The sequence below is a fragment of the Apteryx rowi genome, unplaced genomic scaffold (assembly GCF_003343035.1).
Source record: "Apteryx rowi isolate R43461 unplaced genomic scaffold, aptRow1 scaffold_151, whole genome shotgun sequence".
In the NCBI taxonomy this organism is placed as follows: Eukaryota; Metazoa; Chordata; class Aves; order Apterygiformes; family Apterygidae; genus Apteryx; species Apteryx rowi.
The window spans coordinates 1,341,542-1,485,720 of NW_020447764.1; the positions used below are offsets into that span (position 1 = coordinate 1,341,542).

Below are 144,179 nucleotides of genomic sequence, written 5' to 3' on the forward strand. Positions count from 1 at the left end.
CTCATTTTGCATTCTGCTACTGCAGACCCTGATTTTTATTTTGCATGCAAATGACTCTTTGTACACAAGGTGCATATTTGTTAGAGAATCATGTGACATGGCAATTTTAAAGTCAGATTTTTCTACTGAATTAAGGAGACATACATGTTCTAACTGACGTGAGTGAGAGCTGGAGGGGATTCACGGGAAGTTTTTCATCCCTGGGGGTTCCCTGCACACACTCATCTTGGCAAGTCAGACTGCTACAGCCCTTACCCAGGGAAGTGGGACTCCGGACGGATTACCTCCGTGTACGTCAGCAATACAATTGGATTAGGGAAGCTGTCTGCACACCTGCTCATTTCACTAAAGAGCACCTGGCATTAAATGACTCAGACGTGTGTCCTAAAATGTTTTTCCTCGGCATTAGACTAAAGGGACAGCTTACCTTTGGAGGTAAGAGGGCAGAGGGAGCTGGTGGCCCGCAGTGCAGAGGTCAGCAGAGAAGCACAGAGCAGAAAGGATGTGGGGCCACACGGCTGGCCTATGAGATATCCAAGTCAAATGTTGTCATTCAAAAACGACAGGCATAGATTCTAGATCAGGAATGGCATCCAAAATACTTAACGCTCCTTTTCTCAAGGCAGATGAATAATCTGTCTATAAACAACAAGCTGAGAGACGTATTATTGAAGACAAGCGGGCCAACACTTCTCCTTTTGCTTCTCTTCTGGAGCTTCCCCTTTTTCTGCCATAGTGTTTCTAAAAATGTTTAGGTTACAGAAAATCTACAACTCTCTCTACTTTAATATGAACTACATCTCTTCTCTAATATGGATAATACCCCTGTTTTTTTTTCCCCCAGCACTTCTGGCTCCTTCTTACCCTTCTTTTATCATTTCATACTTTTTGTGAGCTCTATTGTTCTCTCATTCCTGGGGCATATCTTTCTTTCACCAGAAGGAAGGTGTATCAGGGTATCTAATTTATCTTTTGTTCCACAAAACACTCTCTGTACTCACTTCTGCCACTGTCTCTTTCTCTTCCTGACCTCCATTTCTTCGTTAATTTTTCCTTCAACACCTGAATTCATTCCTTTCCAAAATCAGCAAACTGACTCTGTCTTTTCTTCCTTACTACCCCACCTGTTTCTCCTCCTATATTCTTTTTCCACCTTTCCCATCTTCCTTCACTGTTCATTAATATGAAATATGGAAATATAGGGAAGAGCGCAAAATAGAGCCCATATATTCATATCGAAGGGAGCCATTACAGTGTATGAGATTATTATGGTGCTGGGAGCAATGAGATATAAAAAAGTCATTAACTGCATTGATAATTCTATTCTATTAGTAATAAAATTGGACATAAAAAGTTGGAAGGCTATGTGCAAATTTACTCAGAGTATACACTGATGGTGATCCACTTACATCCAGCTAGAATGTATCTGGCAGTTGTAGAAAGACACAGATGTTGACTGTGCTCAGCTGGAATTTTTAGCTCAAACATAGCACATGCAGACAATGAAAGCATTGGCATCTTTTCAGAACTGCCATGCTGGCTGGTAAGGAGGCCAAACAGATTTGTGAAAGGACTTCCTCCAGAGTGACATTACTACAGTGCTCAAACCAGAACGGTGAGTGGTCACTAACAAAAGATGCCTGCACATGGGCAAAAAGTGGGCAGGAAGATTAGTGGAAAACAGCAGAAGACAGAATCTGTAAAGAAGGTCATATAATGCTTGAACTGGGATGAGGTTTCAGGAACAGTGGGGAGGATATGGAAGATGAGTCCACAGCCTATCCCAGGCCCTCATGAAGTTACCACATACATTTATTATTTCTACTCTAGACCATAAATACAAAATCAACCAGACTGGGCTGCCACTGATAGTGTGGTGAATAGATATGGTTTTGAAACCAAGTGTGAAATTAGAAGAAATTTTAAAATGAAAGGAATACTAATTTGCATATGAGATAGCAAGTTGTGCCTCAGGAGGGCCAACAGAGTTACTTTTCTTGCCTGCAAGCTAACAAAACAATGCAGGTAATAAAGCTGATGCTCTTGGCAAGGCTGAGCCTTCCCTTATCAGGCACTTGAGGGTCGACTCAGCCAACCTGGAAGCAAATTCAGCTGTTCCGAAACCAAGTGCCTGCTGGGCCTCCCCCACCGGGACCTCATCACATCACAGAAACAGAAGGTAGATGGCACCATTTGTGGTGCTGCACTGGGAATATAAATGGTGCTAAAAAAGGACTGTCTTTTCTCTCAGTTTTCATGAGCTGGGCCAAAACCAGTGTACCTGCCTCTGCTGAATCTTTTGCCAAGACAACCCTCTGTGGCCAAGCTTATGTCGCAGACCCTAGGCTCTAAGTAATGTTGCCCTGTCGGATCTGAAGACACCTGGGCCACTTGAGAGGCAGGGAGGACTTGACCAGCCCACTCGCACAAGGGCTCTGCTTGCCTTGGGTGTGTGCAAGCAATTCACAGCAAAGTAACCTGCACCCACCTCATGGACCTTGTCACTATGGTATTTGAGTACTTACAATTTCAAAAATACAAAAAGCTAATAACAGTCTTTCTGTTTCCTGCTTTCAAGTCTGCAGGTGAAACAGCTTGATCCATTTGTGAAGACTTTGAGGGAAAGGCAAAGCAGACTAAATACCTGTTAGCAGTGGTCTTAAAAGGAAAAAAAAAGTGTTATTTTTACCAATTTGAATGTTTCCTGCTGCTGCCAAGAATTACTGTATCATTGACATCAATTGTAGTCTGTCTTTTAAAAAAAAATTTCACCAGGTCCCTGTCAAGAACCATCTAAAAATGTCTGACTTTCAATCTTACCAGTGGGAAGTAACATGATTAGAACTGTCTCTTTTACTATTTCCCTACATCTAATTGTATGAATTTGTGGTGCTGCACAAGGAAAACTGATCAAATATCCAAATTGTTACAGTTCAAGGACAGACATGAACATGGGTTATCAGGAGACAGCACTCTGTAGTGCTCTGTATGAATATACCCCTTAGTGGATGTCAAGAACTTTTTATAATCCCAGCTTCAATAGTGGAGCCAGAGCCATAATGCCACAAAGCACGTTCATCTTCTGATTCAGACTCTCACGACTCGCAGATTCTCAACAGCCTCTGGTATTAGGCAGAGCACTGCCAGGAGTTCAAGGGAGGGGATCCTTCCTCTCTGCTCAGCACTGCTGAGGCCACATCTGGGATACTGTGTCCAGTGCTGGGCTCCCCAGTACAGGAGAGACATGGTCATACTGGAGCAAGTCCAGCAAAAGGCCACAAAGGTGATTAAGGGACTGGAGCATCTCTCATACAAGAAGAGGCTGAGAGAGCTCATTTGTTTAGTCTGGAGAAGAAAAGGCCCAGGGGGGATCTTATTAATGTGTATAAATATCTGATGGGAGGGAGTAGAGAAGACCAAGCCAAGCTCTTCTCAGAGCCATGACGAGAGGCAGTGGGCACAAACTGAAATACAGGAGATTGCTTTCAAGCATAAGAAAATGCTTCCCGTAGTCTCCATCCTTGGAGGTATTCAAAACCTGGCTGCACAAGGTCCCAAGCAACCTGCTCTAATTGGTTCTGCTTTGATCGGGGGCTGGACTAGATGATCTCCAGAGGCCCCTTTCAAGCTCAACTATCCTGTGATTCTAAGATTCTGTGATTGTTTGATTTTTTGCATTTTCAAAGGCCTTAGTTAGGGAAAGAAAGGTATTATGTAAATGTCATCAAAATACTGCAAATGCTTGGCAAAGGGCAAAAACTTATGGTATTTTTAGAGACAAAACCATTTTGCCAGCTGCATTTGGCTGTAAAAAGGGCTGGGTTTCATCATTTCAGGGTTCTTTCTCAAAAGAATATAAGTAATTCCAATTCAAGCCTCCATCTGGAAACCCGAGGAATTGGTTTACACTATTTGAGTGCTCACAATGAGCTTTATTACCCATTCACAGAGGGGCCAGAGGGATTTTAAACAAACAGAACTTCAAGAGAGAAGGAATATAGTAGAAATTTTACAAAGCCAAATTAATAAAATAATAATACTTGATTAAGCCCCTATTCAAGAGTTCAAGTCTACACTGAATCTCCCTTTGCTGGATGTTTGCAGCCAACAGTATGCCTGCCCAGGCCCCTCTTCTGCTAGATCCCACACACGGGCTTGGCAGATTCAAAGACCACGTGGGCAGATCCCTTTTCCACACCTAAGAGAAGTGCTACTCTTTATGGCAGATTAAATAATTACTACTCTAAATTGGATAAGACATCTCCCTCTGGCTACCTTTCCTAGCTGCTTCTTTCTGTGGCTCCAGCCACAAAGCTGTCTCTTTCTTACTTAGCTCTGACCACGGTCTCAAAGCTGTCTGCAGACTGTCTAAGCTCTTGCCACCACCTCCCTCTATCTTCCCTTGAGCAGCTCAAGGATACTTTTTCCTTATTCACTCATGGTGACAGCAGTGACTTTCTGACCTTCTGGGGCTCCAGATCAGCAGAGACGGGTCACAACGATCAAGCAGTTTGTCACATCTGGCAAATGGGTTGCATTGTTAGCGCTCTGCACATGCTTTGCTGTGAGTTCTATGTATGTAAGCACTTCAATAAACTTGCTTGGGAGGTATGCACAAGACATCTTCATAGCTGTTGGAAGCCATCAAAATAACATAAGTAACAGCTATGGACATTTATTCATGTATTAGAGTAGTGTTTCTCAACTTTTTTTAGTCAAAGACCAGAAAGACTTGTCTGGAAAAGAATCCGCAGACCATCCTGTACAGCGTTGCCCTAACTGTATTCATTTGCAGTCAGTTAAAGGCTGGTTACATTTTGAATGCTCAACCATCACTTTTTTTTATGCCATTCTGTTTGCTCCCTTGCATATAAAGGGATGCTGAGGCTGGGGGTGGTCTGCAGTGGTTTTGTAAGTCCATCTCTTGTGTTCTTACAAACAGAAAAAGAAAGAAAAGCATGCTAGGCTGCCAAGAAAGCGACTCAAGGGCAGACGGTTTCAGTGATATTGATACCTTTGCACAACTGCCCCTGGCTACACCAAATTCTGCCCTCAGCTAGCATAGGTCAAACCCTCCAGCCATCCTCCTCCCATCAACTCTGACCTTCCATGTTCTAGCTTCACTTCTTCTCCTCCTGGTTCTCTGTTCCCCCTTCCCAAGACTGCCCAGCAAACATAACAAGCTATCCTATCAGACATTTCAAAGGAAGAAGAGCTGCTACTCTGGCTTGCAGGGACTGTGAGTACTGAACAGCTTTCTGAACAGCTCTCAGTGCCAGATCCTCTCACAGAAAGTGGGCATTTGAAGCATGAAAGGGACTTCTCCCTGGATCCACAGTCAATGTTTGTGAGAGGGCTGGTAATTCTTGTTTTACAGCTAAATTGACTCCCACTCCTACCAAAATCTATGGCATGTAAAAGGAAGTGCAAGAATTGTTATTTTGTTCTTGGAATGTGATAGTTCCTTGAGTATTGTTCCTCTGGAAGTTGCGCACCATCTGCACCATCCTTGTTCTGTATAGCAGTTTAATATGAGCATAAAATTTTATAAATGTATAATATATTTTCACTTCTTTCTGTATATGCAAGAATCAAAACCAAAGTTGCACTTAAGTCATCTCTGTATTAGCACCTACTAATTTCATATTTCTCATCATTTCGGTTTTACTTGGTACAAAAGGCTGTGACACTTAGTTGCCTCTGTCTTTTGTGTGCTATTGATGCCAAAGGTACTGTCCTTACCGTGATGGATGTGAGCTATCTGTAGGCAAAGTGCAAGCATTGATTTGTGTGCAGATGAATGAGCTGTGCAGAGGGGTTGTTTTTTGGCAGTGTGTCCATACACAGTGGAGAGACTCTCCTGTGACAGACCTCTATGTGCATGGCATATACAGTAGTGCGGAAGCCACCCAGAGCAAACTGCTAGACATACCTGGTTGCATTCTTCCACAGCATAGTTCAGTGGGGGTCTCTTTTTCCCTCTTTGCCTCTTTAGATGATCCACATTTGTGGTGAAACTATCTAACCATTTTGCTACGTGACATCAAGGTCCCACATACTCAAGGTACAAAATTCTAAATATAGAGCAAAGTCTAAATGCACGCACGAAAAACAAGCTCTCCTACTCTTTCTGGACTCACTCCTAATCAGCTTTCCCATCTCTCCTAGGTTTTGTGTAGGTTTTGCTTGTCAAGCTCTTCCACATCAGCTTCAGGCTCACCTAGACAAACTATAATCGATCTCTGGCAGCCAAAGAGGCAATTGTGTCCTCCAAGGATGACATCTCCTCATTGAAGCTCCCATGGAGAGGTGTTTATGTTGCTGCATTTGTTAAGGGTCACCAAATCTGGTGCACACTGACATCCCATAATAAGTCCTATACCCCTTTAGCAACAGTCCCCCTCAGTTTGCCTAGCACCGTGGCGAGAGCATCTTCTCTTGAAAGCCTTAGTGAGTTCTGCAACAGGGATGTTTGCTTAACTGTTCACCTGTGATGGGCTTAGGAGGGAGGATTCCCAGGGACTGGGCTGTCTGGGTCTCCCGCTGTTGTTCCTCTGATCACTGTCTGGCCTTTGTGTCTGTTTCGAATAGTGGTTAGCCAGATATCCTTACACTGTTAGTTGGGACTCATGATCTCACACAAGTTCAAGCTTCCTGACCATCTTTAAAAACACTAAGCTGTTTGCTCCCATTCTAGCCCAGGTCTAAAGAAAACCAATTGACTACACTGGCAGAAATATTTTGATGTGAATAAAAGACTGGCCTGAGCTCAGATCTTGCACCTTTAAGTAGCACAGATGTTACCAGCATTTGAACACCTGAAGCTGTTTTCCCCTCTGTCCTTCAGAGATCTCTTAGCAGGTCTCATGGTCTTGAACATCTCTCTCCTCTCTAATGCCAAGCTGCTACACTGAAAGAGAGCATCTCATTTCTGAGAAACCTTTTAGCGCAGTGTGTTTAATGTACCATGTTCACAGAGATCCCTTAAGCCCTTAAGGACAGTTTTAGTCAATACTAAAAAGTTTGCAAAGATGCAAAATTATGGAGTCAGCTAAGAAGAGATCTTACATAGCTAAACAGAACAGCCAGTCAATGCACATACATACACAAAAAGAAAGGTCTATGCTGGCCAGCGCAGAAAAACAGAGCATTAGCCTGGAGTTCCTGCCAGCAAGCAGAATGTCTTAAGACCAGCTCAACATATCTAACCCCATTGGAGACCTCCAAGAGCATCAGAAATCCCAACCTACCCACACATGCTGGCTTTGCACTCTAAGTCTCAAACAAACAAGCAAGCATAGCAAATTGAAAACTGAGCCTATCAGATGCTCATGGAGAGATTATCTCTCAGAGGATCTTGTCATCACTAACTCTGGCTGATGTTGATGCTTTTGGGAAGACCACATAAAACATTTATTTCTGGAACCCTGAAAGAAAGTACTTAACTTTTATTGTTCCAAGAAAACATTTATGTTTATTTCCTGGAATACTGTGGTATAGTGGCCATAATCTGCTGGTGTCACTCACTTTTCCTTGTTTTTCTTTGTTTTAGGGATATTCCACTGACCAAATGTAGGTGTCCAGACTGTAGGCATCTACATCTGAACAAATGACCCTAGAGTCCCTTTATACTTAACAAAAGTCTAGCTGATGAAGTCAATAGCATAAGCAGAAGCTTGCTTCTTATCAGATTAATTGCCCCTCTACATTCATTGCCATTGACTACACTGACTAAATTGCCACTGGCTGTAGTGGGAGTCTAGACAATCAGACCTGTTTATACGCATACGAATACCACTCTAGATTTCCTTCTTCTCATTGTAGGCTGTTATTGGCCACACTGGCAAAGTTCCTAGGAGAACACCTTTATATCATCTGCTGACAATACATACCATCTCTTGTCTCTTGGCTTTCAGACCACCTTCCCTTCAGTGCTTGCTGTCTGCAAGACTGCCAGACTGCCTTGAATTGGAAGATAGACCTCATTGTCTTGTCCGTTCTGGTAGGACAGTTCTCCTGCAGAAGTTATGGAGACTTTTGCAAAGTGGGGATGAATATTGATTGCAGGATGCTGGCATCCAGGTGATCATGAAAGGAGCCCCCTTCTGTAGCTAAATAGAGAACACACTGTCTGTGACCACCCTGCAGGAACTGAAGATTTGGATGAAAAGCTTCTGACAACAAATTTGCCCATCTAGGGATGAACAATTTAAGGCAATAAAAATTACAGTATTGCTTGCTGTAAATGAATGTGCACCTCTGCAGGTGGGGAGTGCATGACAGCTAGGAGGAGGTGTTCATTTCCTAAAAGTATAGATCTAAAGCACAAGTCCCGTGTAGCTCCTGTACCTGTGAAATAGTTCTAATTGTCTACCAGACTGCAGCCATGAATCAATCTGTCCATAGCAATGTGAGAAATGGCATAGGCTTCTTTTTGCTGGAATGGCTGCAAAATCTCCTGAGTCAATGGTAGAGCAGAATCTGAGTTAGGGCTTCAGCTTACAATGTTTCTGACTGTATGCTGATGGCTAATACAGCCTTCAGCTTCCCACTTGTGGTCACGCCCCTCTCCCTAACATCAGAAACAGCAGGCATTCTGGCAGTGTGGTGCAAATGCCAGGGCCAAAGTTTCTTTGCAAAGCAAAGAAAAGCACACTGGGTTTACAAGTCACAGGGCATTACATGTTGCAGATGAAGTGGGTGAGACAGGATGTACTGAGGTCCATTGCGGCTGAGCTCACAGAGCAGAGAAGTATGTGATGTGTCCATCTGAAAGAGTGGCTTGCCAAGTCTGAGCACCAGTCCAAAAGCTAAAGGTCCTATTCAGATATAACCATAAAGAACAATCTTCCTTCATTACAGTTTTTGAACCATTTCTTCTGCTGTTTTCCTCAGCTCCAGCTGAGCTTCATCCTTCCTTTCAGCTTCTCCCTTCAGCCTGACTCCTGCCTTGAGCATGATGTGTCCTACCGCAGCTCCTGAAGTCTTTTCCGACCCAGTTGCATCTCTCTGAGTGTGCACCGGTGTCAGTGTCCACATGCATGTAAATTCTGCCTGTGTTTCCTTGCATATATTTTCCCATGTTGACATAACTGTGAGGTTCAACTTTGTAGTGTCAGTGGGTCACAGCAGCAGCTGAGAAAGAGAGGTGCAGTGCTGGCAGCAATTCTTCCTCTTGCACCTTGTGTGCCTTCTCTCCTGGGGCCAAGGGAACTGTAAGGGAAATTTCAGCCTATACCATTAGTTCCCAAATGGTGATCCGTGGACAGAAAGGCCTGGAAAAACAATCTGTAGCTAGTCTGGAATCATGTCTCATTCACTGTATTTACAACTAAGGATTTTGCAAGGATGAAGGCTATTTGGAGTTTTGAGCATTACAGAGTCTATGTTACACAGTTTGGGTACTGCTACTTTACAGTTACTGCATAGGCATATATAGACCTTCTGCGATAACATAGAGCAATGAGGGATCAGGCAAAGAGCTCATTTCTCTCTCCTGGTCCTTTCATACCCATTTCTCCTGACCTGTCTTTCTCTGCTTTCCAGCAGTCATTCTTTGTATTCTGACCATTTTTGATCACTCTTCTCAAATGTAGTTTCCCGTTTGATTTCCTTTTACAGAAACATGTGTAACTTGACATTGTAGATAACTACTGCAATCCCAGCTGTCTGAGCACTGATTTTTCTGTCTCTGAACTTGTGAACCACATTAAAAATTCAGGATTTATTGCAGTTGTTTCAGGAATTCCTGACAGACGGATGAGCATGATTTCAGAGGAAATAACTTGTCTGTAGTCAGTCTTTCCTGTATTCCCTTTGGCACTCCCTGGGATTGAGAATATTAAAAGTGAAAGAAAAATGTCTCACAGTTAACAGGGATTAATGAGACTGCCTGTCTTTTTAGCAAGCATGGAAATCACATGCAATTGAATAACAGTATGTTCTCGTTAGTGCTAAGTAAATCTATTTTGAGATTATTTTCCTTAGAGGAAGGATGTGAATTCCACCATAACACCACATAGAGCCTCCTAAACCCATAAAGGTCCCTCACTACTTATTGTCTGCTTTAATGGTGTATGCAGACAGTTTTGCAATTACTTTGGATTGCCTCCAATGAGTGTGACAGAGGGGTATATGTCTGTATCAAATTGTGAACTCTGTGCAATTCTGTGTGCTGAACACACATTTGAAGTTGTCCATAGCAGAATGGTTTATTGCATTGCAAACAGTTCCTTAGCCAGGAAAGATGACTGGCGCTTCACTAAACAACTCTCACTGAAGTGTCTTTTAGAAGGTAATGGAGGACCATGGACTCTGATGCTCTTTCACTTATGGGTCTGTTCCTGTGGGACACCTTTTTTCCTTAGGCCCACAGAAAGGATAAGCAGTGCATCTCAGGGCTTGTGCAGTAGTTCATCACTCTCAGAAACTGCAAGGGCTGAAGTGGCAGTGTCCCTTTGCCCAGCCTGAGGTACTTCTTGCCAGGTGATTAGCTGGAAGATAGGAGAGCTTGGACCCAACTAGAGCTCCAGAAGAGCACATGTCAGCACCCAGAATCTCAGATGCTGACAGGGAGGCTTGGACTGATTATTGGTAGAGCCACTTGCAAGAGCCCTGAGCAGATCTAGAGCCAGCCCATAACAGAGCGAGCATGGCAGCAGCAGGTACTGACTCACAGTAATTCACTGATATTAGCGCTTCTCTACCTGTGAACAAACACACATTTCCAGGGCAATTCCAAGTGAACAGTTCTGTGCCTGCCCTCTCCTGGTCATGATTTAGGAATAAGGAACAGTTTTCCTCAGGTATTTTCTACTGATGTACCTAAATTAGTCCTCTCTGAGCTCTCTGCTGCTATAACAGGGCTGATACAACTGGCTTCAACACTGGAATGACCTTGATTTGATTGAGAGAGGAAGGAAGGAGGAGCCAAACTGCATGGCTACACTGTGTTGCATGATACATTACCTGACTGAGCTATATAAATGGGTGTCCCCTCAGCTGCACAATTCCCTCCGTTCCTTCTGGGTTAGCGTGAACATTTCTGTCCCGGAGTGTCACTTCAGTGACTGCAGTGGAGGCCTTCCCTAGGTCTCACTGTGCTGATGTGACAGTATTCAAACACAGGGTTAGGCTGGATCCCTGCAGTACCTGGCAAAGGAATTGTCGAGGGAATGCTCTTCAGTTTTGTCAACAAAAAAATTGGAGTTTATGAATCCATATCATCGAATTTGAAACTTAATAACCCTTAAATAACCATTATGATCAGAAAAATTACTATCAACCAAGGCTATGTCTAATTCCTATGAGTGGTTTGTACCAAGGTGCTTGAAAAAGGATTGCTATTCAGTTGTAAATTAATTTCAGGCATGCGATGTATTTGAAATGTTGATTAGAGCAAAGGTGGCAGGTGCCTCTTTGCCCTTGCTGTACACCACTCTGTTAACTGCAACCAATTCCAGCTTTCTTCTGTTTCTGCAGGCTGACTATATGCTGCCTTACCCTACAGAGACAGGATTTTCTGAAGGAAAGAAAGGAGTGTGGAGAGAAGAAAGCGCACGGGGGGGCAGACATGGGCACTGGTGGGAAGCAGGAGTATGGACAGACTGGGCAGATCTGGGGCTCCAATTTTTCATGCAAAGAAAGAGGGTTTTCTGTCCTCCAAGTCTCCCCTCTCCTTTGTTATGTCCTGTCTTACTCTATGTTCACTATCATAATTCTACCGACATGTAAATGGAGGAGAACAGCAGTGAGTAAGAATATTAAGTTTTTCAACAATGTTGGTATCATTTAGTACTATTGATTAAGTCTGCCTTATTTAGTGATTACAGCTTTAGGTGCCTTACCAGTTTCTGTTTAGATCTGCTTTATAATCGTAATGGATGTCTTGGCTAATAGTGATTCCAGTAGCTGTGTATGGCATGTTTGAGCTTTCTGTGTTAAAAAAGAACAATGACAGAAAAGAAACAAATAATGGAGAAACCATGACAGGTTAAGGGAGACACCAGCAACTGTATTAGGACAAACTGTAAGAAGACAGAGAAGAAAGTCAGTCCTTGGATATTAGCAATCACAAACAGTTGAATAAGGCTCATGTCAGAAAGCATTTGCTGAACGTGACTGCCATCCTGGTATTCACCTCATCTTGCACTTTTAAATCCATCTTGAAGAATTAAGCTTTCATATTGTTATAAGACTGATCAACAGATATGTATGCATTGTATTACCAGACCATGATTGTACTGCCTATGAAATATCACCAGGCTGAGACTCTTCTTAAGAGAGGAGGATTTTGAATTGGTTTGACTTTTCAGAGCTGGATTATTGCAATTCTTTGTTTGCAGGAGTTACCGACCGTGTTATCTCCAGAATGCAGTTTATACAGAATGCAGCAGCTCACAGTCTTTTGGGTACTCAGTTGTTTCAACATAATATTCCCATTTTAAAGTTTCTGAGCTGGCTTCTGGTGAAATTTCATGCCAAGTTCAAAGTCCTACTGCTAGTAATATAGAATATGTTTGATGTTATACTGGTTCCCTTTGCTATCTCGTAGCATGTTCCTCATTGTTCAGCAATATCCTAATTATTATTATTACAGTCTTACCTACAGGCTAACCGAGGATGTGACCCCTCTGTGCCAAGGACAGTATAAATGTGTAGTGGACAGTTTCTACCTGGAAGAATATAAAATGTAGATAGACAAAGCTGACACAGGGTTATGGAAGAAGTAAAACAGAGAAGTAGAATGAATAATGTGATGGCATCAGATTTTTCAAGTTACCTCAGCTTCAGCACCCAGACTGTATGTATTGGGTCATGGAAGGAGGTTATGTAATGTGGCAGAACACGTCAACTGCCTGTAGACTCTTGTGATGGGCACACTGTGGCAGCTGAGGTTATGTCTGTAAGAACTGGAGCAGCCGCTTTATAGAGGCACCATTTGCTGTTAGACCTAGATAAAGGGTACTCTCACACTACAGCAAAACACATCGTAGTGTCTTGCTTCATGACTCCTGTGCTGGCTGCAGATGGTCAAAGGATGACAGATCAAGCTGACCATCTGCACGAGTCCTGGAGCAGAAGGCTTCACATGAGCAAAAGTGTTGGCCCAGGAGTGAGCTGTGGGGTAGAGAGGGGATCATGAGGATGTAGTGGGATTTATTAGCCTCCTGTGGCAAGGAAAGGTGGTGGTTAGGGAGCCATTGGAAAGGAACACAACTGGAGAGAGAAAAGGTGAGCAAAAGCCTAGTGGGATAGGGGACCTGAGGGCTGAGAGAGGAATAAGCCCTTCAGGAGCTCTCAGTGGTATGGGAAAAAGTGGGTTGACTGGGGACCTGGAAGGAAGTCTGGTGGGCTCAGTAAGGCTCTTGTTGTCGGCTGTAGCATGCAGCAACTTGTGAAGGAACAATCTGGAGGGAAGTGACCTATTTACAAAACCGACGGGATGGAGGAGATGTTGTCCAGGGAGCAATGGATAAGCAGGTGACATCAGAGTGAAAAGATCATGAGGGAGAGGTGGAGACCTGCTGAATCTGCCTGGCCCCAGCAGCACTAATCCTGTCTCTGTTAGTCTTCTAGCTGAGTGCTGAGTATGGAGCTGCCCCACTGGGCAACACAGACCAGTGATGTGGCTTGTACTGTAAGACAGACCTAGCCTCTGGTTATCGAGGTAGGAGAAGGTTTGGAGCAAAGAATTGAAAGCAGGGAGCAGAGATGTTCCAGTCAGTGTTGAGGAATGGTTCCTGTTATGGTCCTGCAGGGTCTCCTGCGGGCTCCTTTCTGTAGCCTGTCCCCAAAGCCCTGTGACAGCAAGCAACAGGAAGGGAGGCTGGAAGGCACCACCTCGGGAGGCGGATAGCAAAATCACAGTCCCTGTTTCTATCTGCATGATACCCATAAGCTCTCTGCACGTAGTAGCTACTCCTTGTGTTTCAAAATACCTCAAGATGTCTCAGCTTGCTCTAACTTTCTATTTTCCTTTGCTTTTTTTTTTTTTTTGGTTGTTTGTTGTTATTGTTTTCCCACTTTAACATATCAGGAATAGCTTCTCTCAGATCTTATGTCCAAACTCAAAAGTTATCAAAAGATAACTCTCAAAGACACATTTAAAAGAGAAAGGTCAAAATTATTCTCCTCTCCTCCCCACCTCTATCAGCAATTAATTGCTTCTGTAGTGTGCTGCCTGGTTTGGTCATACATCCTTCATTTGTGCCCTTTGTACCTAACGTTTACAAGTAATGACACAGGCCGGTGCTATTTAGCTGCTGAAATCAGCCAAAATTGAATGCATTCAGCCAAGTAGAGTAGAGGTTGAAACCCTATGAAAAGCAGTGAATAACTTGCTCAGAGTAGTTGTTCAGATTTTGCCATGCATGAAATACCTTTTTATCAGGAAGACCTCCATATTCCCCTCTCCCCAAACCCCATAAGAATAGCTATAAATATCGAAGCAAATGGAAAGCTACCTATGCTCTCCAGAGGAACAATCCCTCCTCTCATTCATAATTGAAGAAATGAAAGCTAAGCCATTTCTTTCTAAATTATATTTATTTTTCTTAAATTACTTCTTTCTTTTCTTTGTTTGTGGGGGAAAGTATCAAATTAATTTTGCATATTCACAAATATTCCTAAGCATGCATATGTCTAGCCCTCTTAAAAGTGCCAAGGCTGAAAGTTTGAACTGTTGATATTGGAGAAAAGGCAGGAAATCCTGAGGATAGTTTAGTATGGACTAGGACTGTGTCTTAAAACATGAGAACAGAGCCTTGCTGATGAACAAGCTATTTAATACTTCAGAAAAACGTTCCCCTTCAGATTCTGTAGAAACACAACTAATATTTTCAGATGCCTTCTAAAAGGAGAATGAGAGAAGGTGAAAGAAATTGGTGTACTGAAAGAATGAGAAAGCTGAGAGCCTTAAAATCTGGTCTACATCTTTATTATGCTTTAAAGTTACCTTAAGATGATTCCTAAGGCCTAGCAAATAACTATCTCCTACTTACAGAGAGATATTTACTGACTTTTTTGCTGCAGTTGTCTCAAACTGACTGGCCATAGATGATTATTAATTGTATTTACAAGTCATTTGATTGTCCTGACATATCCTGGCCAGAGTGGAAGTTGGTATTCTAGGTTTGAATGTGTATTGCTTGTATAAGAGATCACAAGATTAGAAGCAAAAAAAGTACAAAATTATGTCAATTACCTGAGATAAGAAAAGTAGTTAACACACTTGAATGTACTGAAAAAAAACAAACCAATGGTGGCACTGCTTTCATAAGCTGATTGCTAAAAATTAGAAATTTGGCTATGGATTCCTAAAGCTAATTCAAATAAAAATCCAGGCCAGCGTTCTACAAGTGGCCCAGCTGAGCAGAGGCAGGAGCGTTTTCTCCATCCTAGCATCCTCCTCACGAAATCATTCAGCCTCTCCATGCTAGCTGTCAGTCTCAGTCTGTTCTTTCCAGAACTGGAATAAATCTCTATTCTACTTTGTGTTGCAAGAGAAGCGATTTTATTTCCCTGTGTAAAGGACCTCAGACTAGGGTTGTTTGTTGCCTAGCTGGAAGATATGTTATTGTGAAACAAATTTAAGTCCAATATGAATAAAATTGTATGGTCTGTTTTATAGGAGGCCAGACTTAATCATTCAGCAGTCTTCTCTTGACGTCCTGTCTCAGTCTCACACTTCTCCCTTGTATCCTCAACTTTCTAAATTCCTTCTGGCTACTTTTCAGTAAATACCTTATTCTAACTAGCTTGGCCTGCTTGCCAGATATCCTCTTTCTTCTCCGCTACAGTTTTAGTGACTCTTGCTTTCTCCCCTGAAGATGTAAGGGGGAAGTGAATAGAAATGTTTTGAATTATTTTCATTTGATTTTTAGTTGCATATTTATGTTTTTGCTAGATGCAACAATTTAGCTTATAAAGTAGCTTTCCTCTTTGTACTGAGGGGAATTGCACTACAAATCTGTGACCGTGTACAGGTTGGAGACGATTTGGCAAATAAACATAGATGACATAATTAATTACAAACACAGTTGTCCAGTCCAACCACACCATCACCGAAGGAGAAAGTGTGTCTCACTTCATGGGCGTGTATTCCGTAGGGCTGGAGACAACCCAGAACTGTCACCTCACAGAGCAGTAATATCCCTTGGTCACATACAGGAATCAGAACAAAGAGCAGAGAGCAACGAGAAGCTGATGTGCACCCTAAAATAAACGTGTGTCATTTTCTTAGGTCTTTCCAAAAGTAGAAAGTCACAAGACTTTAACTGTCTTGACTTTGGTAAAGCAATACCATCCTCTTCACACAGAGACAGTTTTCAAGAAGTCAGGGAAATAACAATTCTGGCAGGAAAGACACCCACATATTCACAATATGCATCTATAGTAGGTGTCTAGCGATAAAACTGCATCCATTTAAAAAAAAAAAATCAGTCCAGTTGATTTAAGTGTCGTCCAGGTACAAGTCTTACTGATGTAATTGCTTTGGGAACTGAAAGCAATGGAAGATAAACTATATTCTAAATATTTTCTGACAGCAAAGATTTCTAATCATTCAGGAGAAGAGACAGGCATCACCGTCTCAGATTATGCACAGTTTCCAAGTAATCACAACAACCCACCAGGGAAGAGAAGTCATTTCCCAGAGAAAGCCACCTGAACATCTTTTCATCATTTAGCATGTACTGCTACGTTTCCAGATTTATCTGGTGAAGAATGCTAATGAAACTTCCCGGAACACTTGTATCCTACAAGTCTGACAACAGTGGTTTTTTTTAATATTAGGTAATGTAGCATATTTATTAATACTTTCCATAGGAATGCCCAACAAAGATCATAGTTTAACTGCAAGAGATGCTATAATAAGACATTAGATGCAACAATTCCTGTTCCAATCACTTTAAAATCTAAAATGACCTAGCAGATATGTGAGAGGACATCTGGAGGCACAGTCTTAACTGGCAACTCTTTATGTCATCTTTTGCAGGCAGATGCAAGCTTATTTCAGTTTGAAGATTGGAGTCAAATCTGAGCCATGTTAGCACAGCACTGAACCAGAGCAAATCTAGCTCTCCCCGCACAGGGCGTAAGCATGTGGGGGTGAGCCTTATGTTAACTGTGGGTGCACAGCTTCTACTTGGACCCAACTCAGCATGGCCTCCAGAATTCACATACTTACTTACTCAAGTGGCAAAACTGGTGAGTGACAGATGAGGAACAGAACCCGATTTCTTGTCCTTTGGGTTCATATCTTACCTGACAATCCACGCTGCCCCTTCAATGAGGCCTTTGGTCACACTGAGAGGAAGAATAAAAATATCTTTTTTTACCTAATTGGCGGTAGAAGAGGGACAAATTCCTCTACTCCTGGGGTACTACTGGATCCTTTAAGTAGTAAATATCTAGAGGGAAGCAATCTGTGTATGGAGAAATGTATCATTATTTAAAACTTTCCAAGACAATCAGAGAAGCAAATCAACTTACAACACGATAGCAATACCACATCAGAACAGGCAGGGAAAGATGATATTTCTTAACTCTAGAGACAAGGCTTGTATGGAGAGGTTATATCTCACTCTGACTAGCTGATACAGCTGGAAACAGAAGAGCTTTCAGGCATGAAAGCTCTTTAGGTAAGATGAAAAGCACATCCCTTTTACACAAATTTCTGCTGGTCTAATAAGATATTACGTCCCTCTCAAAGTCCCGCCTTGCTTATATTCTTAAACCATCACAGATACTACTGTTATTTAAACAGTCCTTCCTTTGAACATTTTATATCAAAGTCTATTGAACCCAAGAGAAGGCTTCTTAAGTCTCAAACAATGGAGTCTCAACTTCTCAGTATTCTCAAAAATAAGTAGATTCATTCAGTTGCAGGTCTTAGCATTTAAGAAGGAATGAAAGACTTTTTTTTTCTTCTACAGATAGAAAAAACAACAACTGCTAGTTCTGAATACCCCAGCTGGGGCTACAGGGAAACTTTCACATTTTCCATTCCGTTGTACTATCAAAGATTGGAGGGTGGGGTGAAAGGGTTCTGAAGGTCCTAGTTCTTTGACATCAGGAATACAAGGCTGTTTTTCATTTCCTGGCTGCTGACCTTGCTATCTGAGTGTGAACCAGAGGTCAATATGAATCTGAACTATTAAGAACTTTTTAAATATGCAAACACGGTTGTGATGATTTTACTAGAGTGGAACTTCAGTAGACTGAAACAAAATAGGGGAAGTACTGAGTTTCTTACATGTCCTTCAATGGCAAGTTAAGGTGAGGTTCAAAATGCATTTGGTTCCAGAGTTTCTGGATAAACAGCTCTAGACTGAAATGTTGTTGCATCAGGTGCACAAATGAACCAGACTGCTAAAACCAAGTCCCTGGTCAGCTGACTGTAGAACTCTAAAGCCCCTATGATGAACTTTAATAAAGTCTTCATGGTATCTCTTCAACACTTTCACCACTCAATAGCCCTTCCTTACAGTTGTGGTTAGAGAATCATATGAGGCATTTTGCATACTGTTATTTCTCTGTCCAGATTACAGTGAAACAAAGTCAGTCCTTTCCCAAATCAATATCTTTGTTCAGAGGCATTTCTACCTCCTTTTGCCTAACCAAGATGTAAAAAGAAATACTTCTGTAACTGAACCATACTTGGAATTTACATTAAAAATATGGGATTACTGATGATATAAGAATTACTTTGTTCTGTTCTTTTCTGCAGATGAAGACAAAGCAGTATGTGTGGCATCTACATAAAGAAGCATATAAAAGTAGGATTTTTGACTCACAGCTACAAAATACACCTGCAGGTAGGATTGCAGTTACTTCCTTGGCAAAAAAATCTCCAAACCTTCTACTATAAAAAATAAATGTAAGGCAATGACCAAGTCCTTAGAAATGTTCTAAATTCTTCATGGTTAAATAGTAAATGATGAGTAGATCCTTGTAGCTGCAATATGCCTTACAGCTTTAAATTATTAAATGTGCAGCAGCAGCAATCAAAAGCCTCCTCCATTAATAATACCTAATGCACTACTCTTGTAGAGTTTTAGGGACAAATGGCTACTGTGCATCCGGCCATTTAGGCAGTACGTCCCCAGTGGGTCTGGTGCATACCTGATGTGTCAGATTTGCTGCACAGAAATATGGACAACCTAACTGCACATGCCTGTCTCACGTCCGACAGCTGCACCATCTGGCCGTTATTTGGATCACAGTACCATTGCTCATGACCAGTGAGGAATGAGCCTGTGCTTGACTGGAAATAATGATTTCTAACCTGCAGAGAAATAGCTAATACATGTTACAAAATGTCTGAAGCACACAGAAAATACCCTGAAATTTGTCAGGCTTCCTATCACGTCTTCTCCTCAAAACTCTTTGTTAAAATGAAGCTTTAGTGAACATCCTTAAGTATGGGACACTATTGCCCTTTTGGAGATTAGGGACTAGCAGCCTGCAAACTGCTCTAGCGCCCTGCCAGAGTGACCAGTCCAATGCCTTCTCCACCTAAAAACATTGCTTTCCTGATGCCTTGGTGCAGGAAAGCAAAAAAAAGTACTTTTCTTAGTATGTGCTAAGACTCAGTCAGGTCCTAAGTGTTCAGTTACCCCAAAACCTTGATAAAGAATGGCAGTGCTAGTGCTCTGCGCAAACACACAGAAAAGTTGGCTTGGCTTCCCTGATCTATAAGTATTTTTAGCTGGAGCTCCTGAGCTGCAGTGTATTTGGCTGGAGTTTGTGCTGATACAGAGAAATTTGGAAATTCCCTTGATTCTAAAATTAAATTTGGAGAAGCTTTGTGAGAGTTTTTGGGTTTAGCTTAACACAGACTGAAGTAAGAATAAGATGCTATTCCTTGTTACAGGAACTGAAATATTATCAGGAGTTAAGAGAATGGGGAAGGCAGACTCATGTAAATATTAATTCTTTGTGCTCAGATGAACTTTATTCACAGACAGAGAAATACAAAATGCCCCAGAATATGCCTATGGGTAGCAAGCATTCCAATAACATCCCTGCTACTAATAGGGAACTTGAATTGCTTAAGGATTACTTGAAATTTTCTGAAGATTTTTCACTTTTTTGAGATTTTTTAAAATCTAAATAGGTTTAGGCCCCTCCAGCAGTGTTTGATGATGTATAGGTGTCGAGAGAAGTAAAAAACTGTATCGTGGACTCTTTAAAATGCAATATGGAGCTTGGTTTAAGGAGGACTTAAAAGTTACCATGAAAACATCCTCATTATATTCACCTGTTTTAGTCTTTGTTCATGTTCCCTGTGTTTTTTACTCTGTCTGTGATGCTAACAATATATTCACGAGAACTGATTATTGCTGTTTTGTGGCTGTTGCAGAGAATAGTAAATTATATGCTGCTGAGCATTATATTTTTTCTAAGGATTTTTTGTCTGGGAGTAGAATGGAAGCTGGCCATGGTTTCTGTTACACAGATGATCTGTAGAAGATGGTCCCTGTAAAAAATTGCTGCAGATATACACCTGATCCCTGTGGTGACAAGAAAGAGTATCTGCTGTCAGGTTCACTTGCTTTCTTGGGCACTCACAAAGAGCTTCCAGCAATTGCAGAGAATGCGTGGGTGAAGACAGTTTCATTTTGGATAAGTTGCCATAGGGATTCTGCAGTTGGAGTTTCAGGAGAGCAGGTTGTCGCTTGCCATTAGCTTTGTTTTGATCATGCAGGCCAGTGTGCATCTCCGCTATTTCCTTGTTAACTCCTCTCTTGCTAGAGCGGGGGATGATGGCCTCCGAGCAAGGCAGCCTGGAAGTGGGGAGCACTCAGTTCCCGCCTCTGGGGGAGACTGCCCGGTCACTTCTGCTGCCTCTTTATGACTTATCTAAGCTCAAATTAAGAAATTATAAACCTGTAATAAGAATTAGTCAGTCAGCATACACTGGGTGCCATGGCTGGAAAGCATATCTAGAAGTACAAAATATTTTAATTATTGTACTTACATTTCCCTCAGATAGTATGTTTCCAGTGAGGCAAAATTACACTGCTATTGACTTAACATGCTTTGTTTTATGGGAAAAATCCTGATTTTTTTCAGCTGTTTTAGCATGTGTAGCCTTCAGGAGAACTTTCTACATTCGAGTGTGTGGAACAAGACTTGGGGGAAATTACTTAGCAGACATTTCATGCTGTCATATACAGAAGCCAAGTTGAATTGCTGCATGGTGGGATTTACAGTACAGCTTGCCCATTAGCTGTAGGATCCGAGAAAGCTGTAGGAAATTAGGGATGTGTTGCAGCCAGGCTAAGGATCCCCAAGGACCAGGACCCACTGTCAGGCCATACTGGTGCCTTGGAATAACAGTCTTGCAGCAAAGTGAGGAGGACATTATTAAAGTACTGCAGTTGGCATCCACAGGTTGTAAGGGAAGCTGGTAAGTCTTTATATTATTTTAATAAATGCCTGTTCTTAAGCTAGACTTCAAAACTCTGCTTCCAGGTATGCTCCGAGATGTGTGTGCAGAAATTGTTTCCCTTTATTAGGCCTGGTAAGAGATATGCCCACATAATCTCGGAAACAGGCATATGAGCTGCCAAAAGAAACATGGCATGTAATTAAATTAGAATGATTGGACTTGCCTTTTACCATTCTCACTTCAATTCATTTTAATTGTGTTTGACACTCAGTACTTTGCATGTTTCTCTAGAGACGAGACTGGATATATGCTGGACGTAAAATGGCCACAAAACTTGGACCTTAGGGAATGCCTGTGTGGCAGAGAAATCCCAAAGACAGAGAAAACTTGAAGTATTTTTTCATAAGACTAATGCTCTGGAGTGGAGCTCTGCATTGTTAATCACTGTTTTCTCAGGTGTCCCCAATCCACATATACATGGATAGATGAGTAAATCCAATGTCATGGGATTTTGGCAGATAGTACACTGTTCTTAATGATGTAAACAAGACCCAGATGGTGCATCAATTTTCAAAGATCCTGCTTATATTAATGCAAAACCAATCTCTTCTGAAATATTTCCCTCTTCTTCTGAGGCCATTGTAAAAGGGGGCAAAACTGGTGGAAGGCAGGAGCCCTGAGTAGCCTCCGGCCTGGAAGACAAGATGGGGAATCCAACACAAGTTCCTGGGTGAGCGGAGCATGAGGTGACGGCGCTGATGCTAGTAATGTTTTTAGTTTCTCGCAGAGTACACACTACCACAAATAAAGAGAATATTTAAATCTTGTTGAAAACAGTTTTAACACTTAATGGACAGAGTAACACAAGCTGGTAAACTCGATTCAGAAAGACATTCTGTTAAGTTAAGCAGCCCATGTTTGTCTGTCTGCCCCAGAATCCAATCCCTCCTCCCCCACAAATATTCACTCTAATTCTAATAAAGACTTTCATTCATAAGGAAGATAGGCTGAAACTCAGATTTAAGGCTCCTATTTTTGCCCATCAGTGAGGAGCTTTTACGAGCTTCTATCAGAGCCCTTACCTTGCAGGAGTGTCTGGTATTAGTTGCAGTCTACGTGATATGATAGAAGCACGAATGCTAGTCTTTCTCATACCACACATACTTCATGCTGGCTTCCTTCCTATGGGATTTAGCAACTGATACAGTACATTAAAAAAGGAGATGTTTTTTCAGAAGGTTATCACATGAAGTAATTAAATCAAACATGTGTAAGAACCACACAGTGGTTTGACAATGCATTGGAAACCACTGTGGGTGATGCACATCAGTTCAGGCTGATTGTTTTTTCAAGTGAAGGTTTGTTACAATGCAGGTGCTCAATTCTGCAAAGATTTAGGCATCCTGGTGGTGTTTAAGCATATGCCTTACATTAAGTATGTGAATAGATCTAGTTCATTCCAGCAGAATAGTCATTTACTGAAGATGAAGCAAATGTTTCCTAGTTTGCTTGTCTGTAGCCAGCTTTCCTAGGTGAAGCCTTAGGAAAAAGAGAAAGGAACAAGAAAGAGCTTTTACTCCCCTTGAGCAAGATGAACAGAATGCAAAAATAAGGGAATAAAGGAGACTGTTATACTCTGCGCTCAGCTGAAGCTATTGCCAACAGACGGCCAGCAACTTTAGATATTGCCGCCTCTAAATCCATCAGCAGAGTGGGACCAGTGAAAGCCTGCAGTATGCCGCAGTTTGTAGAAGGAGGATGAACTGCATCAGAGATCCTGGAGCAATTCAGGCTGAATCAGTTTTTTTGAATCAGTTGCTGTGAACTCACTTTGAATGAGACAGCTGAGCTAAATGCTTCAGAGCTGGGCATGGGTAGGACTTTGGTCATCACTAAATGTTGTGGCATGTTGCCTCCTGTCACATTTAGGTTTGTTAATGGTGACTACAGTGCAAGCCTTGAGATGTCAAACAGCTGCTAGGTGGGCTCTCAAAAAGCTGATTGCAATGTAAATGATACAATAAAAGCATTGGAGAGGTTCTTTCCTGTCCCTGCATAAACGCAACTCAAGTGAAATATTACAGTATTAAAAACTGACTTGCAAATATATTTCTACTTCAATAGAAGAATGCTCTCGAGGTGAAACATGGCTTGAGGGTAACAATGGGAGCTCCTAAATTAATTTAATACCAAAGCAGTATATCTCTGAATTTAGTTTCAGAGATGAAGTAGGAAGCAAAGGTGCTTTCTTGAATGAAGTCCTAGGTATGTGAAAAATTTCAACATTATTTAGGAAAACACTCAAACAAAAGCTGAGCAAAGGTCCATTGCTTTTTCTGAGCTGCAGCTGTATATATGGATTCCTTGCACTGGGAGTTAGGATAGATGGAATGACTATCCCACACAGCTGCAAACTGTTCTTAATGGATTAGTATGTGTTGGTTTCCAAAAAGCTTTTAAGAATCTGAGGTAACAAAGGAAGGTAAGGACAAATCTATACTGTTCATCAGAGGAGAATGATAAAACAGGTTATGTACTTGATAAGATTTGTCTTATTTTCCTGTTCTGTGGCTGGTGTTTCCTGGTAGCTCTGTGTAATCTATACCTTTTGGTCCTGAAATGAAGCATAGCTGGGAGTGCTACACAGAGATATCATGATGCTCTTCAAACCTGTTTTGAATAACCCTGTTTTCATTTGCCACTTACAAATTTTTGGCTGCTTGTAGGCATTGTAAAGCACTGCAATAAGGGGTCAGTAGCAGAGGACTTACCTTTACTCTAGACATGCAGACTCCCTAATTATTTCTGTTCAGTCCCTTACTGCTTCCTCAGTTCTTGTGGCATTTCAAATGTATCCACTCAATTTCTAAGAAACGGTGTCCACCTGGACTGGCCCCTCGCTAACGATTTCACTTCTACCTCCTCATCTGTACTGCTGTATATTTTGACAAGCAGCAGCAGGCAGAAAGAAGGGCTTCTTTTTTTCTTTTTAACCTTCCTCCATCTTCTGGGAATTTGCAGCTATTTATAACCCTGCCAGATGTTCCAAGGAGGCTTTCTTGCAGCATCTGTTCATCTTCTATCAATAATTTTGTATGCAGAGTGTGGGATCGCCCCTGCAATCTGTGCTAAGGGCTAAGCCCCATGGTTTCTTATTTCTTGATTTATCTCTTTGTGTCACAGAGTCAAATGTACTTTTTTAAGCCGGCGCTGGTTGTGCTGAGACAGTGAAGGACACTAGAAGACTCAGATTCTCCAAGGCTGCTCCTCTACAGAAGACATGGTCTGCAGCAGGCTATGGAACCAGGAGCCTCTGCAGCTTCATGTTCACTCCTGCAGCACCAGTCCAGGTCTATGGGGTGCTGCAAGAGGAGCAGGAACTTCCCCTTCCTTTAACAGCATCATGTCCTCAGGCAGGAAGGGCAAAAAGAAGCAGTGTCTGTACTCACAAGCTACTTTTAATGCATTTGCTGAAGTAGAGGAAGATGATGAAACCAGGTACTATTATGTGGCCGCAGGCATCTAATCTGCAGCGTTCTGAAATGTTTATTTAGAACTAACTGCATGCTCTTTATATTTAATACAGATTTCTCAGCACTGTAAAATATGAGTCTTTGTTTTAAAATCAGCTTTCAGAATGAAAGACAAAAAGAAAAAAGGCCACTAGGAAATTGCTGACTGGTATATTAATATATAGAGAGCTATCTGCATCTCATTGCTTCTCAGGAGGTCTCTTCAGTTACCCATTGCTTGTTGAAAAGCCTCTGCATACAGTTCTGTAATTTAAGTAATACATAAAGCATGTCTTTTTAAAAACATAAGAAGCAAGGAAGTGGCTCTACTGATAGGTAAAATATGCCAACCATGGCTTTCAAATATTTTTAAATGTTGGGTTAAAGTCTGTAAGTCCAGAGAAGATAAAACCATAACGCACATTTTGCACACATGACCCAGTAATATGAGTTGATTTTTGGATGCTTACATTTCAGGGTTCCCAACGCAAAACATTTAAGGGACCTAGTTCCTCTGGGATGTCACAAGAAAGCACCAACAATCAATTTTTATCAATTTTTCTTTAACACAGGCCTCAGGGCTGGTCATTTGGTGATACCAAAGGGAACAGAGTAAGACAGTAATTTAGCACAGAGTTTGTTTCTTCCTTCAAGCAATGTAATACAGCAACATCCTTGACTTACTAGATTAGCAAATAGCCACAGCATACTTCTGTATTGTATTTTCATAAAAAGTCATAAATCTTTTATTATAAGATCAAGATTTAAGCTCAGCTCTGCGTAGACAGACCAAGTCCTCTGGTAGGATATTATCATGATTGTAATGCCAATGAAGGACCAGAGATTGTGAAGGACCATAAATGGAAAGAAGTGAGTAAAATTGCAAATAAATTGCATGATAGACTATTAACACTCTCTTAATTGAGATAATTTACTTGTAAAAATTGTACACTAACAGAAATTATTTGTTGCTGATTCTCATGGCACCAAAGGAAGTGACTATAAAAATCTGAGGTTTCTTTCATATTTTGCTTTGTTGCTGTTGTGAGAAACCAGCACTTGAGATCAAAGGTCCTGCACAAACAAATGTAATCAGATGCAGAAAAAGAAACCTTGTAAAACTGTAATAAACCCAAAATCATATGACTGACCATGTGATCAAGTCTCTGTGGAGACTAGAAAAAGTGGTGGTATATGACTTTGTTATCATTACACTTGTAAATCTACTCATATAAATCCTACCATATGCTAATGTACATTAGTCATATCAAATTGTCAAAATAATTAACTAGATGTCTGAAAACAGGTCCCTTAACTCTGAAAGAATTCATCAAAAAAATAAAGTAACATTTTATTAAGCTACAGCTTTTTAATTTGTTCCTTAGATGGATGAGCTGGACTTGTTCATAAGCTGAATTGACACTTATTGTGATGTAAATTTGAAAAAATAAAGCTTTTGTAAAATAGTGAGAGGGTATTTCATGTCGGCCTGAAGGTGTGATAACATGGAAGATCTGTTTTAGGAAGCTCAGAAAGTGAGTTTTCTAACACTGGATGATGTACAAACGCTTTGGTAGTTAACTTTTGCTGTGAAGGTTTTGTCTTTGCTGAGTCTGAGATGCAGCGGTGCTCATAAGCTCAGAGGCGCAGGCACTTTTCATATCTGAGACTCTGGGCCAGTTCTTTGTACTACTGTTGGGCTTAGGAAGTCAAGTCAGTGGCTACTCGATGAAGCATGGCACAAAAGTGAGACAAAGATAGTTCCTGCCCCACTATTTTGCCCCTTCAAAAAGATGATATATTACAGCTTTCTTCCATGAAAATGACTGAGACCTCTCTCATTGAATCTGTCTGAATCACACTTACACCTCCTGTTTGACGATTCTAGAATTAATGTTTTCTAGGTCAAGGCTATTTCACTGCCACTGTCTGCGCTGTCACCAAAATGAGTTATATCTTCAATTACAGAAGCACATGGGATATCACGCCTTTTGTTCATACTTGCCTCAGAAGTCATGGAAATGTTGTCAAAATTTAGTCCATTCTTACATGTTGTTATTTCATCCTGAATTCCAGAAGAAAACTAACATACCTCATAACATAGTAACAGTGTTTTGCTGGATGATTTGCTGCTCCGTTGCTCTAGAGCAGGTGTCCTTGTTTCTGGGAGATATTTTTGTTAAAGAGAGTGTTACAAACTGTTCTACTAGATGTAAAGATATGTAACTCCTGAAGCTAATTATAAGGCTAATTATGTTTATGCAAGCTAAGGGTCTCAGTGGTAAAGGAACACTCTCAGGGATAGGTATGTTAGGTGTATTATATATAGGTATATTAGGTACAGCTACGGTTCAACTGGCACATGAAACATCACATAGCAAACAGCTGTGTCTTGTGATACCTTTCAACATGCTGTAATACTTCCTGTGTGTTGTTTCACCTCTGGGAACTGAAACTCCTGATCTGTGAGGTGAAAGGATTTGACGCTCACCTTTCAAACCACGTCTTAGAAGGGCTCTCTTAGGTGGAGCTGACTTTTTCTGATTATCGACAAAATCATTAAAATGTGATTAAATTATCTGAAAATATTTGTGAATTTGGACCAAATTAGAATCAAATTATGTTTGGATCAAATTATGTTTTGGCAGGTTAAAAGATTTTTGGGATGATTTGACAAAGATTGTAGAACAATCCCTTCCAGTAGCTCTATAGGTTGATGTGTGCAGCTTTTTATTCCTTTTTTTGACACTGACAACCGTGATACTTAAAAGAAACAAGCTGTGAGTGCTGGGCTTGTGTTTAAAGTATTGCTGCCAGTGCAAGAAAATTGGGTTTACATTTATTTTTCACACCTGCTCTCCCTACAAAGTCTCTATGACTTATATCTTGTACATAAAACAATATCCTTTGTCCTTCTTATCTTTACAGTTGTAATGTCTGTCTATATAAACTGCATTTTCTAAACAACACATACTAAACATAACATATACTTCTGCAATGGAGCCAGCCTGTTTGTTTAGGGATAGATTATATTTTTCTTGATTGACACCTGAGACCACAAAATTAGCAACGCTTTTCATCTCCCAAGCCAGGAGGAGGAAGCCATGCACACTTCCCAGGGGTGTGCCAGGGGCTATGTGTCTGTATGTATCACAGCAATTACTGTGTAGTCCTATTCCTAATTTGATGCCCATGTTTCCAGGACTCTCCATCACAGCCCTGTTTCACTGCCTTCTGACCAGCATTCACAGCGAGGGAGCTACCACTTTCTATCTCAAAATATTCTTATCTGCTACTCCCTAGAGTCCCTCAGATGTTCTCCTTCATGACTCATGCCTGTCATACATGCTGTTTTCCTTGGTGCAGTTGTGCTGTTCCTAATTCAGGCAACACTTTGTGCATCAAAACACATGTAGCAGGCTTAGCAGACCATCAGATGTCCATCACTGCTGCATTTCTTTTGCAGGTCGATGAGGAAGGGAAAAGTGGCAGAAGTATCTCCAATTACTAACTTTCATTGGAAGTAACATAAACATACCAAGCAAGCATGTGACATATATAAGTCTTTTGGAGTATTTTGTGAATGTGTGACAACCAAAGAGGACATACGTGAGGTCTGCAGTGCTGGGCATTTTTTTTCATGCTTAGATTCAAGAATCACTGATGCAGCTTGGTTTTATTTGCCATAGCATCCTCGGTAACAGCTGACAACTTAAAAATGAACAGCTTTCACATATCAGTTTCTGAATTATGCTGGGTTAGAGTAGAGATCAGCAGTTCCCTTTTGAACCATAGCAGTATTTTGATCAAAACAGATTCAATATCGTGACTTGATTCATAAATAATTTATGTGGGTGTTACACAGTTTTTCCTTTGATCTTTTCAGAACAACTCAGAACATGCAGTGTGTCTTGATACAAATAAACAAATAAAGCTGAGGTATCAGCAGAATACATGTTGAAACAAAGGTAGGGTTTGGCAGCTTCATCAGTTTTACTGAGAAAGCAGTTACTGTATTCTTAAATTCATCTGCTGAAATGTCCTCAAATCAAAATTGTTGTTTACTCATTGTTGAGAGAATTCTTCTTGATAAAGAATCAATAGACTTTTAAATTTTCAATAAGTCATAGAAAGATGTCAGAATAACATCTGTGAGTAATATATGTAGTTAAACAGAAATGAAATTGTTTAGGTCAGGTTCTTTAGGATTGTATCAACTGTAGCCCATTATGTTCCCAAATTTCCAGTAAAGCTTTTGGTGAAAGACTTCACTTTTGTTTCTGACCTTTGACAACAAAGGAACATTTAGTGCCATTTTTCTGTCTGTAAGTGGTAGTAATGCTTCCTGAAAATAAAAATGTGCTGACAAGACACTTTCTGAGTCAGAGAATTGCCATAAGACTAAATTGTCATAAGACTCAGACAGATGGGATGAGGACCGTAAGTATGGACACAGGTAATCATAATCTCGGTATCAGTCAAGGTCCTATTCTAAGCAGGAGACAAAGCTCCCCACTAAAGTAATTGCAGCTCAAGGTGAGGGGCAGGTGACAGATGGAAGGGGCTGGTGATGAACCTGGAGGAGAGGAGCTCTCACTGAACATGCAATTTGGAAACACCTAGACAAGATAAGGAAAAGGAGAGGGGTCAGTAGGCAGAGAGGCAAGTGGGTTGGAAGATGAGCATTTTTTGAGATAGGAGATTAAATTTTATTCCATTCCCTTACTCATCTTCTCTACTAAATGCAAATTCAGCTCCCATCTCTAACTCACTAATATACCTCTCCTGAAGCCAGTCCTCCTTTGCATGAAACTAAAAATCACAGCTTCTCTCTCTCTTGCATCAGTACTCAGAGACTAAATGTCACACTGAGCTAAAAGGGTCTTAAACAAGGTTCTTAATCTTCCTGGATCCAATCTCTCCCTCCTTTTTCAAATTTCTGTGGGAAGCATCTCCATCCTGCTGGTCACTTGTAATCCCAGCACCATCTTGGACCTCTTTACTTCAAAATTATGTCTATGTTCAGCAAATGATTTTTGCATATATATCCCATCACCAACATATCTCCTCACTCTTTAATAGGAAATGCTGACCTCATCTCTGATCAGCCCAGGGTGTCAGCCAGCACTATCCTTCCAGTCAACATCCCCACCCTTAAACAAGCTATTATACTTGTGAGCATACTGTTAAATACTGGCAGACCTATCTCTTTCCAATCCCTCCTTAACACTGTCTTTTGCCATGATATCTATCGAGGAAAAGAAAATAAAAAAGGCAGCTGTCAGGCTTCTGCTATTTTATGACCATGCTTGATTCTGCTAACCAACCTGATCTCTATCTGTCTACAATCTACCTGTCTCCAGTCTTTTAGACTGCAAACTCATGCATACATGTAGGAACAGAATATATGTCATAATTATGAAGTATGTGATCATACCTTGGAATGAAATGACAGTATCAAAGATTGTGGGGAAAGGTGGGGAGAGTCATCAAAGCTTGTCTGTTGATTGTGAGCTCCTAGCGTGAAGCTGTAAATAAAGGGACAAACAACCATTGGACCTAAAATGGGGAATATAAAACAGAAGCATGAAGATGGAATGTGATGCTTAGTATACGACATCAGTGAAATACTGCATGTGGTTTCAAAACTCATTTTAATTATTCAGTTTTAACTCCTAAAAGAATAACAAGTAAAAATACTGTTTACATGTGACAAACACAGGTTTTACATGAATATGGGAACATACTAATGAAAAAAGAGAAGAGAAAACATTTCTAAGCGCAGAAATTCTCAAAGACAGCACAGACTTTTCTTTAGATAAAAAATGAATATAGGTTGCGTAAGTTGAATGCTAGAATGCTCTGAGGAATACTACATTTGTTATAAATACTGACAAAGTAGTTGAAAGAGAGGAGGGAGAAAGAGGTCAGTCCTTACTATAAAAGTGAGTGGTCATTTCTTGCTGCCCAAAGGGTACTGTAAGGAAAAAATCAGTGTCCTACCAAGGTTTGTACACTTTTTTTCTTCAAATCACATGTTATTTACCGTAGCTGCATGAAACCACAATGTACTAGAGATTAATGCAATGAATGAGCTACTGCCTAAAATTATCTTGCATTCCTCTGATTTATCATACCAAACAGAGACCTTTTTATTAATGTAGTAAATTAGAAATGGGAGATTTTTACATTATTGCTATTAGTGTTAATGGTTAATCACTTTCATTTTGCAAATAAATTATTTCTGTTCAGTAGAAACAGCAAATCAATTTTTGCTTACTGTCATTAGCACTAATCGATAATTAATTAGGATTATTAAAAATTGTTAGCACAAAAATTTTTCTCCCCTGCACTTATTTAAATGCAAAATTTATTTTGCTGAGAGCTGGGCATGAGACTGAGACAGCTGCATGTTCATAGAAAATAAGCTGAAGAGAAAGATCAAGCTGAGAAGTAGACAGGATTTCTTATTAGTCTCAGTAAGCAGTCTATCTACCCAGGGTAAAATTTAGCTGCTTTTTTAGTTTTATAGATTAAAATTCTGATATTAAGTTTTTGTCCACAAATGTGATAACTCAGGTGTTGCTTCCTCCTGCAGCCTAGATGCTTAGTTGATTTTCCATCTAAAGATTAAATTAAATTTCAATTCTACATTGACAAAACGCATTGGGATCTGTCTCTCATAACTTATTGGAAGCTAGCAAAAAAAAAAATGTCAGTGCCCCATTCTAATATTCTGTACTATCACAAGCATTAGCTGGCAGAATTATTCCTCGTAACATACATACATGCATGCATGCACACATACACATACATATATGGGTGTATATACTCATAGTATAATTATGAGTAACAAAATGAGTGTCTTTAACATCTGAGACAGTGCTACTTTGGGCTGAATGACAGGGTGAACCAAAGACTACAGCTGAAAAACACACTTTCACTGTTGAAAAGCATGCTCCTCAGCTGTAGGCCAACATTTGGCTGAGTGCAGGACCCCGTGAAGCAGTTTACAGCCTATATCTTTGCCTGTAACACAGCACTGTGGCATTGTCCCTGTTCCTTGATCCTCATAACTAGTCCGTCAATCACATCTCATAGGGACTGGTTGCATCTGTCATGTAGAGACACAGAGCAGGGAAGAAGCCACAGAGCTGCTCTGTAAATGCACAAGCCCTGGCTGTGGGGGAGCACGAAGGAGGACTCAAGAGTGTGAGTCTGACCCTTGCCGTGGGAGCCCTGACAGGCTTGCAAGTCTGCGCAAGCGTGGAAAGCCTGCCTAGCCTCATGTAACATTCAAGGCATCTTGAGTCGAATGCAGCAAGTGAGAGACTTGTTCTGTTAACTCCCATTCACCACAGCACCAGCTTTGTGTCTATTAGCACAACAGCGATTCTGCATCTCTTCCACTCTGAGGTTTGCCAGCTAGCTGTCTGTAAAACAGCAGCACTGTGCCGCTTCCTTTAAAATATGCTCCCAGAAGGCACATTTGCCAGCAGCAGACCAGTAACACAGGCACTCTAGTAATGGGAGCTGAGTTTCATCACCTTCACTGGTTGCCTCATCCCATATGGATGGATACATGAGCAGTGGAACTATCTCCAAACCGGGAAACCTGTTTAGATGTGGTTTTGCTGTGTGGCTTCTCTGATGAATGACAACCTACAAACTCAAAGTAGAACTTTCCCTATGGCTGGGACATTCCTAATGTTTCCCTCCTGTGAGGACTCTCTGCTGCCTAAGAGGCAGTAAGAACTTGCTGTAGGCTTTCACTCAATAGAGCTAATAGTAGGATTGCTCTCCTAATGGCTGTTTATTTTCAATAAATTTCTATAGATATTGTATTGCCTATTTGTGACTGCTGAGTAGTGTACGTTTACCTCTCAATCAATGAGGGGCATGTTGCTAAGTGCTGTAGTACAGATTATGGAGCAGTGATTTTCCCTGGGTAGTTGCATACTACGGTATTTAAGAAGCAAAAAAAGTAAGACATTACAAATAATGTCATGAAATGGAAAATCCCTTTAATTTATGGCTCATTAATGTGCAAAAGCATGCTTAATCTTTTGAAACTCTGGAATGAAAGTTCTGGCATAACAGAACTGGGGAAGACTTTTGTCTCTACAGGTTACAAATGAGACACACATAATATGAAGTATATGAATATATGAACTACAGATACTACATCCAGTTAGCCAAATAGCAGGTGAAGTGCAGAAACAGAAGAGCAAAGGCCTTTTCAGCCAAAGGTGACTAACTGTTTTCAGTGTTTTCCCTCTAACTCTACCACTGTTCTGTGGAAAAAGCAGGTAGCACTATTTTGAAATTCCACCCAATCCTGATCCTATCTGGGCTCCTGTAGGCACAAGAAACAAAGAAACATAAGCAATTTCATTTTCAGTTTGATTCCAGCAGAAAATATTCACATTACTTACAATACTTACAAGAATTTTCAGGTAGAACTGACTTCCGCTGGAAGTGGTGTCACTTCAGTATAACTTCCTGAATCTGAGTATGCAATGATAAATACAATTTTTGGTTAAGTATGTGTGGCAGCATCCATCTCCCTTGGCCCTCTTGATTTATCAAGAGTAAAACGTGAGCTACAAAAACTCACCAGTTTCATATGCAAAAATAATATGCTCTTGGTAAAGTGTTTGCTGCTAGAAGTACATGTTACCACATATATATACACCTATGTACTTTCTTAAAGTACACATATTAATTCACTAATTTAATTGACGGGGTTGGTGCTGAGACATCATTTTCCCCCCAAATAAATTGGAAAATGAACAATTATTAAACAGTGCCTACAATAAATGGAAATGTAATTAAAAATTAAAATATCTCCAGTATGAATTGACTTCGTTTATTGACGGTTTGATGAAAGATATTTATTTTTTCTTTCACTTTTTACAGATTGTTCCCCTTAGGCCTTAAAGTCTAAGTAAAGTGTTATGACACTGTGGAACAGATTTCTGTCTGAACAGCCAGCTGAAACTGTAGCAGTATTTGGCTATGATATATTTATCAAATCTCTTTTGGAGATCTGAAACTCTAGATGGTTCATATGTTTCTGCCTGCAAAATCCTCTCCATTACATACTATGGGAGTATTTCATCCACAGAATTACTGGTTTTCATATTAATGAGTTATAAATGAAAGCTTAATTACTACTAATTGCTTGAAAATCCACTGTCGGTGATTATAATCACTAACGATTAGATTGTTATACATTCATCCTTGTCTATCTTTAGCAAACTTAATGAGAAATTATGGATCAAATTGTCAGCTTCTAATTCTACTGCTAAGCACCAGTGCATGAGAATCTCTGTTGGCCGTGAGCAGCGCCATGTCACCATTTTCCCCTGGCACAGAGACGCAGCGGCTAGATGAGAGACAGGAAAAGATGAGAAGGGAATATATTGCATTCTTGCAATCCACAGCCTAGAGAACTGTCCCTAGGGACCATTTCTCCTGCTGTAACTCAGAGTCCTTTGGTTTGAATCTTCTATTACAAACAGACTGAAAGGCCTAACAACCCCTGATCTTTCTTGTTTGGGAATCAGCTGATGCCCTGAAGACACCTAATAACTTTTTGTAGTTAAAAGTGGAATGCGACTCCTGCATAGATATATCTACCTCGGTTTGATTTCATTTTACATCAAGTAATAATTTCTAGGCTTCTGGTGGGCATTTAAGATGTGTCCAAACTGCTTCATAGGTACTTGAAAATCTTTGTACCGCAGATGCATACAGCTATTTTCTCCAGAATGGCCTGAAGTGGGGTAGGTATACTTCAGTGAGATCAAAGTTATCTGGGCCAACATATTTATGTCTTTCAACTATTTATTTCTTAATTAACCCATTTGCAGAACTATACTAAGTGGAGTGGCAGGTTTCCATCTGGCTAAAAATAAAGGAGTTTGCTTTTATTAGTGCTTTTTACTTAAGTTTGTGATCCTCCTTATTGCAGCATTGTACTTACAAGTTCACTCTGATGTTGTTTAAAACACTGAATCTCTTCAAGATCTTTTCTTATATTTTCATATTTAACAAGATATCTAACAATTCTGATAGCAGCCAAAAATATCTCTTTCAGTCTGTGGCAGTTTGTTCATATGAATGAAGCAAACTCTTCAGTCGCTGAACCCCATCTTCTCCTCAACAGGCAACTAAACTCATAATCCTTTTCTTAAAGAGCTCAGCCTGCCTCTCAGTGTTAGTTTTTCTTTTTCCTGATATTGGGAAAGTTGTCTGAGAATTTTTTACCTTTAGTGGCTAGAAACCATCTTCTGATTTTTAGCCTATATTTATGTATGACCCTTTATATGTATTTGTTCTCTTAGCAACATTGTCCTTTACTTCAAGCAGCTTTTTGCCCTGTTTGGTGTCTGCTCTTTTTCAAGGATCAAATCCCCCCCTCTTTTAGGATGTGTCAAATAGCCTGTAGGAGATTAAGCAGAAATCATTTTAGAAGTTATTGCAGGTATCTTTTCCTTTACATTATTTAAGGTTAGTTGCTCATCCACAGTGTGCAGAATGACTATCTGAGATGTCTTCATCCACTCCAAAGAAAAATCACACAGTTTATTTCAAATAATCTCTGTTTGGGAATTTAAGTTAAATGGATGACTAGTGCTGAGGTGGATGATGACACTGTTCTTTCCACTGGTTCTGCTGAGGGAGCTGCAACATCCAGCAAAGTAGGGAATATGCAGTTGGAGTAATTTCTTAAACCACCTCAGCTATGCTTGCAAGAGAACATCTTTCCAGGGCAACAATTTCTTATTTTCCTGCTCTTTGTAGGAGCCCTTTTCTGCACCTGTGTCAGTTTGAATCGACTTTTTTGAATAGGAATAAACTGCTAAGTAATAATCCAGATACACTTTAATCAGCATCATGCACAATGACATCCCTGGTAAAATATATCTTGGAAAGACTAAAAGAAATCAAGAATGAAATTGCGCATACATTCTATAAACATAGTTCTATTTCCATAGATCTATATACATACAGAACCTACATAGAATTTGTATATGTGCTATACACACAGTTCTATATTTAGTTCAAACATATAGCTCTATACACATGTAGAACTTAATCCTGCAATTCACTCAAGCACATTTATAACTGCAAGGAATGAGGAATGCTAGAAATGAGGAATCCCAGTGCTCTGAATGCAATTAATGTATATTCTAAACTTAAATTTTATTTTTGCTGAACTGGAGCCATGCATAAGAACACCTAAATGAAAATTAATTACTTATACTGAAAAACAGATTTTGACAGACAAAAATTATTAATGTTAAATATCTAACAATGATCACAATGAGAAAAGATTCTTTTCTGCTCTATTTCATGCAAGTTTCAAATCTGTTTACTTCCTCATTCTGAATATATTTTATATGTAAACAACCCATAGTTAGAATAAGAAGATAAAAAGATATGTGACAACTTAGTATAAATTAAGAAGACATTTAAAGCTGTGCAGAAATGCATATTCACTGGTAACATCAATATGAAATGCTGTCGATGAAAATTGTATGCTGAAACAAAATTATTATGCTTCACATTACCAGCAAGATGTTCAGGCATGAATCTGATCTAGTAACTGCTATTTAAGAGTTTTGACCTTCTGAATGAAAAAGAAAAAAACATGCTTGCTAAATTTAAACAATTTTACTAAGAAGAAGAAACTTCCTGCATGAATCTATGGACACTGATAGGCCTGAGAAACTTGCTGGAAGTTCTGCAGTCTTCTGTAACAGTTTTTCACCTGCTAGAGTAGGAGCTCAGGATTCTGTATTATTTCTTCAGGTCAGTCCCACAAAAAATTTAGCATTATAATCCTGTAATTTCAATCAATAGAGACATTCTTATTTTAAATTATTAATGCTATACAGATACATTCTTTTCATTTGTTATCCCATGACGCCACTTTGGATTAATAATCAGCATTATTACTGGTTATTTTGTTTGAATTGCAGACTAGAAGCTAAATGACACACTACTGGTGGCCCCATTCTGTAGCAAGCAGGTTTTTTAGAAGTGAGACTGTCATTTTAAAGTAACTATTTTTTCGGTTTGGTTTAGTTTCAGCTGGACTGGTTCCCTGGGCTAGCTCGCTGCATAACCACCCAAATGCTAGGGCCAGAAAAAGAGTGGAAATGGGGGTGGAACAGGGAGAGTGAGACTCTCCTCTGTGAGGTAATCTGGATTTATGTCTGGCTGAAGTGACCGTGGGATGGACTGCAGTCTGAACTACCATTGCCCCTAGGGAATCAGTAGAGAGCCACGTTGTCAGCAATTGCTCAAATGAAAAGTACATGTTTAAAGATTGATCCCTCATTTTAGGATTCTTGTTGAACTCAAAGCCAAATTGCAGATTTGCTCAGGATTTCATCAGTGGAAGATGCAAATTTTGGACATCACTAATAAATGTTTCCAAAATATTTCCTTTTAACTCCCACCTAAGTTATACAAATGTGGACTTTCTGAGATTTCTGTGGGGCATTACATTTGTTTTTCTGAAACATGACATATCTGTATACAGATCAATCTGTCCCTAGAGATTCCATGGTTTCAAGAGCTAGAAAAAATTATTTCACTTTGTTGGGAAACATATGCCTTGATACTGTGCTCTAAAACATTCCTTCTATTCCAAATTAAGAATTTTCAACAAGCACATTTTAACAAGTGGACTGAATTGCTACAGATTCTGCCTGCATATATGCAAATACAGTAATGTTGAAAATAATTCCAGATTATGCTTCGGCAAAACTGTGATAAATAACAGACCATTTTAAAAACAAGAATTGTACACAAATTAGTATACATAAATATGAATCACGTCATATTTTTTCTGCTTTTCTATTTCTATTCTGGACGGCTTTGGTCCATTACTTTACAATATGTATCTATGGATGTGAAATTCTATTCAGTGCAAGCTATTATGATTGTGCATGCACATATATATGTGTATATCCATTTATTAATTTATTTTTATTAACTTATATTTTATATTTTTATTAAATTTGTTTATATATACATATATAAATATATATGAAAATATGAAAACTTATCAAATAAAAAAAGCATACAGTATGATTTATACAAGCTTTGCTTACCATTTTACCTGGCTCAGACTATGAAACAAGAAAGTATTATTTTAATTTTCATAACCCAGCATGCAGGTGTTGCATTCATACCTCTAGTACAATGTGCAATATTTATGTGCAGTATAAATCTAACTATAACTTAAACATACTTTCGTGTGTTTTCAGAGAGCTCTTGTTGTTTGCAAGACTTGATTTGAGCAGAAACTCCATAAGCATTCCCTTAAACTGTCCTGTATTTACATACATGTTATGTTCAGAATTCCATGTCAAATTTCCTTTAGTGTTTTCTCTATTTGTAACATTTACCGTGGGCGTGTGAAGACAAGACAGACGCAAAGCCTCCAGCCTCGACCTCGACACTGACGCCGCAGCAGTAGGCGCGTTCAAGCTTCAGTCCCACTTCCCGCCTACGCACCATAACCTGAAGCTCACCCTCATTTCCACCCCACAAGCTGACGGAGATATCATGTATTAATCTTTATGCTTGAAATGGAGTTGCCTAGAGTTAAGCTAATAGCCCAACGTTTTCCACAAGCATCACATATACACCCACGACTTTTCTTCTGACTTTCCTCCCAGGTCTGGGTCTGACCCCCGACCTGGCTGTCCACGCCAGTTACACGAGGCTCCCTAAATTAACGGTAACGCCATCTTCTCCCGGCTTTCACCACAGGTCTCCAAAGCCACCTATTTCCAGGGAGAGGTGCTACACGTATCGCTCTTCACCCGTGGGACACGACACGGCCTGGGTCGCGCTCCCCTCGGCGCCCGCCCTGCCCTTCACGCCCAGCTGGAGAGACGCTACGGGCACCAGCTTCAACTCCCTTATGGCGCATGCGCGCGCACCCGGCAGCTGCGCACTCGCCGGGAAGGCGGGGCGCCGGGCGCGTTGTGCGCATGTGCGGGAGCCGTTAGCGGGAGCCGGCGCGTGGACAGCGTGGGTGTGGGGAGCCGTGGGGAGCCGTGCGCGGGGTGGCGGGGGCGGCCGGGCGGGCTCCGGCGCCCGAGGACGGAGTGGAGCGGAGCCGGGTGGGGTGGAGGGAGCAGACCTGCCCCGGGCCGGGCGGGCGAGCGAGCGAGCGAGCGGGGGACGCGGGCGGCGCAGGGCTGCCGGCCGGGCCGAGGCGGCCGTTGCTCTGAGCGGCGTCACCGCGGGCAGGTCTGCTCCCTCTGCGGCCTGGCCAGGGTCTCTGGAGCGCCCGGGGGAGCCAGAACTGCGCAGCTCTCCTCGGCTCTTTTAATTTTCGTGATGAAGCGAGTGTAAAAAGATGTGCCAGGTTGTGAGTATTTTAGGAGCATAGGACTGAAAAAATCCTCTTAAATCATCAAATCCAGCTGTGAAATCCAAGTTGTGCATGAGCTGCGCTTTTCGTAACCTTCACAGGACTCAGCTGGAAAATAAGTGTTTTCAGTCCGTGCTGACCTGGTTGGTGAGCGTGTACAAAACCTCCCTCCTCTGGCCAGGAACCTCCTGAGTTCAACCGTCAGCTTATGTTAGGCCATTGGTCCTTGTGGCAGCACTGCCTTTAACCTTGATGAATGGTTTCTTGCACGTTTTGTTCTAAACAAATACCCTTCTCATGTGAACGCTAGAATGGGACCCTGTTGAAGAATAAGACACCTATGTAGAAAAGTGGGTTTTCATTCAGCGGCTTAAATGTGCTCAGTGTCAGCTGAGATGTGGTAGTGCGCTTGAGAAACATCTTCAGGGTGTTGGCAGAGGTGATGTGATCTACAGAGTAATGCTTTTCTGTAATGAGGTTAGGAGGCAGGATAGGAAAAACTAAAGTACCTCAAATGGCATTAAACATGTTTTTAGGGAACGGAGTCAAGCTCTAGAGAATGCAGTCGGGGAACCAAGAAAGCTGTCCTTATTCCCACGTCCACACAACTTTCAGCTGTTTCTGAAGCTCTTTCCCCCCCCCCCCCCTTGTTGGTCTGCCAGTTTGGAGACTATGGTCTTGAATTTTTCTTTCCCTCCGTGTTATCTATTCCTGCTTCTTTTGCAGAGAGCGTCATTAATCAAACTATTAAATTTTCTGTCCCCCCCCCCCTTCTTGAGTTTTTATTTGAATAGGTATGATGGACAGGCCTGTTCAAAGCTAATTTTGCTGCTCTGTTAAAATGACCCAATGCATCCCTATCTGTGCAGGGAATAATTTTCCTGATACATATGTTCATGCATTTGTCTTTTTGATAGCTGCATTTTTTCAATTTCTCATACTTACTGTGTGATTGCCTTGTCCGTTTTTCAAGTTGCTTCAGACTTGTAAGTTCTCAATACCTAACTGTAGTGCTTGTTCTGTGTGATATGATACATATGATTACAAATAGGTATAATTTGAATAGGTATAATTACATTGCCATTACTTGTGTTTTTAGAGTTATCCTTTTTCATCTTATGAATTCCGCTTGTTTTTGTATTAATGATTACAGAAGCCCAATTTTTACTTCAGAAAACACTGAAGGCGAAGTGTAAAAATAAAAGAAAAAAATCTTCCACCAGATGTGTGTATGGAAATATTTAATAGAGAATTGTCCCAGAACAAATTCTTGGGGATTAGTTTATGAACGTCCTTGTTCAGGAGCTCCCTTATCAGTGCAACCCAGTATTTCTCTCTTCTTCAGAAAGTTTCCGTTTTTCTGTTTCCCATACTATCTCCGATCTCCTTTTGCTTAACTAATCATTTCTCATGTGGCATTCTACTTATGCCTGGTGTACCGCATTTGGTTGTAAATGCATATATTTAAATGCTTGTGGGGTGCCTTGTTTACCATTTTCATCTTGATAACTTACAGATAAACCTGTCTGCTGATGAGATGTCATACTTCATTGTGCTACCAAAACTTCCAAATTTTCTTTGCAGATGTCAGATTGTCTTATGTTCGACAAAGTCAGACTGCAGCTCTTGAGGCTCCTTCAGTTCTCTCTCTGTATGCTCTCCTTATCACTATAGACAAACGTACCATCTTTCCAGTGGTTTTAGGACCTATAGGCGAAGCACTATCTTTGACAACCAATGTTTCATGTTCTGTCACTAAAATCCAACCTTCCCAGTGCCCAGAAGACCAAGGCCTTCAGTCTTTCCTGATTAGTCCTTGAATAAAAGGTAGACTGTAATTAATGTTACAGTTTTACCTATCTGGTCTAATAATTGATCTCAAGCTGTTTTTGAGCAATGTTTTCAGACTTTACAATCAGCTGGATTTTCTTTATATGCCTCTGCTGCTTTTATGCTTGGATAAGCTTTCCTGTTAACATCTAAAGAGCTATTATTTTCTCATCCTCATCTTTCCTTATGCCCTACCTTTTCTCTGTTATTTGTAAATCCTAACTTATTGGCTGTCTAGGGAGGTGATGATCTGTGACTAATCTTCTTTCCTCATTTTATTCTCTTGCTGCTTTTAAATGTGTATATAAACAGAACAAAATATGTATTTCTCTAGTTAACTAAACTGTGACAATTCTTTGTCATATTCATTTATTCATACACTGTATGCCTTTCCCTTTTTATTTGGGTTTCTGGATTCTGCCTAGTATGAAAATGTCTTTATAATGCTTTGCATAGTAAAGTCCAGTTTGATGAAGCCTCTAAATCTAGCCTAATTTTACCATCATCCTTAGCTAGAATGTCAGTTTAGATTTTATGTCAATTCTTGTTTGTTTTCTTCCCTTATGTATATGACAGTAAATGGTAATTAAAACATTTTATTTTCCAGATCACTTTGGTTTTGTCCCTGCACCTCAAAAGTGACACGCATGTTTAGGTGACTAACTACAGGAGCATCAATCAAAATGCCTAATCTCGAACATCCAGCATATCCAGCAGCTACACTGCTTCGCTTGGAAAGTTTGGTGCCTTGTCGTGAATCCCAAGTGTCCATGTTGCTGTCAATATTTGGAGAGGTGGTGCTTTCTATATTGTATATTTGAGTAGAACACAGATGTTGTGTTATTTCAGAGGGGAGAACAGAAACTGAGGAACTTCTTATGATGTCATTATGAACATATTTTGTCTGCCTCTTTATTTTTGCATTACCTGTTTTTAACATCAGTGTTTGGCTGATAGGTTTTGATAAGTTCAAAGGTTGAAAGCTGTTTTGCAGCTGGAAGGAACCAGACAGACTTACAGCTGCTTGTGCCTTGCTGGCTCTGAAGAGCTTTTTCCTCATGATTCTGCCCTGTCTTTGCCAGTAATTCTTAGCTGCTTAAGGGTAGTGTGAGGCAGTAAGTCTGTCTTTCCCCCATCTAAAGGTGTTGGGGTATTTTTTTGGTGGCAGTGTAGAAATTATGGTTTTTACTTTTCAATCTAGTATCTGCGTGCCCAATTGTAAATACATGAAATTGGCATGATTCTCAGTAATTCTGTTGCTGGCCATAAGCTATTTCTTTGAAATAGCTGACTTGTTAATTGATTCTGTTACTGCTTGGCAAAGCTATGGTAAAAAGCGATGGAGGTTTTTATTACAGCTACTTAAAAGCAGTTGTTACATCCATGTACATTCAATTAACAAAATTAAAATTTATGTCTGTTTCTGGCTCTGCATTTAATCATAGGTAATAATTATTATGTAAAACTTAAATGCTGTAATTTGATGTATTTATTACAAGCGTAGTTGTAATAAGCCTTCTTTTAAAAAAAACAAAATGCAGATACTTAAATTCTTGGTAAATATGAGGGTAGGGTATCTTCATATTTCTCACCAGAGAGTGCGCTCATCTTGGATGAATTGAGTGTTATTGTTTTTCAAAAGTAGTGTTTGCCAAACTTATTTTTACACTAATTTTTTAAGTCAGGGTTCAAGATTCTTAGAAATAACAAACAACACAAAAGTAAATGCACATTCAGAATGAAATAAAGGGAAAAGGTAACAAATGGTTCAACCTGATCTTCTTCTAATTTTAAGCTCCTTTTGTTGTAAAAAATGACATGAAATATACGGTATCAGTACCATTAACAGATAGAGGTATTATATAAAATATTGCCCTATTGGCGAAGAGCAAACTCGTTTTCTGTCTCTGTTTCCACCAAATCATTTAATTCTATTCTACTTGATGCTAATGAAGAGAAAAACAGTTTATAGTATTTGGAGGAGTTAGGGTGATTTAAAGCATACAAGCTTTTCCTTGCTAGGATATTCTTTCAGTTAATTAGTTTGAATTAAGAGCACACTTTTTCTTTTTTCTCTCTCTTTTTTTTTTTTTTTTTTAAACATGAAAAATTCATCCTCCTGTTGTAGAAGTTTCACTAGTAGCTTTATGCAGTGCTTGATTCTTGGGACTTACTTTCCTAGCATTTTAATGATTACAGAATTGATGTGATCAAGTTTTATGTTGTATTTTAATTGACATATTTTATACTTAATGCCTCAGTTTAAAAGATAATGTTGCTTTTGGTGGAAAACTTGACTGGCAAATCCTCTATCTGTTAAATAAAAAAGGAGAAGTATTAAAACAGCAACAACTTTTTTTTTTTTTTTTCCATTAGCGTCAACAGTTTACTTTTCCATCCATCTTTATCTATGGACATACATCTAGTGGAAAGACTTATGTGATGCAAACTCTTCTAAACACATTACAGGTAAGAATGTTCACACTGGATAGTGAATTAAGCATTTATTTGGAAGCAAGAGGTAATAAAATATAACCCCTAAACTAGCTTCTACTTTGTAAAAATGATTTATTTGTTTCCCCTGCCATTTCTGCCTTTTTGATTTAAAATCTGTTCCATTTACTGTCTGATGAACACACACTTTATTCTCACTCGTGCACTTAGGGTGGTATGAAATAATACACATTAAAAGTCAATATTTTATCATAGTAACTTTTCTAGGAAAGCTTATTTAAAAAAAAAAAAAAAAAAAAAAGCTGCCAACTTTGATTCCGCTCTCTGAAAAGGAGTTAACCTGAAAGAGCCTCCAGTGACAAGTGAGTACTTGTATGATGATTTCAATTTGATCTAAGAGGCACTTACAGTATACCTTTTTTGAATCTTATAATTCTTCTTTAAGCTTACTTTATCTGTATATAAAAAAAATACCCATGTAAGTTTTACACATTTAGTTCTGGTGATACCTAGAAGTCCCAGTATTGTTCAGGGAACTCATTTTGCAACATTCTCTACAGAATAAGAGATAGTCAACACACTAAGCTGTTCTTAGCCTAATGAGGGGTAGTGGCCAAGTGCAGGAGAAGCTGTGAGAGAAGACAAGAGTACCAATGAGATGACTTTGCAATAGTGGAATTTTGTTTTATTTGTTTTGTGTTAACAAACTGAATTATATTACGTTGGATGTGTATAATTTGTTTAAATGTCAGCTTAGAAGCTTGAACTCTAGTATGATCATTAAAAGCACTCAAACATACAATTTTGCATGTTTGCTGAAATTTAAAGAAAATTGAGTTTATGAAATGGTGAAAATCACTGTCTGAATACCTGTAGTTCTTTCTGATACTTTCTTCTGCAGACTCAGGGAGAAAGTTGTCTTTATTTCTGCATATTTGGTTAGTTCCAGTCAGCTCCCTTGTTAAAGCAGGAGAATCTCTCTTTTGCTTTGAAAAAAAGAAAAAAATTCAGGAAGCCTAAAATCTTGAAACAATGTTGCCTAGAAACAGTTGATTTAATTCCAAAACAATAAATGATAATTCTTTCACTTAAATCAGTTCTCAATGGAAAAAGTGTACTGATAAACCTTTTCTGTATTATATTTTCAGAACCTTTTTGACAATAAGTTTTGTATGTTTTAATTTATTCTACATCCTCAAATACAGCTTAATGTTAAAACAAGTTAAAAAAAAAAAGTCAGAATGCCATTTACTCTTTTTTAGTAAAATAAAAGTAGTTAGATTATTTTTTCAGAATTTTTCAGCTGTTGAATGGCTTGAATAAACATTTTTAGATAGTGTTATAGCTACATGGTTACCAAAAAGTGAGCTATATCAGCTAACAGGAATCAGCAATTTTTTAAGATAAGTAGAATACAAATGCAAAGCAAAATGTGCATCAAGGATTCCTGCTTTCTAATTAAAATCATCTTGATTTTAAATCAGCTTATGCCATGTAGGCAATCACAGAAGATAAATATATATGCACATCTTTCAAACTAAGAACTTTTAAAAGAAGACCTAATTAAATGTTATATTAAATGCATCAATCTTGAATTTAACTTTTAAATGTTAATTTTATGGGAGGAGTATAGAGTATATTGTGAGTCTCTTACTAGATTGCCAATAATTTTGCAGTCTAATTAGTGTAAATTATAACTGGTCAAACCTTAAATTTAAGTTATGTATTTGCTTTCAGTGACTTACTTGAATGTGGAAGGTGGTAAATATGTGGTGTTTGAATATATTTAGATGTCTAGCAAAGAAGCAAGCAAACATGCAGCCTTACGTGTTGGATATGAATATAGATTTTTAATTTCCCAGTAGACCAACAGTTTATTTTGCAAACTTGCTATATCCAGGTAACAAGTGTGTGTGCGCACACGCCCCTGTGTGTAGAAATATTATACAAGAAACCTAAGACAAGATGACCTGTAAAATACGAAGTTTGAAACAGTTTAAGAGCAAGGCCAGCTTAACCTTGTCAGTCTTGTAGGTTTTGATTAACTGATGTTGCTACTGCTTTTCTTCATACTTTCTTAGTTAAAAGTTATATCCATTTCACACTTATGGGTTTTTATGTATTGATAATGTGGTTAAAAGGTCTGGTACTTGATGGGTTTTTGTTTTTTTACAAAAGCCTTTGTTTTGGCATGTCTGAAATTCAAATGGTGTATTTGTTATCAGCTGAAGAATGCATTTTCAGACTTTAACCCTTGATAGGACAGGAAAGATGCATTCTTAGGTGTGTTTTTTTCACTTGGCATTGCCAGGGCTTTTGCTGATGGGATGGATCTTGTTCTCCCAAGCCAATACTGTTGCTGCTTCTTCCTGTATGATCATCCCCTCTAACATCATACATTCTTTTTCAGCTTCGCCAACTAACATAATAAACTTCCTTCTTGATTCCTGCTCTTAGAAAACAGTTTAGGAGTAGGAAAGAAGTAGGTCAAACAGGACTGAGAAGGCAGATGTTCTTGGAACAGGTGAATTGGAAACTACTGAGAGTTTCTTGTGCAATTTTGAGTTTTGGATGTTATATTTCTATCAACTGGGACTACAGAACTCTTAAACGCTTCAGTGGAAAAGAGAACTCTTTTTAAATGCTGTCCACTGGGAGACGAATTATATTCTTGATGATTAGTACTGGAGTTATTACCAGAAGTAGGAACTTTGTGAGGAACAGGCTTATTTTACTTTCAGGGACTATTGGCAGAGAAACCTGCTCTTTAAAAATTGCTTGCAGTCTTATCTCTGAGGATCTGAACTATCTAGAAATAGTGTGGTGTTGTGGCTGAATGCACACTTAACAGGTGCCACACAGGCAAGCATGGGACTCCAGATGGTGCAGCCCCTAGAAGAGGGGTTTGCTCTGGGTTGCTCCCCAAGAGTTAATGAACCCTGGGTGCACCACGGCCTGGAGCCACTGCACTGTGGGGTTGCTGTAGCCTGGGAGCACACCTGCTAATGACCCCGTGATTGACAAGTCCAGACAAAGGAGAAGTGACACTGCAGACACACCATGGACATCTCCATGCTGTGGAGGATTTCCCTCAGAATGACCTGCTGATGGGTGCGTTGTTACCCGCTGAGCAGGAGGTGACTTGCTGATGTGCATGCAGCTTTGGTATGGCTGTGGTTTGGCATTGTTCTGACTGGGTATAAAAAGAGAGTAAGCTGCATACTTTTGGTGTGAACTTGGACCCATGGTCAACTGGCCTGTAGAGCTGAGGACCCACCTGTCAGCAAGGATGTCCCTGATGTCAGCAGCATGGTGAGGAGAAACAGGGGAAAAATAGACCAGAAGGGTGGCCCATAAAGGGTGAGAGTGGTCGCTGTACTGTGCACCAGTTGTTAGAGAATCCGGGGAAAACTATCCCGGAGGAGTGGTCCATAAGGGGCGAGAGCGGTCATTGTACTGTGCACCCATGATTGAATTGTAGAGCTCTGGTATGTATATATATTTGCAGTTCTGTTATATTTCTAGCTTTGCTATACTGTTAGCTTTGTTATAACCTCTTATCTCTAATAAATTCTCACACTTGACAAATGATGATCTCTCAAGTTAAGTACAACTAACCCTATAATCCAAAAGAATCCCGGATGCCCCTCTAGCGGCACGTCACAACACTTCTTAAAAAAAAAAAAAAAAATAGTTGTCTTGATGTAGAGAGGTACAGCCTTAAGTCCATTTCAGTGCTGGCAGAGGACTTTTAAGTTCTAGATTCTTGCCTCTTTTGTGGCCCTTTTTTTTCAGTTAGCAAGTGCATGTATTCTTGCTAGTTTTACTCTTTGTTTTCATCTTTCCTGAAGCAGGGTTTAAATTCCTTCCAAGCTGAAGAGTGTCATCATAGAAATTTCCATCTAAACCCATCAGTGCCTATGCTTTTGTTAGTCAAGTACTTCAGGGACCTAAATACAATGATAAATGCCTGCCTCATGCCTAAATCACGTTGAACTCACAAGCTACCACTGGTATGTTCTGATAGCCCTGATGCTTTAGGCTTTTTTTGGGGCACACTTATCGCAGATCTGCAGGACTGGGTTTTGTGCAAAACACGGTGATCTTGTCCCTTTCATTAAAAATTCTACAGAAGGAGAAAGGTGGGATGATAGTCATGTTCCTTTTTCATGCACTAGCCTGTGTTCGAAACTGTGCAACCCAGTTGTAAAACATCCAAAGAGGCATCCAGGCCCCAGAAAGGAATAGGATTTAAGCAGCGATTCTTTCTTCAGAGCTTGTTATTGCTAAGTTTAGGTGTCTCCTACTTAATGGGCTGACTGTAGTGAATCCACTTTGAAGCACCTAATTTTTCTCCTGTTACGGACATGCAGCGCTCTGTATAGGTGCTTTTGTAGTTGTAGCCCCCGTTTTTAAGTAGTGTTCAAAATCAAAATGATGCTTCTTAGCGTATGTTGTTTGAATGAATTGCTAGTACTGTATGTGCCCACACTTTCCCACGTCTGCTGAACCATATGCCGTGTATTGTATTTTAAGAAGAAAGACTGGAATGAAATAAACACTTAGACTTTTTATGTACCTGAAATTTAATTTTGCAAATAATGTATATGTATCCCAGTGATCAATGCTTTCCAGAGGTTTTAATGTTAGGTGTCAAAATGAACATATGCATTACCAAAGAGTATGGAGTTATGCAAATAATCTATTTTTTAAAAATATGGGTGCTAGAAAATTACCTTTTTTGCTGTATGCAGACTGGTACTATTTTGTAGTCCTTGTTTTAGACCAAGGAACTTAGCTTTTCCCCATTAAAAAATTGGTTCCTACTGCTGGCAATCCATAAAATACGCTTGTATCCCATATGCTGTCTTTTCATATGCCCTTTGCTTTGAAAAGATCTTGGTTTCTCAAACTGCTTTGTGCAAGCAGGCTGATTATATGCTTCCGGTATAGGTGCCTACTCTTTATCTTGGGACCATTTGTATGCAATGAATGCCAAAAGCATTCAGAGTTATTTGGGGGAGTTTTTTAGTTGCACTGCTAGATTACTTTCTTTCTAGTGGAAGTTTGAGAAGTCCTTGTTATACAGTTACTGTAATTTGTAATGGATTATATTAGGAAACTATAATGTGTTGTGATTGTCTAGATTTACTTTGATCAAAATGCTCGTTTTTTCTTTCTTTGTATTGCTCTCAAAAGAGAAATTTTTAAACATAATCAGAAAATACACTTCATGTTTCATATTAGGATTTATCAGATCTGTTCTCTTGAGCTTTGTGTTATGTAATATTTTGACTAGATACATAATAATCATTCTCTTTTGGCAAAGATTCAGTTTATGCTCTATATTCTGCTGGTGGGATGTAGTTTTCTTTCAGTGTGTCATTGGAAGCAAAAACTGCACTTTTGATTTTGGAATATTTATACTGAAAGAGCCAAATTAGGTTGTATTTTGTTTCTTATCCTCTTCAGCTTCCTCATGTGTTTGTGAACTGCGTGGAATACTTTACTTCAAGACTTCTTTTAGAAGAAATTCTCATCCAGTTGCAGAACTGCTCTTCTGAGACAAAACATGCTTCTCACGTGCTTTGTGATACGTTCAATGACTTTGTACGTATGTTTAAACAAGCGGTTACTAGTCAAGATCTTCAGGATCAAACATTATACATTGTAAGTAATTTAATTTTTGTGTTCCAGTTTCATTCTGCTTAAGAGAGTGTGAGTAATTATTATCAATAATTTATATGTGAAATGTATGCATTATCTATGAGTTTTCATAAAATAGCTCTCTGGACTTTATTCAGAACCAGTTGATGTTAATTAGATCCTTTCAGTTGGTTTACTGGATTTAGATGTGGTTCTGTATTCTTCCTGTTTATAGAACTTCTTATGCGCAAAAGCTAGATAACTACCAGAACTAATAACTACCATAAATTATACTGAATAGTTATCTGTGATAATATTACAACATTTTTAAGCCTGGAGAAGCCCCTGTTTGTTTTATAATTAGGTAGTAAGTTATGCTCTTCTGTTTCTTTGTGAAGAAAATTCAAAAATGAGAAAGCAAAGAGGGGAGGAAGTGAAAAGTAGCAAGTGAAATATGTAGCAGACTAGTGACAAAAATAGGTTGAGTAGAATAGATAGAAGTCATATTAAGGAATTAAAATGCATGATTTTCGGTGCTGTTGGAGTCTTATATCTCCAACTACACTTGTAGCCTTCAGCGATAAGAACTGAGATTTTTAAACTGAGATGGGAAGAAAAGAGAGCAATGAAAAAAATTAATTAGATAACATACTAAATTGGAGGAAACAGGCAGTCTACAGAAAAAATATCCAAATTTAGATCAAAGGAATGATTGAGTCAGTATAGTACTAAAATATCAGTGTTTTTGCTTCTGTGATAATCTTAGTATATTAAGGAGTCAAAATTTGCAGACAATAGTAATAGCTTTTGTTGCACCAATAGATAAAGGTAGAAATAAATTTCAGGAACATAAGAGATTGAAAAAATGACTTAGACACCTCAAAACTTTCTTTTCTTCTAGCTCTATCACTTGGTTGAATAAAATCTATTAGTTTTTCTTAAAAACTTGACCTCCGTGGTAGTAGTGATATGTAACTGTATATCTGAAAGTGGACCAACAAAATATGTGGACTGAATTTTTATCCAGCATTAAGAATTAAGGATTTGTTAAGAGGTCAAATTGATTATTTGACTAAAATGGAAAGTGATTGAAGATTGAAAGCTTAATGACACTGAGTAATCACTTACTATATTTATCACAGCAATTGAGCATATTGCTTTGCTTTTTTGCAGTCAAACAAGTTCATAATTATGCTGAAAATTCTTCATTCTGTTTCACTGGTTATAGTTAAATATATTTTATATTTGTTTAAAAAACTGCTGAGTAAAGTAACTTCATATTATATTTAGTGGAAACAGTCGTAATCTCATAATTTCTTATAACTTTTAAAGTTAATAAATCTGACTTTTTAAAATTTAAATGAGGAAAAAAGCAATGATACAGTATATAAGAAGTTGTTCATAGATGATTCATTTTAATTTACAGTCATGAAAGTGATACTAGTATCCTTCAACAATTCCATAAGAATGATGTTTATCATTAAAATAAATGGTAGGGAATTTCACAAAATACTTTATTATATAAAGTTTTACATTCAGATTAATATCTGAAATAAAACAACTGTTCTACCTCAGAAAAGAATGCCTCATGTGTTACACTAAAATTAGTATCACTCAGAAAACTAGGAAGTTCTTGAACACTAATTATAGAAAGCAAGGCATGAAATACCTAGAAAGGTTCAATTGTATCAGGCAAATAGTTGCTAAATCAGAAGAACTAAATATTAAATTAGTATTTCACTTTTGTTCTGCATGGGAACAGATAGGAATGGGGGAAATCAATTTATGTGTATTAACCTGTGTCGTCTGGATTTATTACAGAGTGATTTAAATTGAGACTGATGGACAAACTGCATGCTGGTAACATAAACTGGCAAAGTTAATTTATTCTATTTCATTTTGGTATCAAATAATGTAATATTTCAGCCAATTAATTCAGAGTAAATTAAGATAAATGTTTGCTCTCAAGCAAAGGATTCTAAATGTTTCTCTTAAACCAGGCATGGGTGTTGAACATTTGTGATTACTTGTGAAAAATGAATTTATTCATTCTAACTACCTGATAAAATGGAGCAGATGCAGTTTGGATTCATTCTTACATTTAGGCTATTTAGCACTTTACGTAAGTAGCATGCTGCTGTTTTTAATGTAACTTAGCAGTTCAGTTGTAAAATATAAAGCTTTTTAAAACAACTAAAGCATAACAAATCTTTAGTAAAACTGAAGAATAAGGCAGGTGTGCGTGTATAGGCCATTCAGTAGACTGTTTCTGTCAACTGCTTGCAATATTCCACCAGCCAGCATCACAGTCTGCTATACACTCTATTTTGTTTCCCACTTAACTGAGAAATAAGATCCGCTTAAGAACTTAAAACTTGATGTTCAGTAGTTGAATATTACTGCGTCTAATAACCAGTATTTTATTAGTAAAAATATGTAAACTGTATTTGCAATAAATTTTGATTAAAGCTGGTCAGTAACTTAAAGTTATCTTCATCTATGAAGTCAGTTATCGTATGAATCAAATACAAATATTAATATAAAACCATACCTTTTTTATTGTATTATGAAAGGAAGTCCCAAGAAGTGTGAGCTGTGATTACAGAGATACTAATGTATCACATTTCTTTCTGTACTGTATGATTTTGAAATACCCTTTTTATAAAATATTTGTTGGTTGTCCACATAAGATTCTTTTTCTTAGCATGGGCAACAGAAATGATAGATGTCTTTATACTTCCTCCCCACATTGAAATATTAAATATAATTTCCTGGGGACCTATAGCATCTCTTTCAACAGCAATAATCCAAAAGAAGTAATGAGTTTCAAAACTCAATTTTATATTGAGTGGTAAATAAAACATAAAAGAAATGTGTTTTTATTCTCTTTTTTCGTTCCCCTCAAGATTTGAAGTGTACTGGCAATAAGAATTTTTTGCTGAAGGATAACCATTAGTGTTTTCAGTTGAGCAATGCTTCCTTTTTTTCCTGTAGGCTCATTGTTTAGAAAAAGTGGTTCCTGTTTAAACCGTAGGTATGCTGCATATCTGTTACTACTACACAGGGTTTGCATAAAATACAAAGAATTTTCTAAAGTTCTAGGCTGCACACTGTGGCAAGAAAAGTTTCTCCCAAAACAAATTTCAACTTTATGAATCCTAGATAACAGCTGGGAAAATGGAAAATATTAAGTAGCAGCTCATATTTATTTCTGAAAAATAATTTCATAGTGGAAAAAGGTGGCCCTCTCACAGCTCTCTTACTGCTCTAGCAGTCATAAAGTGCACATGAGAATGCAGATTAACGTTGTCTATATAATGAGGTGGGTTTTTTGTTTTGTTTTTGTTTTTTGTTTTTTTTTTGCTAAAAGGTACTGGATAGAGCAGAGCAGCTAAGGGAAATGGAGGCAAACATCCTGCCAGCATTTCTTAGGCTTCAGGAATTGGTAAGTACCTGAAAAAAATTAAAGTATGTTTCCTACACATTAAAAGTAACTTAACATAATACTGTATCTGTCCATCTAGGCTCACTGGTCGTGAAAAGTAATTCTTTAGGGGAGAAAAGTTGCAAAATGTCTTTTTTTTTTTTTTCCCCCTCTCTTTTTTTACCAAATGATCAACTTTTCAGGAGAGTGGTCTAAACCAGAAACCAAACCAGAATTTAAACATTGGCAGGTGGTTCTAATACTCTCTCAATTTTAAACAAATTCCATTTAATGATAATCTAGTTTCACAATGTCTGCTCTTCCCTAGATTCTTTTGAGGGTGTTTCAGATACATAGCTGTATTTTATAGAATATTTTTGATTTTAAGAGGAATATGAAATTTTTCTGCTCTTCATTAAAATTTTATAATAATTGCCAAAAACTCCTCAAAGATAGGTCTTGGCTTGGCATCAAAAAAAAAAAAAAAAAACCTTTTTAGAGTCTGTCAAATGTTTGTGTGGGAGTCTGAAGTCCACTTCTGAGTCAGCTGCTGATTCAGAGAGCTCAGTCCAAATTCAATGAGTTCAGCGCTGGTAGCATGAATTTGCAATTCAGGAGACATCTGTTTTCCTCCAGTTTCTCCCATGTGAAACTTCAGAACGCTGTGTGATGGCCTTCCTGACAGTCAGTGCACCACCAGCTATTTGGTTGTGGCTGGACCTGCACAGCTTGAGAGCTGAGAATGCGCGTTATGATGGCAGACAGTTTTCGTACTTATATTGTGGTTGCAATACAGTATGTTTCCAAATTGGAGTAAAACACTATTTTTTTCTCCTCATTTTGGAGTCTCAACTATGCCTTTCCAAGTATGCTTTAGAAAAAGAAAACAGGGTGCATTCTTTGAAAGTGGACTGAAAACAAAACCAGGAGATGGTGGTACTTTGAAATATCCAAACATCTAAATAGAGGAAATTATACTTGTTAGCTCAAGACTTCTGAGCGGTACTCTTAGTTTTCTGGTGACATCGGTTTCACCATTAGTTTCACTGATTTCACAATTTACTGAATGAAGACTGATTCACAGCTGTGTTTTTAATCCTGGCAAGTGATGCATTTTCTGGCCCTTGTTATCTGTACTGCCCATGTTCTGGAGGTTGGTACCTCTGAACCAGAAGCGACTATCTGACAGAGACTAAAGGCAGAAAGCTTAAGGCTATGATTGCTGTTTAGGGACCAAACAAGCATAGGCTAAGACTTAAATATCCTAAAGCACCCTCAAGTTCAAAATTTGCTTCTAAATAAGTTAGTCTGCTTTCTAAACTACTGAGTCCAGGCACATAAGATGTGGATTCTGGACTGAAGTGTCGTAAACTGCTGCACAGGTGAAGTTGCAGAGAAATGGAGGTTGTAGAGGCAAATTTACTGCATCACTTTTTTCATGCTCAGAAGGGAAAACTTCATTACTGGTGGAAGATTGCATTGAACTGGGGGATCATCTGTGAAAAAGGGTCGTAGGACACTTGGTTTCTGTGAGGACTATGTTAGGAAGTAGTTAGGACGTTCATATTGGAAGATCTGTCGGGAATTGAACTGAATACACCTTAGTAGTTTTCTCAGCTAAAATTCTAGGAAGCCTGGGGTAGGGACACGATTGAAAAGAATCTCCAGAAAAATGTTCTCCTGACAAAATGAAGTTATGTAAAAACAGAGTAAGAAAACCAGTAAAGACTATGGGTGGTGCCATTTTGAGAAGAAGTGACCAGACTAGATAAAAGAAGATTTTTAGATTTTTTTTTTCTGAATTTCACAGAAAGAGAAATAATATTTTTTTCCTTTTTTTCCTATTGAGGTGGTTCACACCTCATATTAGAAATATTGTCATACATCGGTAAATGTTTTAAGAGAACCTTTTCTGGCATTTTCTGTAGAAACTGTCTAGAAATTTAAACTATAGACTTTGGCATTCTCAGAACTTGCTCAAACCTACATAGGAGCTGTGTGATATGGAGCAAGGAAAGAAAGGCAGTTTTCTAAAATCTGCTGTTCACACTCACTGAGAAGAAAATTTATCTCCTAAGTGGCACATTTACCTTGTGAAAATTCATGGCTGTTTGTTTTTATATATATGTTGCAATTAAAGCAGTTACTTTTTTTTTTCTAGCTCATTCTTTTGAGTTTGTGTTACACTTTTTATTTTTGCCTTGAATTTTAAAATTTTGTATTACTTTGGTATTTTGAAAAACTGGTTACATCGGGTTACTTTTTTTTTTGTTATGAGTTGCTTCAGTAGTTCTGAAATTTCTTTCTTAAAGAACCACATTTTAAAGCATCTTTTTTTTATGCTGAATTTTTAGTACACTTGCAAAAACCTTGCAGAAAGGAAGAATGAAGCATCAGCTTCCCAGGTTAGTTAGTTTCATCTTAAAAAAGCTCATCTATTGAAGGGTGTCCAAAATAAGGATTATTTCCATATGGAAAATGTTTTGTTATCTAATGACCAATCAACAAACTCAGAGCCAGTATGTTGTTGTTAATAGCTTTTTAAAAACGAATATGTTGTTATGCATAGCCACTGTAGGTAAATAGCAAAACAGTTTGTAAAAGTACACAGTTAATATTGTTGTCAGTATTTTTGGTTTGTGGTTTTTTTTGAAGCCCAGCTGACCTCTAAAATAAAGTAGTAGGTAGTTTTGTTTCAGAACACGCTGAGTTTTCATTGACTTTTTAACTCCTGCCGAGTGCTCTCCTGCAAATTTGGATTTAATTACCAAAGCAAAATGCTGTCTTAATTTTGGGTGCAAGGATGGAAGCCACTTGGTATTGTCTAGTAGCAGAGCCTTATCACCCCAAGTAATTTAAATGTCAATGAAATGGCAAGAGATGCAGAAAAACTTCAGATAATTATGAAAATTGCAAATGTATGAGCTTCTTGATTAGGCCAGATGAAGCCTTATTACTATGCTAATAATTTGTATTAAAATCTAAATTTGATGATTTTTTATTTTTTTTAAATCACAGTAATCTTTCTTCTCATCAGTATTTTAACACCTCTCTTTCCCCCCCCCCTTTATTTTTTTTCCCTTTCTCTTTATAGACTGACAGAAATGTGACAGTTGTCTTGCTCAGTGAAATAGTATGGGAACTATTCCGTCCGAGTACTGGATGCTTTGAGCCATTCACCTTATATTTTCCAGATTACAGCATAGGTAATCTAATTTTTTAATCTTTTAGGGGATTGAATAATATTTACACTCTGTCAAACGCAGTTCAAATGCTTTCTCATATTAACCACTGTGCCTTTTACAGAATCTGAAATGTACAATAGCTGCTGGAACATAAGTCTGTGTTCATGCAAACTCTTAAAAACTTCCTTCTTGCCATAACATCCCAAAGTAACATTTTGGTTCCATTATATCTGTTGGTTCTTTTAAGGGAGTTTTGGGATTTGTTTGTTTTCGGTGAGGATTATAGTTTGTTTTTCATTTAACTTGTAAAATTCAGTCAGTTTATTAATTTAGCTATAAATAAGCAAAACTTAATTATATCTAAACAGGGCACCTGCAGAAGATCCTGTCTCACAATCATCCTCCAGAATATTCTGCAGATTTCTATGCTGCATACATTAATATTCTGCTTGGTGTCTTCTACATGGTCTGCAGGGACCTCAAAGAACTTCAGCATCTGGTGAGAAGAGTTCCTTTAGGGTTTTTTTAAATTTTTTTCTGTTTTTTTTTTTCTCCAAATATAAAACTCTGAAAAACCTAGATTTGTTGTTGAATATGGACAAAGAGAATTTGTGTTGGATCAAAGTACAGTTTCCCTGAAAATTCAAAACAAAGGTTGCAGTTGTTCTGGTGTCCTGTGCTGAGGGTGCTGTTGCAGTCAGAGGCAACAAACGCTGTGCTGATGACATCTCAGCCTGCATATGGTTCTCCCAGCCTAGAACTTCTGTTGGGGGTTTTCCAATTTTGTGAAATGGCTTGAGCTGAGGGTGACTGCAAGGACCAGGCTTCATATTTTTACTTACTGGGGTAAGGAGGTATGTCTGAGAAAAGCTTAATGCCTACTGATATTCTACTGATAAATACAGTAGAAGTTTTGCTGCAGTTGTTTTTAAATAACAACTCCATTACGGACTTGGTTAACGATATTTTGTTTGCAATTCAGTCATAGGAAGCACAAGTTACCATTTTACTCTTGAAAACAATGGTAGGATTCACTGTGCTTCTCTGTTTTTCCAAATTCTTTTTTAGATGTGGTTAGGTATTATGTGAATTTGCTCTTGATGCTACCTTCTTGCTAGCCTGGACTTCTGTAATCCCCAAATAGACTTCTGTTGTAATCGTTTCCTGGACTGTTCAGTGCAATGCCAGAATGGTCACTTTCAGCATGTGAAGGAATAACTTCAATTAAGTGGTCTCTGATAACCATTGCATGTCTGAACACTTCTTCTGTTCCCTATGTTTATCACATTTAACTTGTCATTTTACCCAACATTCTTTAAACTTTAAATTTTACAGGAAATTTAATTTAAGATTTGAAACATTTTTCTATATTATTTGTGTAAAATTTTTGCCTTGATGTGCAACCTATAGAGGACTTAAGTACCCAAGCTGCTGCAAATCAGATCTGTTGCACAGTTTTAAAGAAACATGGTATGTTAATTTGATTCAAAGATCTAGAGATGTGAGGACTCACAGAAACACTTTCATGGTCTTTCTGTTGGAATTAAGAATAAAATAGGTAAGGCAGATGTTCCTACAATATGGTCATGTGTGAGGAAACAAAAATACATTGAATATTTTTTGAAAAAACCCCCACATAATTCAATTGAAGAATATAATGCCAAACAAACTAATGGTAAAAAAAGTCTAATTATTTTTACCTGATGGTGATCTTTGCCTAAGAAAAGTTGAATAACAATACCAATTATTAGCTCATCGGATTAGTATTTAAATAAATGTACTTACTATGTACAAGGAACTTTGTCTTGAAGAGAGAACTTGCTATAATTTTAAAAGTTTGAAGGGATCAGTGGCTTATGGCTAGTGCACTAAACTAAAGGAATGATAAATGAATATTTAAATATGAAAAGTTTTAATTGTGTTAATGTTTTCTTCATCGAATCCAAGATAAGCGTGAAAGGAATGAGGGCGGGATCACTGTTCTGTTAGATACAGATTTTCTATTAAATGAACATTTATTTCACTTATATGTCAACTTCATTGTTTTAAGCATTATCTGTATGCACTACTGTTTTGTTTACAGGATCTTTATCTTTTTCCCCTTCTATGAATGTTGTAATCTGACCCCTGTAGGTGTAGCTTTGAATCTATGAAAAGTGATAGGGCTGCCTCTTGCTCTCTTGAGAGTATTTTGCAATTCTATGCAATTCTTGGAAATGCTTGTATTGAACTATGATTAAATGGGAGAATTGATAGTATTTGTGAATAACTAATGTTGAACTTAAGTTTGGCTTTTAGTTCTTAGCAGTAACAACATAAAACATGCAAGTAATTCACAGTGAGTGTTACAGCTTATATATAAAAGACTGATTCAAAAAGTAGGGTCTTTATATAATGTTGAGGTCACTTTTAAGTTCTGTGCATTGGGATATGCCCAAGACTTCATTTCAGATTTGCATTTACAAAATATCATCATACTGTGTATATTGGCAATACTCTCCTTTCCATCTGCCCAGGAACATTTTATTTATTTCTGTTAATTTCTGAATCTTCCTGATGCTTTAAATCAGATCTTTGGGGTTAAAGGTTTTTGTAGCAATGCTGTCTGTACTGTCTCCAAAACAACGGCTGATAGATCGAAGAAAGGAAAGAGGTAGTCATAAAGTTCTTCCCCCAGCATTTGAACAAATTAGTACCGGTGAGACAGTCTAAATGTTCTGCCTGCATTTCCAGAGCATACCTGAACTTCAGCTTAACTTATCTGTTAACTGCACAAGCTTTATATTTAAATGGGATTGCTCAAATCTGATGGAGAGAGAAATAGTAAGTAGGGACCCAGTCCTTGCAGACATGTACTTGAGTTGCTCTGCTTATCAAAATAATTTCAGCTGCTTTAGGTACACTAATTGTGTGTTTGGGAAATACTAACATATGAAAAAATTTAGATAATTGGACCCTAAATTCTTTTTGCGCATGAGAAGCCTTTTCTATATAAGGTATATATAAAATACAAATACAATTATCTGTAAGTTCTGAACAACTCTGTAGTGCCTACTATAAACTCCAAATGTTTATGTTATTGTGCATTATTATTCTAATACATTTTGAAATTATATTAAATTTATATGTGGAAGTTACTGCCTTAAGTGCTGGGTACTAGCACAGAGAATTATAAGGTGTAGTAGACTGGACAAAAGGAGAGTAAACAGTGCAGATTGTTATTTTACAGTTCTATGTATTATTGGCTGTGTTGTTTTATTCATTTTCGAAAAAAATCTGAATTAGAATTGTAACCTCACCAAAAATTCCACAGTTTTATCTGAGACAACAGGAGTTTGTTTGAATGTGGAATGTGTTAGTAGTTTGTTTTTTTTTTTATCATTTCTGTTTGTGTGTGTAATTATGTGTTGCTTACTTTTGAACACACTGAACTGCTTCTGTAATGGAAAGTTTGTCTGAAAATGGATGAAGGGAGTAAAAAAAATTGCTGAAAATGTTTATTCCATTCATGATGTTTAATTATTATGCTAATTTTTTAAAAATGACAACCTTTGAGTACAGTAAACAAATTTTCCTGAGACCAAAGCCAAGTAATCTAATGATAGATTACTTCTGTTTGATTTGCATCCATAGAAATGATGTGATGTTTCACAGTATAATGTTTGGAAGCAAAGCAATATAATTATTTACTGAAAAATAATTCATTGGTTTTACAAATCGAAGAGTTGTGCTGTGTGTTATTTTCTGTAGCTAGATCAAATGTAGAGTACCTTTTTAATATGTTGCCTTTTTTACTTTGTGTAGGCAGCGCTCAATTTTTCTAAATACTGTGAGCCAGTGGTCAGAGGAGAAGGTAAGTATCTGTCCTTAATTTGAGCAGGTGGTATAAGAGTGCTGGTGCCCTCCCCTCGGTTTTGTGGAGGACTTTGCTTTGATCCTCATGGTGTTCATTTCTCTGGTCACAACAGCATAGCTTATGCCAGTTGCACCCAACAGGCAGCATTTGCAGCAAAAGCAGATGAATACCTTTGTTGACAGTGTTTTATGGAAATAAAAAGGAAATACTGTGAAAACTTGCTTCTCCCTTGTAAAATTTTCTCCTCATTCAACCACTGGTGCTTCTGTGAAGTAGCAAAGTAAGGCATTTTTCTGTCTAGGCTAAGAAGAGAAAATGGGCAGAGGTTTTGCTAAGCTGTGCTAGAATGCCTCAGAGTAGCCACGGAGAAACATCCTTGCGTGGTAGTGTGTGCATGCCAGTGGATGATGGTGGTGCATCACTGTAACACAACATTTTGGAGTCAGGGTGTTGAGCTGATTATTTCTTGCCTGTGATTGTTCAGGTGTTGGAGTTAGAGTTTTAGTGTTCCATAAATTAAACATTTAACAGAATTGATTCTGACTTGGTGCAGCAAATGAACGTGACACCCGCAAACTCTGGAAAAATATTGAACCTCATTTGAAGAAGGCAATGCAGACTGTTTATCTCCGGGAAATATCCAGGTAATCATCCCCTCCTCATCCTCCCTCCCCCCACCCCTTTTTTTTTTTTTTTTTAACTTTAGCAAGCTTCCTCCTTAAACATTTACTTAAAATCTCAAGCAAGTTTCATGGGTACTGTTTCTTTTTTGCTAGACAGAATATTTTTTGCTCTTTAAACATGCGTTTCTTTCTTGCCATATAATGGTACAAATAGGGTTCCTTAGGAAGGAAATTTTTAAGCAAAGCTATGTTTGAGACATATAAAGTTATTTAATAAGTAAAGCAGCAAAAGAAGGTTGTGGTCTTTTCTTCAGTAATGGTCATGCAGACAGATAAGTTTTGTCATGTGTGGAACTTAAGTGTGGGAATCCAACATCAAAATGTATGGTGAAAACACACAAAGTTGACTCAGCAGATCCTCCACTGTACCAGAGATGCATGCCAGCCTCCAAATTCTGTAAGACATTACACACATTGAACATCTGTGTTCCTTAGCTTTGATACTAGGGCTGGGTTTATACATTTCCTGTGCTTTATCTGACCCTTGTTTAATTGTTCATGGCCAAAATTTTCCTTATATGGAATTATCATTTTTGACAGCATTAAAAGTTGGTACATTGCTAATGGGTTGAGTTTCTTATTGGTATAGTTTTAGATTCTTTATTTATTATCTTGCCCGAGTGCTAGAAAAAGAATTGTACTATTTATTTTTTAATGGTAATAACAGACTCAGGCTTAATTTCTTTTCCATTTTTAAGATTTGTGATTCTGATGTTACACCATGTAAGTAGAGATAATCCATTAGTGTTCAGTTTCTCTATCTTGATACAAACATGATGATTTCTTCCCTTCGAATGTCATTTAGGCTATAGAATATTCTGGTAACCGAAGCCAGGAGTGTAGTAAAAGTCTTTGCTAAATTTCTTGGAAAAGTGATTATTCTTTCAAAAAGACAATTGATTTCCCTCCCAGTGAGTTAGCCTTCACTGTATAATGAGGTGTTACTCTATTTGCTTTAAGCGTATATTTATAGTAAGTATTGATCATCATTACACAGTCTACTCAGGATTTTCCTAAGTGTTTATATTCTATAATTGCCTCCTCTATTTTGGGTGTAATATGTTATAAAACAACTTATGAATTGTTTCAAAATAACTAGTTTTCCCTCTTTGGTGTTTTCTGTGATTATAAATTTGAGCTTTCTGCATAATAATTGTAGGATTTATGTCTATGTATTTGTAAATGCTTGAGGAATTAAAACAACGGTATCAATTTTTCTAGCCACATAACTATAATCACTTTGGAGTTTTCTTCAAGTTGTAAAATATGGCAGTAGACCTTTATTACCAGCTCTTCTGCTGCTGAAACTGAGATGAAAATGAAACTTTTTTTCTACTTGTAAGAAAGACATTGGATAAAAACTTTGTTCATTGATAATTCGGTTGCTCATTCATTAGAGCTGCATCAGCTCTTACTAAACTGTTTTCATAAGTTTTATGGGTCAAGGCTGATAAAAATGTAATACATGAAAAATAAGTCAGAGACAGGGTTTTAGCGGAGACACTGTGCATGAAGATCTTCATAAAGGTGTTTTCCCTGCCCCCCCCCCCGAGTGCTATATGAATGGGTGAAATAAAATCATGACGTTTCTAACGATGTTGTTGGAAGCTTCAAAGTGCAATTTTTGCAGCTGTTTAGGGAAGCACCAAACTATTTGCAGTTGTTTGTTTCCACTGACAAAATGTTTATTTTGATGTATCCAGAGGTTTTCAGTGAAGAGTGAGTATTGCTTTGTTTTTTTACCTAGACTTCAAAATTATATTATGACATAATTATAATATTGTTCTCAGTAGGATAAACACAGTTATTAGGCCAGCAAAACTACAAAGCTATCAGTGTCTTTACTTTTTATCTAATTCTGCATTGTTCTCACAACTTAATATACTATTGATATTTGCTTACTGGTGAGGGTTGGATGGAAAGAAATTGCTATTTGATAATGAGTTTATACTCAATATTAAGACATATAAATAAAAGTATTTTCTGTATTTTTTCATATATGCTTACGTGTCAAGAAAGTGCAGACTTTATATGCATGACTTAATATTTTTAATTATTACCTTAATATCTGCATTGTACACTGTGTCATGAAGTTAAAATAAACAGATACTAAATGGGTAGTTCTCACTAAAAGAGAGTGTTACCTCGGAATAGCGTATACTTCATATAAATACTTGCATTATCTGTCCTTTAGCTCACAGTGGGAACGCTTACAGCGTGATGATGGAGAACCTGGGCAATTGAAAGGTATCAGATACAGTAACTCAGTATGGGCCTGTAATGTAAAATATGTACTTTTCAGATTGATTTGGTTGCTGTTACCTGATAATATGTGAATGAAATTAATATGAACTAGACTGCTTATTAGCATTCAATTTCAATCTAGGGAAATTAGATTTTTTGAGAAGGCCTTCTCCGAAGGACTTCTACCATCTTTTCCCTTAGCATATTTCCTGGGAGTTGTCTCCTGCAGTCAGATGTGGGCAAAATCAGGTTTCCATAAAGTCAATATTCTCGTGTAACAATGGGTGAGGAATGTTTAGAGCTGTGTGAGCGTGGGGAAGGCAGTATTACACCTGACGCAGTGTGCTGGCTTAGCACGTTCCTAAACAGAATAGGTGTCATATGTCCTTGTTTGTTGGTGAAAGGAGATGTCTGAACTGCAAGAATTCTCTCTCTATGCCTTCCTTGAAGCAGTGCAGCTTTGTGGATTTTACACTTTACACAGGGCTGTCTCTTTTAGCATTTATTTACAATTTAGGAAGGATTACTGAAATATTTTCTTGGTGATGTTGATCAATTATGGCTCGTTGATCAGGTTTTAATTTGGGGACACTTTTTCCATATTATCTATCATGACAAATAATTTCTTCGTTAGATAGTAGATAAAATAGCCACCTTTTAAAACTCTCTGTTAAGATAATTGTAGTCATTGGAGTGTGCATCCTATATTTGCTTTATAATCGGTGTTTCTTCTACACTGTTGACCAAAGGAGTTTGATTCAAAATGTTCTTATTAAATTCTCTCCCTCCCTACCCAGACAGCCATGAAATACTTCTGCAGCTGACAGCTCCCAAAAGAGATATTTTATTCAAAATATGTTTTCCAGGATTTTTAGGTATATGCAGTAGGAAAAATTATCTTGTTAGCATTTCACAATAATATTATGCTTAAAAAGCAGTTGTAATAAATTGTACTGTAGATGTAATTAAGCCAATCATTCAGTGCATAATGCTAATATTAGCAGATCAAAAAAATGGAGGAGAAGCACAAACGTTTCTGTACTAAGCTAAATTGTCCATAGGTAAGAATTTCTTTAATTTGGTATTTCATTTTGTAATTAACATGCAGTACCAAACATCCTCTTGTTTGTAAATGAAAGCTAAAGCTGCTGTTCTTTTGTGACTACCTGAAAGGAAATTATCGGTAACTATCATCTAGGATGCTTCTCGTCACACTAGGGGCTCTGAGTCTAATTTTACTTTTAAATGTTTAATACCTTGATCTTTATTTGCTGATGTTTGTGAATTAAAGCATAAAAGTGCTGCTGCTTCACAGAACAAGAAACAATTCAAGTAAAAACTTGTAAGAGAAGTCACGAAAGAGACCCCCTTTGGGGTCTCCCTAGTTAACACGACTGATGAAATAAGGTGGCTTGATCATCCTAATCTTACGCATAAGTTGCGCAAAAGAAGCAACTACAGTGATCAGAATAGGTCAAATGTAAAAAGAAAAATTACAGAGTAGAAGTGAAAAGAGGAAGGAAGATACTCAGTAGGCTGTACTTCTTGTATGCTTGTAGTATGTGACAATTTAATAATTATGGACTATACATTTGGCAGATGAGATTAACTGGATTGAGTTTAACGTTTTGAAAACATTTCTGTAGGAAATAAGAGTCTTTAAAAAATGGTGAGATGCTGAACTGCTGCCCAGAAATATTCCAGCAGTGGTTCTTTCTCCTCTGTGGTAGCCTGGTTCATATGTTGAACTGTCTGGCACAGTCTAGAGCAGCCTGAATGTCAGGTCTTGGAGAAAAGCTTTGCAGTGGTATTTAAATATATTTCTTGATCTAAGCTGTTTGCTGTCCAAATTACCTTAAATGTAAGTGGTGCAAATATTATTTAGGGCGATCACAGCTTAGTGATTTATGAATCACTGATAATTAAATACAGCTTCTGAGAAAAGTCCAGAAGGAATTTAGAGCACTAATTTTATTTTAATTGAAGAGTCACAGCTACATGCCATCATTCCTTGCCCCTTTACTGATTTTATTTCTGTGATAACAGGATTGTAGTAAGTAGCCATATGTGATTTACAGGAATACAGCAGGAGGGAAGGAAAAAAACGTATAGGCTGTAGTAGTGAAACAGAATGCAGAGTAGTCTAATTTTGAACTCTGTGGAGGTTTAGAGTGGGTTTCAGAACTCATAAACTGTTTATTTTATAGGACTTTCTGCACATGCACATGTGGAACTTCCTTACTACTCCAAATTCCTACTGATAGCTGCTTACCTTGCCTCCTACAATCCTGTTAGGACAGATAAGAGGTTCTTTCTTAAGGTAATGGCTTTTTTTTTTTTCTTAGTGCTAATGCTGGATTCCTGCATACTACTTTTCCCAGTTTAAAACTCTTAACAGTTCATTTTGAAATCTATTTTGTGTGTAGTTCATTTGATTTGATCATAAGTTTGTCTGTGGATCACATATTATGATTGGTAATGATCAGTTAGTCATTATTAATGTTTAATAAAACCTACTTGCTCTTCAGACCAAACCACACATAATACTGATATAACACAAGGACTGTGCCTTGCATTTGTGAGGTGATATGGCTCTTTCCTGAAGATTTTAGTCAAGTGTCTGCAGCGTCCTTGGGTGTAAGCCACATTTAGATTTCAGAGGAAGATGCAGAACACTACAGTTTATTTCACTGAGTTCACCTTTAATGAAGTAAAATGACATAGCACTTTGTTAACTTATTTATACAGCTTTAAGCTTTTGAAACAATTGCATTTTGCAGAAGATGTGGTTCCATTAGCAGGCACTTTTTATGCTGAAGTGAAGATAATCATGTTTTAGGATTAGTGTACTCATTCTCTGTATCAGACTGTGGACCGAGCCTCTTTTTCTGTAAGTTCTAGATGTGTACAGTTTTTTGTTTTTTTTTCCGCCTTTCAACTGCATCTTGGTCATGCTGCAAATAAGTGCTATGGTGCTGTTCTTAGTCTGTCTCCCAGACCTTACCAAGGATCTGTATGCACCTGCAAGTCTGCCTCAATGCATTGTTTTTGAGGTCTTAATTTGTCAAAATACAGGCACGAAGTAGGAAGACAGATCTCAGAAAAGTGATTGGGCAGTTATGTTTTCTATTCATTTTACCAACTTCAAGGTATTTTACGTTATTACAGAGTGTATTAAGATGTGTGTGTATGTGTGTAAATATACGGTATTCATGGCAGATGAGAGTGAACAATTGGAAAAAAATAAGAACAAGAAGAGGTGAGAGGTTTTTAAGAATATGCTTTTTGAAAAAGTTCCCTCTTGAAGAAAAAGTTGTTTAATACATGTTTTGAGAAGTTTACTGCAGTTCCCGGTAAGGGTATACTAGTACATTATTAGTTTTAAGTGTGAATTTCATGTTTCTGCTATGATCCTACAGTGAGCCTTTCTCTCTAGTCCTTTCTTTAGAAGATCAGAGGATTACTTGTAGTAAGTGCAGATTGACAAGTTCTCTTTATAGACATCCTTTGTTTTTTCACTTGGCAAAAGCAATTTCTTTTTAAGAGTTTTACTTGCTGAAAAAACAATAAGGAAAAATCTGAACAAAATCAATCTTGGAACTCAAAGAAACAGGAAAACATACAAGAATCAAGTCAGTAAAGCATGTTACCAAAAACTGCCACATCTTTTGGCTTGTGTTCACTGAACAACCTTCTCAATTTTCTTTTTTTTCTATCTACTTTATTGCAGTATCTCTAAAGTTAGTTTTCACCTCTTGCCTGTGAGCCTTACAAAAACCTTTAGAAATGATTGCAACATGAACTTCTAGAGTGTTTGGAGCAGGGCCTGTGTAGGCATTTCAATCAATAAAATTAAATATTTTCCCAAGAATTGGTAAAGCAGGAGAAGTTATTATTCCTGCCAGGGGGATCATTTGAGAGCAATTAGCACTTCAGTTGGGTGCTGTGGCAAAGTTCAAAAATAGCTGTTTCTCAAAGCCCAACAAGACCAACACTTTTGGATAAACCTTCAAGTTGAATGTTTGTATGAGTCATGTGGGCTGTAAAAATATAATTTACTTTTGTCAGGGTTGTAATGAGATTCAAAGTAGAGATTTTTTTTTAGAGATTTTTTTTTTCTTTTGAGTGATTAACTAAGGGTTTCCAGACAGCAAAAGGGAGGTAAACAAAAGAATGGTCTTTGAGCTACTAATCTGCACTGCTGGTATAGGTGTTAGGTTACCTTACAACTTAGCATAGAGTTACAGTCTGTAACAGCCTGAAATGCTAACATAGATCAATGAAGTAATAATCTACAGTGATGTTATGTGAAAACTCAAAAACTTTGTGACAAATTAAGTGAAAAATAGGAAGTAGTTTTTAAAAGGTAGTTTTAAACAAAATAGAACAGCATTATATGTAAAGTCTCTGTTTTGTCTGTTTAATAGAGAACAGCACTAAAAACTGAAAATTAGGTCTGAATTTCATTTATTTCTTTGTACTTGCACAGTAATAGTGTACCTGCTCATTTGCTTTGGAACATCTTTGGTGTAACTTAAAATACACCATATGGAGACCCCAGTATAACCTTTAAAATGCATGAACAGTTTGTTGTGATCCATCACTATCATGCCATATAACCTCAGGGCTGATCACTTTTCCCCTCCAGCTGGTCTCTATTATCCCAGCAGTACTCTTTTCAAAGTCGTGAGAAGGAGATTATTTTTCTGTCTCTAAGTATGTGTGTGACTTGTATTAACTGAATGAACTATAAATTTTTTAGCTTGACAGATTATTTAAAGGAAACTGAAAGCTCCATGCAATATTACACTCTTCAGAAGTCAGTTGAAAAAAGCCAGTTACTGTGATCTTGACATGGCTGAGCACTGAAGTCCACAAATACCAAGTAAAAGATTTAAAACATTAGAATGAAAACTGAATTCCATCACTGTAGATGTTTTTCCTTGATTCATTGAGCATGCTAATAAGTTATACTTCTCAAGACTGTGGAAAGGATTCTCAGGTGATATTTTGTTAAATAGCACTCAGGTATGTTTAAGGAATATTATATCTGGGCCTTTCCACTAATTTTACATGGTTTACTTATTTAAATAAAATATTTCCTACTTTTGGCTTTTGTGGTGTCATTCTGTTTTTTTTCCCATGTCATCCTTCATCTCATTTCTGACATCTAGTTTACTATATATATACTGTGAGATTAAGAGCTGATCCTTTATAAAAGGTGTTCTTCCGCCCCCTCCCCCATTTCTGTTTGTCTTTCGACCCCTGCATCTTTAAATATCTTTGTGTTGGATTGATTTACTTCCTGACTGTTGTTCTGTCAACTTACATACCATCTGAATTCTTAAAATGAAGCAGATAAAAGATAAATATTCATTCAAATGGATGCATTTTAAAAATCAAGTGGCCATCACTTAAACATTTTTGGAAAGAGGAAGAATCTGTCTTTTCATGAGATTGAAGGAGGATGGGAGGAAGGTGGAGGCATATGGAAAGTTCATATTTAAAAATAAATAAATTTATTGTCTCTCTGAGCAGTCTCTGATTAGATCAGAAAATAACTGTGTGTGTTTTGACAAAAAAATATTACAGTGACTTTTTGGTTTTGTGCTGCTTGGACACAATGAAGCAAGAAGTAGGGCAAATGTAATTTTAGGGTTTCTGGTAAGAAGGGTTACTGCTAAGATCAGAGATAAATAATGGAGGTGTAAGAAAGAAGCAGAACCAAAATAGCGTGCTACAATAAGATACGTAATACACATTTTTTTGACATTTCTTTGATTCTGTCATAGCTATAGAATGAACAAAATATTTTGCATATCATGTTTGCTTTTGTCTTTTTTGATACAGCATCATGGGAAAATTAAGAAGACCAACTTTATGAAGAAACATGAAAAGGTATATATTTTACCTTTCTATTCTGAGATCAAGAACAAAGATTTTTCTTCTGCTGTTACGCTGGCTTAGTGTTTTGCTTTGCCTCATATATTCTTGACTATAAAAAGAACAGTGTTTTGTGAAGTAACCATTATCAGTGCATTTGTTTTATTTGATAATACTTTCTGTATGATACACACGTTTTTATTTGATTAGAATTTAACTGTAGCATTAATTTGTCTCCTAAAGCCATATTTTTTGTGAATGACTAAATTTGCAATAAAGCTAATTAAACAGCATCATACTTGGAAGAGCCAGATCTCAGAATTTCTCTCAGGGATATTAGAGTAATAGGTGATTAACAATTTTGAGAGTCAAGTCACTTTAGTTCCTAGTGATGCAGTGAAATATAAGAGCTAAAATTTAGGTGTTGAGGATTGGAAACTCTGCACTCTTATCTCTTGTTTATGTAGAAAGAATAAAGTGACCAAAATGTTGCTATTCCATCAGACTAACTAAACTTTTCATGGATATAAGTAGCTAAACACTGTTGATTTCAATGGAGCTGCACCAGTTTATACTGACAGAGGCTTGATACACTAGGAAGAGCAAGTACATGTATTAGGTGTATTTATGATTTAAATGTTAGAACTTGATTTTTTTTTTACATTATAACCTGTTGATTTATTTTCAAACAAAATATAGTCACCTAGAGGTAGACTCGTAGATTGTGGTACTACAATTTTACAGTGAAGGAAGTTGAAATACTGGGATAAAAGATGACATATGTTAACTTCGTAAGTAAAGACTCATTTTCTTCAGCTGGTGTGCCAGTTTATATCAGTACACTTTTACTCAGAGAAGCTTGTCTGAAGTACAGATCAGATTCACCTAACTCAAAGTGGGTGCCTATAAAAGCTAGTCAGCTTTTCTAGACAATGCAGAGCAAGTCGTTGCAGGCACTGGAGTGTATGGTGTGATTCATCTCTTCCTAAGTAGATTCTCCATTTAGTGAGAAGAATTGCACCATCAACTGTATTGATTAGATTTCTACTGACTCTAATGGGAGCTTAGAAAACTAGTTTGGTTGTACATACTTACTTGGCAGGAAGCTAACATTAGATGAAATAAATCCTACCTTAGAAGTTTAAGCACAGCCAGGCTAAAAATCTGTTTCTTGATTATTAACTCTTTGTTCAGTCCAGAGTCTAATACTTTCTTATCAGAAAAAGTAAATCTTCTGAATTCTCAAGAGAAAGAAAATGCCTTTATCGTTCCATTAATTGTCTTGTTGCTGATAACAGCAGAATTTGCTGGGTTTCTTCGGATGGTTCATCTGGAACAATGTTTTGCCAATGTAGTGACAAGCGATTTGAGATGTCTTCCCTGGTAAAGCTACTTTTTCAGAAGTACACTTTCTCAGACGTCAGTCCCCCAGTAGATCACATTTGTTGTGTGGGGTTTTTTTTTGTTTGTTTGTTTGTTTTGTTTTTTTTGGGGGGGTGTTGTTTTTTTGGAAAAGACTGTCTGGTGTATCTGTCTCAATTCTAACGTAGTGTTCATTTGTATCAGAATTTCTAGCTTGCAGCCTAAGATGCTTCGTTTGTATAAAACCAGGGAAGTTCAGAAAAGCTTTCCGCTCAAAAAAGTGAGAGGTATAGTTCCATCTTTAACACTATGATAAAAAGATTGAAAATTCAGCCAATTCAGATTAAGAACTTGCTCTCTTTGTGCAGGTAATTAAGTCTGGGTTAAGCTTTTTTGCTTTAAAGAACACTTTTGATTTTTGTTTTTGCTTAAGAAATTTGGTAATGTGAATACATGGCTCTCAGTTGTGGGACTGTTAAAAGACTTAGGCCAGTTAAACAGTGGGAACACAGGACTGACACTGTAGATAAAGGGCACAAACACAAGTAGTGGCAACTGGTGGAAAGTCTTGTTGAACTGAATGTGGAAGATAACTTTCTTTGTTTTTGAAGTGAGATTTTATAAAACCCTGGGATTTTATAAAACTATTTTTCAGTGTTAATCTGCCTTAGCTCCTTGCGGAAGATTCTTCTGGACCTCGTTCTTTACCGTTGTCGGTTTGGCGGTATTTCTAAACTATTCCCATTCTTATGGGAGTTCACTTCTGCTTAGGAATTTTAATAAAATGTAACTTCTGGAAGAAGCACTTCAGTGTTGTTTAACTCTTCTGGCTTTTCCCCAAGAACCATTTCTAGCAAGTAATTTGAAAATTCAAAACAATATTCCACCAAAGCAGAGAGCTGATAGTAGTAAGAACAAGAAACTTGTGAAATAACTGTATCCTAAATGTAACTTCAGGGATTACTACATGCTAACCATGCTTGCTAGCTACTTGGAGCGGACATATTTCAACTATTGTATATTTGTTCACTTTTTTGGGGGGGGAGGGGGGGATAGCAAAGAATATACTTCACAGACCTGGCATGTTTAGAACCAGAAGTGCAATTCATAGCTTATAGCATACTTGCGTTCTCACTGAGGGTATTGTGCTGAAGTGGATTAGCTTCATCTGTAAATAAGGTTTCAGTAGTGTTTTGACCACTTATTCCAATATTTTTCACTCTGCTTTCTTTGTTAACCAAGAGATAGCTCTGGGGACACCTCCTGGATTTTAAAAGCTAAAGCATGTACTGGAAATGGCTTTTTGTTTCACTGAAGAAATGAGTAGTTGTGTTTTACTGATAACTGGCACCACAAGAGTGCTGGGTGGTGTGTTTGAGAGCTGTCCTTTCCCCAGATCATTTTGAAACAAACTTTCTCTTTGAAATTCTTCTTTAATCTTGCCTGTGCTGCTAGTAAGAATAAATCAATGTACACTACAAAAAAGGAAGTTGAATGTCAAAGTAGAGAGAATGAAATACAAACTTAAAAGGAAACAAGTAATTCTCACATCAGAACTTTGACAGTCTCTGTCATAACTAAATCTCTGTAGTTCTAACAGTGCTACCTGCAGAGAGCAAAGTCTAATATTACCCAGTTCTGCTCTATGAACTGTATTTCTCCTTTTTAAAAAATGTGTTATTTAGAAAATATTTAACACTGCAAATCAGGAACTTTACATTTCTGTTAAATTCAATGTTACTACATATAATAGTCTGTAATGCCCAGAATGTCCACCAGTGTCAGTTGAGATGTAAAGAAAAATGTATATGGTGTGAAGAAGGAAAGCTCAGTAAATGCAAGGTTCAGTAAATATTCGGAGTTCTGATAAAGCAGTTGTAGTTTGAAGCTGGCATGTAGGTCTGTGTACAGAACCACAGCCAAGAGATGGCGGAATTACCCCTCTCAGCTCGGTGCCTGGGAGCCGTGAGGGCTGGCCGCTGCGCAAAGGAGGGTGAGCTGGGAGCAGCGCAGTAACAAGGCAGGCGGCAGCACCGACCTCACTGTCGGGGAGCCAGGATGCAGTGCGGCAGGGTCAGGGCCAGAGACAGCGATTAGGACCAGACAAAGCTCAGCGATCACCCCGCCAGTCTGTAGTGACAAGGCAGGCAGAATTGCAGAGACAGGAGATAGAGCACATATATAGCTTCTGCACAGCTGTCATGTTTAAATGTAATTGCCTGCATTTCAATTTGTGCCCATTGCCTCTTGTCCTGTCACTGGATACCACTGAGAAGGGTCTGGCTCTGTCTTCTTTACTCCCCCCATGAGGTATTTATACACATTGATAAGATCCTCCTGAGCCTTCTCTTCTCCAGGCTGAACAACCCCAGCTCTTCCAGCCTTTCCATGTATGACAGATGCTTCAGTTCCTTTCCTCATCTTTGTGGTCCTCAGTTTGCAGATAAGACAGTTAAATGTAGGTGTCTGCAAGGACATGAGACAGTGAAGCTCCTGTGCAACTCAGAGGATCTCTAGCCTGGGTAACCTAGAGGGTGGTTTGCTGAACAAATATGTAGATGCTGGTCATCAGCTATAGGGTTCCTTTGGCTGCATTGATGGGATATTGAGTATAGTAGGAGACAAATTTAGGTGTCTTAATCAGCAAGGTGAATCCTACCCTTGCTATCCATATACCAAAGTGGGAAAATATAAGTCAATTTAGAAGCTTATGAGGAAAGAGGAATGGATGGAGAATTTGAACCTTGGCAGCAAATGAATACAACGTTTAACGTCAGTGCACGCCAGGGCGCAGCAAGCGCGGGGCTGCTCCCTACAGGAAGGCAAGCCGGGAGCTGAATGCAGCAGGGGCCGGCAGGCCTGCAGCGGCAGGGCGCAGCCGAGCAGAGCGGGGTGCTGGCTGCAGCAGGCCCTGCCGACAGGCCAGCGATCGCCAGGCAGGGCAAAGCAGCAGGCCAGGCGCAGGGCCCATTGAGGGACTCCAGACTGCGCGCCCCGGGGCAGAGCTGGGCAGGTTTGCATGGTGCCCTGCTCGGGGCACGGGGCTCCCGGGGAGGCTAGCCAGGGCTGTCGGTGCCCTGGGGCCCGGGGAGGGTGCTGCAAAGAATGCTGTCGCTGTGAAACGTTAGCAATTTGTCTTACTAAAATCCAGAAGCCTAAGATGGATGGGAAAGGTATATGTTTACCTAACTTTTTTTCTTAATGTTGTGTCCTCTATTTTGTTGTGAGGCCTTAATTTTCTCATTGTGATTGAAATAGGTGTGTCAGTGGCTTATTTAGACAATGATTAGGTGTACAAATTTAGTAGTCGTGAGCTTTCATGATCATGCACATCCAGTGGCATTTGGCTGTGGAAAAAAATGAAGCTTCTGAGACCTGTTTTGTGGGTTATTGCAGGAACTGTTCAAAAGTTGGTGTGTAAAAACTTGGTTTTTATACATAAAAGCTTGTTTCTTCTCTGAGACTCCAGCATCAGTGGAGGCTTACTTGGGCAATTCATGTAAAATTTTATGAATTTTCTGTAGTCCGTTAAGAATAGAGAGAAACTCAAGAAGAATTTCTTAACGCTGTTTTTCATAAACTGCTGCCTGGTCTGTTGGGATAGAATAATAGAAGTATCCTATGGAGAATAGAAATGGAAATAGGAAAAGTAATTTTTAAAACTTTTTGATGCTGTTTTCATCTCTTTTTTTTTTTTTCTCGGTGTAAATTTATAAATCCTAAATAAATTATTCTAACTGTTCAGAATTTAGTAAAACATTTCTGTATGAAATTGTGGTTGGTTCTGTATGCATTTACTCAGTCACTAATTCTTTTTAAAGCAGACTTTAAAATCAGGAAATATTTATGCTAAACTCTACCTTCTGGCAGCAGAATGTCCATGTCTGGGTTCCTTAAGTTTTCAACAAACATTAGAGAATTTCTTGCTTAGTTTTGTTTTTGGTAGATCAGGTTACTGCAGTGTTAGTCTTAACCTCTTACCATATTGCCAGGCATGAGGGTTCTCTTCCGAACTTCCCTGCACATACTTGCCATCAACACCAGTGTTGTGCTGACACTGATTCTTAATCCATTAATTTAGATATTTCGGGAGCATTACAGATTCTTGGATAGGTTCCTAATTTTAAAAAATTCTAAATAACTGTAGTCTTTTGGCAATAGTTTTTGAGTACAACTTTTACCAATGATTTCAGCATAGTACTCAGAGGAGCCCAGTGTATTTCCTGATTCCACAGCTAATCCTGCTCCCCAGGAGAGCCTGAAGGCTTTAGATGCAGCATAGGGCAAGCAATTACAGTGCTCTCTTGCGAGCATTGTATTGTGAGCATTTTTTTTTTTTTTTAAGGTGTTAAAGTAGAAGATATACTGAATTTATTCAAATCTGTGGAAAGCAGATACAAATTTGTCAGTGGAAAATTAGGTGAGCTCTGCTGCACTGAAAAAGACCTAGTCTGCCAAGTTATGCTAGTCATGTTCTAGACTGTAAGACTGTACACTGCAGTAGTTTAATATGATATTTGAGACCAGGAACTCTTGTTCTGAATCTGCATGTGATACTTCTTCTAGCAAGTCATTTAACCAATATTTCTCGATTCCTTTTTGACAAAAATATTGTTCCAATTAATAGTAAAGCACCACACACATGCTGTTATGATATGATTTAAAATTAAATTAATATGAGCCAATTTGTTTTTATTATGTGTGAGTTTGTTTTCTAAAATGGAATTTATAAGAACTTTGTGTAAGTACCATTAGAACATAGAGAAACTAGTACTGTATCTATGAGAGGAAGAGACTACTAGTAGTAGTCTCTCTCTTCTAGTAGAATCTTCTCTTAATGTACCTCTTCAAAATGTACATACTAGTAACACATTTGTGTTCAGTAAGTCAAGCATACAAAAAAGTACTTTAAGCTTTTATAGATTTGTAAAAGCTACTGTTCTATGTACCTTTTTGTAGGTGCTTGTGGATTATAGACAGACTATAGACAATAGAATAAACCTTTATATCTTCACTAGCTAGCAATTCTGGGTGCTTTTAAGATGTCTGACCTGTCTCACTGTTGATAAACTGTGAACAAACCTTGAGAATGCTATAAAATATAGTCTTTCCTCTTTAATCCTTAGACTGGGCGAGGTAATTCATAGGACAGAAGCATCTATAAATCCAATGGCAGATAGGAAATTTGGCTTCAGGTTCTCTGTTATAGCTCAAAATGTTCTTATTTATTATGCATTGTGCAGTTTGGACTCTTGCCATGTTAGAGCTGTATATCTATATCATTATATTGATCAATGAGCATCCATTCAGTGTTTTCTATGATATATAAGTAGGCTTTAAGAAAGAATACTGTGAATTATAATGCCTCCCTGGAGGCTAAAAAGATGCGATGATAGCATCTTGTAGTACTCTAGAAAAATCCGTTGAATTGGAGCCTCTATTTCTGTTGCAGACCAGCAATCATCTCCTTGGACCGAAGCCATTCCCCCTGGACAGGTTGTTAGCAATCTTATATAGTATTGTGGACAACAGAGTTGCTCCAACTGCAAATATATTTTCCCAGGTAAGTGTATACTTATTTTCTTTGTTTTCTTTCTTTGCTCTTTTACTGTCCAGAATTTCTGAAAAGGTTTTACATTGTTTTTGGTAAGTCATCATTCTAATGAAATGTGATGAGAGAATAACCATGTCAGTAATTTTAAGTCTAAGGCTCAGGATAGTGTTCTTCTGTATTACTAGCAGTGATTTCAGGATTGTATCTGTGTAATGGTCTGAAACTTTCTAATAGCTAATATTTTTTTGGTCCTGGAATGCAATCCATGTTGAGATTAGTTCCTTGGTTTCTGATTGAAGTCTGTTAGCCTACTTGCATTTCAAGTTAAGTATTCACAGTCCAGTGGACAAAACTAGGCACCTTGTAACACATAGTATAACAATCTAATGGTCAAGACAAAACAGAGGGAGGGGTAAGTTATTTGCAGGTGAAAGGCGTTTCCTGTGATATACCCATCTTAGGGGTAATATTTTTCATTTGCACCTGCTCTAAGTGTTCTGCGGAGGAGTCTGAATATCACATTTCACTAGATGGCAGCATAACTATGGTGTTGAGTGAAATTAAGTAAATCCAAAGTTTTCTCTAGAGTTCTGGGTTTCTCAAGTGTAAATACGTATTCTGTATAAGTAAAGATTCCTTTTAAGGAATCTTTTTTTTTTTTTAAGGAGTTCCTTTTAAGTAAAGATTTCCTGTGGTCAGCTTTACTCTTAGATCTTTCATGTCTGCCTTCAGGGATCTCCATTTCTTTCTTGCTCTCTAGTTGCACTCAACTTCTGCTTAGAGAAATATTTTCTACTTCTCCTTGTTAGGTCTGAAATTCAACCAAGATTTATTTAAATCTGCCATCTGTGTTCACGTAAAGTTCTAGAAAAACACGCTCAAGATACCTCAACAGTGTTGCTAATGCTTTAATCATTCGTCACAGCTTTCACGAACATTTAAGTTTGCAGAATTTATCTTATGTATTTGCAGAACAATGCATCACAAATATACACACCTTATAATTGAAAAATACAAGACCTAAAGATTTGTGGCACTGTATTTAATCGATGATATATGAATATCTTTGTTGTTAATAATGCTGGGGACTCAGTTGCTTTACAGATGCAGTAGACAGCTATTGGGTAGCCTACCTTCAATTAATGTTTTCTCTCAAGCTCCTTTATTTAAAGGTTATTGTGTGATCTGGCTAGCATCAGAGGTAGCCTGAGATAATTGCTTTTGTATGAATATTGTATTGATCCTTTAATTCACTGTATTGCTACAATAGTGCTGTGAAGTCTATCTGTCAGGTCTATCAGTTAAGGTGTTAGTTACATCCCTTTCCGTACAGGGTGCTGTTTTTATGTGCTTTGTAGTAGGCAGTGGTTTTCTGACTTGAGACGGGAAGTGTTTAAGCTGAGGCTCAAAGAGAATTCTAAGGCAAAAAGAGATTTACTTGTTCCATGAGTAGAACTTGTATCAACAGGAGCAGAAGTAGGTTTAGCCCAGTTAGAAATGAAAAATGAGTCTTGTGAGATAGTCTTGTGAGACATATCAGAAGATACGATATGATCCAAGTCATGTTGAAATTGGTTTCATTTGCTCTAGTTCTGCTGATGAGTGTTTGAAGCCAGCTCTCACTGTGACCTTTAAACATAACAATTTCAGTTCAAAGATGAAAGAATGCAACTCTTCAGGCGTATGATGCGAGAACAGGCAGGAAGCAAGAAGATTGCCTGTTAATCTGCAACTCTCAAATTTAGAGCTTTACCAGAACTTTTGCAAATTTCAAGGAGCAAACTCAAGTTTGGATCGATGGTTTACTCAAGTAATGTGAAAGTGAATGATGGTCACAGGAGAGGGGAGCATTAAATAGTAAAATTTATGAATGGGATATTACCTTTAAATTCTCTTTATTATTTATTATTCTCTTAAATTCTCTCATTTTGGCCTGCAAGCATTTTCAGAAACTTTGGTACATTTAAAGCCTAACAGTTAACATAATGGTTAACCATTATGTGGTTATATAACACAGTTTTACTCTATATTTTCAAAATTAATATGTCTGCCTACTTAACATGCTGATTTTTAAATCCAAACAAGAGAACAAATGTCATTATTCCAATACATGGTTAGGTAGCACTGAAGACATACAGTTTCGTGTACAATTACATGGTGTAATTCCCCCTTCTTTCCCTGTAGATTAAACTGCAGAATGAAAATTTCAAGCAAGTATTTCTGCTAATTTGGAGTGTACACTAGATGGCAGTATTATCAAATAATATCTGTAGTTGTTTTTTCTTCCGAATATATCCGGATTAATCTATAAGGATACAATAAAAAGGCTGTATTAAACCTAACACAGGTTGCCACAAAGAAGTTGAGATAAATCTGTTGATACCAAAATAAAATATTATAAATGATGACTTTTTGCTTTAATTTGTTTCTCCAATTCTGAAAATAATTTTGCATTAAACTTTAATTAAAAATTCTTGAACTGTCTAATGTAAAATAACATGAAACATAATAGAGTTTAAAATAGATTTCAGAAATAGTGTTTAAGCTAGAATTAATGTTTAATTACATTTTTTGTTTTCTTGAATAGTGCAACACATTTTATATTTCACTGATTGCAATATTAGTTATTTTGTAAATATATTTTTTCAAATGAATTAAATACTTAGGAGCAATATTACAATATCTATACATTTTTCTGTTAGATACCACAAGATTTTATTTTCTTGTTTATGCGGGCATCATGGAAATTATTCTTGAAACTATACTGTACACAGTTTAAAATGTTTTAAATCAAATATTTGACTTCTTGACTGATTCAGCTGATCATTTCCACTGATTCAGCTGCTTCAATAATCATTTTATGATTCAACAGTCACTTTATGTACTCTTTCATTTGTAGACTCAAGCTGTACGTGAGCCAAATACTATGTTCATTCTCCCCATGTACTCTCAGAAAATATCCCACTTCAGCTTTAAAGTGGATTAAAAATCTCAGTAAAGATTCAAGAACTATTATATCTGGCATATTGTTAATTTCTTGTTATTTCTTGCTTCTTATTATTTTCATGTGTAATTTCTGTCCACACAAATTCTGCTTATTAGCTTTTCAAGATAAAACTTTTTCATTAATAAGCAGCAAAATGTTTATATTCTGTGAATGCTAGGTTTTATTAAAAATACTTTGTTTTTACAATATAGAATTTCAACATAAAATTTGAATCTTGATCTAATTTTTGCCTCCTAATGGTAATTAGTCCTTAAAATGGTCTTATATTTTATTCAAATAAAAAATGAATGTCTTCCTTTCAGAAGTCTGATTTTTGCAGTTGATACAAGACTAAGTTTTTCCTGCTGTAAATTCATGTGAATGAATTGGTTTACATCAGGAATGAATTTGTCTCATTCATTTTGTTTTTCCTCGCTAATTAGTACAAGGGAGTAGCACCAAAAAAAACCCTATGCAAATTGAACTTCTGCAAATGCAAACTGTTTCAATTACCACTTTGAAAGCTGAAACTTCTAGGTTTTGTGTTATGCTTTTAAGTAAAATTTTGCCACCTCTAGGAGGGAAAATGTTTGAGAGGAAATTAAAGTGAGATTTTTCCTTTTGTAGAATATTGATGTCAGTACATATGTGAATATAGGTCTACATTCACTTGAGAAGTTTTCAGTGCTCCTTCTCTTCCAGAAAATTCATTGTTTTTCTTGTTAGTTCTAATTGATCAGGTACTTTTTTTAACACACTTGGGGGTTACTATTTCCTGTCACTGAATTTGTTTGAATTTGCTTGTTTCTTTTGTATAGTTTTTTTAACCAAGAGATAATGGAGGTTGAAGCATTTTTTGACTTCTGTAACCAATTTAGAGGACAAAATCTTTAAACATTTTTCTTCAGATGCACTTTTGTGTAATAATTTAACAGGTTGCAGATGAGACCACCACCACTTGGCATGTTGCCTGGGACAGAACTTGCACAGACCGTGTTCATGTTTTTCTCATTGGTTGTATGGTTAGGCTGAGCATGTAGCCAATGTATTTTAAAAGATAACATTTTATTTTTAATGATGGAAAAAAATGAAAATACACTTTCAAAGCATGCTAAAAACAGTGTAACTTTGTGGTATGCAGTCTACATCCTACAACAAACAAGTCATAGGGTTTCCTTTCCTATGTACCCCAGTTGATGCTTCCTAGCAGCTCGCTTTTGCAGACTTGGGGAGCAACATGGAGTGTGATTTGTGTATCTGCATGGACCCACTGCACAGAATAGCAAAAGTATATTGTGTCCAAGTGCAATTAGTACAGAACGGAGGGATACAAAGAAGCAATACATTACTACTGCAGGTGTGCACTGCAAAGGTTCTGAGAGTCTGTTCGATTGTAGAAGGGTAATATTTAATTTTAGGTTCCTTGCATTTAAAGAGAAATGCAACTTTATTCTCTTTATAAAACTATGTTTTAAATAGGATGCATGAGTGAATTTTTGCAAGAAACTTGGTGCAAGAGCTATCAGCAGTGATTTAAATTAAATCAGCTCATTTTACATTGAAGTGGACAAGGATTGTTGATTTAATATTGCAGCCAGTAAGAAGGAAGATATTTTTGTTACTGTTCTAAGATTATGATTTACAAGACAAAATTAGCCAACAGAATTTCCTCTACCAACATTCTTTTCTGATTGCTTCTTGATACTGAGTTTTTCTAACCATTTCTCATGAGTCATGGTTTTTAAACCTTTTATCATGCTTCTGCTTTCTTGTGAAGTATCATAAGGAAGATTGCCTGAATCTAGTTTCACTTGAGCTATGGTGTTACCTTTATCAGATAAAATGGAGTTAATCCCTTTGTCTTGCATACTTTATTCCTGTTAATACATCCCAGAATGTTTAGAAAGACACCTCTGCAGAGATCTGTGATAACTTATTCAGAGTATACTAATACCTGAAAATTACTGGATAATAATTTATAATAATTCAGTTCTATTTGCATTTTCACTATAATGCATTAGGTTAGACTGTTAGGTCATTTAAAAAAAAAAAAAAAAGGTCAATATTTACATCCAGAATCAAGTGTGCTTTTGCTGTTAGCCAGTTTGGTTATATTCAGAGAGTAATGTTCGGATGGTTGTATACTTAGAACTCATTTCTGATTATAGCACATTTGGAAAATGAGATTTTTTACATAGGCTATCTATTTCTGTGGGTGTAATGTGTCATATAAGGTATTTTACACATTATAACCTGCATTTCATTTAGTTGACATTTTTGTTCTGTTTGATACTGGATCTAAGAAATGCATCTGAATTTCTGTAGGAGTACCACAAATTCCTAAAATTAGTTTAGTTATGAATGTGTAAGGATTTGGAGTGAGAGTAAAAAAATAAATTTTCCAATATGGCAAAAAAAAGAAAACCCTTCCACAGAGCTAGAGCTTTTTATGTGAAGTTAGAGTAAGTGTCCAGCTATAAGATTTAGAGTAATATGTTAATCGCCAATATGATACAGCTCTGTTAAAAATGCACAAAACCACTGATGCATATAGCATGGTCCCAGCTGGAGGGAGCTAGAGGAACATAATTTCATTTAAAAACAAAAAGAAAGAAAAAACCCTTTCCTGGTGCATAGAAATGTGACAGGTTTGTTTTCTTTTTGCCTTGCTTTCTTGTCTTGTCGCATGGAATAGATGAAGGAATAACTAATATTATTTATATAAGCTCAAACTGTATTTGGCAATTTACCTGCAATATTCCTTCCTCTGTTGTATCTTAGAAGAATACTTTGTATCTTGCTTTTCTCAGAGGAGAATTTGATATTCTTACATTTGATAGATAATCCAGTTTTTTTTGTAACTCTAAACTATGGTGAAGTTGTTGGAAGACTGGAAAGAAACCTGGTTTTGTTATCTGCTTCTTTGATAAATAGATTGCTTTTATTTTGTCATAAGGCTTTCTGGGACATTGAGTATCACAACTATAATGCTAACTCTATTAATGCCTTATGTTAGATCCCCTTGATGTATCAATTCTGATAAACAGGAATAGTGTCAACTTAAAAATCATTTCAAGTGAAAAGACTGATTGCTTTTACAAGCTCAGATTGTGTTAATGTTTGAAAATACTGAATTTTCCATTCTATGCTCAACAAGTCTTGGCAGAATGAGAACTATTTTTTACTAGATCAACTGTTCCTGTACTGTGTTCAAGCTCTGCTTGCTGTTGTGGGGACTGCTTAATGAATATTTTACATCTGGCCGGACTAGAGTGTTTACCGCTAAAACAAGAAAGTTTCTGTTGAAAAGTTAGAGCAGGTATATATGTTTCCAGAGGGAAAAAGTCTGTTTAAATTGTGCTAAGATACTCTCAAAGAGGCCTTATGGAGCAGAACAGAGAGGGGTGGGAACTGTTTTTATTTTGGAGAGTGTTAAAAATATAGGACATGCTTTTGTAATGGTCATATGTCCATAAGTAGATTATTTTTGTCATGAGTCTTTCTCAAAACAAGCAAAATACTGAAAAATTAAAGTTGTTGGTTCTGCTTTTTCTTCTTCTCCCAAACTACTTTTTTTTTTTTGCTCTTTACTGTGAAAATCTGGAAACATCGTACTTGTCCCTTCTCTTGACAACCAGCTAGAGTCAGTGATAAAATTTTTAAGAAATTTAAATTTTTTTTAATTTTAAATTGGAAAATTTTTAATAAATGATCTAGTTAAGTACATGTGTGGGACTTCTTTTGTGGCAGCAAATATCTCTATCCTGTTCTCAGCTAAGCTTAGCATTCAAAACTTTGTGATATAAGTCATCTGTGCTGATGTTTCTTGGGTTTTTTTTGAATATCTTTTTTAAAAAGGCTTTTAATCTCAAAGATGATATTGCAAGCTGATTCAAGACATAATTAGTGTATATCATGTGTCTGAATTTGGAGATTGCTTCATAGTGCTCTATTGCTCCCTTTAGGTAGTAGTGAGCAGCAGTACCCCAAAATAAGGTAGTAATTCTAACAGTTATATAAATACAAGTATGTGGATGTATTTGCAGAATTATTTTATATGTTGTTAAAAAGTGGAATTATCACTGAAAATTAAGTAGTGAACATTCAGAAGTAAGATAACTGTAAAAGTTAAAGTGGCTTTTGGAGTTGATTAAAGATATAGGTTTTTTTATTTTGTTTCTGGGATATAAACATGCTGTCCTGTATTTCTCTATTTTTATCACTTCTCAAGTTCTAGACTTAAATTACAAGAGACTGTCATCAGCCACTGTCTCAGCCCCATTAACTTGATCTACAGATGATTGCTTGCATATCACTGTCCTCTTGTTTCAGAGGAAAGTAAATAAAAATACACTGCTTAATGCAATCCGTCCATGAGAATTGTCTTCCCCAGAATAGTCCTACTATAATTTCATGGAGGGAAGAGCATCTACTCTTACAAAAAAAAAACTACATGGAAAAGGTCTGAAAAGCTTTTTCTTGGGCTTCATGAAAGCTATTAGTTTTATGATGGACCCTTCTGTCTAGTCAGTCAGAAGACATTTGCTTCTTAACCTCCCTGTGGTAAGAATGATGGGATATAAACCACAGATTCTGGGGTTGTCTGATTTTCATTGCTGATCCAGATAAACTTTCCCACCTCTTTCAGTGCATTTGAAAGTACATAGACACATCTTGCCAGCACAGAATATTGGTAGTCTTGTGTAAATAATATCATATATATACGTCAGGCATAAAGTCATATATAATTGGGACATAGCCTGCAGGTGTCATGTCCATACAGTGTTGTAATGCAGCCTTTTGATCCGGTGACTTCATGGTTGCCCATACTAAAGAGACTTTTTAGATTATTAGAACAGCTGTTGGCAGATTTATACAGCTACAGGTTATTAGTACTGTTGAATATGACCATATTGTCTGTGTTCTTCCGCAGATGTACATGCGTAAGATGTGCTTTATTTTGCTTGATTGATCTATTGATTAAAAAGGGTAGCAATCTGTTCATCAGTAATCTGTTGATTTCCGTATGTTTGGGAAGATGATAAGAGAAAGGTAACCAATATAAGAAAAACAACTTTTTTTTTCCCTTCTCATTTTCTGTTATTGCTCATTGGACTAATCTGTCAGAAATTCACAAGCTGAAATAGGAATTTAATGTGACGCACAGCATGGTAACATAGGTTAGCACTTTAGCACTGACTATGGCAGCTTGAGAGAGCCTGCTGTTATCTGAAAGAAAAGGAGCAAACATTACTTTTAACCAAATAGCTGACTATAATTTTTAAGTCTCAGCATGGCTGTGAAAAATAAAACTCTATTCTTAGTTCTCAGTTTAAGTCTTACTTTGTAATTAAAATTGTGAAGAGACAGACAGACAAATATGCTTGATTCCTTATAGTTTTAATTGGTACAAAAAAGTTTTCTTTGAGGAAAAAATAATTTTGTTTCAGCTACATTATGTTGTTTGACCTAATTTGATTTTGTTTGATTGTTTTGAGTATATTATTAATGTGGTTTTACAATTTCTTGGGCTGTTTTCTTAATGTAAAAATATTTTCTTAACCAAATTATATTTGATTTCTCTTTATCTATTCTATTTAAATTCTTTTTTCCAGTAATTTCAGGTGGAAAAACTTTGTCTTATTTCTCCAAAGAGTTGCTGGTAATAGTACCCACCTTGGCACTTAATTGATGCCTTAAAAATAACCTAATACATTTAAAAGGACAAATTATTGTGAACTTTTGGAAATGAGTTTTATGGAAGAAATTTTGGTTATGACGAGAGAAAGGGTACTGAAGAAAGAGGGAGAATTTCATGGGTGATTCAGTTCAAGGAAGGTAGTGTTAAATCATAAATTTGTTCTGTCAAACTTAATTACAAAAATTGACTCATTTCAAACCTTCCTGCTATTTAATTTTATTTTTTTTTATTTTAGTAGCATATCTCTAAGAATTTGCTGTTTCCTATAAACCACCATTTAGCTATACACTAATTTTTTTTTAATGGGTTTACAATAAATTTGATCTTTTCAAATCTAATCAAATAAGAAAATGTGATTTAGAGGTAGATATACAAGTTTGCTAGAGTAGTGATAAAGTGTTTTATGTGCTCTGTGAACCTGTGAAATGTTCACAAACAATTTTTGTGGCCATGTGAACATAACATTGTATACACCATGCAATCTCAGAGGTGTCAGAGCACAAAGGAATATAATGGTGTATAACATAGGGAATTTGTTGCATGACAGTTTCTTTAACTTCTGTTCTCTCAGGATATTATTTGTAAATGGTATTTGAACCCTTGCAGATTTTAACTTATCTGTGAAAATGTGTCAGTATGTAAAAGAACTAAGTATGATGCTACATGAAATACAAAACAGTTTCCCTCCTCCCAAACTCTGTCCTTTCCATCCCTCTCTTTACACGCTTATTTAGAAATTGGTTTCATGTACTTAATGGAAGGAACATCATCATTTAATACTCCAGGAGCAAGTTCACACTGTGTTTACATCAAGCAGTTGCAGCTGAAGCTTGTTAGTGATTGCCTCCCAGATTAAAAAAAAAATCTTCACTATAGTACATGAACTTCTATTGTTTGGAGATAAATAATCAGCTCATCCCCTCTTTAGAGAAGAACAAAGAACATAATAGTACATCTGGTTCATCTGTTAAGACAGCAAAGATTAATTAAGCAAGTACTGCACAACCTCTCTTAATAATGTATATATCTAAAAACAGCCTGTATATGATAAGTTTTTAAATCACTTTCCTTTAACCATTTAGTGTATGCACATAATCTGTTCCAGAATCATCAGCTATTCACAGAAATAAGTTCGTACACAGTATTAGGAGAGATAGTTGATACTTGTCTTTGGATCAAGTAAACCAGAGAGTTACAGTAGAGTTTGTTAGTTCTCTTGCAAATTCTTGTGTGATATGATATGACATAAGACTAGAAAGAACCTATTGAGCCCTCAGATCATCATGAATGGCATCGTTAATCCCTGTCCCTAAATTTTATCAGTCTCTTTCTTAAAAATAAGTATGTTGGTTTCTTTTACAACTTGGACTACAAACTATTTGGGGGAATGCACCATCTCTTTTTTGTGCATTTGTATAGAGCCTGGTTCAGCAAAATCCAATTTCAAGACTAGGACTAGGCTCTATAGTCAAGAAATTATATTGAGTGTACCAGTTTTCTCACTCCCCTGGTGACTAGAACTAATTTTTAATTTCTGGTTTAAAATTACCGAAGACCAGTTTTACCTGTTTTACTTTGTGCTGCCATTGTCTTTTAGCCTAAACAGCTTACTTCCTCCGTGGTATTTACCTCAGCGGAGTTGAGGTAACACCAATATCCTTGTTGTAAGAACACCAGTATCCTCTCGAGGTCTTCATTTTGCAGCCTTTCCCACTGAAATGAGTCTGTCTCTTCCCTGCACATAGTAATATAATTGTCACTTTCAGTTATGCCCTGAAAAAGGTTCAATATCACCAGTTGACTATAATTTTATGTTCGTTTTACTGATCTGATCCTTAGGCTAGTTCTCATGTGGTCCTTGTTCTCCTCTCCCTGTCTAACATATTATTACATCTCCCTACCTCAATTAAGTTCTCTTCACATACTTAAACCCCATTTGTCATTTGGCTACAGGTGCCTTCATTGTGTTATATGTGAAATAAATTTGGAGCATGGTATGTATACTGGGAGACCCCTTACAGTTTTTGATAGGGTCAGAACGTACCAAGGCTGTGTATGCATGCAGAGTTAGTGCACAAGGTAGCAAAACAGGATTTTAAGGAATATATTGAATCACTTCAGTGAATACTTGCATTGTTTCTGCTCTGCCAGCTACAGTCAGTCTTAGCCACTGACTTTCTACTTGACATCCCTCCTCCCCCAAAGACCCTCTGCTGCTTTCTATTCATTTGATAGGGAACAGCAGGGCTTGCCACAGCATCTTGGACAAAAGAAGCAGCTGCGTTACAGTTAATTTGAAAGGCAGGATTTCAAAATATGAAGCTTGTTGACAAAGGAATGCCTCTTGATAAATGAGGATTAGTAAGAATTGAAATAATATCTGTTCTCCATCTATGGAAATGAAAATTGGCAAATATTTGGGGGAGCCCAGTGTGGAAGATTGACAGCATAGTGTGAGTAAATCTCACTTAGGAAAAGTTTATATTCTTAGTAAACATTGCAATTATTGCAATTATTTAGAATATAGAAGAGTGACAGAATAGGAAGCCAAAACAAATCCTAGCCTAGCTCAGGCTAGAAAAAGCTTGATTCAGAAAAGTAGATTTTAGTAAAATTCCCAATGATTTGACTAATAAACAGGTTTACTGTAAAATTATTATTATTTTAAGGGCTGAAAATGGTGGTGAATATCCCAAGGTACATTAGGTGCTGCACGAAATCTCTGTCTTTACTATCTTATGATTTAATTTCTCACATGAGATGAAGGAGGGCTAAAGACAAAAAAAAATGTTATTTTGGATGAGATTGGTCTTGCCATATTTAAATGTCTGCATGGTAAAAGTATATCTGAGCTAGTCATTTAGTATCCTTTTCCTGTTAGAGAAATAGGCATGCAGAGAACATCATCCCATGCGTATCAATATAGACATGAGCATCTAAAAACACCCTGTTTATGACAACTTTTTGCATCTATATTAAGTTACAGTGAGCCATGTCCTGAAAGTACCCATTTTACTCCATCAACTAGAAATGGAGTCAAAGCATCCAGCCTCAGATACAAATATTTACATTGTAGACAACAACAAAAAAACCTTCAAATATCCCTCTTCAGATGTAATGTTTCTCACCAAAACTGTTGCAGAGCAGCAGAAGTGCTTGATTTATACATCTTGCCACTTCTTCTGTCTCCCATGAGATAAGTTGACCAGTTAGGCTGTGTAGTGTACTTGGGAAAGGCATGCTCCAGGACTTCATTGCAAGGCTGGCAGCCTAGTGTAAGCCTTCCTTCCCTTTTTGCAAGACTGCTTTTGATTTCTTCCAGAGAACAAGTGCTGAAATGCCGTTGTTTCAGTGACAAGGTTTTCCTGGTAGAAACTTACTTTGCAGAATTCTGAGGATGATCTGTCATTTTACATCCTTGAGATTTTAATGTGAACCATATATCTTTCAACCAGATTACAATAACAGCAACTATAGAACAGCTCAGTGTCTCTTGAAAGGCATTTTCTGAGAGTGATCTTATTTCACATAAGAAGGCTATATATGATAAGAAAGGTAGGATCTGATGCCTTTGTTGTTTTGAAATATGAAGAGACTAGGTGTAACTTCTGCAAGTGGAATTCACAGAAGAATTACAAAAATTAAAAGGGTACTCATTTGAAGTTCAAAAAGTGTTCTGGAGGTAAAACTTAAAAATATAACTTAGCTTATTCAGAGTGAATTTTTGGACATAGCTCATCAACTAAAATTTGAACTGAACTACTTGACAGCAGATCTATTTCAGATGAGCAGAATGCAGTTGTCAACTGGAAGTATGTTTCACTAACATGTGATGGGGCAACCTTTAACTTCATTCAGATGTTCATCTGTTACCCTCCTGTTATCCATGTAGAGAAAGTTTAAAAAATATGTATTATCTGTAGTTTAATCTTCAAATTATTATGTCATATTTTCTAAGTAGTAATTTTTTCTGAATAAGATTATAAATACAGTTTATTTCCATTTCTATCAGGACATGATGCTACATCGTTATAACAATTCACATTGAGCACTGGAAGGTATTTTTCAGTGTGCATGTTTTTAACTCATATGTAATTTCTTTTTTCCACCTACTCACCTTTCATACATGCTTCTTGAAATATAATACAAATGAAGTGTAGGGCATTCATCGTTGTTTTGTGAACTTGTTAAAACTTTCCAATATAAGAAATAGAATATATAGATGGAGCATCTGTGTCTTTAAAAGGTTCTGAATTCAAATTCTGTTAAATTGCAGTAAGTTTGAAAAAACAAGAGGGATGGTAGCTGGAATATCTATTAAAAGGCAGAAGATTGGGACCCAAGTTGATCTAGTTTAATAATCACGGAGTGCTTGATGTATCTCAGAGCATCTGTGACCTACATAAAAAGGACAAGAGGGCATTTTATATTCTAGATATCTGGGCAAGAAATATGAAAGTTAAAGTCAGAGGATGAACCGAAGAGTAATGTAGTTCTAAAAAAATTGCTATAGTTGGTACTGAGAGTAAACAGATTGATTTAAGGGATTAGCACAGAGACATGAGAAGAAAACTGAAGATTGTTGATACAAAATGATCTTTTCCAGCCTTTCTTATTTATTACTAGCATATGGCCCAGGAAGACTTTTTGCAACAGATATTTTCTAGCCTGGAGTGGCCTCTAATGGATATGTAACACTGATGGTGTAGGGAAAAGCTTTTTAATAATTTGTGTGACTGTAGTGCTTGTAAAAGATGCTAGACTGACAGTCTAGAAGAGTGGGAGACTGAAGTAATCTTTTCTGATTCACTGGACAGGTGTAGCAGCGATAACAGCAGCATAATCTTTTCTTTTTATTGCTTTTTAATTGTATCCTGAAAATTTTTCTGTGTAATTCAAGTTTCATGGCTTTTTTTTTTCTTTTGGTTGTTTTTTCCTTTTTTTTTTTTTCTTTTTTTTCCCTGACTGTCTATTAGATACCAGTGACAGAAGGGTTGCCATTTAACATAATTCTGGACACTTACCTTTTACAAACAAGCTTTTGAAGTAGCTAAGCTACCTTTCCGTTCAAACTACCAACCTGCATCATAAAGCATATCAGAAAATCAGATATAGTAAAGGGGGGAGGGTGGCTGGCTGGAGGCACATGATGTTTGCCTGGAGCTGTTGAATGGTTTGCTGGTCTGTCAGTCAGTGCATACTTTGCCTGTTTTCTGCTTCCCTCCTAGATGGAGCAAAATGAATTGAGAGTCTGCTGTTTTTAGCTTTGTAGGGATTTCAGGGACTAGATTTAGCCTGTGGACTTCTGTTTGACCACTTAATTTAGCATGTTTTCTGTATGGTCATGACCAGAACCAGACCACGTCTTAATGACTGGGAAAAATAAAGAGGTACAGGTGGAAAGTTAACATATAAATACTCCTTAGCCTAAAAGATACTCCTTTTATCACTTTTATGATTTATGATTTGGTTTACACCTTCTCAAACTAATATCTTGTTCTCATCGTCTATACCAAAATAGCCTCATTTTAAAGTTCTACTCAGCATCTGGGATTTACTTCCAGACTACTGTCCGTTGAGAGTAAAACTGTCTCAGTCAGGCTTGGACAAGGCCTTTGTACACACATTGTGCTCAGGCATTGGGGATAACTCAGTGTTTTGGAACCATTGTGAAGGAAGATAGCAAGCCTCTACAAAGAAAGCAAGTGTGGTAGGGATTGAAAGATGCTGCTTGAAGTCTTTATCTAATTAATCATTTTTGGTGAAAGTGTCATACAGTTAAAGAGACAAATGTAAAGAAAAAGGTTAGTTATCTATACTGTGAAAATCAAAGGTGTTTCAGACTGATTACCCAAAGTTGGTGATGCCGAAAACCTAGAAAAGCAAGGCCAAAGATTAAAAAACAAACAGCAGCAACAACAACAACAACAACAACAACAAAGGCAATATAAATAATATGAATCCATAAGGTACTAGGCTTATAATATTTTTAATAAGCTAAACTGCTAGTCTTTAATGCAGATGATTTTATTTTTTCTGTGGTTGTGTTTGACATGAATGGAAGAGATGGGTTTAAACCTGATGCTTTATTTAAAAAAAAATACATGCATCAATGAAAAAAATCAGGATGAACTGGTAAATTCAAGCTATCATGTATAAGGGAAAACAACGTGAAACAAAGCTGTTCAGAGAAAGGAAAATAATTGGAGAGGAGTAATACCGAAAAGAAGGTGTAAGCATGAAGAGCAGCAAAAATTCGAGGCTAGAAGGGAATGACTTGTGAAGGAAGATTAAAGGAAATGAGCACGCATAATTATTACTTATAGCTACCTCTGTGCTTGGTGATGCTCAAATGAAGAGAGATGATCCCTACACTAATTTGGCTAAATAGCTACCAGGGGATGATGAAAATGTCTACAAATATTTATAGCCTTCAAGTACCAAAAAAGGATTCATTTAGAGGAGTCTGAAGAGGTCTAAGTAGGAGTAATGAAGTCATATGAGGGAATACTATTGGGGGGAGGGGAAAGCTTTCTATGGGACATGTTAAAGTGTTCAGTAGTCTCCCATGAAGTTTTAGTGGTTTGTCCTATTGCTTGAGCTATTTAAATGACCAAACCTTTCAGAAATAAGCTTGAGGAAAGAATTCTGTGTTGGAGGGAGGAGAGGGAAGATGACTAAATATATACTTCCCACCTCTAATTCCTATGGTCTAACACAGTATAAACTGGCAAAATGAGCCTCATGGTACACTAGTGAAACATAATTTATGTAAATTCTTTTCAGACTAAGCTTTAACCTTGATCCTTACTTCAGTTCTGCATTAGGTCTTGCCTTTGATACAATAATCATCCTGAATATTTCGTGATTTAAGTCCCTCTGCCTTGTGGGAGGAACAATACTCTTATCTGTATAATCTATAAAATGCTATCCATATAAAGTATGTATTGCATCCCATGATAGACTTGCTTGAGGTCATATTCGTATGAATAAAAAATACTGAAAACTAGGCATTTATTTAAAATTAACTCTTACTTTACAACCAAATAGTAAAAAGCTAGTTATACAACTTTTCTTGCAAGTTGAATTTGGAAATGTCATACTAATAAATACTACATTCTTCTGGAGAAAATATTAAACCTACATGAATGAGGAACATAAAAAATTATTTGCAGACATGATATGTGTCAAGTGTGTCATTATGTGGTTGCCAACCAGTGTCATCTTCATAGTTCTTTTAACTTGATTTGCTTAGGTAGTGAGAGAATGCCTTTCATTTGAATGTTAAATAGTAATACTTTTTTTAAATAGGAAGAGAGGAATTTGGAAACAAGGGGCATAAATGTTTGTCTATGTATTCTTCATCTTCTGGAGGATTGTTCTGTTTATTTGTTTTGCAGCTATTTTAGGACAAACTATCACTGTTTTGAAGTATTGGAACTAGTCCTGAATTCCAGACACATGCTCACACAGACACACACAAGACATGTGCTTAATATAGGGGCACTATGCAGTTGAAGTTGCTCATAAAATACAGGCATCTTGTATCAGATTGCACACTGGTCTTAAATAGACACAGCTGGAAAATGACATTTTCCAGCTTCTAAATAGATATGCAGTTATTTGTCTTAATTATTTGGTAGTGCTTTGTAAATCTTTTTTTTCTATTATATCTTTAGGAGACTGGTTTTACTGTGTAATCAGAGTTGAATACATTATATAAAATGATAGACAGTCATCAACCTGATCAACTTTATAAATGACTGGTAGGCCAGCACACTCTGATCACTGTAGGAACATACAGTAGAGGTTGTTTAATGAAAGAAGATGTGATATTAAGCAATAATACTTAGAAAAAAAATACACAAACTGTATAAGGCAAGGAAACATTTCAGTATCCTTCTGGAAAGCCACTTAAATTGTTCTACTGAAATATGCTTTCTTTTTCTGAAGTGATATAATTCCGCATTGAAGTTAAGATGACAGACCACTTCAGATGAAAGTAAAGCTATGATAAATCTTAATATCTGGACTAAACCTTTATTGAGTGGCTGACTTTATGTTTAGATTAGTGATAATTTCATTTATGTCTCTGGAATCTTTGGATATGTCAGGAATTTGGATGACCCAATGTAAATTGCCCTTGTTTTTCTTCCACATGTAGGTCTAACCTTTTGACTAAATAAGAATTTGTCAGTTACTTTCATTTGAGATATTTTTTTCTTTGTCTCAGCTCCTTCTAAGTCAGATCTAAATACTGAGTTGCAGCTGTGATAGCCTGGATGTCCTTAAGCATACCGTCTACTGTTATCTTTATTGCTACATTTCTCATGCTTGGAATGGGAAGTATCTTTATTGTGACTAATGTTCATACAATTACAGCAGTAAAAGGTACATTTTTAGCCATACCTGCCTTTTTTCACAATTCACTACATTACTGGAATCCCCTGTTATAGAGAACCCATGGTACGAATTTTGGAAGTTGGGTACGTCTATTTAGTATTTCCTGGAGGAAGAATGAGAAAGTGAATAGTGAATAACATCACATTACACCTGTAGTCCTGCCATTATGTCTCAACAGGAAAATCATGACACCTGGTCTCACTGAAGAAAATGAATCTCTCCTGCTTCACAGCACTGTTTCCCTGCTGTCAAAACGAAGTAGAGATGTGCCAGTGTCTTCTGTGAAATTTTCCAGTAAAGCTTTTAGCAGTTATGGGGAATGTGGAAATTACCAGCGTTGCGTGCGTCTCTCGCAGCAGAGGATGTAGTGCAGCTGTGGAGCCCGAAGGGTTAAACTCAGCTGCGCTTTCCCGGCTTGCTGGGACCCTGGCGGTGGCTTGCGTTCAGTTCAGCTGCTCCCCGGCTCCAGTGCAGAGGGGGAAGGAGGGGAGGAATCGGGTTGTGGTGTGGAGGGCCGCCACTGCCATTGGGCAGTGCCCAGTGCTTCACCCCGTCTGAGAAAAGGGGAATGTTAACCAGGCAGGTCTTGGATAAGACCATATGTATATAGGGTTTTGTTGCTTTTTAATCCATTTCTGTCTGCTTGCGCTTTGCTTTCTAGTTAAATTAATCGTGCCATTTTCAATAGGCTGTATTCTGTCACTGGAAATTGTAACCCAAGCTATGGTTAGGGGTGAGCCAGTCAAAAAGTGGGGAGAAACACAGATTCTGCACAGGCAGAAGTGCAAGACCAGGCCTGTCCCTTGGAAGAAAAATACCTGGTTAGAGATTAAACGCTAAGCCCCAAACCTGGATAATGATTATAACCTGTCCTCTGAAAAATCTTGCAGTGAAGTATTATTTCATTAGTCACCTAAATGGAAATTACATTTCTGAATGAGTAACTACCAGTTTGTGAAGCAGACGATCCTGCGTACGGTTAACAGCTATTGATCGCATTTCATCTCCTTGGTTCCTTCAGCAGCCTGCTGCTTTTATAGACCACAGAAGAAGTTTGCTTGGAGGAGGCTGCTTGGGAATCTCAAACCTGTTTCAGTTTTCTAGATAATTTTTTTTAAAATACAGATTTTGTTCGTTTCTTAAGAATTTTGAAACAAAGGAAAAGGACTTTACAAATGTGTCAGTGGTTAATTACAGAGCCACTACTCATTCCTCCACTCCCAAATGCTGTGTTGTTTGGAGCATTCAAGTACTGCATAAGCTGTTGAGGAGAAACTCTAATCAGACCTTTTTTCAGTCCTTAATACGTTTGAGTGTTTATCGTTAGCATGCACCTTATATTCACAATATCTTCTTTTCAGAGGGTTGGTTAATTCCTTGAGTATCGGTTCTCGCCTCATTTATGTCATTTATGTCTGTCAGTTTTTTCACCCTTTCTACATCCTTTGTGTGTTTTAGCTTATCCAATTCTGGCCAAAATTGGCAGAAGGGTAGAGGTTTCAAAGGTATGGAGATTGGTGCCCGCATTCTTACCCTCTGTTGAGGCATCGGCACAGGCACAGGTTATATTTGTTTGGCTGGTGCTGGCCAGTTAGCAGAGCGCAGAGCCACCCCCCAGGATGCAGCAGCATCTCCCCACGTAGCTGGGGGAGCAGGAGGGGCAGGACACGTTATGGCCTTTAAAGGGATGTAATGAGAAACTGGAAGGCGCTGCAAGAGACAGAGGAAACAGCGGAGGTTGTCGAAAACATGGAAAGAAGGGCGTTGGAGACTACTGCATTTGGAATGGTTTATGGATATAAGTCTTTTCTTCGCGCAACAACTTCTTATTTAATTCTGTTCAAGTGTTAATTATTGCAATTTCCACTTGCTGACATTTTTAATACACTGAAATTCTGTAGCCCAGAAACTGTAACACTGTATAAAGAATGCAAAATTCAAAGTAGGCTTTGGGGAGAGCTACTGACCAGAGAGGCTACCAATTCAGATACCATCTCAGTAGCTGTTGTGTATTGCCGCATATCGGTTATAACAGGATAATGCCTTTATAAATTTGTCTTTAGTCAAATAATAAGGCTTGCAGAACATATTACTGCAGAAAAATGTTGTGTTATAGTTAGGTAACACTCTTTTTACTCCTAGCAGCAGTGGTTCATTTATTGTGAAGTAGCAGTTTTATCTTTTTCAGGAAAGATGTGCAGAGGTGGTTTCTCTCTTTGAGGATACAGTACTTATTTCAAATTAATTATAACCATTCATCAGGCTTGAAATAAAGCTTTTAACTAGCCCAATACTAAACCTTCCCGTAAGACTTTTTTTGTATACTCCTACTTAATAATAAATTTTAAAAAAAAGTTGCCACTGCCTTAGTGAATTGCTCTTGAACTGGGGGGAAAAAAAAGTGTCCATACAAAAACTACTGTCAAATGCAAAAATAAATTATTGTATAATAATTATTTATATCTCTTCTACGATTATAATATTCTTGGGATTTGTTAAACTGTTGTATGCAAAACATACATATCTGATGTTTTTGCTTTTATACAATAATATATCTTAAAATGGAAAGCAGCTAGTTGCCATATTTATTAAGTGAATACCAGGTATTGGTTGTTGAGGGTTTTTGGAAAAGAGAAAAAGGATTCATCTGCAGCTATGAATAACTGTGGTTTTTTTTTTAAACAAGGAATTGTAAGTTTCACCAGTTCAACTATTGGAATTATACTTTCATTTTCTCTGAGAAATTCGTAGGAAGGTATTATATGTATTTAGCAATACTTGTGTGTGTGTATTTATAAAGCACAGGACATTAAAATATATACTTAAGAAAGGGTTCTTCTTTTTGTTTGTTTGTTTGTTTGTTTTTTAAATCAAAGTATGATACATTTGCATGGTTTGGAGAGTTCCATTTCCATGAAGGCAGGACCCTGAACTAAGAATTTAACACAGCTGGTATTATAGGTGTGGATGAGTGTGTGTGGACATAAATTGTAGTAAGTCATCGTAAAAGAAGTCTGCCAAAAAGCCAAAATTAGCTGTATTCTTTTTTGCTAAAATCGGGTGAGAGCACTTTTTATTTCTACTCTTAAGTTGTTTTGGATTTTAAATGAACCAAAAAAGTAAGGAAAGTCTGTGGCAAATGAGATCTTTTTAAACAGTACATCTAACTCATCTCTTTAAAGTAGCCTTTAAAAACATGAATTTTATATATCCCAAACACATCCTCTTGGCTATCCTCTAACTGAACACAGGATTAAATTTATTCTTGAACATTTTTTATTAGACAAGCAGATCCATTGCAAATGGAAGTAAAAACATTGAAACGGGAGATAAAGTAAGAATAATTTGTCCAACTGATACATACGTGTGATTAGTTTTTTTCACATAGGCTACAGGATAATACTGATGATATTGTGGTAAAATAGAATTTTGTAGAATTCTTGCATGCTTAGCGAGGGATGTGGTTTTCATGGGAGAGTCACATAAATATGTTTGTTGACATCTGTAGGTACCTTCATGCTATTTTATCTCTCTTTGAGAAAACTGAGTTTTGTATAATACATATTCACTACTCCTAAAACCTCCCCCACAGCTTCCAAAATTTCAAAGCTGAGCACAGGGATTTAGCCATACAACTTCTATTGACATTAATTGGATTTGTATGGCTAAATCCCATGCAGTTCTTCTGAAAATATTATGGTCCCTTGTATATAAAATATAACAATATGTTCACAAACATGACATTGCAAAGAATGTTTGGACAGAACAGTAAAATCAAGTTTAATTTGTATTTGGAGATAAATAACTTTTGGTTTACTTGTAAATGTAAGGGTTTCTGTTTAAGTATACTGAGTGAATACTAAGCATGTGCTATTCTTGCCTAAGGGCTTGATTTTTTTTTTTTTTTTTTAATGCGCAAACCATTTACATAGGAGTCTTCTGTACTTAACTCAGGAGGGGGAAGAGCATTTCTGATTCATTAATCCCTTTTTCTTTTTGTAAGTAACTGGGTCCTTCACATCATGCGCTCAAGAGGTATAAAATATACAAAGAAGTGGGAGGGGAAGAGCAAAATGGTGCCCGGCTTGCTATAATGTATAAATTCAAAATTGACTTCTTTTTGCAAGAGAAAAAAAAAACGCAAGGGGGGAAAGGGCAGCACTAAATTTACTGCATGTGCTTGCATGATATGCAGGTTTGGGATAATTGTTTTCTCTCTTGTTCAATAAAGTGAGTTGTTACCATGGTAGCATTCATATTGCACAATTTCTCTGTTATGAAATAAACTGAGAACAGTTTTTAGAGACAGAGGAGTCTTCTTTGTATGAACGTTTATTCTGTTAATTTCTTTTCTCTTAATACAAGATTGTGTCTTAGAAGTGCAGTTCCTGAGGTTGGTGTCTTGAAATTTTTCTTGAAGTGAAGAAGTCTCAGTATGCTTCCCAAATAAAATCAGTTAAGTTGTGATGACATGTAGTGCTTCTGCAGGACCAAATATGCAAGGACAGAGGTAGTTTGGGAGGTTTAGTTTTGATCAATGGTTAAGTTGAAGATCTGCAGTGATACTTTCCAGATAAAATGTTACTTCTGGTAGTAGAATTGAATATAGCCTTCGGAGAGCGCAGGCTGCCAGGCACCTCAGAGGGTGCCTCAAAGAGTCTGGATGTCCTGATCCAATAGCCAGCTCTTGGCCGTAAATGGCCTTGCCTCTCTTTTGTCCCTGATGTATCTTCTGGGACTGAGATATCTTGAGAACTTCTTGTAAAAATCTGAATCTTCAGTGGCAGAGAGGGAAGGGCCTCCAGGTTAAGTGGTTTTAACCAGAGGATACCCTGTACAACATTTTTTCTCTGCTGCTTGAGCTTCTCTTAATAAGGAACAACAGACATCCATACCAATACTTCCTGAGCAGTTGGTTCTTTGATACTTTTTTTTTTTTTTTTTTTTTTNTATTGACTGCAATGGGGATTCTGGAATGGATAGGTTAAAATGTACCTGAAGAACAGCTCTGTTTCTGCTTACTAAGGAGTTTACATAATGGATAAATAACTCCCAAGACTATCTTCTGGAAAACTTATGTGAAAGGCCTCCAAGGAGATGGAGAAGTGTTCAGTATATAGCACACTCAATTGGAATGACAAGTAGCTTTTCATCAGGCCCTAACAGTATCTTTGCCAAATAATAACTGCTTCCTCTCTGTTTTTTCAGTTTCATTTTCTTCCTGAGTTTTCTCATTATTGCAGACGGTAGCTGTATTAGAATGGGGATGACTATCTCTCATCCATAAAATCAAAAGACTTCATTGATTGCTTGACTTTTTCCTTCCTTTTTGCACCTTTTTGCTGCTCTCTTTAAAAAGTTTTTCAGAGTTTGGTAATCAGCTTAGTAAACCTTTTGCAGAGGTAACCTTTTTATGGTGATTTAAGTTTAACATTCAGAAATTCAGATATATATTTACTGATTATTACAAAAAACTCTGAAAACTCTGTCACAATGATTATTCCAAAAATATCCAGTATATCACAACCGTCAACTGCAAAATCAAGTAGATTAACCATGAAAACCTGACACTTACATTTCTTGATTGTGTTGTGTTCCACAGAAATTAAAATATGACACTTTGTATTGGTTCTTCTATGCTTTTTAATCCATTCCTGGATTACCTGTGGTAATTGCCTTGTGCAACACGTTAATATTTTACTCTTGTTTTACTCTTGTTTTATTTCTTTATTGCTCCATAAAGCGCTTATGATGAGTTAGGAGCCACATTGACTATGCTTTTTAACTTCACACATTTTAATTTGATGTATATAGCAAGATGTTTTTAAGAACTGGGAGGGAGGGGAAGGTGTCTTTGTTTCTATCCATCCAAATATTGTCATCACTGAATGCTATATAAGCAGGCCAAATACTATTTAGCTGCATACTGTTCCTAAGTAATACAGTGCTAAGACATCAGTTTTGCAGGTATTTAAATGGAATACATTTTTATGCATTCACTGTTCCTAAGGACTAAATAATCAAAATAGATTACTTAGAATGTAATAAATTATGATATGAAGTTTCTTCCCCCCATTCAAACCTGAGCATATCCTTCCTGCATATTACTCTTCTACAGGTACAATGCAGTTAAATTCATTGACCCATTAGTCAGTTATTGACCAGTATAATAGCACGCTTGTTCACTAGGTCATCTGTTACCTTTTTTGATTGCTAACTTTCTTACCCAAAATATACACTTAGTGCTTGAAACAGCATTTTTTTTCCAGATTAGAAAAGCTAAGTGATATGTGGCATAACTAGCAGAATTTCACGGTTATGTTAGTGACAGAAACTGAATATGAAAACAGTGTTCTGTTCAAAGAGCAGGAGGGGTTGGTTTTTGGTTTTTTTCCCCCCAGATTAATTGCTGACAGAAGATGTTTCATGCTCTTTATCTGATAAAACCAAGTATAACTGAAGATGGAAAACAGGTGGTTATGACCACTTTTCAGAATCATCTGTTTCAGAGGTTTAAGGATATTTATAGATATCTTTTGCAATTGCATGGAACATATTTAACAGGTCATTGAATTTAAATTTTTAATATTTCGTGACTTAGCAATGCATGGGTGACTGAAAGCTTTACATTCTGTAGAATGACTTATACTGTACAAGTAGGTGCTATAAGTTTATACTCTCTGTTGTATATCTAAATACTTAAATTATGGTTACAGATTTTTTTTTAATAAAAATGAAATTTCTCACTGTAGGTTAGAACCATCAGTTTTGTGCTATGTTACAGTAAGGAAACATTCATGGCTTCATTATTCATCAAGCAGCTAGAGGGGTGGACTGGCTTCCTGAGTCACAATCCTCATCCTGTTCTTTCGCTTGCTCCCGGCAGGACTAAACTGTAAGAGATCTACTGATCCAGAGCAGAATATTCTTTGATGTACTAGTATTGCTATTTTGCTGGACGTTCTGGGAAGGGGGATTCCAGATCTGCCCCTTCCCAGCTGCTTAGAAGAGTGATGCTGTGGCATCCTCTCTTCTTTTGTGCTGCATGGTGACGCTCTAGTACCCTGCCAGACAGGAAGCTGGACTTGTGTTCCTCCTTGGGTTTTGTCTGTTCTGCTTAAGGGTACCTGTGAACAAAGATACCAGAGTATAAGCTTTCTGTGTCCAGATTTTGTAAGTGAAGATTTTGAACATAACTGTTACTCTGACGTGCTTTTGTGAAAAAGCTTTGTTTTTAGCTTTTTGTCAGTCCAGGATCTAACGCCAGATATGAAATTGAATTTTAAGTAGGGTCGTACTTATATGAAAGTATCTCTCTTAAATCAGGAGAGTTCTTTCACATCTTCCTTGTTTCAGGGCATAAAACCGAGTGTGATTCAATACTGCATATGCAGATCTTGCTGTGAGCTAGGCAGTACCATCATTTCTAATTTCTCAGTATTTGCATGCAACCTTGTAATAAACTTCGATTCCTTGATCAGGTGCATTAACTTCAGAGTTCAACAGTCTTTTTAGATCCATTTTTATGATATGAAAGCAACTTGGAATGTCGTATTTCAACAGGTCAGGTCCATGTGTGTGAACAATTTCATACCTGTACTTAGATCTCTCAAATGCAGATTACTAGAAGCTAGGAGTTATACCAGGGAAAGGATTTCTCTATACTTACACTCTTCTTATACTTTTTCCTAAGCATCCCTTGCTGATCTTTTCAAGAGGCAGCATACTGGGTCAGGAGGGATCTTTGTTTCGTACTGATGTACTTCAGTGATGTGAGTTGTTTCTATTTTTATTTCTGTTGCTATTTATTCTTATTACAGAACCATGAAAATGTGCACATTTTTATGTAGTCACAACAACTATAGGGTTGATTTCTGTCTTTTGCAGTGCTTCTCTTGAAAAGTGGGGTTGCAGCATGTTACTATGGACCATCTTTAAAGATGATGATTTTTTGCACATTATATTTGAGTGCATCTTGCATGCTATGGAAATTTTATTAGTGATGGACCATATACTAGAAAGAATCTGTCTTAAATTGCAGGAGATTTTAAGATGAAGAACACTCAAGGAAAAATATCTTTACTTTAAAACAGCCTATTTGATTTGATTTAACAGTCATTTTTCAGAGCCAACTCCCAATCAGACTACCATGTATGTTATCATTTGTCTAGTCTTGTGGATAGTATGTCTGTTTTTTATATTTCAGAAGTATTTAGGTCAAATCCTCCTGGGGCGGTTGTTTTAATTAAAAATTCTTAATATCTTGTTTCTTTATACAAGCTTTGGATCAATATTCTTTCAACACTTAATTATCATAATCATCCAAAAATAGACTGCAGTTAACACACATATTGAAAATATTTTTCCTTATTGGAGAAAACAAGGTAATTTGGTCTTGGAAGATACTCCCAAACATCCGATTCTGAGAAATATCCTTCAGTTTCGTTAATTCTGTTCATGGCATATACACAGTGCAGATTTTTGTCCTCAGGACAGGTTAAAAATCCTAATTGCTTTAATTATTTGTGAATGCAAAATTATATTTACAAACAAAAAAACTCATTTGTTTATATAGCAATAGGAGGGTAGTAACTTAGATCATTATTTACAGTTTTATATTTTACTGATATTTAGAGGCCTTGTGCAAATGTGAATATCAAGTCCTATAATTAAGGTTCAATATATATTAATATATACATTTAAGGTTACTTTTTTCTGGTTTGATTTTGTACTTCTCTTGTAATATCTAGGAATGCTGCCATTGTGGGACAGAAATGTTATACGGGTGAAGATTTTTGTAGATTTGGGGATTTAAGGTTATATGCATAGTCCATTGCATAATACCTGTTTTTTTCATATAAAGGTTCACTTCAAGAAAACAATCTTTGTGTCACCGTTCTTGGCTTCTGAAAAGCCACCTGGAGCTTGAGGCCTCCGATGCAGAAATGTGTCTTTTGAAAAAAGAATACTTCTTTTGGCTAGGTACTGCCTATGTCTTGAAAAATAGCCAGCTTTTGTCTGGTGTCTGCTTTATGAAACTACCTGACTTAAGGAATCAATATAACTGTAAACATCATTCCCCAAGTGTTTCTTTGACCATCTGTTATCATCTTTGGTTGCTCTGCTTTTAAACTATGTAATAGAAAGGGGAGCACTTGTGAATTATCTGCCTACAGTTCATATCTGCGCTCCTTGTACTTAGGAGTGCCTCTCCCAGGTAGTTATGAAATAACTAAGATGCAGGCACCACCAACAGATTTCAAGCACACGGGATCCTTGGTTTTGTATGTTTTGGAGAATCAAAACAAACTCCCCCATTATCAGTTCCAGGAGTCTTATAAATTTCTGACAAGATTTCTAAATATACCCTCAAGTACGGGAATAATTTGATCCTCTCACAAAATACCATGTTAAACAAATTTCTAGCATGCTTTTTAGGGTAGATCTTAAAGTACTTTAATTGATCTTCATAGTGAAGAAACTGACTCAGAAATAGTGATTTATCCTGGTATCACTCCGTAGAGATTTTATCCTTCGTTTAATTGACAAGCAGACTGAGGCAGAGTATTGTGAATTGCTTTTTAGATTCCTCCTTCTCCTTGTGCAAATTGAGCTAATGCTAAAATAAATGTGCTAAGAGGAAAAAGGGGCTTTTTCCCAGTGAATAAAAATCCTGAAGAGAAAGCAAATTCATTTATAACCGAAAGAGTCATTTAAGTATAGTTCTGAAATATACCAACTATTGAACTACTTTTTAGAAGTTCTGTTATTGTAATAATAATTGGGCAGGGCTAATCTATGTGAAAGCTTTTAAGATACCTGCTACCAACAAAAATTTTCCAGAAGATAGCTGGAAGAAACTGGATTTTCATTATCCGTCTTTTTTTCAAGATTGTAGACTATGAAGAGAATGCAATACTTGATGGTGAGAAAGCCATTGTAAAGACCCAAGAGAAGGGTGAAGGGGAAACACAAAATGATAGGATGTAGAAGGTGCAGATGATATGTTTAGCCTTTGGTGAATGCATTAAAATAGCCATACTAGGTTCAACCAAAAGTATTTTTATCCCATTGTTTTACTTCTTACAGTGACTAATATCAGACACATAGGGAAAAAGAAAAGAACAGGGCAAGTGTAGAATAAATTCTGTCTGGGATACGTTACAGCTTCTTGCTGTCTGTGGCTCAAGTGCTTGGCCCAGAGTTGATGTTCTTTGTTAACCTGTGATTGTATTTCCTTCCATGAATGCGTCAGTTGCTTTCTTAAATCTTCAAAAACCTTTAGCTCACCCAATTTTCAGTGGCAAAGAGTGTCACAGATCTACTACAAATCTGGTGAAAAAATGCCTCCTTCTGGTTTTTGTTTGTTTTTTTAACTTGTCCTTTTTAGTCTCATATAAAGTTTCCTGGCTCTTGTTTCACTGTTCCTATTAGCCTTTCCATTCACTCCATTTTCAGAAATTGTTTGAAAATGTTAGTTTGTGGAAGAGAAGATGTGGAGACTAGAGCTAATGAGAAAGTACAGGAAGGAATATTATAGAGAAGAGATGAAAGGATGCTACATAGAGAACTTGAGATTTGCAGGTAGTCACTGAACAAGAAGACCTAGAAGCCAGACTGCTAACTGAAGAGAGCTGATTCTAAGAAGAGTATGAATATTAGGGCAAGGTGAGGAAGTGTCTACTTGGGGGAAGAAAATATATTTGCTTCACTTGAGATTGAAGAGAAGAGCTAGCAAGGAAGCCAGCCGCAGAAAGAAGTACTGAAAATAGGCAGCCTCTAATATGCAGAAAGGTGTTCTGTGGCCTGAAGGACATTAAAGGGTAGGATGATTTGCAACAGGGAGGGAGGGGGAAAAGGGAAAAAGCAAAAGATTCAAGTCTATGAAATGGGCAACACTTTTTTTTTTTCTTGAAATGTTATGTAGTAAATGGAACACCAAAAGTAAGAGGGAGTAGAAGGAGACAAAGGTGGTAAACGCTGATTATATGGTGGGAAAGTACCATACAAGAATGACCTTTATGATCCAAACAGTAGAAATAGAAAGGGTTTAGTAGTGTAAAATTCAAGATTGTATGCCTTGGGATTAATAAACTTCTCTGCTATGAAGATGTACAAGAATGACTTTAAAGGTGGTGAATGTGATGCAAATGAAATAGACTTAACTGTGTGAAATTCAAGGTTGTATACTTAGGATGAATAAAAAAGTATTCTAAAAACAGAAGGATCATCCTTCAGAACCATGAGAAAGAGGAGGAAGGTTTGGCTGTCTTTGTACCTACCGCAGGAGTTAGCAAGTACATTTGCCATGCACTGAAGCATCCTGTGTAGCAACCTATATATGTGTTACCAAAGTAAGGTCAGAGAATTTGTCTATGTAGCACCAGTAGGATTGTGTCTGGAATACCTTTTTCTGTTTGTGGCTGTGTTAATGTCAAAAACATCTTGACTGCATTCAGAAGATAGTTAAAAAAGAGCTGGATTAATTCAAGCTGAGAAAAAGATAGCTGAAGCATATAGTAAAGAGCAGTTTGGAGGGATGTAGAAAATGGCAAGAGTGTGATATACTTAGAAATATTGGAATGCAACTAGCAGATGGAAAATTTGACCAAATATTAAAAAATGTTTCCGAAAAGGGGATGCTGCAATAAGTTCCCAACAGTAAGATCTGATAAAACATTAGGTCCTTATCAGATGCAGTCCTGTCTGCTGTATTTTTTGCCTGCATGAAAAACCTTACACAGAACATAATTCAGAATCAAAAATCAATTGTTAAATCTGAGTATACAGAAAAATGTTAGTTTATTTTTAAGTTTTTTAACTGTTTTGATCAATTGTTGGCTTAAATATATGTAATTGTAATGTTTTATTGTTAACTTTCTATTTGTGAGCTTTTTTAACAAGGCTGACATACTGAGCATACTCTAGATAAAATTTTGACTGAAATAATTTTGAGCAGATTTTTTTATCCTCACATAATTTGTACTAGGGTCATTGAATTTAACTCCAGGAGACTACTTCTGCAGTCATTTTGACTGAAATGTGTTTTCTAAATGTCATCTGTTTTTCAAACTGTCTTTGGTTGCATAGCAGTGGTTTTAACATCTGTATGAATTTAACTACCAGCAGCAGTGGGTTTTGAACAAGTGCAGTGGGTTGCATTTTTGCTTTAAAAGAGCTGTGTGATGGTGCTGCAAAACACTAGGGTACATACGAATTTTAATATGACTGTGAAAGAATATAGCAGCATTGTCTAGTATATTATAACTGGAATAATGAAAATTTGTAGCATCCTCATATGTTTGAGGTTCAGAATCATGAAACAGGTTCAAGCTGTGGTTGAAAGTAAGCCAGACTTTAGAGTAACAGTTAACATTACCTTTTGGGCAAGATAATTGAAAATTATAGGCTGTGGAGATGCAAAATACCTCACAGACCATCTAGTACATCTCTGCCAGCTCAAGATTGTTCCTGCTTGTGTCTTTTATTTGTATTTTGTCTAGTCCAGTTTAAAATGTCCACTGGGACTTGCATCACATTTCTGAGGAAACAGGTTTTTTCTCTAACAGCCAGCATCATTTCTCCTTGTAGTTTTATCTGATGGATTTGAGTATGGGCCACACAGTTCAAAGGTGCGTATGGCCCCTTTCCTTCATAATTTGTGCAAACTCTTTCCCTGTGATAGTTAATCATTGCTTACCCAAACTAAATGTGTTTCTCTGCATCCCTGGTCTGACTTCTGCTGATGCCATCCACCTCTGCAGATGTTTGCCAGCCCATCGCTGCACGGCTGGCGAGAGCCCAGCCTGGTGCAGGGGCAGCTCTCGCTTCTGCACTTCCGCGCTCTCCCCGCAGCCGGCGTGCCCACAAAGCCAGCTTTGTCCCTGTTCGGGGAATGATGCTAGGCCCATCTGCTAGCTCAGTCTGATAGGAAAAATGCGGCCTTCGAAGATGGCTTGTGGGTTGCTATGTTTTTTTCCAGAGGGTTAGATGTCTGTCCTTGACCAACGAGTCTTCGGGAGCAATCCGAAAGGTCCTTTCCTCCTGGCTACTGCTGTCAGCCACGCTTTTATGATTATTCGCACCTGGCTTTTAGCAGTAGCTTTCTCACACAAATATATTTCAAAGAAAGATCAGTCCTGATTGATTTTTAAACATATCAATGACCCCTGTTCCTTCATGTCTTTCAGATCAGTAGTTTTTCTTCAGACCTTCTCATTATTCCTGCAGAAAATTCCATTTGCTTATCATTAACTTTTGCTGATGTTCTGGCCCTTTTTTCTTTAAATAAGATTAAATTATTACCACATTAATTTTTATTTCATAAATAGTTGTAGAATATTTCTTCCAACTGTAATTTATTTTGTTCAGAAGATTCTCAATAAATATGCTTTCTCTCTCTCTCTCTCTTTTTTTTTTTTTTTTAATGTCAGCCACACAGTTTTTCTGGCTAATTTCTAGTCTGTTCTTGCTAGATATTTTTTCCAAGCTTCTGTGACAATGAAATACAACCACTGTAGTCCATGGTATTTTAAAAAAAAAAAAAAAGAACTTTGAAAACTACTTTTCTTGCCAAGTGCAATTGGTTTGACATTGCATTTGTATTTTCCCAAATGTGATTCAAACTTTTGTTATATCTTCAGTTAAGAAGACATCATCTCCCAAGATGATTATATCACCTGAACTACTGAAGCAGTAAAACTTCAAGTGCTTAAATTATGAGCAGCACTTGGACCTTAAGAATTAGCAGAACATGAAAATGATAATGGGGGCTTTTTTTATTTTGCTTACAAATAAATGTCCAAAACCCAGTTCATTCCACTGTATCCTGCTTACTAGGTGAGTGCACAGGCACAGAGAGAGACTGTTACATGAGTGCAATTTTATATCAAACAGATCAGCTCCAGTAGGCAGATTTCCCACAGCTTTTTTCTTCCTTCCTTTCCTACCCCAGCTCATTGTTAGACATTCAGCTAAGAAGTGCTCGAATCCTGTGTGTCTAGAGGGAATTGAACCATCTATGTCCTACAAGGCTTTTTAACCATTTGGCTATTATGCTGAAGAAGGATGAGACAACCTCTTCTTCTTATGAATCTGGTCTAAAAAGATAGATTCAGCACAAAATATTTCAGGAACTTGTTAATAATTCCAGGTCTAGGGAAACTGAATCTTTTCTTTTGATAAATCAGCTTACTGCACAAACTGTGTCACCCAATCCTGTGGCTGACCCATCAGAAGAAGAGTCCTGCTGTGTTTGTATGAAGTAGAAAAAAACAAGAACTTATTGCTTTGGAGTGGCAGAACTTGCTTGCTGGTTTTGATTCTTCCTGAACCTGGTGAAGCAACAATGCAAACGAAGCTCTAGACTGCTGCCTGCTGCAGGATTTTGGATTTACCCTTCTGAGATCCCTGCCTTTCTCCAGGTATAGGACAGATGTCTGTAACTAGGTTTGGAATCTCACTCCAAAGACTCAGAAGTTAGGTACTTTACCATCTAATGTGTAAGCTGTATTTTAGCAGCTAACATGTAGGCTGTCCATAGCGGAGCTGGTCACTATTTACTCCACTTAGATATGTATTCTTTCTCTTTGTCTCTGTTGGGGCTCTTTGGAAATAAAACCAGTTCTTAACCTGCATGAATGGAAAATGGCAGTTCTATCTGTCGCTTTCTTAAGCAATCTCAGTACCAGGGTTCACTGTTTAAGCACTCATTTAGCTGGAATGACATTTTTATTAAGCTAATTAAATAGAGCATTTGTGAAAGAAATGAGTGAAGGGTTGCAGTTTGCTAAGTAAATAATTGTTTTACTCTTAACTGAAGATCAAAACCTTCATATGTTTTGTAACGTATTGATCCTAAAACATTAATGACACATAGCATCTAGTGTGACACTATTTCAGATTTGTAGAGTCAGCCTTTAGTAAGCAATTTTACACTGCTGACCTTATGTTCCCTTTACAGCATTTAGTGAGAGCTGGAAAAACAATGGTTACTATTTGTTGTTAAAGGAGAGCTGGAACATTTGTAATGTAGCAGCAAGGTCACTTTTGCATCCCATATAAAATTTAGATGGGTCTGGCTCCAAGCTATCTCGGCTTTTGGTGTGCTCATTGGAAGCTTTTTATGAGCCTCATGCCATTCCTTCGGTGGGACATAACCTGCTTTCATTGGTAATTTCTGAATGTAAGGCCAGCTGCAAGCATATATTGCAGAAATGATTAGCCAATAATAGCGCACTGGGGTGTAAAATAGAAGTTGTAATAACAGATTCCACCATTGTGCTTCTTCATTGATTGAACGAAGACATTCGTTGAATGAAGAATGTGGAAAAATGTGCTCTCTAACTTATAAGTACTAAAAAAAAATACCAAACACCTAGGAAATTTGAGGTTGGTTTCAAGTCAATGATGGTTGTTCAAAGTAATTCCTGAACTGGATTTTGAGTAATTTACCATACGCTGAGTTTGGTTTTCTTAAATGCTGTCAATGCTAAACATTTGTAAATGATCTGCTACTTTTAATGTAATTTAGAGACCTGAATTATTTACACAGTATTTGTCTTTGTCAGCACAGGTAGGCCAATATTCCATAACCAAACTCCACAGGCTTTGCAGAACTTTTGTTGTCTAATGCCATACAAAAGAAAGTTAAGCACAGGCTTTTATAAAAATTGCCCCATTCTTGGCAATCATAACTTTTTTGTTCCATAGGTAGGTGTCTTTTTATAGTATGTCTACTTAAGGAAACACTTTAATAAGTATTCTTACTTCCTGCAAGGTATGGATGAAGTTCACTTTCAGCAAAAGAGTAGAGTTATAACTGAGATAGGTGTATTTTTTTTTTAATGCTGATAAGAACTTGCTGCTGCTTTATAGTAACATGCATTCCTGAAGGTTTGAATTGATGCTGTCTTTCCTGATCTATTTATTCTTCAGAAATTTCTCTCTATATAAGTATCATTACATAGAGCTAAGTCATAGCTGGCTGTTTTTCGAAAGTAGGACTGTGGTCAAATGCTTTATAGAATCAGTACTTTATAGAATGTAACCTTGTTACACTGAATTGTCAGCAACTGTAGCACAAGCAAGGGAAAATGTCTCTTCTCCTCCGCTTTTCCTTCTTTCCTTCCCCTGGGGCTGAGTGAAGGTAGGGAGACAAAAGAATCTACACTATTTCTTCTAACTGAGAGAGAACAGACTGGTTGCATTTAATGCTGACATCCCATGACTGCACTTTGGTGATACCACAGTCGTCATTTGGTGGAAAGAAGGTGGTGAAAAATACTCTTGTACATTGCTATACTGGTAAAATGGCTCTGTCAAGACACTGCATGTGTATGTAGGCAAATTTCTCTCCTTTCAGACCCTGCTCTTTTTATGCACACAATCTTCAGGCCTTTTGCTATCCAACCTTCCAACCTCGAAAGTCTCTTTAGCTGAGTAGAGTGATTCTATCCATCTGTTTAAAATGCATATGAGTTGGCACAAGAGTATCCAACTTTGAATGGAACAAATTCAAGAAGAGATCTTCAGATTTAAAGGAAAGAGACTCCTCTGTTCTAGCTGTCAAGCAGAGATATGGAAAATGTTCAACTCATGCTATTACCCCCCTCCCAGCTTTTCTCTGATCAGAACTCCAGGATAACCCTTGATTGAAAGGGTAAAGCCTATGTGTGTCACTGCCTGTGCTGCAGATGTAATGGTGTAAATATATATATATTTCTGGTTCTGCTTGCTGCAGAACTGCATGAAAATCAGTGAGAAAGTATGAGTGGTTTTCTGAAGAAATATGGCCATATGGTGATTTGGGAAAGATATGTTGATGACAAGTGGGGAAAAGAAGTAATTGGCTATTGCTAATCACATTCCAAAAATGTCTAATGTTACTCATGTCTCTTGTTCATAGATCACCTCACTTGTGACACTCCAGCTGTTATCCTTGGTTGGCCATAATGACCAGCTTGATGGACCCAGATACAAATGTACTGTATCTCTGGACTTCATCAGAGCTATTGCAAGGTGAGCCTGGTAGACACTGTTTAGTGTTTTATGCGCTGACTTGAATGAGATTTCAAAAGCAGTATTTGCTTAGTCTTTTTATTGGCTCTCTGCAGGCCACAACAGGAATCGATAGACACTTTCTAAGAATGGAGAAAAGGCTACTGAAAAACGAATTGCTTATTTGTGTATATTCCAGTAGTTCGGTGAGATCTTTCCAAAATAGGTCTTCATTGTGTTATTATCTGTACAAGCAAATAAAAGAATCCTTGTCTTCAAGAGCTTACAATTTTAAAATGGCAAGATAAACTAAAGAAATATCTTTCTGAGGAATCAAGACAAAGACATTCAAGTGTCCTATGTCATAAAAAGTGTCTGTGAAGTTTTTCCATCTCTGTTCTAGTCATTTAGAAACATGGAACTACCCTTACTCTTTTCTGTACTTGTTTTAATGAGGAGGCGTGTGCTGTAATGAAACTGCTAGCATGAAGGAGTGAGGAATGAGAATGTGTAGCCCTTCGCCAAGTTCAAACAGGTTTTGATCAAATTTCATTTGATCAGTCTATGAAGGGGTTTATATAGGGTATGGTTGCCTGTGATTTCAGAGACCTCGGGAGATCCCTTCCAGCTCTGACACCCTACATTTTATTCTTCGTACAGAAATGCGATAGTGAAAGTTTGTGTCCTTGATGTTAATGTTGTGGTAACTATCTGTAGACGGTGTGAAATGCTAAAGCTTTGAAAAACTTTTTTTTTTCTGTTTATGTACTTTACCTAAATCAAACTTGTGTGGTAAGTGGTAATATAGTGGCATAAGCATTGTCCTTTAATTGTTATTTTAACTTTGAAATGTGGTGAATGAAGCTTTTCTGTCCACTCTTGAATTTACTTTGATATGATTATCTGGCTATAATTCGTCATACTTTAGTATATCACTAATTAGATATTGTGAATATTCCTCATACTTGTTTGGGTTTTGTTTACTTCCTTTCTTTTACTTACAAAGTTGCTTTCTTTTAGGGGAAGAGCTTTTGTTTGGCAGAAGTGGCTCAAACTTTATAGCTATAATTTTTATTTTTGTATCATAGAGAGCTTTACAAAATTTCCTGGGAAGGTCTCTTGCTGTGTGAGACACTGAGGCTAGCTCATTTATTAGCACTTTCCTAAAGTAACTCAAAAATTGATTAGGTTTCCAAGCAATAAATGCTTTAAGTTATATTCAGTTCAAGTTACAACATAGGGAAATCTTTAAGTACTGAGTTGGACTTACCTGGAAGAGCAATAGAGAAAATACTTGCATAATAGAAATATTGGCATGCAATCTCTTTTAATTTAGTTTTGTTAGTTTCAAATATAAAACAAAACCCCAAAGGCTTTCAGTAGCAGTCCATTAACATTCTAAATTTCTACTTATTATTTCTAATTTGTCACATAATTGTGTCCAAGCATTTCTCTGAGATCAAGAAATACTTGTTAATTGAGAATTTCATTGGATGGTCCTTATGCATAAGGTTTTCTCCTCTTTTTGGGATGGGCAGGGAATTGATACAGTTCTCTCAGATCACAATGTGGAAAGTTTGCCGGAAGAGAAGCCTGCAGGATTTGAGTATAAAGCACAAGAAAATGCAAATAGTATCCTCTGAGGAGTTAAGAAAAGAATGGAAAAGAATAAATCAGAAATATGTAATCAGATTCAAATAATCATTTAAGCAAGAGAAAAATTTCCTGAGCAAACCACTCTCTTTTTTTTATTTGGTTTCACCAAAACTAATTCATTGCTTTCTATTGCTTCAGGGGGAATTATAACATCAACAAAACACCAGCCTCCTATTTAGCGAATGAATTTAGTGGATTATTGAGAGAGAAATTTTTTTCAGAACAGGATTGGACTAATCTTAGTGGCATAGCTAGGCCAAAGAACTATTTTAATGTGATACGGTTACATACTCTCTTTGTACTTAATGAAGGTCAAGGACTTAATGTGAAAATACTGCTCCTAAATGTTAATCATTTTCATTACCAAAAGGCACATTATAGTATCTTAATCTGAACTGATATTTATTTCTATACACAGTGTTTGTTGTAAATACACTATGTAAACAATATCAGTTATAAGAATTCTTTCATGTAGCTGTTCTTGTGTGATCTGTAGTTGATGAAAATTAATCCAATAAATTAATGTAGATATCCACAAAATTCATTTATTTCATTAAGAGCCTTTGGTTTTAGAGTCTGAGGATGGTTACAGATTCATCAGGAGAGATGATTATGAAGTACAGATGGAAATGCATGTAATACCTAGGCAACAATCAGAGCCTTGTCTTGTTTTTATGAAATGAAAACAGCAATATCTCACACCTGTTGCAACAGCCAACCTATTAGCAACTCTTGGAAAAAGAGTACGTAGCCAGAACAGAGACCAGAAATGACATGTTGCTAAGAGAAGGAGAAACATTTAAAAGGCCAGCCCTTCTCTGTAACAGTGGACTTCAGAGCAACCTGCCTTGTAAACTGTATTGCAAAGCCTCGGTGCACCAGTGGCTCTCCTGACCTATTAAATGTCCAACAGACTTGTCAGTAAACCCCACAGATGCACTTAATTTCAATTTGCAATTGCACAGGGCATAGAATGAAACTTGCTCTGATTCAGGCCTTGCCGGACCATACTGCCATGACCTCCAGTGCTTCACTATCTCAATTTGCTGTTCCCAGCAATAAAGTCACATGTCTACAGTCTACAGTCACATGATGCCCTGAAAAGCTCTCACTGGTACCAAACACAGAGGGCCATCTGCTTAGCCACATCGATCACTGTGTGTTCAGACACCGCCATGCTCTTGTCTCTGCTCTAACTCTTATTGTGAATACAGAGACCAGTTCATAAACCCTGTACTGACTTCGAGGGTCCTTCCTTAAATTGAATGAAGGTACTTGAAATGACATCCCTCCCCCTGCAACTTTAACACTCTTAGAAGTTTCACTGACTCCCGTGGAAGCTGCCAAAAGTTAGAGATGGCCAGAACACAGGACCAAAACTTGTGCTATGCAGGTCATGCTTACCAGAAAAAGTAGCTGTCAGACACTGTCACTTCAAAACTTAATGCACAGTATAATGCTTTGGCTTGCCTTCCTTTAAGTCAGATGTACATATGTATGTCATGTCTACGGTATTATTCTACATGTTGTGAAGAAGGAAATGATTCTGTTCTTTCCAAATAGTTTGGAAGTCCTTATGTGCTGCATGGATAGAATAATTGAGTGACTTGACAGATTTTAAAGTTGGCCTGTGGTTCTTTTCTGTTTCCTCTTGTTCTCCTTTTTTTCTTGCTTTGTTCCTTTGTTATGCTTTTTTTTATTTATTTTCTTTTCCAAGAAAATTTTATTTAGTTTCTTTTTATTTAGATTCTTCTCTTTGTTGCATCTTAAAGAAGGACAATCGATAGGTAAGATACAAAGTTTCATGAACCCATGATAAGTGGGTTTCCTCTGGGCTAGATGGGGCCAGCTGAAGGGTGAATCTGTGATCTTTTGTGCTTTAAGAAGTTTCATTTTCTAGCTGTGCTATAACATTGCAGCTGCCTGTAGTTTTTACCCAGGTGTGGGAAAGGAATATTTATTGCAGAGGAAAAGGATCTACTTTGCCCTTTCAACCAAAATACATCTCAATTAAGCAGACCATCTTCTGATTTTCTTCTTATCCGTTATTGTACTAGTGCTAAAATTCAGTCACTGAAATCTTAAGATACCTCATCCTTGTTACCATCTCACCTTGCTGCCTAGCATAGTTCCTAATGAAAAGCTGAAGGGTGCAAAAAGCAGGACAGAAAAGTATGCACTCTCTCCCCTTCTCCACAGCACCCCATTCAAGATGTTCAGCTTGTATTTGATTTTCCTTTATCTTTTTCTAAGCAAAAATGAAGTGTGCATTTTTTTAAAGCAAAAACTATATTTGTTTTGCGGAAAAATGTAGTATGCTCTTGTCTCTTCCTGGGATGTTTTAGTGTGGTAACTGCTGCCCATCCACAGTCACTCTGTTTAATACCACAGAACTTCAGGTCTAGCTCTGTTTTATGGCATATATTCAACCTCTGCAGAGGTATTCCCTTGCTTTCTATGACATACTGTTTACACTTTTGGTTGAAGATAAGGTTAGATATTTCTTTACTAGAAACTTTAAATTTCTGTTTAAAGAATTTCAGATGTAAGCTCAACAATTTTCTGAAGTAGGAATCCCTTAATGTTTGTTGAACGGGACGGATCTTTTAATATAATATCTAATGATCCTAGCTGTTATGACAGGGTAATTGTGTTTAATTTAGTTGATAAGGTCTGCATGTGTTAGAGAGTATGATGTTGTTTCTGCAGAAAGCCTTATAACTAAAGCACTTGTTCCTGAGTGACACAACATAGTATGCTTCTAACAGTGGCAGTTAATTTCCTTTAACTTTGTCACTGGATTAAGTAGACTACAACACAGTATTTCTTGCTGTGTATCTCAGGAATTTCTGAACTTTTTCTCTGCCTGATACGATATTTTACAGAAACTTTTTAAAAAGTGGGTTACAAAATGATGCATGAACAGAGAATATTAAATGATTGCAGTCTAACAAATAAGACATTCAGCCAGTTAATCTCACTTAGCATTGTGAGCAGTTATTTTTTGCATCATTGAATACTTTAAAAAAACTTTTAATTTTATACTTGTCATTATATGCAGTAATTTGTGTTATTTATTCAAACAGTAAACCCTAAAGTCTGAATGTTAGATTGTACAGCAGAATGAATTTGGAGACAAAAAAAATAATAATTATATGTTTTATTCCACTGCTATTTCATTCTGCCTGCCATCAAAGTACAAAAGTATACATTAAAATCTTCTATCCTATTGAGTGGCATTCTTGGTTTTTTCAAATTTAGCTATGAACATGGGTCAACCAATGTCAAGACTGAAAGAACGCAGACTGCAAATGAGTACAGATGAAGGAGTTAGGCATTACATGCTAAAACAGGTGGTTTGGAAGATGAACAAAACATTCAATAGCATAAAAGATTGCTGCTTTGCATCTCCAACTAGAGTATAATGTTTACCAGATGAAGATATACTTATATCAACTTTCATTTAAATTTATTTTTACTGCTTAATGATTAGGAATCTTTCACTTTTTTCTAGAAAGCTTCTTATATTAATTTTGAAAAATCTTACAAACTTTAAATACTCAAAGATAGATGCTGTAAATAACATTAGAAATTAGAAATTGTCTTTCATGTTTGATTGCATTTGGAGGGGAGAAGATATTGCTTGATTTTGGTTGTGCAGAATCTCCCACGTGTGTTGTCTCCAAACAGGTTAAAGTCTTAGCACTGTTCAGATGATTGTTCTGATATACTGTGTTTTTGCTTATAGGACCGTGAACTTCGACATAATAAAGTACTTGTACGATTTCTTGTGAAAACAAGCTTCACAGCCATATGGACACTGTGACAATGACTAAGGCAAGCTGTGTTCATCTCTCTACTTAGCTGGCCAGAAAGACGACTATTTTGGCTCTTTTGGATTTGTCCAAACAGGTGCTGGCCCAGCATGGAATCTGATGAAAATACTCTGATTGGTCTAGGTGGATCTGAGCGGAGGACTATTTACCAGGGACCCTGGAGTATTTGGAAGCAATGTGTTAATTATAAACAGCAGGGTTTGAGCACAATCTGTTCTACTCTTAATGATGTTATCTTAACACTGAAATTGCCTGAAACCCATTTACTTAGGACTGCGTTTTGCTCTATGAACTCTCCCCAGTGCTTTGAACATGGCAGCAGCCCTTGTTTGTATGCCCAGTCTTTTCACTTCCTCTCCACAGGAATCTTTTCAATTGCCTGCCAAAGCAGCTTTTCCCGAGGCCACCATTTTAGCAGAGCAGAGTAGCAAAATACAATAAACATAAGAACATATTTAAAATCAAGCTGGTATCCTCTTTTCTCTTCAGTCATATGTAGGCAGACTGTTACACTGTTACAGGAGGATCACAATGATAGGAAACTCCCCAATTTATCAGCATACTGTCTCTTTTCAGGCCATTCATAAATGATAGCTGTGAGCTGTGCTAACTTTTTACCGAGATTCTTTATTTAAAAAAATCATTGACTCTTACAATTCTAACCAGATGTCAAACTTTAAAGGTTCGATTTTTATTTTAAGACTTGATAATCCTATTAAGCTCATCTGGTTTTACTGAGTGCAAATTATAATGTTTTGATTGAACACACTGTTGTGTGTTTTTATAACAGTACCTAGTCTGTAGGGAAGGACAGCACAGCTACCTTTCTATCAGGAAGGTAGAAATCCAACAGGTGATGGAGTGTCCCTGCAGCAGAGCCCTAGAAGAAACAAAATAGTGAATAATCAATGTGTTGTCATACCATAAATCTTTGACTGCAGCACACAGGTAAGAGGAAGACATAAACATTAATTTGAAATTGAATATCTGGCTATGAACTTGATCTGTGTGGAAAATGTACTCCAGTTATAAATTGTGACTAGTTTACAAGTAGAGGATTCCTAACTGCCACTACTGCCCACTTAAGGACTATTTTGGATAAAGAGTGTGGAGACCTGTTCTTCGTGAATCTGAAGGTTTTTGTCTCCCTCTTGAAAACTGAAGGTTCCACAGCGTATTCCTCAGATACTGTACTCTTAAATGCTGACCCTTGACTGTCTGACAGTACAAGACCATGCTATGTTGACCATTCTGGCTATTTTAAAGGAAAAAAAATACTCCCCTTGATCTCAGGTAATGGAAATGGTCAAATACCCCAGAATAAGTGTAGCTTTTTTCTTCAGTTGTGGATGTGTGGCTGGGCTTCTGAGTCTGGATTCGGACCCAAATATATGAGTTCCAGGTGAGTCAAAGCAACAAAAGCCTCTTTCTGGCCAAGCTGTCATTTCCCCCCTCAAGAGAATGTGAAAGGGCAGGAATGAGTCATCTCCGGGATCCTCTTCCCTTCCTACCGCTGAGCTGAATCAAACCCTGCACCTGTCCGTGAGGTGGCAACATTTGTCACACTTGCTGAAGTCCTTGGATGCAAATACTTGACCTGCTTCAGAATGTTTATTGCCTGTTTTTGTTTTACTAATAAAAATGTACTTGAGGTGAACTGTGATTTGCACTGAACTTTATAGCTGCATCCCCTTTTGGAGCTAGTGATGGGCTGAGCTCAGCTATTGTGCATCTCCAGCATGACTACCTAGGGCTGAAAGTTGGAGAAGCAGGAAAGTTTGAGCTTTTTTTCAGACATAAACTAGTCCCACTGAGCAGTGCAAAGCAACAGCAGTACATCATAGCTTTTTGTGATACCTGATCTGAGCTAGAAGTTGCTACTATGAAGCATGATGGGCTCGACACTAATTTGGTAATACTAGTCTGGGCTAGAAGTTGCTTTATGAAGCATGATGGGCTTGATACTAATTTGCTAACTCCTACAAGTCCTGGGTGATAAAATTTCAGAAACTCTGCAGCTGACCTTGTTTGCAGCTATCAACAAAGTGGGGCAGGGCTGTACTGCTGGGGAGGGACAATGCCAGCTTGTGAAGCTTCCTCTCGGTGGTAGTCAGGATGTCTGAAAACCTCAGCACCTACCAAGCACACTGCAAGAGGCATTTCTTTGTAAAGCTTTACTACCAACAGCAAATTACAAATAATATTCCACTTCCATTTAACCTACATAAAAATATCAGAAATTCTGAAGAATAAGGTCCAGATATGCATATCAACAGAATAGAAGGCGAACACAAAATACAGCTTTACAGGTAGCCCTGCCTAAGTTTATTGATGCACAATAAAATCAGGTTGTGTTAGAGATACATTGTCAGCCTACATTTATATCTGATCTTGTATTGGAAAGAAATAAATAGGATTTTTACCAGGTTGCTTAGTACACAACCATTTCAGAAGCAGGGGTTTTTTTAAGCTGTTTATAATGTGGGTTGAAGAGAGATGAGATGCAGGGACAGGGGTTACAAACAGAAAAAGACCAAGTATAATGATCTTTTGTTAATATAATAGTATTGTATGGTTGAATTAATTCCAGAATCTTAGATTTTCAACAGTATAGATACATAAGCACTCACATTTGCTTTTAGCAGTACCTAATGAAATACAATACCTCTTGTTTTGTTTTGTTTTAATGTTGAAATTTAGCTGGTTATTAGAAATGAGCCCATACATATGGATAAGTGATTTTTCTTTTCACTGTTGCCATAAATTTTCTTAAAAGGATTAAGACCAGAACCAATTCAAGACTTAAGTGTCTATAGCTGCTAGACAGGCAGTATACATGGAAAAGGCTAAATATGCCGTGTTTCAGAACTGATGTTCAGTATATGCCTTTGCTGATCAGTATTTCATGTAAGTTCTGTTTCAGGTTGCAGTTGGGAAAACATCCTTTTTGCACAGTGTTACATACGCTCGCTTGGTTGTCCAGCTTTTTCAGTAGTTCTATTACTTCCACATAGCAGACCATCTCCCTCTAAACTACCAAGTCCCAAATTTGGGGTGCAAAATATAGCAGACATGAAATAAGGGTGTTAGAAATAAAGCACTAAGAAAACTTAAAGTGCTGCTGATTTTTTTATTATTATTATTTTCACACTAGCCTGGTGATCATTTCTTGTGTAAATTGAAAAGGGGGATACAAATTTTTGTAGAGTGTAGGTAATTTGACTGAAGTGAGGTTAACTGGAGAATGAGTCGTTACTGAGGAGCCGTTAGACAGAACCAGTGTCCTTACATTGAATACACTTTTGTGCCCTTTTTGAAAGATATGTATCAGTGTTATAAAATTTAAAGCTGAATCAGCAGAGTATGAGAATGAACAAGGTGACTGAAGTGTGGATGACTGATGTAGGCTATAACTATGCTGATGATGAATAGTAGGAATTGTTCTGACAAACTAGAAATATTTCTATATATCCATGTCAATAAATTTATAAATTACTGCCAAGTGTCATCTTATGTACCCTAGCAACCCTAGCAATATTGCATTTTGAGACTCCACTTCCATGGATGAAGTCCTTTAGCCTTCCTGAAGCCAGGAGTTCACCTGCTCTACAGGTGGTTTTAAGAACTGTGAGATGCAGAGCAAGACAGTTGTTAAAGTAATCAGAAAACCTCCCGTACTTTGTTGCAGCAGGATGTAAGTACTTAAATAAATTCATAATTCATCAGCCAAAAAGCATTATAAAACTGTAAAAATTTTATAAACTTACAGCTTCTGGCTTCAACTGAACCAAACATTCACAGGAGCTGGAGCTTGTTCTTAGAAGAAACAAATGAAGAAAGAAATGCAGGTATCATACAGTTGCAGACAAGTGCCCTTGTGTAGCCCTGAATTCATCAGCAGCTGTATTTTCATACAGGTAGCCTGGAGATTTTCTTTTTTAAAAAAAGGCTTGCAAGAATGCATTGATGTGTGTGCGTTCTTTTTCAACAGTGATTTAGCTTGCTCTTGTTCTCCCAGAACCTGCTACTTCTGTCATAATAATCCCCCTACTATTGCAATTTTGTGCAAGTTAAATAAGTATACAGACTGAGCACTTTGTAAGTTCTAGTACTTTTATACACCATGAGTTATACCTGTGAGATTGCATCAGTTTTTACCATTGGTTAATTTTTCCAGTCTCCACCAGCTAGTTTTGCCAAGACTGTTCAGGCACTGTCCGCTTTCTCCATGACTGGAACAGAGGGCCATGCCAGGACAATGGTGTGAAGTACAGGATTCTCAGCAGGAATGTAGGAGAAATCACATGTCTGTGACCTGTGAGCAAAACGTATGCAGTTCAGTATCCTAGGATTAGATATTCCCTCGGCACTTGATTTGTCACACACAGCAAAGAAAAGTGAGAAACAGCAGGTTCTTAAGAATTGCCTGGAGTTTGGCATACTACATGTTTTAGTCTACTCAGATGATTTTGAAACAGAAGATATTCTCCATCCAAGAGTAAATGCTACCTGAAGCAACTAACCCATTTTTTTCAACAACACAATAGCATAATTTACAAAAGATCCATATCATTGGTAGTAAATATGCATTGGGATAAAGATATGGTTTGATTAGCAAGTTTAATCATATGCAATACCAATTTTTATGTGTTCTCAGTCATTTGAATGGCTCTGCTAGAATATTTGATGGATAGATGATTAATAGCAGAAACTGTGTTTTCTTTATCTCAACTTTCCTGTGACATGTCGTCAGCTGTGAACAAGCAGATGCATACAAATTGTGTGCAGTACTAGGATAGAAGTAGACATGTTCAGCTTTACTTTTTGTTTTGCTAATTGAAGCAAATTAAATCTGAAAAAAGTACAGGAATAGTTTGTGTATGCCAGCAGAGTTCAAGTCACAGAAGCACAACCCTTATCACAAAGATATCCTGAAAACTCTACATCGGTATATGTCTTTAGAAAATAGTAATTCAATGGCAGTGTCTAGACTAGAACCAAATGTTGGAAAATATATTGCTGATAATTTGGCATTAGCGATGTGTAAGTCATATAATTGAATGACTATGTTTTTTTAATATCTAGGCTACTAATATCAAGAAGCTTTAAAGTATGCTATTAAAGCAAGACCAAGACTCTTTAGCAGCCTGTAAACATTGGTGGTTTTGTGCTGTTTCAGTGACAAGTAACATCACTATCTACAGACAAAGTGGTCTTGGGGTAAGAAATACCAACCTTTACCAAATCTCTTATCACATGTAGTCTGAGAACAAAGTACTATAGGTGGATTTGATGTTTGAAGTGTTGGTGTAACGTACTATACTTGCCATGCCTACTACTCTATCAATGAATATTCTTTTCCTAGAACTAAGCATGGGAGAGTCTTTCTTAGAGCTGAGTAGAGAGACCAGGAGAAGAGCAGAACAAAAGAACTGACATTCCAAAGTGGCAGAAAGTATCGTTAACTCCTCATTTTATTTGTTTCAGAAATTGGGTTTTGAACAGAAAAGTACTTCATTTGATTACAATTTATTGCCACTAGTATATGACAATTTTTTTTTAATTGCAATGACCCTTGCAAGGGAGTAATCTCCATCAGACAGCAAAGCACTGAAAGAAAAATGTTCAGTAGCTACCATTTGGGAAAGAACAGTATAGTACAACTGGGTGACTAGCATGGAAAGGGGCTGGGCTTTTCTTTGAGATAAAGTGTGGAACTTTGTATGGCTGCCTTTGATGTTTCGAAGTATCCAGATCCACAGAGACTTCTATATTACCTTCCTCCTCCTCTTCCTCCTCCTCCTCTTCCTCCTCCTCCTCTTCCTCCTCCTCCTCTTCCTCTCCTTCTTTTTGCATTTTTCTTTGAAATGGCTCTTGCAAAGAACTGATCTACAACCATGGCTAGGTTCTAGGTATTGCCTCTTGGAGAAGGTCTTCCAAGAGATTAAAAACCAGGAAGCATGCTCTGGGCATGAGACAGGTATCACCCCTTTGCACAGGTGTGTGTTATTAAAACATACTATTGCCACATATCTTTTGCCCTGCCAGCACTTTTTTGAATGTTCATCACATGCTTCCAGGTGGTTGGTCCGTTGGGTACCTGAGGGCAGGTGGTCAGTGTCATCAATGCTCTTTTCCAAGTCCTGGTTAAATATATTGGACCATGAATGCTGTATTTCCAGTTGTCTTGTTCTTGGTGGGTTTTTTTCAAGAATTGTTGGGTTTTGATGAAATGCTAATGAAAAGCCAAGGGCAATGACAGACCCAATGTAGTAAATGTGATGTTTCATAAGCAGCACAGCAAAGGTTCAGTTTTGCCTAAATTCACTCACTATGTATGTTCTATTTTCTTGACATATACTGAATTTCTACAGGAAAAGGATTTTTAATATGCAAGTAGTCTCCTTACTGTGTTTGATTCTTGCTGAGAGTTGTATGTGCTGCTTGTTATTTTGTGTGCTTTGCCGAGTTCAGAGGAAGTTGGAGGGACTAGAATAGAAGCAAGGGGAAGGGTTAGGAAATAGAGATTTGCCAGAAAATAGAGCTTCTTCTAATGCATCTGAAAGAAGGAGCAGAGGAAGGCACTGGTAGTTCAACAGCTGAGCACTTCCTCTATCTCCACCTATATCTATGTCTCCACATATATCTATGTCTCCTAAATCCTGTGAGTTAGAGCATAGTTGGAAAGAGAGAATAGCAAACAGTAAGGTACACAGCCTCTCTCATTAAGACATCCTTGCCAGATGACAGAGCATGTTTCTGCAAGAGTCAGAAAAAGAAGAAAGACCCCAAGAGAGGGTGATGGGGAGGAAAGTTGTTTACCATCTTGCTGGCAAAAGCCTTGATTATATTCATCCTGTTTTCATTGCTACTCATTAATAGTTTTTATAGTGTTTATCACGGTTTTGATGTGCTGCTCCTCTTCTGCCCCCCACAGCAGTGCAGTCATAGTTCCTGTTTTCTTCCTACTCCATTGGCTTCCATTGCACTGAAAATTCCCACCTGTCCCAGTAGTTTGTTGTCCAACTTCAACAACAGATAATGGGATCTTACAGAAAGCAGCTTGTTTCATCTCACAAGCTGAAGGAAGTTCAACAATGACCCTGGAAAAAGAAAAGACTTGATGTGAATAAACTAAATATCTACAAGGGGAGCAAATGATGTTGCCCACATGAAATTATGGCAGTTCCTAAATTCCAAAATTCATGTATGAAAACCCATTCCATAGCAACATTTTCTCTGCAATTTTTGATTATTACTTAAGGATGCAAATCATTAGAAACAACCAATGTCTGGGACGCCTGCTAGGATTTCTGAGAGCACTGCAATGTTGAGATTTGGGAATTTAAGAGAAAATAAGAGTAACAGCCAAAGACAAGTACAGTTTCTCCAGCCAATGTAAACAAAACTATAGCTACTTCACTCCTGGGGAGGGGAGCTTCCTCTTCTATAGACATGGGCTCTTTTGCTTGACTTAGCCTTGTTTTGGGGCATGTGCAGTTACCTTAAAAAGCTTCTTCAATGTCACTGTTCACTTCAGGCAAGATAGAACATATTTGGAGCTACCCTTAAAGATAAACTTTTATGTATCCTGGACATGCTGTTTTGTAATGCCTTAGAAGCCTTTAAAAAATCTCATCTTATTTCGGGAGTGGGGTTTTTTTGATTACAGGAACAAGAAATATGATGCTTGTGCAAATAAGTCACAGTTATTTTCTGCAAGGTTTTATCCTCTGTCATACCTCTGTTATCACCTTTGCATTTAAAATGGAAGTAGACTGTTTCTTTTCTAGATTTTTTCTTTTTTTTTTTTTTTTATTAGATTGGCTGTGTACATAAGCTGGCTCTAGACTTGGTTCCACTATTCCTTTTCCTCCTTCTTATCTAATCTTAATCCTTCCTCCAAAGCACAGAAGTAACAAAACTTCTAATTGAAATAGTCACAATGTTTTTGGTATCAGCATCAAAAGAGAAAACTGGCCTTATTTTTCTCTCACACAATTAACTGAATTTTGCTAAAGTTCCTTTACTCTCAACCCCCCCCCCCCAAAAAAAAAAACCAACTATACAAAGGAAGATACACCCATCATGGGAAAATTGAGCTGAAACTGTTAATCTCTGGCAAAATTCTGAGTGGCTAAGTAGAGGTTTTTTATCATTAAAAAGTCAAATAATTACAGGCACTGATATTTGTGCCAATTATAACACTGAATAGCAAGTCAGCTGTTGCCTGTATATTGAAGTATTCTTATGTGCAGTTGTTTTTCACCTAGAATAAGTACTCTTGGTGGTAGCCTTTTAATTTATCCCAGGCACCATCTTGTTTGAAGATCAGACCCCTGAAGAGACTGAAGCTGATTCCTCTGATTCATTTGGGAATTATCTGCAGAAATAAATTGATCTTTTCACTAAAATAGAAATGGAGAAGCAGGGGATTAGAGTGGAAATTCAAACTGATCTGTAGTGAGTAGTCTATGATAACTGTAATCTTTCTGATGATTTGGGAGCCCTCACACTGAAAGAGTCAAGAGTCCTGATTCAGAAAAGTATATAAATATGTAGCTGGTTTATGTTTTCCTAGTATGGCACAACTTCATGAATCTTTGGTGCTGAAGGCAATTAAATTTATTAAGATGGATAGCTGTTTTCCATCAGTAGCTAAAGAACAGCTCATCCGTCAGAAAAGTCAGCATTAATTCTGTTCATGTTCACAGCTAAAAAGATATGAAAATATTGGAGGAAGCCAGGTGACACTGTGTTTAGTCTGTTACTTCCTTCTCTATACCCTTTCCTGGGAAATACAGGATGGAGACAGAGTATAATAAGGTCATGAGTATAAAATGTTATTCTCAGGTCAGGCATGGATCACCATCAATTTCTGATGATCCGAAGTCTGTAACTGCAGATTTCTTTTAGAGCTCTTGAAATCTCCTTTGAGAGTATCATCTTTGATACTGTCCAAAATATCAAATCATTCAGAAGAGAGGAAGAGAACACCTTTTCCTGGTCTCATGCTGAGATGGTGCTGTTGTGCTTTCAATTAAGAAGGACAAGAAATCTGTACAACAGGAGACCTGGGCTTGCGGGTTCAGTCACTGGGATCTGGAATGGGTAGATGGATCACAACGTAGAACAAATCTGCTAAATGTTCAGCTTGTTTAAATTACAGAAGAAAATCAGCTCCAACAGGGACTGGGATAATCCTTTTTACTGTTTTTGTTGAACAGTCCTCGCTCATTTAAAACTGGAGTTTCTTTTTGCATGAAATGAGTAAGTCAATGTAGGCTGCTTTAAGAGTTCCCACTTTGGCTGCCAAGAAAGTAATTCTTTTATTTTATTTTTAGTAGGTTAAGGAACATCATTTTTATGCTAACCTTTTTCCTTTTGAATTCTTTTCTACAGATGCCTTCCAGAAATCTTTGGATGTTAGATATGTTACTATAGATATATAGTAAAATTTTGACAGCTTTCTTATTGCTCAAAACCTGCAGTTCCCTGCAGAGACCTTTTCTTCACTGTAGCCTTATTGCCAAGTTGTCAGAGCATTAATTAAACTAGAAGAATAAGGCATTGCATGTCATTTCCTATACTGGATGCCTTCATGTCAGAGACATATCTCCATGGCAAGAATCAGTATATAAACAAAAATAAGCCTGGCAACAATACAAAAGCTCATGCAGGCTTTTAAGTGAAAAATGTGGCAAAGTATGGAATTTAAAGCAATGTATTCCTAGGGACAGCGAAGAGTTTTTTGAATACTTAATTTCTTAAGAACAAATGTGATGATTTCATTTAGGCACTATGTATACTCCAATGTTTTTTTTAATCTCCATATTTTAAATGTTTTAGATATTTATTGTCTCAAACCTTAAAAGCTTTCTCATTCTAAAAACTCTCATTCATTATAGGTAGACTGAATGTTCCTTAATGGAATTAGAGATTCACTGTACCAGCACATAAAATCATGTATAGTAAAACTTTATTCTGTATAAACTACTAAAAATTTGCATATCTATTTCATTTTGTTGCATGAATCAAAATGTCTTCATTTCCCATATTATATTTCATCTCTCAATTTTATGTAAATTTACTTGACTGTTCAGAAACCAAAAAATACAGCACACATGTTGATGCTTTTCCTGCAATAAAATGAATAGATGCTTAAACTATAATTGCAATCTGCTGTTTGCTAATCCTGCAGGCAGAACCACAGTATTTAAAAATAAAAACCAGTATTTTTCACTTTTTCCTCACATATTTTCAGCAGTGAGTTGTACTGTAGTGGACTTTGTGACAATGTTCACAAACAAAATTTGGTCATTTGCAGCCATGTTAAAAAAAAAGGATAGAAATATTTTCAAGAGTTTAGAAGAAAGAACTGTGTTATAGGGATTACAGGATTAACAAGTGATGTCTGGTGGACATCTTTAAAACTCTTATGGGCATACAGGGGTCTTCCCTTTCTTCTTGCCATGTACAGAACAGCTCCTAATAGATAATTTACAGAGACTCTCAGTGAAGGAGTAACATTTTAACTGTTTGTGCCAGGTTGTGCCACCAGGGCTTGGGGCTAGAGGTGGATGAGTTTTTTGCCTAGGCTTGTAGCCTCCCGTTGCTTCCTAGTGCTTGATGGCAGACCCAGAGATGATACTGCATGCTCTCCTAAATTGGAGTTTGTTAGGGAAGGAGCATCCCAGCAATCATCCCTCTGTAAAATTAATATGAAACACTTCTCCACACTCCCAAACTCCTTTGATAAAGTCTGTAGAAACAGAGGTAGTATGGGATTTGCTGAAGATTTTGCACAGCCAAGCTCAAAGCAAGTGAGTGTAAGCCTCTGTGCTGCCGCAGAGAAAAGGGGATGGAGATAGCTCTAGCTTCCCCCTAAACCGAATGCAGGAACATCAGCAGTTAGGCAATGGAAGTATGCAGTATCTCATAAAGTCTTTGGAAACATTTGCAAGCTTAAAAGGGTCGTTGCTATTGTGAGGAAACCAGATTAATTTAGTACATCTGTTTCTGGGACTGAGCAGTGTGGTGGTTCTCCATGAGCAAGACTTCAACTTTCAGTCCTTTTCCAGGAGCTTTGCACCCAGAGTGGGCGATGTGGTCAGAGAGTGCTCAGCAGAGGTTTCAGCCTCTCCAGTTTGACTGTGTTATTTTAGGCAGTTCGATTCGATGGCTGTATTCCCAGCAGCTGCCTATGACAGCATATGCAGCATGCTCCCATCCTCTCAGTGACTTGACTGAATGTTGCCCATATTTCAGATGCACGCAGAAATACTGTGCAGGTGCCAGGCAGAGAGAGTTACACTTCAGTGGAGAATTTTCACACGTTCATTACTTTGATGCTGCACAAACCCTTTGCTGGTAAATCTCTAAGGCAGTTCTCGTGGTGTCTGGCTCACAGGACCCAGTTTGCCATGGAGTAAATGCTAAGGCATTTTTGCATCTAAGATTAAGTCTGAGATTGTATCTGGAAGCCAAGCAGCAACAAGAACATGTTGCAGGACTTGAGAGAGGTCTCTGAAAGAGAGACATGTGAGAGGCATCCCTCTTTAACTTGAAGGATCACCACTTCAGACAGTCCCGAGTAGTCACTGGCTGGTTTTGGAGACAAGTGGAAGTGGTTAAAACCAGGAGGTGAATATTTTGTTATGCAGATTTAATTTAAAAGGAATGTTTAGGGAAGAGGGCTATTGTCACATAGCAAAAGAAGATAAGTCTTAAGTGAGCACTGTGGTACTCAAGGTGAAAGAAAAATTCAAGCACTGCCCTGTTTGGCAATTCTTAAACCTCTAAAATGTCGGAATGATGCTATAATCCTTCTGCTTGAAGGAGACAGTATTTTAAGTAAAGCTTCTACCAAGGGACTGGTTTCTCTGTGCTTTTACACCTATTGCACTTATCTACCCTTCTGTAATGGGCTACTGTTCTCGTTGGATGTGGTATTTCTCAGCCACTGGACTCTCTCTTTACATAGCACTAAAAGGCAATGTAAGGCAGCAGAGAGAAGCCCTGGGCCTGATTTTGAATCTAGCATATGTTATGTTAGTACTCCAGTGCGAACTAACAGCTATATTATTGTTAGTTTATGGAACAGACCTCTTTCCAGGGCAAGAAACTACACGGAGCTGATGGCCGTGTGCTCGCCCATGACTGACGGTGAGGCTGAACACCCTCCTCCAGGTCTCTCCTTGCCTTCTCCTCTGCTAAAGCATCCACACTAGTAGTTGAGCAATCAGATTCTTCCTCCTTTTTTTAAAAAAAATGGACACTTTAAAAATTATTCTTTAAAAATTTCTGATGAATACCATTAATCCCCTAAGAGAGGAATTCTCTAGATTGCTTAGATACAAACATCTTTTATTCATGAGCAGCATCCACCATACATTCACTCCCTCACTCAAGTATCAGGCATTATTTCAGAAAGAAGAAAGCACATCTTTAGCATTGTGAGCTTTTGAACCATCAGAAAATGTATAATGAAGTGGCAACACCTCTCAGAGGCAATAACCCACTGAAATACTATAAGCCTTTATAGTCAGTGGGCATGTTAAAGACTTTACTTGTAACCAACAGAACTTTGTTATTAAATGATTACTTTTATGTACACATTCAGAGGTGTCCATAATTTTCCAAAAGATGATAAAGTGACATCTTTAATGTTTTAGATGTTGCAGAACTTTTTCCTTCCCTCTGTGTGTATGGAATGAATCCTAAATGATAAATGGTGTCAGTCTGAGGGTTGTTTTTTTCTCACAAACTGCTTGTTTCTTTTTTAACTTACAAGGCCCATAAGATTATTCTCTGTAGTGTGTCCAGTAGCTCCCTTTCCCTTTTGTTGGCTGAGATTCTCAGAGAGAAGTACACACAAGGCTGCAAAGTTTTCAAGTCCACTGCATGCTTATAATCTGCCTTTTCCCCTTCCAGATCTATTTTTAAAGATGTAGGTGAAATATAATGCCTCCGTGAGGTGCAAAAGTTGGCCTCTTCCACTAATTTAACACCATTTATTTGTGAAAAAATGAGGCAACAGCACAGGTGAAAAGTCTCTAGAAGAAATTGCTGGTTCAGCCTATCTTCCTGAAATCACAGCACAGTTGGCTATTATAATAATTAATTCAATGTCACTGGAATTTTAGCTTTTATTTCTCATTATAGGTTTTTAAAATGATGAAGTTTAACAGCATTTGAGGGGCAGATCCAAAGCATGTTAAAGTCTATGGAAAGTCTCTGTCTGACTCTTATGCATTTTGGAGGGGGCCCTAAGTACTCTTAAAGCTAATGATACAAGATCCTACCTCTGCAGCTTGATCCCTAGAAATGGAATTGACCTTTTCACAGCTTAAGTAGGGATGAGTTTATATAAATATATATTAATGTTCAACCCCAATCTCCTCTGCATGCCCTGGTTCAGTCCAGCCTATGGATAATACAGCCTCCTGTCAGCAAAAGGAGACAAGATACTTGTTCAAATGTTCACAATCAGCAGCCCAACGGAGATGGTGCCAGCTGTGGCCTCTGACTGGAGCAGACTGGAAAACTCAGACTGGCTGAGCAAAGCTTTCTGCTTTCCAGCTTTGATATTCAGTTGCCATTACATTTAGCAGTACTGTATCAGCTCTGTTTTAAAAGTGGTGTTCCTTTTCCAGCTACCATTCCTCCATCAAGTGTAAGCCAACTGCCTTGTGCCCAACAAAATACAATTGTTGTTCTTACTGGTGAAGAAGCTCCGGAAAAGGTTTTGGACTGAAGCTGCATGGATAAATTTTCAGTGCCTGGGGCAATAATAGCTCTCTTGGGCACCCACCAAGCCTTTGGGGACTCCTGGTCCCCAAAGGCTTTTACAAGCCTGGAGAGTGAAGCCCAGCTGAGCAGGTCCAAATCTCCATGAGTCCCCACACAGAAAAAAGATTTATTAATCTTAAGGTGTGCTTTAACCCTTCACTTTGTGCCAGCTCCAGAACTGGTCTCACCCCCCCATGAGCTGAAAACTAAGGCAGCCAAAAAAATGGATAGCTTTTTGTCATGTGCACTCCTGAAAGCAAGAGGGTTTGATGAGCACCAGTGCTGACCGAGGGAGGAGAGGGTGAGATCTGCCTCCAAGGATGGGAGCAGGGCAGTGAAGTGGAAAAGGAGGGGGGAAACGGGAAGGGTACGCATTGGTGGTCACAAGCCCGTAGATCAGATAGCTGCCCCCAAAATTGCGCTGTAAATATATGCAGCCACTAATATTTCCTTGTATCCAGATGTTCATTGCATTGGGCCAGTGCCTCAGTTTGTGTGCTTTTAGCCAGTGTCAATAGATGAAAATGTCATTTAGGAAAAACTATTTAAAATTGATTATCCCCACAGTCGTGCAAAGGAGGAACTCTCTAATCAAGGAGTTGTGGGGAAGCTTATGCTGTAGGAAACAGAACCATACTTATGACATTGCTAAACAGTGAACATTAATGATATTAAACCTACTCATTCCAGAGCTTTGAATTCATTAGAAACATTTATATATTTTTTAAATCGCACTACAACCTTTTCACAAACAGAGAAGAGAAGTGACACTATTCCAAGGAGACCCAGCCACCATATGAAGTGTCCTCTTGATTTATAGCTGCAGCAGCATGAATTTCATATAACATGATAATATTCTATAAAGTCTCAAAGCTCTACACCTAGTCCTGCATAGATAACAAGCGGCACACAAACAGCATACAAGCAGCACACAAAGCCAGGATGTGATAATAACGTCTTTCCTTCAGCACAAAATGATGCTATTTGGAAAGCAGCGTGTTTGGATGTAGAAGCAGTAATCCCGTTATCAGCCATCAACAACAAATGACACTGCTGTAGATACCCATTTGCTGGGAGTGATACACAGAAGCTATTAGAAAGCAGCCTAGGTGGCATGCTGAGGTTTCACCTGCATTTTTCTGAGTTGCCCATCTGCAGGGTTTTTTTTAATCACTATAAATAAGAGGCCATTTGCTTTATTTTAGTGGCTTTGTTATTATTCAAGGTACCAGTTGCACTTGGGCATTGATCTGGGTGATCCCCCTTTCTCATGGATGTGTATGGAGCCATGGCGCTCTGCTTTGAGATCTTCCAGAAAGAGAAGAGCAGAGCAGCACTGTTTCATAGATATGTGAATGACTCCACCCGTGGGCTGGGTGGCAAAAAGTAACAGTGAAACCTCTTGTGATTTACCTGCTAGATCTCAAAAAAGGTGGATAAGTAATGCCTCACTGATACCACCAAGCAAATAAATGAGTTTTCATCATCTTCACACCTACCCTAGCATTTCCAGATACGGCATACTTTTTGATTGCATTATGTTATTTTGCAACTAGTTTGAAATATTTAGGACTTTAAATGTACATAGTCTTAAGACATGCCAATGTGCAGTATATCTTACATACTTACACAAAATAATTACATACTTGCACAAAATTTTATTAGTGGGGAAATATAATTTTATTCCATCACATCATCAGAAATTATTTCTAAAATGTAAAGAATTTCTTTAAGTACAGCTTTAAATGAACAAACTGTGTCATCTCTGTTTAGACTACATGCGTTGAGATTGCAACCATGTTCATTTTATTTAGCTGGCTTAGATTGGCCATTTGCCTTCCTGGGCTCTGAGCATGTGCTAATACAGTATAGCAAAACAGACATAAGAAGGAAAATACCAGTTCTGCTCCTCATTAATCTGTCCATCCATATCTCTAGGATTATTAATACCCACTCGCTTCAGCCCTTTATTAGTAACCTAGAGGAATTGCCTGCTGACTATCAAGACTCAACAGTACATAATCCTCACAGCATTTCTTCACCAACTAGGGGACTATTAATTGTCATTAATTCAAGGGAGCAGTGTTGAAATGCAGGCAAGCACTTAAAAGGCACATACTTTCTCTGGTAAATAAGGTGTTTACCAAAACATCTATTTTTTCCCCCCGTCATTGGTTATAAGTACTTAAACTGTAAGCATAAGCTTTCTGTGTGACAGGCAGGTCTACATCAGTAAGTAGGTCCACTCCCATCAGCCCGTCAGGACCTTTGGAAGAGAGGAAAGGTGAAAGTTCCTTCTCTTCTTCTACTCCAGCATTTCCTCCCTTCTCCTCCTTTGCTTATTTTCCCCAAAGTAGCCAACATTCACACATGTATAAAGGCAAACCTCTACAAACAAGTTCCATGTCCTGAGATACAATTTGAAGAAATGGTGCTCTGCTTTTGCAGTATTTTGTGCAGGGAATTCAGGGTATGGCTTGTAGTAGCAGCTTAATGAGGTAGCCATTTCGTAGTCTTCTGACTCAAGCAACACATCACATCACTCTGAAAAATGAGAGAGAAAATGAGAGGAAATGGACCAAGATGCTGGAGTTGGGGAGAAATCTTTGCAAAAGGAAATAGAAATGTGTTCCAGTCTGTTCTACAAAGGCACTTTCAGGGTTTTTTTTTCTTTCTTACTTTTTTCCTCTCTAATAATGGTTTAGATTTAACCACTAAAGCGGAGACGGACTGGAGGGCTTCTCTGTCCTCCATGAGTGCCCAGTCTCTACACTGCTATTAGACATAGGTTTTCTCTCTCTGACACTTTCAATCTTGCAGTATTTCCTGTGCAGTGACCCACTACCAAGGAGAGAAGAGAGTGCCCCTGACTCCAGTCTAGCTGATATCCAGGTGACCCCTATCCTGTGAGGTGGAATATGGGAGTTTGGTCTCTCTCCTTCTGCAGTGACCCACTGAAGCTGGTGTCTCATTTGCCAAGGCTGTTATCTGCTGGACACCAGAATGACTGCTTCTTCCTTCAACCATGTTTTTTAAAGGAAAGCAATTGTCCTGCTGAGGCCTGTGAGATAACTGTAATGGCACAGCCTATCTTCAAAAGATTCTGGACAGGGTGACCAAACTTCAAAGGGAATTTGTTTTGGTTATTTATGGGCTAGCTCAAGGCAGCTGGGTGCTCGATGCACATTTTTGGTGCTGTCCTCCTGAAGTAGCTAACGCTTCCCAGCTCTCTACAGGGATCCTGGCACCTGATGCCAGTCATGGACTGTTTTGGGGATCATTACCTAAAAGAAAAGTTAGCACCTACCCTGTAGGTGGCCACCTCTTTTACTGGGCATTAGAGCACCTTCATCGCATGGGAAAGGGATGCCGGCCAAGGAGGACAGACAGCGTTTGATCAATATAAAGCTGAACGCGGAGAAGACCACAGAGGAAAGATACTTATGCCTAAGTCCAATCAGTCAGACAGCCTTCCCATGACTGAAGTGAGAGATGAAACCAGAAAGAATATTTTTAAAAGGGGGGTGGGGGGAGAGGGAGGTCCTGCTGCATGCTTAGCTGGAGGCAGTGCATATTCTTACCATTTCAACACATTCATGTTTTCCCCTGACCACAGTTACCTTTTCTTGCTGATCAGTAGCACTGACGTCCAGTGAATTTCTTTCTCCTATGGGAAATGAATGTGTCACATTCCTCTTGGCTGGCAATCAAAGGAGTGTTTAAAACCCAGGTGCGTCACCTCCTCGGACAGCATCCTATGCCCGCACCTTTACTATGGGCTGGTTTACTTTTCTAAACCTTGCACTGGACACCTTCTGTGTTGACACAATGAATTCCTGTGGAGAATGACTTTTCAGAATGACATTTTTGTAAAATCTGCAGTTGCCAATCGTTTAAAAATACACACGGGATCAAAGTTCTGTTTACCCCAGGATTAATAATTATCTTATTGATGCAAAGCGGAGCCCACTGACACAAAAGAACTTTCTTGTGCGGTTTGACATACTGTATGTTTAAGTGGTATTGACTCATGACTTCAGTCACTGTTTACAAATATTGGCTGGGAGGTCATTATAGATCAAAATAAATGGTGTTATCAGGAAAGATAAGATGGGGGAAGCCTACAAAACTGACACTAACCTACATGATAGAAATGAAAATATCCTCGAAATTAAAATGGTGCTGAAACTAAGCATCTCTTTCAGTCTTTTGCTTCTTTGTGACCTATAGAAGGAAGGATTTACATTTGTCTGAGCCTAAGGATTCATTACTATATATATATGTTCTAAATGCAACCTGCAAAGTACTAACAGGGGTGAAACCAGGGTCACTATTTAACTTATGGATCAATAAATCTTTTCCATCCTTGAACTGTGATGTCAAATGGGATTGCCTAAAAATTCCTCACACAATAAACCAATGTATATCCTCTATAGTTATATTCTCTCAGTGTGCAAATAGCATGCACATAACCTCAATTAGGCTTAACAACTGTATATGCAAATTCTTTTCCTTAAGGTTAAAAATATACTCTGATTTCCATACATATAAATAAACATGCTCTAATTCATTTTAAAAATCCATGTTTCCCATTGTTGATGCAATAATTATTATCCCACTCTTTCTTTTCTTAATCAAAATAAAATCTTTGCCTAAATTCCTCTTATTCACAGTGACTACACAACGTTAACATCTTTGTAAATTCAAATAAGTGAGATCTCTAAGAAATTCAGGGGGAAAATATGCAACCTGACAGAACAGCGTGAAGCTCCCATATGAAAATCCTAGGAGGAAGTGTCTACATATTTCAGAGTAAAATCAAAGGAAGCCATTAAAAAGGGGCACGTTGTCTAAAATGTGTTGAAATGAGACATGTATTTATTCTTTCCCTGAGGTAAAAACCTGTACAACTTTGGGTTTACAACCCATAAATTATCGAGTCGTTTCTCACTTGTGGCATAAATAGCATCCTAGAGTGTCTGCATCCACACATCAGCTGAAGCTGGAGAGAGCTAAATTTACAAAACAGTGGATCAGGAGGTACGTGAGACTTAGTAAACAGCATGAAATCCAGTAACTCCAACAAGGAATATTACAGCTAATCAGCTGTTTTTCAACTTTTCAAGAAGTTTCCATCAGAGTTCACGGAGTGTCAGGGGACCCTGCGTAAACTTCGCAAGCTCGGAGGCAGGGAAACACACCCTAATGAGGGAAAACAGTGTATAGCACTAACGAGCTGAGCAGGCTGCAGACACCCAGCCTGGGTGGCAAGCGGGACGCCCCTGGGTCAGCCAAACCACGTGGTGGGCAGCGTGAGCTGTTTTGGGTGCCTCCAAGCAAAGGTGTGATGGTCAAGGATGGTCAGTGTGACCTTAATTCTCAGCCTCACTCTTGGCTACGCCTTTCCTCTCTTCATTCCCCTCCTGAAAGCCATCTGTCTTGGCAGCTACCTTTGAGTGGATTTAGATCAATATTCAGAAAAGATCAGCAAAGCAGGAGTTCTCCTTTCTGGCTTCAAGTTTCAGCAGTGAGGTTGGTGCCCAGCTCCCATGGAGTCCCAGGCTCAGCTTCTCCCGAAATCCTTGATCTGAAGAGCACAGACCTAAGTATTACAACACAGGATGTCCAGGAGCCTCAGGCTGTGTTACTTTCAGTTATATTCCCTGTAATAAGAGCTATCAGATACATTGCTTTTCAAGCAAAGATTTCAGATTGCTTTGGAAAGGTTGAGAAGTATCCTTATTCCCCAGACTGCAGATAGAGAGAAGACCTGGGCTGTGTCAAGGTGACAGCTTCTATATTTAAATTCTGGGTCAGGTACAAGAGAGAGACTTGGCGTGAGCATGCTATGGGTGCCTTCTGGCTCCCATGGACACGTGGGCCCAGCATGGTGGTGGTCCACACTGGTGTTTCATCCCGGTGCAGAACTGGGATGAGGCCAGGATCCATCCCTGGACCTGGGAGCTGGGGCACTCTGTCTGACCCATAGGTTAGACATGGCTATAACATCAGGTGTCTAATCCACAACTGTCCTGAACACATCTTTAGAGCTTGTTGGCAATTACCTGGTGTCTTCTTGACTAAATAAACTAGTAACCTCATTGCATTATTTTTCCACAGTCCGTGCCACACACAGTGGCTTCCCCATGCCCACGGGGCACCCTTGCTGGCAGGCTCGGGATGAACCAGGCATGGTTTTGCCCACTGAGAATTAAGGCAGACTTCGTCTGCTGCAGCATTCATGCAGTCAGCACCAAGCCTCCAAAGAGATACAAAATAGACCGAGAGCTTCAGCCATAAAGGTTAACATGAGCAGAACAAACAAATTGCAGAAGGAAAAAGAAAGAAACCGACAAAGATAAATGTGGCAGATGAAATGTAACCAAGTGTGTTAATGCAGGGTCAGACAAAGATTTAAAAAATCTTGTACTCAGGATATTAAAACTGTACTCCCTGGTGTGTACCTACCTGCACCTCTTTTCTAAACATTATTTCTGCTACATTTGCCTTGAATTAGGAAAGAGGCTTTTCATCTTCAAAGCAGTCAGACCTGCAATTACACAAACCCAAGTTTTGCATGAAGTAATATTTTTTCCTGCCTTAAACACATTTTGTGCACAAAATGAACTTGTTAAATAGTCTGTCATCTAACGTTTCCTTCTCTTAAAATATAGACAACACCTGAATTGTTAATGAGCTGTCGTGCAGTTTAATCAGAGTGGGAAAAACATGATTTCAGACAAAGAACAAAGTAGGCATCTCCAATTTCTCCCACAGCCTCCAGTCCCCCAGGGCAGATCACCAGAGCCCAGCACGTGGCATCCTTTGAGTCTGCCTGAGCCCCAAACGGTGTATACCACTTGTGCTTTCCATTGCCTTTCTTCATATGCAGAGATTTAGGCCAACACAAAGCGGGAATGAAAGCCACAGTGCTGGCTCATGTCATGGCCCCACATGCCTGTTCCTGCTCCTCGGTGTGTAATCCTAACTTTTCAGCCCATGCAGGGGCTTACCAGGGCTAGATGCCTTACTGACACAGCAAATAATTTTATCAGAAGACAGTCATACCAATGGACAAGTGCATTGATATGAGTGCCTCTAGTCACAGTCCTGAGCCCAGAAACTTTGCTCACAGCTGTCACCACCTCGATACCCTCCCTGCCCACACTGAAAAACAGCTCTGGAATGACACATCTGAGTAAATGATGCAGAGCTCTGCCACACGTAACATTATTAAAATAGCTTTTGCACCAATACATTGAGCATGCAGAAGGGAAAATATTATCCACTGGCTAGATTCTAAGTTTCCCTTTGTACAAAATATGAATAATATTACCTGCAGTTGCAGAGTGCTTTGTCCCTGGGTACAGAATCTATTCACAGCCATAGCATTGCCATTATTTATTACCTTCCTTAAGCTCTTGGAGTTATGAAAATATATTTTTATTTTGATCCTTCACACACCTAGTAGCCTGCAGGAATAATACAATTTATCAATGGTTTCTTTATGTGTGTCACTATAACTCTGGGCAGAAATGAAATATTGCATTCTTCTGCCACCTGGGAGCCAGCGCACTCTGCTGCACACTAGCTAGGTAACACCTTGTCGGTGGTCAAAGTGCATGGGAACGTGAAGAAATAAAGCAGTGATTCTGCCTGGGAAGTAGCCATTAAGGTAATTTAACTTATCTGACTGCAGCAAGTAAAGGCGCCATCCAATATTTCACATTATTGACCTGTGAGTTATTGCACATATGATTTCCAAAATACAGTTTCCTTAGCACATTGCTGTATTAAATTTGTTACTGTCTTTGTTTTATCTGCAAAGAATATGAGAAAGGTGAACTGCTAAATTTCCAGAGCTTGCAGTGATTGCAGGTGGGACTCCAGCTCCTCAGGGCTTAGGCTCACAGGCAGTGAAGCAAACAGCGACAGCAGTTCGAGATGTAGCTGCCTCCCACCCATCTGCCGGAGGCTGCTGCTGCTTTCACAGTGGCAGAAAAAGGAAATATTTGCCCCGTTCAAGCTGATGTGCCGGGGTGGAGCAGCAAAGATGCAGGTGCCGAATTGCTTCTGCTTCAGAGCTTGAACCTACTTTAGCAGCAGAGAGTGGAGGGGTTTGGACAGCAGCCACTTACACTGCTAGAACGAGATTTGCTTAAGCTTAATGCTTAATGTTTAATGCCCAGAGGCATTTTTTACACTTCTTGCCCGAAGATTATGTTTTGTTAGCCAATAATCTTCAAAAGAGGGAGACACTGAATATTCTGCCATTGCTATTATCTGAGTAAAAGGTCAAATCTGTCTTCGCGTGATGTTAATTTTATCAGCGATGGGACTTGACTTCAGTAAACACAAACTAATACAAAATCAGAGGCATTTTGCTTAAAAGCTTCTATTATGCTCAGAAGAATTAAAATGGCAAAAACTGGCTAAGCGCAAATAGCATGAGGAGCGCAATGACCAAATCGCAATCCTTGTAGTTCTGCCCTTGTTACATGCGTTGAATGTCAGAAATCGTATACTTGAAAGTCTACATTTTTTTTGGGGGGGGGGGGGTGAAGAAAATACAATAGACAATAGACTACCATGGGACATAGTAACACAGACAGACAAGGTCCTTATGATTCATGTCCAGAAGATCTTTCCTCAGATGTGGGAGTAATAATAATCTGCAACAAACTGCTGTAACCCAGTGAATGTCACAAGTGTCTGAATCTGCAATAACTTCCTGCAACAATGATTTTTCTAAATATGCAATATCACATGTTATTTTGTTCTGTGCCAAGTATATTTAAATGCATTACCTTGACTTCTTTTTAAGAGGTTTATTTAAGCTGTTCATTTTTCTGTCTCCTCCTGCCCCCTCCCCAGGATTTGATGACACTATCTCAACTTCCACCAGAAATGACAGCAGTGCTCTGCTTCTTGGAACAATGTTCTGCTTTATCTCCAGGAGACAACAGTAGGTGGTTTGCTTTTTGGCATTTCTGTCTCTTTTTGTTACTTTTCTAGGCCATTTGCCAAAGCAAAAGAATACCATGCTTTGCATTTCTATATCTTCTTCCATTCAAGGCTCCTCGAACATTTGACAAACATCCTTTGATTTTGAGCCAGACTGCTGACGGACTCGCACAGTCCTTCAGGGCCACAGGGAGGAAATATTCCTGTGCATTTTCCCTGGATCTCTTGAAAGGATGAGGTGGTAAATAGGTGTTCAGTTGAAGGAGGAGAGCAGATGTGTCATGTCAGGGCAAAGGCAGAGGCAGCCGTAGGCTGGACTTCCACCTCCTCCTATTTCTCCCTGCTACACTGCAGCAGAAAACAGAGCATCAGTGGCCTCATGCTTGATATTAATCATGGATCAGTAGCAGACTACGGCTGCTGTGAGCTTTGTGGGACTTGGAGAGAAGCACTGATCTCTGTGGGAGGAGTTTGGCAAGGGCACCAGTCAGTAGTTGGTTTGTGTGAGGCTGGAAGACACCAAGAGTTGTGGTACCTCTGTAATATTTATTTTTAAGTAAAGAGCCAGTTAGGAATCCCCAGATTGGATCTCTTCTGCTCTGTCACCCAACACAGGGTGCAAAGCCTGGCTGGGGTGGTCAGTTCAGTAAGGCCCAAAGCAAGGAGGAGGGCGAGAGGAGGAGACAAAGCAGCTCCTGGAAGCCAAGCAGAGACACAGCCCAAGGGGAGCGGTGGGAAAGCCACGCTCCTGGCCACACTACTGTACCAGGGTGGAAGTGATGCTCATGCCTAGAAACCCAGCATTTCCAGCACTGCAATGAAGACTTAAACCTGTGTGTAAAGCTAAGGAGGAGGAATGAAGATAAAGCTTTTCCTGTTATCTTGTTGGAAGGAGGAGCAAGGGGAAGGCCAAGAAATTAGCAAGCTGGTGTTGCCAGGAGTCGTGCCCAGAGCCCCTGCAACGGCTGATAAAGATGTGTCGCGGCCACAGAGCGAGAGTGACAAGGCGCTGTGCTCGGGCTCACCTGAGACCAGCAACATTTGCGTTAGAGATATTTACTTTACTAAACTGAGACCTCTGGTCTCCACATGTCACTTTGGAGACATTAGCTGCCTCCCGACTTAGTGACAGGAGCCTGTAGCACATACATTTGCAGCATACATCCTTGCAGAAAGGATTTTGGAGAGGAAAAAAGTCTAAACCCCTGTGAATTGCTTCCAGATAGCAAGGGCAGCTGACGTGTTCAGGGGAAGGACTGTGGGTATGGCAGCCGCAGCAGGGTCACGCGGGCTCAAGCTGAGGAAATGCAGCTCCCATTGCCCTGTGAAGCCCTGAAGGACACGAGGAGACCTGTGGGCAGAGTGGGCGCCCCGCAGCGCAGCGATCTCGTAGGCGTGAGCAAAGCTGAGAAAGACGGGGCTCTGCGCTGACCCTGCACCCTGGAGCAGAGCATGGCAAGGGCCCACTCTGGGCACCAGTGACCGCGGATACATGACACCAGCCAGCCAGCTGGGTGCCTCATGTTGTGGTTTTGGGGAAAAAACAGTGGATATGGGTGTTTGCAGGTACCGCCTTGGCAGATATTGTGTGTAAGTGGAACCAGGTGCTCCAGGGCCTCATGGACAGAGTCTAGTAGTATTTTTATTGCAGAAGGAGCTATCAAGGAAAAAGCAATGCAGGACCAGCACACTGGCTTGCAGAAATTCCTCCATGGGGATGTGAAGCTGAGCAGCAGGTCAGGGCTGGAGATGCCCTATGTCAGAGCACTGCATTCTGGGGAGTTTTGGAAGAATTTTAAGAAAATGAAGGAAATGCTCAGACTGGCAAATGTGAAGGGAGGGCAGGGATCTACAGGGACACCCTAGTATGTGTCCAGACTCTATAAAAACCCAGCAGAAATCTCTAAACCTGGTCAGAGTTAGCACATAATGACCAGCAATTTGTTTTAAGAGGCCAGTTTCACAGACACGTGCACTCCCTCCATGGCAGCCCCTGAGAAGGCGTTTGGTTTTGTGGGCACAAGGTCCCTTTCATGCCGTGTCTGTCAGGCAGCACCCGCAGCAGGAGGACTCCTGCCCACCAGGGGCACCCATCCTTCGGGAGAGCTTCTCAAGTGGGGCCACCACTGCAGGGAGGGCTGATGTGGGACACCTCCTGGGGCTTGCAGAGGTCGATCTGCTTGGCTTACTGAAGAGATGAATAAGAGGAGACTTCTTCAGAGCTGATGTGCCTGCACAGGGAGATTATCTCTGCCTTGACTTGCTTCTTGAATCTAGCACTGGTGGTGCGAAGTCCAACACAGCCAAGGAGAAGACAATTACATTAAAAATTAAAATATCTGACATAGGTCAAATAGTTAAAGAAAGTAACCACTACATCAAATTTCTGAAGAAAGAAATCTTTAAGCCCTTGCAAAACTAGGTTGTAGCTCAGCCAGAAACCCCTGAATTGGATGAAAACTTTCCTGTTGTAGTCCTATGACCCATGTTACCAGATGTTCGGATGATGTCAGTAGCAATTTAGCCTTCAAAATTGATGAAGCAGAATTGTTGTTTTACTAAGGCCTTTAATACTGTTAGTGTAAAGGGAGCTTAGTATCACTGGCATCAGCATCTAACTTACCTAATACACCCAGGCCCTTCACCTGCCACCCATCCTGGGTGGGCTGATACCATCTCCCATTAAAACAGATGACTCTGAGATATGGTGGGTCTCATTTCCCTAAGAGAAGCAGGTGGCAGAGGTGGGAGCCCAGAAGCTTTCTCCCCCAAATCAGATCACTCTTTAATGGTATAATCATGATTCTTCCCCAGGAATATGATCCTGAGGTCCCATTTGTACTTTGTATTACACAAGAGATTCTTGCTGACAACCACTATGAGCAATTTCTCAGTGATCTTCTTAAAGGGAGCTGGGAGGAATATTTGACTCATAAGTGATGAATTTTAGACTTCTAGTGGAGGATTTGGAGTAATGAAAAAATATGCTTATTGTATAATATTCTAGCTTCTCCTAATGCTTTACTTTGCTGCTAATACTAATTAAGGTTTTTTTAAAATTAACCTATGAATCTGATTTTCCAAGCAGTCTTATTTTGGTTGAAAAAGTCATTTTGGGGGTCAAAACTGAAGTGCAGATACCATTCCCAACATCCTTCTTGAGTTCACACAGTCGCTGCATGCTAGCCCCCATTTTATGGTTCTGCCATATTTCTTGGATATGGCTTTGGTCTGAAAAACACATAATTTGACATTTGACAAGCAGCTGAAATTAAATAAAAGTAGTCCAGTCTGCACAGTTCTGGGGATGCAAGGCTGACAAGACTTTTTCAATAAGTGGGCAGCGCTGGAAAAACCAAACAATGGTGGGACTTGGAAAGAAGTTGCCATCAGTTTGTTTTCTATTCCTATTTTTTCATCGCCACTTCAACCTTTTCCCTTTACACGTGTTGTTACACCCATATGGTGTTATCTTCAGGCACAGGCCCATGGGTGTTGGGTCATGGCTCTGGTGACTTCACCCTGTGCATCGCTGCTGCCCTCTGTCCAGCAGACAGCAATCGCTGCTGCCTGGCCACAGCAGAGAGGCTGCTTGCACCGAAAAGCACCACTAGGCTCCCGGTCACACTTTAAAAGATGCTCTTTGAGCAAAAAAAGAGCTTGTGTTCAGAGCACAAATGTAGCGGCTCCATTACTGAGGGCGACCCACGCTGTAACCCCTATTGCTGCTGAACTCCCTGCACCGGCTGCTGCGGCTGATATGCTGAAAAACCTGATTTAAATGTTCGGTGGCCCTGGTGACCGGGTCTCACATAAATTCCTGGGCTTTGACACCCGAATGCGTGGCTCGGCCTGCCTCCAGGTCAGAGAGCGGGAGGCTTCGCACCGGCAGCAGGGGCACATGCAGTCTGTGCCCCGCGCTCGCCCCATGTCTGCACCGAGGAGCCCCCAACAGGGCACTTACCCTCCTCCTTATCCTCAGGTTTTGCATATATCTGTAGTCATTTTAAAAGGCTTTAGTGTTGATTGATTTTTTGCTTGGGTTGTATTTGTACTCGTAGCCTAGAAGGTTTTTCTGATGGACCCTGAGCAAGCAATCCGCATCCTTGCAACGTGCTTGTGTCCGCCGTAGATAAAAGTGTCGAATCTTGGCTCCTCATGCGCAGGTTCACTGACATTTAATCATGTGTCTTGTATACTTTAGGTAGGTTTTAAATGCACAGATGATAAGAGAAAATCCTCAAAACCCACAGTATTGGCTGTTTTCAGGTCTCCACAAGTTGGGCAATCATTAAAGAGAACAGCAGGAATATCTTTTATAGACTTCCTCAGGATTTACATTCTGCTTTCCTTCAAAAAGTAAACAGTTGAAATTGTCATAGCCTGTTAGCTGTGTGTACCTTGGGTCCTTGGGGTTAGTCAAGTTAGAACAGTGAAGTGGAGAGATAAATTAGGTTGTAAAATGGACTAAGGGCTTCTTTTGTGGCCACTGACATTTAAAAAATTCTTCAGATAAAGACTACCCACAATAAATATTTGCAAGTTAATGAGAGCCTTGGAAACTTCAGCATGCAGCTATTACACATGTAAGCAGCCGGCATTTCTCCGCGGAAATCCAGAGTAGCAAAAGAATAGTGGGAAACAATAGTAATGGACATGAATATTTGTTGAAGGAGATACTTCTTTATATAAAATATGTTTATTTAATGTACATTGCAAATCTGATCTCCAAAACAAAATTGTTCTTTAGATTTTTAAACAATGAGAGTCAAGTTGATGTTCCTTAAATATATTTAGGTACATTCTTTGCTGTTAACTGCACTGTTAATAAAACACAGCAGCACAATGCATCAGTGCCTGTGCTGCACCCAAAATCACACATGAAAAGAAATAACATCCAAATTAGGAATATATAGAATGAAGACTTTTAAAAACTGTTGTGTATCTGTCTTCAGCAATTTTTATCTTTACATATAATAGATGTTCAGAATAATTTTAAGATCAAAACCACTCACAGTACCTTGTTTTCTAAGCATGAGCATAGTTTTTGGTTGTTATTGTTGTAGCAGATTTAAAGTAATTTCATAGAAATAAACAAAATACATAAGATATTGAAACATGAACAGTTTTTGCGCTTTGAAAGTGTATACCCTTACATTCTGTTATTAAGCCAGAAAATAGAAAGTTGTTAATACTGGTTCCCTGATTTGAAGGTTTTTACAATCTTATATTCTTTTTAATAGCTATAAGAGCAATAATAAATGTAAGGGTTTAGGCTCACCTATTTGATAGCATGAACAGTGTTTGGAAAGAAATGCCTGTTTAAAAAGAAAACCCTTTTTAATATTCTCTCACATATTCATACCTCATTACCGTTAATAAGCAATAACGAAATACAAGTTTAAAGCCATTTTGAATGAAATGCAATACAAGAGAGAAAAATGTGTACAGCTAAATACTCTGTTTTCAGATGAAATCATGAGATGCCAGTTTACAGAAGCTGCACATTGTACCAAGCCGCTGGAAAATAAAGCAGCCAAATAGCTGCTATTGTTCCTACCCCAGAAAAATTAAAATCTCGTAATAACACAGGCATGGAAGTTGCCTATAATTTCACATTTAGGCCTTTGTTTAGAAATGACTTGGGCTCTACTTAAGAGCAAAGTTCATGAAACTGGCAGGGCAAGACTGCGTTTATTATATGACTATGACAAGTAACGTTCACAAAAAAGGAATTCATCCAAAAGGCTAATTTGGCATGGCCAAGTGAGCGCCCGAGAGCGCCAGGCCTCTCTGGTGAGTGGCTGAGGCGGCGCCCGCAGAAACAGAAGAGGAAAATAAGAATTCATGAACAGACGAGTCTGTTTTGAAAGAAGGGGCAAGATCAAGTAGCTGCTAATTACTTTTAACTTTCCTGTCCAGCATTTACAAGGCAGATGCTTCAGCTTTTACTGAAACTTTACAGCCAAAAGAGACAACGTTTTGTCTTATTTTAGCACGTCGGACCCCCCCATTTATTTCCCAGAACAGGACGATGAATTGGCACCATATGCCTAGGGGTGGCGGGGAAGAGCCTTCCAGCCTCCAGGTCAAGTGCTGTGATGGTTTCTGTTTTCTGTTCAGAAGAGACCATGGACGAAGAAGAAAATTAAATATTGGGTGGAAAGAAGAGCTCGCTTTGAAAAGTTGTCCATCTTACAGTCTTTATTCGCATAAGGATGCCAAAAGTGTTCCCACTTGCTGGCCTGTTTTGGGGTGTTACTTGCTACGGCACGATGAGCAAATGGTACTTGCAACCTGGTGCTCCAAGTCCCTGTGGTTTTCATTGGATTATGTAAAAATTCTGTGAAAAAGTCGAGGCAGTTTCCTTATTTTGTGTTGTGGGAAGTTGCTCTTGTTAAAAGCGGGGG

General features: G+C 38.1%; 1 protein-coding gene across 12 annotated transcripts; it reads left to right on the forward strand.

Moving 5' to 3' along the window:
- Nucleotides 1-38,910: 38,910 nt before the first annotated feature.
- Nucleotides 38,911-116,671, forward strand: ORC5 (origin recognition complex subunit 5). Of its 12 annotated transcripts, none has more exons than XR_003252369.1 (16): nt 38,911-38,967; nt 41,751-41,937; nt 43,520-43,612; nt 49,070-49,267; nt 52,614-52,688; nt 55,762-55,873; nt 56,221-56,351; nt 59,657-59,705; nt 60,262-60,352; nt 62,586-62,638; nt 64,843-64,955; nt 68,486-68,533; nt 75,333-75,443; nt 105,116-105,156; nt 109,431-109,543; nt 114,927-115,479. XR_003252369.1 is itself a non-coding variant. In XM_026058996.1 (16 exons), the coding sequence occupies exons 2-16, from the start codon at nt 41,827-41,829 to the stop codon at nt 114,932-114,934; spliced, it is 1,347 nt and encodes a 448-aa protein (XP_025914781.1). In that variant the 5' UTR covers nt 38,911-38,967; nt 41,751-41,826; the 3' UTR covers nt 114,935-115,013. The 12 variants fall into 12 exon arrangements, 11 of the variants coding, with proteins under 11 accessions (XP_025914781.1, XP_025914786.1, XP_025914787.1 ...); XM_026058996.1 differs by lacking the exon at nt 105,116-105,156 and adding an exon at nt 112,925-112,965 and having other exon boundaries at nt 114,927-115,013; XM_026059000.1 differs by lacking the exons at nt 38,911-38,967; nt 105,116-105,156 and adding exons at nt 39,229-39,310; nt 112,925-112,965 and having other exon boundaries at nt 114,927-115,013.
- The last annotated feature ends 27,508 nt before the right edge of the window (nt 116,672-144,179 follow it).

What these genes read in the sequence shown, in the direction of transcription:
- ORC5 (XM_026058996.1), top strand. Translation starts at nt 41,827, where the DNA reads ATGCCTAATCTCGAACATCCAGCATATCCAGCAGCTACACTGCTTCGC. An exon ending in TTCTTAGGCTTCAGGAATTG is followed by an intron (nt 52,689 to 55,761) that starts GTAAGTACCTGA and finishes TTCTCTTTATAG; the next exon opens with ACTGACAGAAATGTGACAGT. An exon ending in TTCATCAGAGCTATTGCAAG is followed by an intron (nt 109,544 to 112,924) that starts GTGAGCCTGGTA and finishes CTTTTTATTTAG; the next exon opens with ATTCTTCTCTTTGTTGCATC.